The sequence below is a fragment of the Hippopotamus amphibius genome, chromosome 1 (assembly GCF_030028045.1).
Source record: "Hippopotamus amphibius kiboko isolate mHipAmp2 chromosome 1, mHipAmp2.hap2, whole genome shotgun sequence".
In the NCBI taxonomy this organism is placed as follows: Eukaryota; Metazoa; Chordata; class Mammalia; order Artiodactyla; family Hippopotamidae; genus Hippopotamus; species Hippopotamus amphibius.
The window spans coordinates 60,529,160-60,635,082 of NC_080186.1; the positions used below are offsets into that span (position 1 = coordinate 60,529,160).

The 105,923-nt window shown below is 39.4% G+C and overlaps 1 protein-coding gene across 1 annotated transcript; it reads right to left on the reverse strand.

The window, feature by feature from the left end:
* Positions 1 to 27,382: 27,382 nt before the first annotated feature.
* DNAI3 (dynein axonemal intermediate chain 3) lies at positions 27,383 to 93,012 on the reverse strand. Its single transcript, XM_057747230.1, has 22 exons — positions 92,949 to 93,012; positions 92,511 to 92,549; positions 83,813 to 83,994; positions 82,774 to 82,878; positions 80,058 to 80,207; positions 78,810 to 79,009; positions 73,120 to 73,236; positions 69,110 to 69,300; positions 68,309 to 68,433; positions 66,137 to 66,226; positions 64,451 to 64,537; positions 63,458 to 63,586; positions 60,919 to 60,992; positions 59,042 to 59,189; positions 57,267 to 57,354; positions 47,286 to 47,416; positions 44,537 to 44,600; positions 36,816 to 36,946; positions 34,497 to 34,701; positions 32,898 to 32,989; positions 31,535 to 31,657; positions 27,383 to 27,548 (listed from the first exon to the last, which is right to left on the reverse strand). Exons 1-22 carry the CDS (start codon positions 93,010 to 93,012, stop codon positions 27,405 to 27,407), a joined length of 2,679 nt encoding a protein of 892 aa, XP_057603213.1. The 3' UTR covers positions 27,383 to 27,404.
* Between the last annotated feature and the right edge of the window lie 12,911 nt (positions 93,013 to 105,923).

Genomic DNA, 105,923 nt, shown 5'->3' on the forward strand with positions numbered 1-105,923 from the left:
TGACCAACCCTGTACTTACTTTCCAACTCATTGCTGCCCTTTACCTCCAACTTCTGTAAGTTATACTGTTAGTTTATATAATCAGTCATTAATAGATGTGTATTATTTTGGGGAACTATACTTGACTTATGCTTTTCCTTTATATACTGATGCTGAAAACTGCAAATCATAACTAGCAGTTGTGCTAGATTGTGCAAAATATTCATGGGCAAACCAGGTGATTCTACTATATCTCCAATCCTATATATTTTTTTAAGCTCTATTAGAATGTAATTGCTTTACACTGTTATGCTAGTTTTTGCTGTACAACAAAGTGAATCAACTGTATTTATACACATATCTCCATATCCCCTCCCTCTCCCGACTCCTTCCCACCATCCCTATCCCAGCCCTCTAAGTCATCACCCATCATCGAGTTGATCTCCCTGTGTTATGCAGCAGCTTCCCTTTCCACTAGCTATCTATTTAACATTTGGTAGTGTATATATGTCAATGCTACTCCAATCTTATATTCTTAAGTCTATATACTGATTTAAGCAGAATACAAACTTAAGGTCAAATGGATTATTTTATTTTATAGCATCAATTTCTCCAAATCATACTGTGTTATTTGCTTCATAATTGGGTCATGGTTTTTGAAGATTTTTATTTTTTTTGGAGTAAGAAATTACCTTTTATTTTTTTTGAACAGAAGAATACTTTCTTTACTATAATACTTGCTTTATCATTGAATTACCAAATTTGTTCAAAGTATTTTAGCTCTCATCCTGAAGTGTATTATTGCCTTTATTTTTCTTTGACAGAAGGAAGATGTTTTCTTTACCATAAACCCTGAGATCATTTTAAACTTCTTAATCAGCTTTACTGATTTTGGGCAAAGTGATTTTTAGCTGTTGTCTTGGAACGTATTTTCTTTGCACTCCTATGTGCTACTTTTCTTTTTGTTTCCTATTCTTTTTTTTTTCAAATAAGTATTTATTTATTTATTTATTGGCTGCATTGGGTCTTCGTTGCTGCGCACGGGCTTTCTCTAGTTGATGCGAGCAGGGGCTACTCTTCATTGTGGTGCGCAGGCTCCTCATTGCAGTGGCTTCTCTTGTTGCAGAGCATGGGCTCTAGGTGTGTGGGCTTCAGTAGTTGCAGCACATGGGCTCAATAGTTGTGGCACAGGGCTTAGTTGCTCCCCAGCATGTGGGATCTTCCTGAAGCAGGGATCAAACCCATGTCCCCTGCATTGACAGGTGGATTCTTAACCACTGCGCCACCTAGGAAGTCCCTCCTATTCTTTCTTGTGACTTTTTTTTTTCTTTTGGGCTTGCCACGTGGCATGCAGGATCTTAGTTCCCCAACCAGGGATTGAATCCATGCTCCTTGCCGTGGAAGCGAGGAGTCTTACCCACTGGACCTCCAGGGAAGTCCCTCCTAATTCTTTCTTGTTTTTCTTTTTTTTCTTTTTTGATTTGTTTGCTGGAGTATATTTATAAGTACCCCCTGCCCCCCCCCCCCCCCCCCACCAATCTCCTCAAACAGGATGCATGGGAGATAAACTTTGAGTCCTTATATGTCTGACAAAGCCTTTATTTCTTCCCCATACGTCACTTTGATTGGACTTGCAGTTCTAGGTTCAAACTCATTTACCTTTAGAACTTTGAAGACACTTCTCTATTATCTTCTAGCATCCAGCTTTGCAGTAATCCAGGCAAGAAAGATGGTGATTCAGACCAGGGAAGAAACAATAGATGTGGTGAGAAGTGATTGCATTTTCAATTCATTTTGAATTAGGAGCCAAAGAAATCTGTGAGAGAAAGGAGTAAGTCCTGACCAACTGAAGGATGGAGTTTCTATCAAATGGGATTGAGGTGACTCCACTGTATTTTTTTAAATGAGTTCCTTGTAATGGATGTTGCTATTATTAATACAGTGGTTATCAAAATGCCTTATAAAGTCCTGTTTACTGTAAGTACTAATGCTTCTGTCCCTGGTGATGATGCCCATAGATTCACTGCAAGAATAAAAAAGCAAGAAGATGTCATATATATCTAAACAAAGTCCCACATCATAACTGCCTTTGGAAATTTTCAGATTGTGTAACTTTATCTTGGGGACCCTAAAGAAACAGGTTTTGAAGTGATACAGTTCCTGGAAGGAATTTAGTTCCAGATCACAGAATGACTTTGAGGCTTAGGATTTTATAGTTTAAAAACATCAATTTTTAGCTACTTGGATAGTGAAAAAGTTTTATTATGTTTAATAATTAATAATAGCAAGTCCTAATTTGAGTCTTGCTGACCTGAGGAATTTGGTACCAAGAGGAATGCCCTTTTCTCTTTTCCTGCCCAGGGTTCACTTTGAATTCAGTAAGGCTCATATATGATTAAACATTGGAATGCTATCATTCCTGATTCAAAGTCTCTGGCAGAAGCATCAGAAGCATTCCCAAGCTTCCAGGAGTCAGAGAACAATTAGGCAGCATTATTTCCCTGAAACTTATACTAAGGTAAATTCTATGAAAATAAAAAAGGGATTTAGATGCTGAGCAGGCTGAGCAGTGACAAATGTCCACAGGCTTCATCTCGCCCTTCTACAGAAAACTAGGAGTCTTTCTCCTACCCCTCATACACAACCTGTCAGCAGTTCTGACTACGATATTTCCTGAAACTGTGCACTTAAATTTGTCACTATTAACACCCTAGTCCAATCCATCATCATCTCTCAGTCTCTTCCTATTTCATCTCTTTGCTGTCACTCTTTGTTCTCCACACTCACAAACCATTCCATCCATTGAAGCTAAAGTAATCTTCAAAAAAGAAACCACATCCTTTCCTGGGCTTTCCCCCTTGCTCTCTGTACTTCAGCAACACTGCAGACCTCATTCCTGTCTTAGGATCTTTGCACTTGCCATTCCCAGTGTCTGGAAAGCTTCTTATCTAGATCTTAACTGGGTGGCTTTTTTGTCATCTGACATCTCTGCTTAAATGTCAACCCAATCAGTAACTGTTTTGAGAACTGGGGGAGGAAGAAGATGCAGATTTCTGTTTCTTGTAACAAGTACAAAATAGTTACGCTGCTAAATGATTAAACTATAGACATTTATAACTTTGGAAAATGTTTCCTGCCTTATTTTTATCGACATGTATCAATATCTGAAATTACCTTATTTGATTATTATTTGTGTCCACCCTTCTTGTATGTAATTTCCATGGCAGCAAGGACCTTGTATATCTAGTTCATTGCCATAGGCTTAGGACTTTTAACATAGAGGATGTTCAGTTAATTATTAATAAACGAATGAATAAAAAAGGATTCTTAGAGAATGCTTATCTTTTGTCAGGAAGAGACTAAGGACTATGAGATGCAATGTCTCTGTAATTTTTCAAATATTCACTCCTGAGCAATAAATCCTTTGTGGTTAAGAAAGTAATGCTTTCTGGGGTAGGATGAATTGGGAGATTGGGATTGCCATATATACATTACTAATAACAAAAAAAATTTCAAATTGTACACTTTAAATACATGCAGTTTATTGTATGTCAATTATATCTCAATAAAAGTTCTTTAAAAATATATATTACTCAAAAAAAAACCCTGTAATGCTTGCTTACTTTCTTTCTCTTCCTTCCTTCCTTCTTTCCTTCCTTCGTTCCTCTCTCTCTCTGTCTCTTTCTTTCTTTCTTTCTTAAGTAATTTATGTTTCTTTTGGAACTAGAGTGGCATTGGGAAAATTAGTGACTTAAAAAGTAAGCAGATTGGTAATTTGGGGTAATTTTTTGTAGTAATTTTTTGCTGCAGAGTTCAGTAGAACCGATTATTTAAATATGTGTGTGAAAAAGTACATCTCACCATAAGAAAGGAAGGTTTCTAAGAAAGCTTTTGTTAAAATGCATTCTTTATTTCTTTATACATAAATCGTGATGAAAAATATCTTTTTAATTTTTGTGCACTTTTTACTATAACTGGAAAAACCTATTTTTCATTTTATTAAAAAATATTTTCATAAAGTTGAAATATTTAGAATTCTTTTTTTTTTTTAGAGAGAATAGCAAGAGACCTCTGTGGGGGCCAAGCACTATATTTAATGTTTTTATTTTTCTCAAACAAGTGTTTGTTTTAAGTAAGTGAGAAAAATGCCTAAATGTTTCCCCTGAGTTGAGCTAACTTAACCCTTATTTGTTTGATAACGCTATTGGCGTGTTTTTAAGTCAGTTGAGTTAATCTTTCTTTTTTGGCTTAATGAAGGTATTATGTAGTGAAAACTTGGTGTTGGCCTCAATATCGTACATATTTCTTTGATTGGAAATTCTACTCTTCAAAATAAACTCTTCCAAGGAGAGTTCAAAATTCCAACTTTAGAAAGTACGATGGATATTAAATCAAGACAAGGGAAAGTCCCTTGCATTCAAGATGTTTTTGTGAAAGTGATGAGCCTGCAGCTCATATTTTTTCACAGCCACAGATATTGAACAGTGACCCCTTGTTCCTGAACTTTGTTCAAGAAAAGGGATCTCTTTGCGTCTCTTCTTGCCTGACATTCCCCTCCTGTTGCCAGTGTAAAGCCCATATTTTAACCCAACAGCAAGTTTGAATCATTAGGTAAGTGAAAACAGCTTGTCTAAACCTGGTAGATTAGAAATGTCAGGGCATAAAGTGCCATCTGTCCTAGGTTATGAATCTGTGTTTGATCTGTACGTGATGACAAAACTCACCTGTAAAGTCAACTGATTTATACATAAAAGAAGGCACGTTAATATCTTTTTCCATCAGCATTTTATTATGAATATTTAAAGTATAAAGAAAAATTGAAAATTATACAGTGAACACTCACATATCTACCATCTAGGTTCTATAATTGTAAGCAGCTTGCTGTATTTGTTTGATCAAATATCCATGTATCCACCATTATCTCTCTTAATTTTTGGTACATTTTAAAGTAAGTCACAGAATTCCAGTACATGTCACAATATGTCATTTTGGACACCACAAAAAACTGAATCGGAGATAAACTTTGTGTGATTATAATTAACCTCTAAAAGAGTCACAGAGTATGTGAATTCAACCTCAAATTGTAGGTTTCATCATCATTAGAAAGATCCATTGCTGTGAAAATCCTCTAAATAAATAATGAATATTTTGGGTATTTTATGTTCCTTTCCACATTGCTTGTAGCTATCCCAGACTTCTGTCATTCACAGATAACCATTACTATCTCTGCCATATTCAAGTACCTTGTATAATATTATTTTCTAATTTTCTCTAAAATGTTTTTCAATTAAATTTATTATTAAAGTAAAACTTTCTATTGCTACTATAAATGGAAAACGAGTATTATTTGTCATAAACAAGTTAACCATACACATTTTTTCAATACACTAAAATAAATTCATAATGTACACCTTGGCATGCATACCACCACACTTAGGGAAATACTGAATTACAGTCCCCATTCTTTCTGAATTTCCTACCACAAATATTGGGACACAACAAAAGTCAGAGCTGCATTGGAAGTTGGACACATAGATGACACCAGGCTGTTCTCTTTTTGAGGGACAAAAGTACCATACCCAGATTTGCCCAAATCTCACCTTGAGCTGGCAATGGAGAGAAGTGAAGTGCTTCCTAGCAGGGTTAGGAAGGGTCTATCTGCAGTCTGTCTGAGATATGTCCCAAGTGGGTCCATTCTTCATGAGCCCTGTGCTGTCAACCCCAGTGGCTCTGCGGGCCCCGCAATGGCAGGGACAGAGCCAAAGCCCAATCCTTGCAGCCTGAATTCCTACTTTGGGGACTTCTCAGGGCTGTGGCCCTGACCACATTTTTCATTTTCTTTCCTCTTACACTTTTAGACCTCTCCTGCCAGCACAACTTCCTACCAACTACCTCTGCTAACATAGGTGAGGTAGGAGACTGAGAACACGCCTATGTTTCCCTCCTGAAATTAGAGCCAATCATAGGAGCTGGACACATGGAGATAAAAATGCCAAATCTACTACTGATAAAGGTAAGCTGGAGAATGTGACTTGATCTGATTGTCCCCACCCAGTCATTGGCAGCATTGGTTAAAAACAAGCCTCTCCTGGCAGAGGTAGAGCCTATCAGAGGTATAAAAACAAGTGCACATTACTGACAGGCTGGCTCTGTGCATGAGGGAACAGAGAAGGCACCCAGCCAAGCAGGCTCAAGTCCTGCTCCACTCCCCACTCAGAGTAATCTGTCTTCTTGTGACTTGGGGAACAGTAAATGAGGGGCAGTTAGAAGCTGAAGTGTTCCTCCCAGACTCTTTCGCCTTGAGAGGTGGGGAAGTTCCCTGCCTTTTACAGAAACAGAAGAACAGGATGTTATCACCCAACAATTACCTCCTATTGCTTCCTCCTTTAGGGACCAAATGTTACAGGATGAACTTGGGAAACCTTCAGCAAATGGAGCAGGAAATAGAAATGCCGAACTGCATATTGGCGGCCAAAAATAACATGTAAAGATTTTCCAGGTAATCAGTAGGAAATTGCTACAATTTGGCACCCTGCACAGTGGCCAAAGTTGGGCATGTTCTCGATCTCTTGATCAATCCTTTTCTCCTCAAGCCCTTGAAGCCATGTGCCAGCACTGGCGCCTTGAGCCTCAGGGGACTCAAGTAGTCTTGCCCTTCCCTCCTGTGCCCCAATGAATCTTCCTCCTCCTCCTCCTCTTCCTCCAGGGAGAACTCACCTTCCATTTGGTTCTACAGTCTCACCTGGAAGTGTGCAGTCTCCTCGACTGCTTAAAATACTAAGGTGTTGATGACAGGGTTTCTCTGCTCTTTATTTTAAAATGAGAGCAGAGGGACTACCCTGGTGGTGCAGTGGTTAAGAATCCGCCTGCCAAAGCAGGGGACACTAGTTCGATCCCTGGTTTGGGAAGATCCCATATGCCGGGGAACAACTAAGCCCGTGTGCCACAACTACTGAGCCTGCACTCTAGAGCCTGTGAACCACAACTACTGAAGCCTGAGTGCCTAGAGTCCGTGCTCCGCAACAAGAGAAGTCACTGCAATGAGAAGCCCGTGCACCACAACGAAGAGCAGCCCCCATTCACCACAACTAGAGAAAGCCTATGCACAGCAATGAAGACCGAAAGCAGCCAAAACTAACTAAATAAAATGTTAAAAAAAATAATAAAATAAAATGAGAGCGGGGAATTCCCTGGTGGTCCAGTGGTTAGGATTTGGCGCTTTCACTTCGAGAGTGAGGGTTTGATCCCTGATGAGGGAAATAGGATCCCATAGCCACGGGGGTGTGGCCAAAAAAAAAAAAAGAAAAAGACACTACTGACTGTGAAATGAGAGCTTACTAAGCCCCTTTTAAAGAATATGTATAAGAAAATATCAGAGGAACTGTTTTAGTTTCTCTCGGTTCTTTCCATTGATGGTGGGCTCCCTTGATGCTGCTGCTACCCTTCCAATGCCACATTCACTTCTGGAAGATTGTCAGCTATTTTTTTTTTTAATTTAATTTTTTTTTTCCTTCGGATCTCTATTTGAGTATAATTGCTTTACAATGTTCCCACTAGCTATCTACTTTACATTTAATACCATAATATCTTGACTACTACCACTTTATGTCATCTTTAAATCAGGTAGTATTGGTTCTCCAACATTGTTCTTTTTTTTCAATATTGTTTTGGCTAGCCTAGGCCTTCACATGTTAATTTACATATTCGATTATGACTTTCTTAAAAATTTCCATTAAACGATATGCTAGAAGCCCAAACCCTTTATGACTTGGGCCCTGTATAAATGCATTAAGGATAGAGCTGATAATGGCTGAAGTACTATTCCGTGGTGGCTGAGGATGTAAGCAGATATGGGAAGTGGAGATGGCTCTTACAAAAGCTGACAATCTGTCCAATTTTCCCAGCACCACTTATTGAAGAAGCTGTCTTGTCTCCATTGCATATTCTTGCCTCTTTTGTCAAGCAACCCTAAATTCTATCAACAGATAAATTGACAAAGAAGATGTGGCACATATATACAATGGAATATTACTCAGCCATAAAAAGCAATGAAATTGAGTTATTTGTAGTGAGGTGGATGGACCTAGAGTCTGTCATACAAAGTGAAGTAAGTCAGAAAAAAAAAAACAAATACTGTATGCTAATGCATGTATATGGACTCTGAGAAACTGGTACTGATGCACCTAGTGGCAGGGCAAGAATAAAGATGCAGACGTAGAAGTGTGGGTGGTGGCAGGGGTGGGGGGAGAAGGAAAGCTGGGAAGAAGTGAGTGAGTAGCATTGACATATATACACTACCAACTGTAAAATGGAAGGCTAGTGGGAAGTGGTGGGAAGCTGCTGCAGAGCGCAGGGAGATCAACTCGATGATGGGTGATGACCTGGAGGGCTGGGATAGGGAGGGTGGGAGGGAGGCTCGAGAGGGAGTGGCTATGGGGATATATGTATAAATACAGCTGATTCACTTTATTGTACAGCAGAAACTGGCACAACATTGTAAAACAATTATACTCCAATAAAGATCTGAGGAGAAAAAAAAAAGACAGTATGGTATTGGCATCAGGATAGACAAACCTGTGAAACATAATAGCTCAGCAGTAGACTCATATGTATATGGACAACTGATTTTTGGCAAAGGCGATCCAGGGGAGAAAGGATAGGTTTTTCAACAATTGTTGAAATAATTGAATATTCATATGCAAAAAAAAAAAAAAATCTCACCTTCAATAATATATCTTAATCCATATATAAAAATCAACTAGAAAAAGATCATATAGCTAAATGTAAAGCCTAAAGGTATAAAACTTCTAGGAAAGAAACCTTGGGTTATGCAGAAATTTCTCGGGTCACCAAAAACATGATCCATAAGACAAAACAACACACACAAAACACAAATTGCTCAACTGAACTTCATCAAAATTAAAAACTTCTGCCCTTTGAAAACACTGTAAGGAGAATGAGAAGATAAACCAGAGTGGGAGTAAATGTTTGCATGTATTTTGTAAAGGACTGGTGTCCAGAAAACTCCCAAATCTGACTAGTAAAATAAAATAAAATAAAATAAAATAATGAGAAAAATATGTGAACAAATTTCATGAAAGAAGATATGTGGATGGAAAATAAACACATGAAAATAAGTTCAACAGCATTAGTCATTAGGGAAATGCAAATTAAAACTACAATAAGATACTACTACATCCTAATTAGAATGGCTAATTTTAAACAACTGACCATAGTGGTGAGAATGTACAGGAACTAGAACTCCCATCACTGCTGTTGGCAGTGTAAAATTGTTTGGAAACACTTGGCAATATCTTAAAAAGTCATATCTATCCATACCATATGTTCCAGACGTTCTACTCCTGGATATTTATCTAAGAGAAAAAAAGCACATATGTCCATTAAAAGGCTTGTACAGGAATGATCATAGGAGACTAATTTTTTTAAAATAAATTTACTCATTTATTTATTTACTTATTTAATTTTTTTTTGGCTGCGTTGGGTCTTTGTTGCTGTGCATGGGCTTTCTCTAGTTGCTGAGAGTGGGGGCTCCTCTTCGTTGCAGTGTGAGGGCTTCTCCTTGCGGAGGCTTCTCTTGTTGTGGAGCACAGGCTCTAGGTGTGCAGGCTTCAGTAGTTGTGGCACTTGGGCTCAGTAGTTGTGGCACATGGGCTTAGTTGTTCTGAGGCATGTGGGATCTTCTCAGACCAGGGCTCAAGCCCGTGTCCCCTGAATTAACAGGTGAATTCTTAACCACTGTGCCACCAGGGAAGTCCCAGGAGACTAATTTGTAATGAACACAAACAATAAACAACCAATCCAAATGTTCATCAAACAAATTGCGGTATATCCATATAATGGAATACAACTCAGCAATAAAAAGTAATGAACTATTGACACACAAAACACGGATGAATCTCAAAAGTGAAAGAATAAGACAATAATAAGTACATACCGTATGATTCCATTTATATAAAATTCTAGAAAAATACGAGCTAACCTATAGGAATAGAAATAGCGATCAACGATTGCTTGGCAATTGAGGGGAAGACGCTAGAGAGAGCTATTAAAAAGGAGCATGAAGAAGCTTTTGGGTTGATGGATATGTTTATTTCTTGATTTTGGTGATAATTTCATGTGTGTATACATTCCTCAAAACCTAACCAGTTGTATATTTTAAATATATACAGTGTATTTCATGTAAATTATACATTAGTAACACCGTTAAAAACGTGTATGTGTGTATATTTGTGTATTGTACATGTGTACATTCAAGTAGCACCGTATTCTGAGATCCACAGCATAGTATTCCCTGTGAGAGCTGGAACTCTGGAGCCAGTCTTAGTTTGTGTCTCATTACAGATCTTAGAAAAGTAACTTGATTTTTCTATGTCTCAGTTTTCTTAACTGTGAAATGGGGATGGTACCCACTACTTCACAGAATTGCTGAGGGGATTAAAATATATTAAAGCATTTAGGAGAGTGCCTGATGCTTTAGTAAGGGTTCATGAGATGTTAGCTATTGTTATTAGTAGGGTGGCATCAATTAACAGCTTTCAGCAGTGAATACAACCGTTGTCAAATCATAAAGGCCCATTAAAAAATACTCAAGAACAGACCCCTTAAAAAACGTCCCTTTGCTTCAAAAAATCTCGAGTGATGGGTATAATAGATGCAAGGACATTAGTCACGTAGTGATCTTCGTTAAAGAGGAATGCTAGCCCATTTCTTCTCGTCTCCTGTTCCACCCCTGAGAAAGATTTGGAATGGGGAGGTTTCCCTGGGTTATCCAGATGGGTCCTAAATCTAATCACAAGTGTCCTTATAAAAGGCCAAGGGACTACAGAAGAGGCAAAGGGCGGTGGAGGTGGAGGAGGAGTTGAATGACTCGCTGTGAAGGAGAGATGCCCGCAGCCACCAGAGGGGGGAGGAGCAAGGAGCAGGGTCTCCCCTGCCTCCAGAAGGAAGCAGCCCTGCAAGACTCCGTTCGGACTTCTGGCCTCCAGGACTATAAAAGAGCAAATTTCCATTATTTTAGGCTGCTAAATTTGTGGTAATGTGTTAGGAAACTAACACAAAAATCTACTTCACAATCTTTTGTGATTAATTTTTGCTATTTTTTCAATTTGTTACTTGTTTTTGTTAGCTGTTTTTCTTTCAATGAATGTTTTGCAGACATCAGAGCAAAATTATACATTTAAGATCTGATAAAAAAATGAGTTAATAATGGCATTTTATGACCTAGGTAGTCTCTTCCTTACTTCCTAAACTCACCTGTTTCTTGCCTTCCCCACCTGACTCTACCTGCACCAAACTACTGGAGACTTGCTTAGAAGTGGTCCTACATCTTTGCAGTGAAGTTCCCGCTTGAGAACTCCCTGCTTCCCTTCTAGCCCGATGGTTCTTGGGAAGAGAGGTGTCAATTTTGTCCCCACTTCCCCCACAGGGACAGTTACAATAACTGGAGACATTTTTGTTATCACAATTGAAGAAGTGTTATTTGTATCTAGTGAGTAGAGGCCAGGGATATAATGCCAAACATCCCATAATACAAACAACAGCCCCTCAGAGCAAAGAATTATTCGACCCCAAATAACAATGCTGCCAAGGTCGAGAAACCCTGTTCAGCTCCTCCATCCCAGCTCAGCTTCACCTGCCTAACTCTTCAGGCCTCAATTCAGAAGGCGCTTCCCCAACAGCAGCTAGAATAGCTGCCTTCCTATAACTGCTTGTTCTCCTATGTCTGCTGCTTTTGACCAATGATTTTTAACCCTGGCTGTGCATCTGTCCTTTTACAGTCACCACAGGTCATTTTCACATGCCAGCCAAGCTGAGAACCCCTGCTCTAGACGTAGGTTCTTCAGGTTAGTTGATGGCAAAAATAAAGTAACCTGGGCATGTCCAAGCTTAGAACACTGTTTTGCAAATGCTTGAGGTCTTCATTCCTTTCTAAGGCATATTTTCTTGAGCAAGAGTATTTTTTTTTAAGCTCTTTATTGGAATATAATTGCTTTACACTCTTGAACCAGCCTATGAGATACACCAAAGTGAATCAGCTGTATTTATACACATATCCCCATATCCCCTCCCTCCCGTGACTCCCCCCCACCCTCCCCATCCTGGCTCTCGAAGGCATCACCCATCATCGAGTTGATCGCCCTTTGTTATACAGCAACTTCCCACTAGCTATCTATTTTACAGTTGGTAGTATATATATGTCTGCTACTCTCACTTCATCCCAGCTTCCCCTTCGCCTCCCCAACCCCGTGTCCTCCAGTCCATTCTCTGCATCTGCATCCTTATTCTTGTCCTGTCCCTGGGTTCATCAGTACCTTTTTTTTTTTAAGATTCCGTATATATGAGTTAGCATACTATATTTGTTTTTTTCTTTCTGGCTTACTTCACTCTGTATGACAGACTCTAGTTCTAGCCATCTCATTACATATAGCTCCATTTCATTCCTATTTATGGTTGAGTAATATTCCATTGTATATATGTGCCACATCTTCTTTATCCATTCATCTGTTGATGGACATTTAGGTTGCTTCCATGTCCCAGCTATTGTAAATGGTGCTGCAATGAACATCATGGTACATGTTTCTTTTTGGATTATGGTTTTCTCTGGGTATATGCCCAGGAGTGGGATTACCGGATCATATGGTAGTTCTATTTGTAGTTTTTTAAGGAACCTCCAAACTGTTTTCCATAGTGGCTATATCAACTTACATTCCCACCAACAGTGCAGGAGACTTTCCTTTTCTCCACACCCTCTCCAACATTTATTGTTTCTAGATGTTTTGATGATGGCCATTCTGACTGGTGTGAGGTGATACCTCATTGTGGCTTTGACTTGGATTTCTCTGATGATTAGTGATGTTGAGCACCTTTTCATGTGTTTGTTCGCCATCTGTATGTCTTCTTTGGAGAAATGTCTATTCCACCCATTTGTGGATTGGGTTATTTGGTTTTTTGGTATTAAGCTGCATGAGCTGCTTATATATTTTGGAGGTTAATCCTTTGTCCGTTGCTTCATTGGCAAGTATTTTTTCCCATTCTGAGGGCTGCCTTCTTGTCTTGTTGATGGTTTCTTTCGCTGTGCAAAATCTTTTAAGTCTCATTAGGTCCCATTTGTTTATTCTTGATTTTATTTCCATGATTCTAGGAAGGGGGTCCAAAAGGATCTTGCTTTGATGTATGTCATAGAGTGTTCTGCCTATGTTTTCCTCTAGGAGTTTTAAAGTGTCTGGCCTTACATATAGGTCTTTAATCCATTTTGAGTTTATTTTTGTGTATGGTGTTAGGAAGTGTTCTCATTTCATTCTTTGACATGTAGCTGTCCAATTTTCCCAGCACCACTTGTTGAAGAGGCTGTCTTTTTTCCATTGTATATTCTTGCCTCCTTTGTCAAAGGTGCCCATATGTGCTTGGGTTTACCTCTGAGTTCTCTATTCTGTTCCATTGATCTTCCTTTCTATTTTTGTGCCAGTACCATACTGTCTTGATCACTGTGGCCTTGTCGTATAGTTTGAAGTCAGGAAGCCTAATTCCACCAACTCCATCTTTCCTTCTCAAGATCGCTTTGGCTATTCGGGGTCTTTTGCGTTTCCATACAAATCGTAAGATTTCTTGTTCTAGTTCTGTGAAAAATGCCATTGGTAATTTGATCGGGATTGTGTTGAATCTGTAAATTGTTTTGGGTAGTACAGTCATTTTCACGATGTTGATTCTTCCAATCCAAGAATATGGTATGTCTCTCCATCTGTTTGTATCGTCTTTAATTTCTTTCATCAGTGTCTTATAGTTTTCTGCATACAGATCTTTTGCTTCCTTAGGCAGGTTTATTCCTAGGTATTTTATTCTTTTTGTTGCAATGGTAAATGGGAGAGTATCCTTAATTTCTCTTTCTGCTTTTTTCATTGTTAGTGTATAGGAATGCAAGAGATTTCTGCACATTAATTTTGTATCCTGATACTTTACTAAATTCATCAATTAGTGCTAGCAGTTTTCTGTTAGAGTCTTTAGGGTTTTCTATGTATAATATCATGTCATCTGTGAAGAGTGGCAATTTTGCTTCTTCTTTTCCAATTTGGATTCCTTTTATTTCATTTTCCTCTCTGATTGCTGTGGCTAAAATTTCCAAAATTATGTTGAATAATAATGGTGAGAGTGGACACCTTTGTCTTGTTCCTGTTCTTAGAGGGAATTCTTTCAGTTTTTCCCCATTTAGAATGATGTTGGCTGTTGGTTTCTCATATGTGGCTTTTATTATGTTGAGACAATTTCCTTCTATGTCCATTTTCTGGAGAGTTTTTATCACAAATTGATGTCGAATTTTGTCAAAAGCTTTTTCCGCATCTATTGAGATGATCATATGGTTTTTATCCTTCAATGTGTTGATATGATGTATCACATTGATTGATTTGTGTATATTGAAGAATCTTTGCATCCCAGGGATAAAATCCACTTGATCATGGAGTATGATTTTTTTAATGTGCTGTTGGATTCTGTTAGCTAGTATTTTGTTGAGGATTTTTGCATCTATATTCATCAGTGATATTGGCTTATAATTTTCTTTTTTTGTGACATCTTTGCCTGGTTTTGGTATCAGGGTGATGGTGGCCTCATAGAATGAGTTTGGGAGTGTTCCTCCTTCTGCTATATTTTGAAAGAGTTTGAGAAGGATAGGTGTTATGTCTTCTCTAAATGTTTGATAAAATTCACCTGTGAATCCATCTGGCCCTGGGCTTTTGTTTGTTGGGAGATTTTTAATCACAGTCTCAATTTCTGTACTTGTGATTGGTCTGTTCATGGTTTCTGTTTCTTCCTGGTTCAGTCTTGGAAGATTGTATTTTTCTAAAAACTTATCCATTTCTTCTAGGTTATCCAACTTATTGGCATATAGTTGTTTGTAGTAGTTTCTCATGATCTTTTGTATTTCTGTGGTGTCCGTTGTTACTTCTCCTTTTTCATTTCTAATTCTGTTGATTTGTGTCTTCTCCCTTTTTTCCTGATGAGTTTGGCTAATGGTTTATCAATTTTGTTTATCTTCTCAAAGAACCAGCTTTTAGTTTCATTGATATTTGCTATTGTTTCCTTAATTTCTTTTTCATTTATTTCTGATCTGATCTTTATGATTTCTTTCCTTCTGCTCACTTTGGGGTTTCTTTGTTCTTCTTTAATTGTTTTAGGTGTAAGGTTAGGTTGTTTATTCAATATTTTTCTTGTTTTTTAAGGTAGGACTGTATTGCTATAAACTTCCCTCTTAGAACTGCTTTTGCTGCGTCCCATAGGTCTTGGGTTGTTGTGTTTTCATTTTCATTTGTTTCTAGATATTGTTTGATTTCCTCTTTGATTTCTTTAGTGATATCTTGGTTGTTCAATAGCATATTGTTTAGCCTCCATGTGTTTGTCTTTTTTACAGTTTTTTCCTGTAATTGATATCTAGTCTCATGGCATTGTGGTCAGAGAAGATGCTTGATATGATTTCAATTTTCTTGAATTTACCAAGGCTTGATTTATGAGCCAAGATGTGATCTATCCTGGAAAATGTTCCGTGTGCACTTGAGAAGAAAGCATATTCTGTAGTTTTTGGATGGAATGTCCTATAAATATCAATTAAGTTGAGATGGTCTAATGTGTCATTTAAAGCTTGTGTGTCCTTATTTATTTTCTGTTTGGATGATCTGTCCATTGTTGTAAGTGGTGTGTTAAAGTCTCCTACTATTATTGTGTTACTATTGATGTCCTCTTTTATGGCTGCTAGCATTTGCCTTATGTATTGATGTGCTCCTATGTTGGGTGCATAGATATTTACAATTGTTATATCTTCTTCTTGGATTGATCCCTTGATCATTATGTAGTGTCCTTCCTTGTCTCTTGTAATAGTGTTTACTTTAAAGTCTAACATGTCTGATATGAGTATTGCTACTCCAGCTTTCTTTTGGCTTCCATTTGCATGGAATATCTTCTTCCATCCCTTTACTTTCAGTCTATATGTGTCCCTTGGTCTGAAGTGGGTTTCTTGTAGGCAGCATATAGAAGGGTCTTGTTTTTGTATCCATTCAAGCAGTCTGTGTCTTTTGGTTGGAGCATTTAATCCATTTACATTTAAGGTGATTATTGACATGTGTGTCCCATTACCATTTTCTTAATTGTTTTGGGTTTGTTTTTGTAGGTCTTTTCCTTCTCTTGTGTCGCCTACTTAGAAAAGTTCCTTTAGTAATTGTTGTAAGGCTGGTTTGGTGGTGGTTTTTTTTTTTTAACCATTCTATTTTATTTTATTTTTTTAGATTCTGATTCAATTTTTTAAATTTTTTAAATTTTTTTAAAGCTCTTTATTGGAATATAATTGCTTTACACTCTTGTACCAACTTTTGAGGTACACCAAAGTGAATCAGATGTTTTATACATATATCCCCATATCCCCTCCCTCCCACGACTCCTTCCCATCCTCCCCTCTAAGTCATCACCATCGAGTTGATCTCCCTGTGTTATGCAGCAGCTTCCCACTAGCTATCTATTTTACATTTGATAGTGTATATATGTCTATGCTACTCTCTCACTTCGTCCCAGCTTCCCCTTTGCCCCCCACCCCCGCAACCCCGTGTCCTCCAGTGAGCAAGTTTTTATACTACACTACAAAATAAAATATGCAAAGCCATCAGAAATATTTCTCTAACATCTTCAATTCTTGCATGATATTTATTTAAAGCTAATAGATTCTTTTAAAAGCTGGCTGTTTCTTTTTTATAAGAAAGTTTGTTTTTAAAAATTGAAACAATATGAAAAGTACAAAGACGAGAGTAAAAATCATCAGAACTCTAAAACATCCAAAAAATAGATTGGTTACATATCTGTGACTATCCTTTCAAACATCTCAGAGGCCATGTAATATTTATGTAGTTATATGTATGACATCTTACAAAAATGGGACTATATATGTACTGTTCTATAACTTACTTTTTAAACTCAGTATCATATTCTGGGTATCTTTCCTGGTCAATAAATATAGTAATACATCATCTTGACATTGAGGAGAGTGGTTCCTCTACTTTATTCTTTTACAAAATTGTTTGGGCTAGCTGTTTTAACCATATTAGCTTGGGTGAGGTATGGTGAGGGCAGACACAGATCAAGAGAGAAAAAGCAGAAGGAGTTTTATGGTTTGTATGCTCACAGTTCCGGGGGGTGGGTGATGAGGGAGGGGGACACAGTGAACCATGCAAGGCCACTCAGAGGAAGCACTGGGGTGGGTCGTAGGTGGGGAGAGTCCTGTGGGCAAGAGCCTTTATTGTGATTCCTGCTGGAAGGAGTGGGTAAGATGGGGAAGGTTGCCTTAGCATTGGCTAGGTGTGTTTGAAAGTGGTACCCTGCAAAATTCGTGTTCACTGTGACTGTTAGAGCCTGTTGTTTGGAGCTATCTCAAATCTCCAGATATTTTGGGATGAACTTAGGAACAGCTAGTAGCCATTTTGCAGATGTCAAAGCATCTATTTACAGAAATTAAAAGTATAATTAATACACTATCCCTGAGTGTATTATAAACTGTAGAATAAGCTTGTCTATGTCTACAAAGAACCTTGCTGGAATTTTGATAGGAATTGCATTAAACCTATATGTCATTTGGGGAGAACTTACATCTTTACTATGCAGGGTCTTCCAATTCATGAACATAAGTCTCTAATTATTTGTCTTCTTTGATTTATTTAATCAGTGCTTTGTAATTTTCAGCATAGAGATCTCCACATTGGATTTATGCCTAAGTATTTCATTTTCTTTGGAGCAATTGTAAATGGAAGTCATTTAAAAATACATCCTGTCAAACTGCTTTCCACTCCCCTGCAGTGCTGTTTTCTCTAAAACTTCACCAATATTGAGAATTATTAATCTTTCTTCCCTTACCAATATACAGGCAAAGAAGTACATTTAAAAACAAAAATTCTTTTTAAAAATGTACTTCTTTTATTTGTGTTTTGGCCATTTGTATTCCTACATTTATAAATTGCCCATTTTCTACTTAAATATTGTTTTCTTATGAATTTATAAATGCTTTGTGTTTTAGAGGTACTGATCCACTGTCTAATTTGTATTGCAAGTAATTTTTCAAATTGAAAAATTCTTATTGAACTAATGCACACTTGGGTAATGGTTACATGGGTATATATATAAAAACTAAGTCAGCCATGTGCTTACAATTTGTGCACTCTACTGTCTGAAAGTAACACTCCAGTAAAAGGAGGACAATACGTAAAGAAATGCATGTTTCCTGTAGTAATTCCAACAGTACAGTGGAGTATGTAGTTGAAAGCCTATTCTTTTATGCACCTCTTTCCCCTCTTTTCTTGCTTAAATGTAATCCGACTCACCAGAGGTTTCCACTACTTATAGCTTGATATTTATTAAGGATCTTTATCAAATGTTAAGGTGTACAGCACTTATTTCATCCTGTTTTCTATTGTAGTTATTTGAGTTATAGTTAATAGACTTAATGGATTATATGTGTTAAAAGCAGAAACACTATATACTGTGCTTCTTTCTAATCCTTCCTTGAACAAAGCAGGGATAGAAATGAATATACCATTTTGGAATAATTTCCATAGTTATTGGCACATTGTAGGTAACTAACGTTATTGAGGATCTACTATGCTTCGAACACTGTACTAGGAATTTTTTATGTTCTCTCTCATTTAATCCTCACAAGAGCCATATAGGGTGGTTTTTCCAGTTATCTGTTGCTACATAACAAACCACACCAAAAGTTAATAGCTTGACATAATGACAGCATTTACTTTGCTTGAAAATCGGGTGTTTGGCAGGGATAGCTCCTCCCTGTTCCACTCAGCATCATCTGGGGTAGCTGGTCAGCTCAGGGCGGGAATCAGTCATTCACATGCATGGTGGTTGATGCTGGCCAGTGGGTGAACTCCCTTACCTGGGCTTGTTGAGCAGAACACCTGCATGTGCCTTCTCCATGTAGCCTGGGCCTCCTCACAGCGTGGTGACTGGGTTCTAAGGGCGAGTGTTCCGTGAGGATGGGCCAGATGGAAGCTATATCTGTGAGGCCCTGTACGACCTGGCCTCAGAAGTCGGGCAGTGTCATTTCTGCTGCATTCTATCCTTTGAGGCAACCACAAAGCCCCACCCAGTTTCAAGGGGAGAGGAAGTAGAGTCTATCTTTTGATGGGGGTGTGGCAAGGGTTTTAAAGGGCTTGTGGGACCAGAAATATTGCTGTGGTCATTTTTGAGAATTCATTCAGCCACAGCAGAAGCTTGTCATGGTTAAATTTCTAAAGCTTGTAAGTGGCTCACAATTCTGACTCCAAAGTCCTGATTCTGAACCAGAGATTTCTCTTACTTTGTGACTTTGAAAACTTTTAACATCACATTGTCAATTCCTTTTTTAGTCTCTAAAACAAATTCTTGTGAGCACTGCTCATTTTTCCATAGAAGGACTACACATGAATTATTATCCTTAAAAGGTGTGTAGGGAGGGTGGGGGGGGGGGAGTCGAGGAAGGGAGGGAATACGGGGATATGTGCATAAAAACAGATGATTGAACTTGGTGTACCCCCCCAAAAATAATAAATAAATAAATAAAATTTAAAAAAAAAAGGTGTGTAGATACTATTCTGCTGCATTAGATACTAATTCATTTTAGAGCATTTTTGAATTCTTGGTAGCTTTTTATCCATAGAAGGGGACTAGCATTTTCCAGGAAGCAGAGGAAAGGGAGAACATAGCACATGTGGAGAACAGCATGGATTGCAATGTCTGGAGGGGAAGTGAGGGAAGGCAAATCTGTAAGAGATGGGCTTAAAAAGCAAGCAGGGCTGTGTAATAAACAGGCAAAGAATTTAGACCCTATCCTGAAGTCAATGAGGGCCAGCCATTGAAAGGTTTTAAGTGGGGAAGTGATGGGGTTCAGATTTTATTTTAATTAATTAATTAATTAATTAATTTATCAGCTGTGTTGGGTCTTCGTTGCTGTGAGTGGGATTTCTCTAGCTGTGGCGAGGGGAGCTGCTCTTCATTGTGGTGCGTGGGCTTCTCATTGCAGTGGCTTCTCTTGTTGCGAAGCATGGGCTCTAGGCTCATGGGCTTCAGTAGCTCCATCACGTGGGCTCAGTAGTTGTGGCTTGTGGGCTCTAGAGTGCAGTCTCAGCAGTTGTGGCGCACAGACTTAGTTGCTCTGTGGCATGTGGGATCTTCCCAGCCCAGGGATCAAACCCGTGTCCACTGCATTGACAGGCGGATTCTTAACCACTGCACCACCAGGGAGGTCCCCAGGTTTGGTTTTTAAATGACCACTTTGGCTTTAGTGTTGAGTATTTAAAACATGAGATTTGGAGTAATATGTAAATCCCAATTCACCCACTTACTGAATAATTTGGACTTTGCTTTGTATCCAGTGTACTCTTTCAAACCCATAGACACAGGTAATTTCCAATTTAAGAAAAACATTTTTTTCTTTTGATAGCTTTAGTTATGGCTTTTTAAATTTTCCTAGTGTCTTATTAAATGTGCACAGATTTAAGTCCAATTCCTGATTTCCAGCTAACAGTTATGCACATGTGTTCTAATGAGACTGTTCTCTAATTCATCCGACTTCATCAGGATGGGCTAGGCTATGAAGGGGTAACAAATAAATCCTCATGTCTTGGTGGTTTAATACAATAGAGGTTTATTTCCTGCCTGTGGGAAGTCTGAAACAGGCTGAGAGACTTTTCTCCTTTTTTATAAATATGGCATCTGAAACACGTAGCAGGGGAAGATACAGTCAGAGGATTTCATGAGATGAGTTAAAGCAAAGCCCGGAAGTGGCTTCTACCGTTTCCTCCCACATCCTGTTGCTCAGAATTCAGTCATAGGTCCTAACCTAACTGCAAAGGAAGCTGGAAAATATAAAGGTGCATGTGGATGTTTGACAAGCACTGGTGGTTTCTGTCACCTCCCTCCCTGCCCAGATTATTCTGCATCAATTAAATTAAGATTCATAATGAACTGGTGCAGAATCTTTTTGTTTCAAACTCTTGTCTACACTGTGTCATTTCCAGGGACTAGTCTCCTCTGGATGCACAGCCCCATCATTAGGGCTCCATGGTTAGAGCCTACGTATTTTTCTGGGGTTTGCTTACTCCCAAGGCCTGCTGGAGAAGGGCAGATGAAGAAAATTCTGATGGTCTCAAAAAAGAAAACCCATGCAATTGAGTGATTGGCTAGATGGTTCTCTGGCTGACGTGGTTGGGGTCAAGAGGGACATACAAAATATCTTCTGACCTCTTAAACAGGTAGCTCTCTTTCCTAAGATAATGTCTGATTTCCAACCCCCCCTTTTTTTTCTAAGTTTCAGACTTTAAGACCCATTTAATTGTTAAACCAAACCAACTGGCTACTAATACAGATAAATTGTTTATATTTGGTGGGGTAAGAGAATGGGACATCTTGGTTAGCTGAATATTAATTAACACTATCAGGAATTATAATGTAATAAAAATATATTACAGTAAACATAAATAAACTTGCTTTGATGATTCAAAAATCGCCTTAGAATCCTGAAATAGTTCACCATCTATTATTATTATTATTATACATATTTATGTTTAAAGCAATTAGATTTTACAAGGAACTTTCATATGTTTCATCTGACTATAATCTCCATGATAATTCTGTGCAGTGGGAATTATTATCCTTATTTACTACATGAAGAAAAGGAGGATCAGAAAGGTTATTTGCCCAGCATTACAAAGTTAGAGAGTGGCAGAGCTTAAAATATACTTGTCTGTCTCTGTACTAATGACCATCAGAATTATTGTTCAGTCCTGCAGACATGACTGTCTGAATCCTACTGATATTTGAATGGACCTTGAAATTGGTCCCTAATAAAAAATCCCTAATCATAAGACATTTTTTTTGTCTGTTGTTGTCAAAAGTGTTCATTGCAGAACGAGAACACATGGAAGTTCTAGTTATTGGCTGTTAGGTTTCTGGATAATTGAGAGTTTATTTATTTATTTTTTCTTTTTTTAAATTTGTTATATTTAGATCCTTAGAGTCAAAAAACTTCATTAAAAGTGAAAAATTATTGTTAATTTCAATGGTTAATTTAGCTTGTTTATTCAGGCTGAAACGAGACACCTGCCATATATTAGATTTGATTTAGAGTTGTTTTCTTTTTTAGAGTGGTTTTTTAAAAGAGAATTATTCTTCTTAAAAATATGGCTTCTAAAAGGGACTGGAAAATGTATCTTTAGTTGACAGGGAAGAATATGAAATCTATTTCAAAGCTTCTTTCTTTCTCCTCTTTAATAAAAGAATAAGAACAGTCAGGCATATCACATGTACAGGTAACTTAGAGAAACCTTATTTTCTGTCTTTTGAAGTTTGGAATGTTGGCATTATTGCAGAGAAACACAACCTATGTTATTTACCATACCCACTGCATATATTTTTAGTGTCATATTTGTGAATAAGAAAGCATGTGGAAGCAATTACACAGTTTTTTAAAACCATCATTTGCCCAATAGATTTCCATGGTTGGTTTCTTTGATGTTTGGGATTCTACTCTGATGATGCGAAGTTGTTTTACATGAGCCTGTGACCATCAGTTCACCAGCCGTGGAAGGAGTGAATTTATCACACAGGGTTTAATTTGCCCTTCACTGAGATATTTAATTTCCGCCTCAGGGGCCTTGCTCAGCCACATAGCATCTGACCCGGCAATGGCAGCCTAGCAACCGAGTGGAGAGAACCTACCCCAAGCAGACTCAGGGGTGCAGGGCACAGGGAGATGTTAATTATTTACAGTGGTGGATTAGTGAGGCTGCGGAAGTGTGCCCAGGCCACCGTCTGCTGGAGTCAATGGCCTTTTCATCCAAAGCGCACACAGACGATATATTTATCGGAGGGCCTAAAAATACACTGGTTTAATTCTGCAGCATTTCTTGGTGGGTAAAAAGCAGTTTGTACAGCTGAATGGTAATTAAATTTTATCTAAATCCATCAAGTCTTATTAGAATGATTACTTTTCAGAGTAGCCATAAGAATTTTAGTTCTGCAAAAAAGAAAGCTACCATTCAAATTTTAAATACTATGTGTAACATGTCTGGTACTAAAATGATCAAAGGCTAACATTAAACTAGGCGTGCAGAGCCCTCACTTGGGTCATATCTGAGAGTGAGAGACAGTCTCATTATGATTAATAATACCAAAAATGCAGAGGTTATTACATAGGACAAAGAGGAAACTATGATTTCTCTGGTGTGTGTGTGAGCAACTAAGACCAAGAAGCAAGAAGAAGAGGCAACATTTATCAAGCACCAACTCTATGCCAGATGATTTACATACATTGTCTTTGTAGGAGGTAGATATGATTATTATCGCCCTTTTACAGATGATGTAATCAAGACTTGGGGGGGACAGAACAGCTTGTTTAGGGTGATGAAGCTGGGATTAGGACTCAGCTCTGCTAGGATCTCAAGACCGCTTTCTTTTCACTACACTGTATGCCAGACCAAAAGACCTAGGTGCAGAAAAAGGAGACTGGGTTGACCCACAGCACAGTGGGGAAGGAATGGGCACTAGGGGAGAGCGCTGCAGCCATGGGAACTGGAAAGAGACACAACAGCGAAGTCCATTTTCATTCACACCCAATATTCCTACACTTTCAATCAGAGCTTCCCAGCTTGAGTCTCAACTGTACTCTCTGCTGGGATTCAGCAGGTCTGACCTTGTCTGCCAAGTGGAGGATCTGAGCCAGAGAAAAAGGCATTTGTTGGAGGAGTTGAAAAGCTTTGGAGAGAAATCATCCCAGGGAAGAAGGAGGCAGTACAGGGAATTTGCCCAAAGGCCAAAGCCTCAGAGGCAAAGGGAAGTGAGGGTGCTGGGTGGTCTGAGACTCACCCTACCCATCCTCTTAACTTTCCTCTCTCCTTCCATGGGTACCAGACCTGCATCGAGGTCTGAAGGCTCTCCCTAGTATCTTCTGCTCAGTCTCCCAGTAATCTCTTGCACATCTAGTCCTACCGTGGTGTTCGCTTCTTGCGGGACCTGAGCTGACACAGAGGGACTGATCCAGCACTTTACCCGTGTCACAGGCCATTAGCATCTCTAGCATATTGGGAGAAGGGAGTCGACTTCCTGGTGGTTGTGGGCTTGTTTTTAAACATATGACTGTACTTTCATCCCAGGGACTACAGGACACACATGGAGGATCTCTGCAGAAGGATGAGAGACCTGATAAGCAGGTGGGGCAAGATCCCATGAAACATGGGCTTTGACTGTTTATGTGACCCCACTGGGGGGCCATAGGCTGCTGAGATGATGAGACCCGGAAAAACTGAGCTTATAAACACATAATATAAATATCACACTTAACTGTTAATAATTGCTATCACAGGCAAGATGAACCCTACGTTTAGTTTCCATAACAAGAATATTACAATCATGTTGTATTTATAAATTAGATAAAATAGTAGCAAAACGTAGTTACTGCTTGCTGTATGCCAGACCACGCTAGGCTCTTCACACGGCTCTGTACGCGATAACCCTGAGGGAGACGCTTATTCAATATCTTCTGTGCTAAGAAAACCCTGCTTTTGTTTGAGACAACAGTGCTCCAGCCTCAGGTAACGGCTTTTGTCACGTAACCACGACATTCCTGTTCTCTGTAGTCCCACCTTCTTTTGCACTAAAAGGTGGTCACACCTCTGTCCAGGAGACCCAAGCAGAAGTCGGCTGGGGTTGGGGTTGAGGGCGGGGGCTGGGTTAGGAAACAGACTTCTCCTAGAAGACGACAGGGCAAAACCCCTCACCTTCTTCAGGTCTTTGCTCCAATGTCACCTTCCCAGTAAGACCTACCCTGAACACTCTGTTCAACTAAATACTTCAATAAAAAAAATTTTTTTTTTTAAATTATAGAGCCTGGCACATAGCAGGTACTCAAAACATTTTTTTTTTTTCCTTTGAGGGAACACATGAAAATAAAACAGGGAAAATTGCTGGAGAAGGACAGACCAGCAAGCACAAATGCTCTGGGACAGGAACATGCCTGGCATTTTGGGTGCATAGGAGGCTGGCATGACAGGTGGTGTGATGAGGAGAAGGAGAGATGAAACCAGGGTGACAGCAGACAGCCTGCCCACACGAGGGCTTGCAGGTCTAGAAAAGCCTTTGGTTCCTACTGTGAGAGAGCTGGGAAGCCAAGGAGGAGCTCTGGGAAGAAGAATGACAGCCTCTGGCTTCCATGTAAAACCACCACCTGGCTGCTATTGAGAGAGACTGAAGGGAGAACAGTCAGCCCACTGCAAAAATCCCAGCTGGCAATGATGGTGGCTTGGACCATGGTGGTAGCAGTGGGGAAGGAGAGACATGATCAGGTTCTGGGTGTATTTTGAAGGTATAGTCAACAGAATTTGCATACAGATTGGGCATGGATTGTGAGAGAAAGAAAGAAATGAAGCATGCCATTAAGGTTTTTGCCCAAGCAACTAGGAGCAAGGTAATTGGGAGGACTGCAGGAAGCATGGGTTTTGGAGGGAAATTCAGGCACTCAGTTTTGAACATGTTTAAATATGAGATGCCTATTATACACCCAAGGAGAGACATTAAGTACTCAAATGAATATACAGCTCTTGATTTTAGAGGAAAAGTCCAGGCCAGGGATAGAGGTAGTAAGTAAAGCTATGAGACTGGATGGATTCACCTAAGACATGGATGTGGATGTAAAGAAACAGAAAGGAAAAATAAGAGTTCAAGTACAAGGATGAGCCCTGGGACATTCCAGTAATGACAGTAACAAGTGTGGCGCACCACCACCTTATATGCAGGTGCTCATTTGCCCTTAAAAAATGTTACAAGGTAAATATGCTCAACCTGACTCCGTAGATGGGGAATGTTTCGCAGGGATACATCACCTGTCCAAAGGCACACAGACGGTTAAGTGCTACTACCTACCTGACTTGTGTGTAAATAGCTTTAAAAAAAAATTATTTATTTATTTGGCTGAGCTGGGTCTTAGTTGTGGCACGCAGGATCTTTGTTGCCTTGTGCGGGATCTTCAGTTATGGCATGTGAACTCTTAGTTTTGGCATGTGGGATCTAGTTCCCTGACCAGGGATCAAACTCGGGCCCCCCTGCATTAGAAGTGTTGAGTCTTAGCTACTGGACCACATTTTACCTCCTCTAGCAACTTAACTCATAAACCCTGCCATAATCCCTTGTCTCCCCTTCCCCACCCAATCAGCGTTTCATTTTTATTTTCACATTAATCTTCAGGACAAGCTGTCCTAATCTTTTACCTTGAACTATTACCACTGTCTCTGAATAGGATTTCCTGCCTTGAGACTCTTCCACTCTAATCTGTTCCTTATCTTCCTGAGTATAAAGCTGATCCTGTCACCTTCCTGCTTAGCCCTTCCATTAATTCCCCTTTATCTGCAAACTCTAAGCCAGCTTATTTAGCTTGGTTTACGGGAGCCTTCACCATCTGGCTCCAAGCTACTTCTCCAGCCTCATCTCCTGCTACTCTCCCCACAACCTACCTCCCACGCTAGTCACTTTCCTGGGATGTTGAATCTGTTATTGAGATACATCAAGCTCTTTCACAACTCAGTTTCATATGCTGTTTCCTTTTTAAAGGTTAAAACTTCAGTACAATATTGACTAGAAGACAGGACAGTAGGCACTATCTTGTCCCACACTCTGAGGAAAACTTCCAACTTTTCACCATTAAGTGTAACGTTTGTTGTAGGATTGTTTTAGATACGCTGCATCCAATTCAGGAAGTTTCCTTTTTTCTGTAGTTGCAAAGAATTGATTGTTTTATCATGAGTGGATGCTGAATTTTAATGAATGCTTTTCTGCATTTATTCGTTATCATAAATTCTCTCCTTTAATCAATCACTGACATTTTCTACTGTTAAATTAACCTTATATTTCCTGGATAAATCCAACATGATCTTCATGTGTTATCCTTTTTTATGCGTATATTTCTGGATTCCATTTGCTAATATTTTGTTTAGCACATGGCCTGACGATTTCTGCAGTGACTCAATGGGAGCACTTGGAGAAGTGACCCAAAGCAACTTGATAATTAGGAGCAAAGTTTGATTTCCACTTCTGTCTGGGATTAGGGGCTCTGAATGGTTGTCAGTTCAGGACTGAGGGTGGATGTCTGAAGTTCTGTATTACTACAGGAAAATGAAAATTTCATTATCAATAACTTTTATATTCAGTACAAAGTTTAGTACATATTCAGTCCAAAAATGGAAATAAATCTTATGAATTCAAAAGTTTTAATAGCAGTGAAATAAAAGCTTAATATGTGTAAGTAAACCTTTTTCATGTAGTTTGCTAGTTCAACTTACATAAAAAATAATGAATAAAAAGAAGTCCCCAACGCCCCGAAAATATTCCTACAAAAAGATTTTCTATATCATTTCCATGTATGACATTGTCTCTTTTGCTTTGATTAGACCAAGATTGATGAGGATGTTCCTTTCCAGTTCCAAATAACTCTCATAGTCCATTTTCAATTCAGCCTCCAGTTGTTCTTTTGACTTCTGATATGTTTTCTGGCGGGGGGAAAGCAAGTCATTCATATAAAACTCTGACAGCCAGAGACACCAAAGGCTGGGAAGGGGCTATTTTTGAAGGGTTGGCCTGGCTGCTGTTCAAGGGCAGGACTTTGAGGGGTGGAGGGCAGGAGGGCATCTCTTGCACAGACAGGGAGAGGGGCTGCTGGCCCTGAAGGGGAGGGGCAGAGAGGAGCAGAGCAGTGTGTGCAGACTCAGGGTATCTCCTGGCGGTGGAGCTGACCGAATCTGCTGATGAACTAGATGTGGGCTTTCTGGGGCAGGGGGAATCGAGCCTGGCCTACAAGCTACTGCCACTGACGGAGGGAGGAGCATATCGGGAGGGGAGAGAGCTACAATAAAGAGCATTTATTCAGTTAATGTACCCAACACCACTTGCTGAATGATCTGAGTCACCTTGGAGGACTGGGATGGGGAGGGTGGGGGGGGGGGAGTCAGGGGAGGGAGGGAATACGGGGATATGTGTATAAAAACAGATGATTGAACTTGGTGTACCCCCCCCCCAAAATAATAAATAAATAAATTAAAAAAAAATCTGAGTCATCTATTTTGTTCTTTGATCTGTCAATGTTTGCATGAGTACTGCTCTGGTTTAATTATTGTGGCATTTAATTTATTGTAATATCTGCTAGGACAGTCATAATGATTCTTAAGATTTTATTTTTCTCATCTGTATCTTCTTGCAGATGAATTTTAGGGTCACATCCTATTGGTGTGTCGTCCTGTGCTGCCTTTGTTTCTCTTCCTCTTGTCCTGTTCCCAGCCTACTGTCTTCCTGTGCCTTCTGATCCTTTGTCACAAAGCCCTGTCTTTGTGGATTCCATCAAGAGGACCAGAACTGTTTTTATTCTAGTTTCTTCAGAGAATAATTTGCAAGATGTATTTTCCTCTTTCGAGTGACTGATACTCCCTCCCCCTTCCTCTGCCACCTTCCTTCCCTGTGTGTGCGTCTTCCCTCTCTTGATATCTCTGCTTTCTCAGATTCCTCATGTCTAATCATTGTAACTGCTTCATAGCACTGTGAGGATTAAATGAATTATTAAACACGGCAGGTGCTCACAATGGTGCCTGGCACCCAGTCAGCACTTGTTAGCTACAGTAACCAGTTCACAGAAAGAGCAAGACTTGATACAAGGTTAAGGGCAGAAAAATGTGATTCTTCTAACCTCTGTCCTTTGCAACACATGTGACAGATTCTGTAGCACTTCCTATTACTTTTAGGTATTAGGAATAGTGTCGTTTTCAGTATTTGAAGATCCAGGCCAGTCCAGTATCCAAATGAAGACTGTCCCTTAGGGCCCCCACTGCAATGCCCCCCTGTGCACCTCCAGCCTCTTGCTGCAGAGATTGCCTCACCCCACTTGGAAAGTCCTTTGGGGCATCTGATTTGAGCCTAGCTACTTTCAAGTTTCCACCTGGCCCCAAGAAAACTCACCACCCTCACTCTGCCATCCGTACAAGTTCATTGCCACTGGTCCTGTCTCCACCCATCTGTCAGAGTAGTTTAAGCCAATCTCTTGCCTGCAGACTTTCCAGCCATAGGAGTCAGGTCCCTATCCCTAGGTTTCCTAAATTCTCCCCGGACATTCTGCTCTGGTCCCTTGGTAACTTCTAGCCCTTGGATTTCTGTGGCTCAGGAAGCCTCCTGCCAGATGTATGAAGCCAACAGTCCATCCTGGCCAGCAACCTACCTCCAGCAGTGCTTCCCTTGAACGTCTCCTCCCGGAGTCTGGGTGCTTGTTGCAGAGTGGGAATGGGGAATACGCAGCCTTCCAACACCTCTCTCCAAAAAAAAATCCCCTCTTCCAACCTTCTTCCCCATAATTCTTGCCTCCCTTGTGTAGCCTGGAGTATGGGTTATTGACCAGGGGTTGCAGAATTCTTTTGAATTCTTCCCCCTTCTCTGTTGCACAGAGATGACATAATGGATCATATGGAAACTGCTACTTTTCTCAGCTTCAGGTCTCCAGCTGAAATTCCAGTTAGGAAAATTCCCATTTCATGTGCTGTTAGAGCTGTAATTACTATTATTTTTTAATAAGTGAGCAGTATCCAGATTCAATGTTTGCAAAGAGATAGGTATATGATTTCCCTCAGATCTGTGGGCTGACGTGCACAGCCTAATCCCTGCCAGCTGTGGGGGTGTGGGGGTGTGGTGGGCACTCATGAAGACCAGCCTTGCTGGACAGAGGTGTGATCGTCCCCTGCCCTCTGTAATAATACTAATAGTGGACACATCAGCACTTCCTATCTGCCACTTTCTGGCTAAGTGCTGTAAATATTTTAACTCATTTAATCCCCACCGCAGTCCTCTGAGGTTGTTAGTTTGTTCCCATTTCCCCTTACCAGCAGTTGCTTATAAGGAGATACTTCTGACTAGCACTAGTTATTTTTCCTTGGTGACCCTTTACATGTTCTAAATGTAACAGAGGAGCCCTTTTAAATGTATTCACTTATCCACAGTCTAGTTCCAGAGAAAACCTAAGAAGTGGTAGCTCTACTTTAAGGAGGGTACTATGTCAAATAGAAATGAAGTTACAAGAAGGAGGTGGAAAAGTTTTGGAAACTCAAAAGCCTCATGCAATTTCAAGATATTATAATATTCAAGAGTTTTAAAAGTACTTCACATGTAAATTGTTTCTGGATTACCCACAATTCTATGTGGGTAATTAGCTGTCACTAGATTATTTAAACACTCCTAGTAATGGTGGATGATTGCTGGTGTAGGGAAGGGTGGCAGACTATCTCTCATGGCAGAATTTCACCCCGTGCTTGTAATTATGCAAAAGAACAGACCAAGACCAATTTTTTTTTTTTTGGTAGCAAAGGAAACTAAAGAAAAGTTAATTGGTGTTTTCTTATACCTTGTCACCACTAAACAATGTTTTGAAATGATGCTCCCTCTGCCTTCGTTACACTAGTTTGTATCCATCAATGTGATAATGTTAATCTATTTGCTAATGCAGTACATTAAAATATTTCCACATGCTTGTGCTTTTAATTGAGACCTAGCATCTCACAAGAGTAATTCCACTGGAGGAGGCTGTATATTTGGTTATAAAGAAACAACTGGCAGCGATGAAATTGTTGGTGACAAAAAGACAAGGAAGGGAATGAGCAAGAGACAAGCAGAAATATGGATTGAGATGACATCAAGTGAGAAAGAAAGAAGAACTGAATTCATAGACTATTTAAAGACCCCAAATTCCAGTGGTCAAGGGAAGACCAACAAGAGTGATAGAATTCATATCAAACAGAGAGGCTGAGAAAGAGGGTGGGGGCTTCAGAGCTTTAGGTTCCTTTCTGGTAGAGTTTAAGATGGATGTGTCCTGTACCAAATTCTCCTCTATTGCAAACTTCATAGTTCTAGTCTATTACAGTAAAATTTATGTCTATTTGTCTGTCTGTCTCTATATCCTAGCTCCCACTTAATGACAGTTTACTATTTGTCAGGTTGCCTAACTGAAATCCTTACAGTCATCCTGAAAGGTTGTTATTAGTGTTCCTATTTTAAAAGCAAGAGAACCAAAGCTCAGCAAAGATACAAACTTGCTCTAGATCTCGTAGCTAGTAAGTGGTAGAGACAAAATGTGCGCCCATATCTTAATTCATATTCCACTCTTTTTTTGCACTGTTTTAATGCATTATTCACTAGATGTTAAAATTCTATGGAATGAAAGCATTCAAATTTCGAATCTTTGTATCTATAATTGGTATTTAGATACCAGTGTATCTAAAGGACTTTGAAAAATAGAAAATTTCAGAAACAGGGTAGAATCTCACTAGGTGTTGTTCTCACTGACAGTGAACTAGGAAATCAGAGAAATGCCCCACTGACTCCCATGAGAACAAGAGAAGAATGTGAAAAGGCATAATTTTTCTATTGAAACTGTGGGATAAGCCAAACAACTATATTCCCACTGGTGTTAGAGGAAAGCAGTTTTCATTTCTGAAATTTAACTTACAACTTTTTTTGTCTCCAGTTCCAGCTCCATTTCTTTCTTTTCCTGTTCCCGAATTTTTTTACGTTGTTCTACATATTCCAGATGCTTGACTTCTCTTTCAAAGTAGTGGCTTATACTTGATACCTGTTAGATATACAGACCTGTGAGAGGGGGACCCACATGGAAGCCCCCATGTTCTTCATGAGGCTCTGAAAGAATTTCTGATGCTTTTAAGTTATTAGCTAGATCACCTGCTTTGGGATAACGCCCACAGGCCCACTATCAGAGGAGCTAGCTGATTTGTGGCCTACTGGGCCAAGGTTTAGGGGCCTATGAATTGGGGCATGGCAGGAAGGGAGTGGGACTGGAAGGAAAGAGCTGCAAAAAATTGCAGTTTTGTAGGAGAAATATTCAGAGATTTCTCACCTGGCTTTCTTTCCTTCTCACTTTTAAGACTGAGGGAAGTTTCACCTCATCAACCAAACCTGGAAAACCCAGATGAGGATGTCAATGGAAACCTTAAAGGGACTGGAAACAGAGCTGAGTTCCTGGTTCGCTGGAAAGCTTAGTGTGTGGGTGTAACAATAGAAGCAGGAAAGTCAGCAGAGACCTTGGGCAACGGTGACCAAAGGAGGGAAAGTTTTTCGCCTGCCAGTACCTAGGTTGATGTTGTTGGGACTTGCAACAGATTGCAATCCATGTGTTTAACGTTGGTTGTACACATATTTACATATTTCTATTTATTGATCTTCTTTTTGTAACCTAATTATTAACACTGCTTGAAATCTTTGGGTGGTACGCATGGAGGGGCAGAATACTGCCACTTCAGACCTGTTGCCTGCAGTATACCAGGATGGGGAAGGATAGGTGGAGGCTGGCAATGGAGAGATGCATAAAAATGTCAGCTGAGCCCTTTGGGAAGGGTATCACTGAAATAAGGGTCCCATGCTTGGGTTACATGTGAAAACAACATCTTGTGATTATGAATCCCCAAATCAATTCCTCTCTGAATCTGGGCTTCATTTACTTGGCCTTTCTTTTAGTGCATGCTGGTTATTTTTTTCCCCTAGCTTTAGGCCATTTATCTCATACAACAGAAATACATCCCCTTATTTTTTAAAATTTTTTATTTTACATTGGAGCATAGTTGATTAACAATGTTGTGTTAGTTTCAGGTGTACAGCAAAGTGATTCCGTTATACATATACATGAATCTATTCTTTTTCAAATTCTTTTTTCATTTAGGTTAACATCCCCTTATTTTTGACTGCATAATTCTTTTGTTCTCTTCTAGAGCAAAAATGCAGTCATTTCTGAACATACTTCTAAAACGTGCCTCAGCAGTATCTGATCATGTAAAACCTCAAAGCCAAAAGTTACTAACCTCATTGGTGGAAGGGTGACTTAATGTCCAAGGAATTTCCAATATATGCAATGTTCCATAATAATCAGCTATGGCTATAAATTGCTGCTTAGCTGAAAGATTAGAAAAGTAGGGGAGAAAAAAACAACTCTGCAATCAGAAAGCCATCTTAGAAGTTAAACCTGTGCTGTGTTTTTGTTTTGTGATTTACCAAAGGACCTATTGTGGTTACAATGATCTTGTCATCTTCATCAGATCTTCATGACTGGAGACCATACTAACATGTGTAAGCCATTTTTCCAGTTGGTGAAATGAAGGCTGAGACCCTGAGTCTTGTCAGCCACCCTGCTCACCCCCAATTGTGTTTTCTCAGCCTCTATATAAGGAATGTGGCTCCTAGCTGAGGTCGATCCTCTTTGACTGGATCCATTGGGCAGATTTAAGAAGAAAGCAGGGACAATACAGGGAAGATTTTCAAAGAAAAATCATGAAGCCAAAGACATAGTAAGGGCTAAAGGATACCATTACCCAGATGAATTTCAAAGACACAGCCATAACCAGTTTTCTTATTATAAAAATAAATTGCTTCCTTTGATCATTTAAAATGGATATGAAACACAAATGTGTTTGAGAATTTTAATTTTCTATCTCACCAGCTTTTTTCTTCTCATTTTCAGAAGGCCTGGCTCAAATTGCTAAATCTTAGACTTGTAATTCCTGTAGGTATACAAAAGCAATGTTTTGTAGCAAAGATGGGAAAACATATTTTGGTGACACAAACAGCCAAGTAGTAGTAGCCAAACTCTGACATTCTTGAGATTCTGAAGACTGTGTTTCTGAATGTAATGACTCCTCTGAGAAAGAGATGACTAGAAAGACAATTTTATGCCTGCATATCTTTGGAAACAAAAGGAAATTTCTTTTAAATGAAGAAAATATATATTGAATTTTGGAAGAAAGTATTACTTCGGTGAAACAGAGAAAATGGGACAAAAGATATAAATTACTTTTCCATCAATACATTTAAAAATTTCTGCTTGTTCTGTTGTACATTATTTTTTCCTCATAATTAGTTTAAAAGTTGTAGTTTAAATAGATATGTGACCGATAGTTAAATAGATATGTGACCCCCACAGAGTCATTTGATCTCAAGAAGAAAACTGCTTGATATTGTCCAGAGGAGAGCCATAAAGTGATAAAACATTGAAAATTGGTGACATAATGAAAAATTAAAGATACAGAACTTATTCTATTTGGAAAAGAAGCCGCAAAAGGTAGCAAGGGTTTAGGGTTCACCCTGTGATTTAGGGACCTGGAGAGGGTGAGAAGAATGCTTTTTATTGTGTGGTTCAAAATCAGTCTCTGCTTGACATGCTAAAATGTGTTTTAGAAATAACTGTTGATGAAGAAAATAGTGAGAGAAACTCAGGTTGCATCCAAAATTTGAGAAGGGAGAGGAAGAGGAATGATGGGGAGGAAAGAGAAAGGAAGGGAAGAGTTAGAATAGGAAGAAAAAACTTGATAAGAAACATCAGAGGCTTTCCAGCTGAATGTCAAAATGTTCCTAAGCTAGCCCCAAAAGGCAAAATGACTTAGCTCATTTAATCAGAATTAACATACCAGAAAAGGTCCAGGGTTTGATGTATGTGATCATAGTTATACAGATGTTTTGCGACTGGGCTGGTTCGTGGGTTTTCTCTAGGAGGTCCCAGATATCGATGTATCCATCTTCTCGGCCAATATAGAAGACGCCAGGCCTTGTCAGGGACCAGTGCCCTGAGGTGTACCTTTTTGGTGCACAGGATGACTGAAGGAGGGGTCCAGTCTAAAAATAAATTTAAAAAACCAAATTAAAAGCTTTTGTTATTATCTGAGGGATATTCACAATGAGTTTTTTAAAGTAAAACTCAGATGGCTGTGATCATATAACAGCAAAATTATACCCACTCAGAAGTCTTTTTTGTTTTTCTTGTAGGATTTTTATCTAATGTCAGCTCTTTTTCCTATATGTTTTTTTTTTTTTAATAAATTTCTTTTATTTATTATTTACTAGCTGTGTTGGGTCTTTGTTGCTGTGCATGGGCTTTCTCTAGTTGCTTCACTGCAGTGTGTGGGCTTCTCACTGTGGTGGATTCTCTTGTTGCGGAGTACAGGTTCTAGGCTCTTGGGCTTCAGTAGTTGTGGCATGCAGGCTTCAGTAGCTGTGGCTCGTGGGCTCTAGAGTGCAGGCTCAGTAGTTGTGGCACTTGGGCTTAATTGCTTCTCGGCATGTGGGATCTTCCCAGACCAGGGATCGAAGCTGTGTCCCCTGCATTGGGAGGCGGATTCTTAACCACTGCGCCACTAGGGAAGCCCTCCTATATGTTCTTATAGCATTTTTTTCTTAGTTTAGTGACTTTTTAGAAAAGATCAAACCTTCCAATTGAGCTATTGATGGTTCTAATAATCCAACTGCTGCTAAAGCCCATTGCTATTTCTATGGAGATTGGTGGTCACTGGATAAGCAAAATTTGCTTTCATCTTTACTTTCCAGCCAGGTGCCTACTCACCATGGAAACAGCTCTGGTGGGCAGGAAAAGGGAAAAGTCAGTTCTATCTATGAGCTGCATCCAATGGCTTATAAATATTATTTGCAAGAGATTTTGGACCACCAGAGTGACATAAGATCAACTTCTCTCTTCTCTATTGTGGGGTAACTTGCCTTCTTTGGGAGGTTTTCAGAGACAGAAGATCAGAATGTGCTCTCTTCCCACCGTCATGCTCTGCCTGGCAACCAGGTGGACTCGTTCGCCTAATCACATCTGCCAAGACTAAACCAAGCCGTGGAGCTGCCTCCTCCCCTCCCACACATGCATATGGAACTTTCCTGTGAGGAATGGAAGTCACCAATTCATGGACTCCTTAGAGGTGACACATTGTTCTTGCTCAGCTCCTTCACTTTCTGTGGATGACCAGGTTCCTGACCCCTGCACAGTCTTTGGATAATCTTGCCTACATTTCTTTTGTCTTTGTCTTTAACCGCAAAACGAATGCTTGCTTGTTGTAAAAGAAAAAAGAAAAAAAGATCATGCAAAAGTACATTGTTATAAAGTAGAAGTCCTTTTGTGTATGGACACTTGAGGAGTTTCTAACTTTTTTCAGTGACAAACTTGTACATATATTCACACATATGTTCTTTTTTATGAGTATTCATGTAAGTTAGAGTCCCAGAAATAAAAGGAAAAAAAAGTGTTAGGTCAAAGAATATATATATTACAGCTGTGAAATATATATATACACTCATATATATGTGTACACACTTTTTTTCAGATTTTGCTAATTTTTTCAAGTAGCTCACGAAAGGGACACATCATACTGATTTTCCCACACCCTTGCTTCACTAGATTTTTACCAGTCTTTCTAGTTTTGGGCAGTTTAGCTGCTGTCTGCCTGGATCCTTTCCTAATCCTGACCACCAGATTCTTGGCACTGCCGCACCTTGACCCATGCACGTCTCTGTCTGCCTGGTGATGGACCCCTTAGCTTTCTTACTCCCACTTCCTGAATCTGCTAACAAATGGCCTGGTGCAGGAGCAAAGACGGCAGACTCATTGCTTCTCCTTGGACTTCATACAGTAATTAGCATCCCATCTTGTATTTTAAGGGGAGGGAAAAATATAAATCAAGTTAACTGCCCATGATATATATTTCGAAGAAAAGACTGATTTCAGAGAACAAAAGACCTGTAAATGTTTCCTTCCCTCAGGAAAGAAAAGCAAATGGCTGTGTTTTCCAAAGTCTTGTATTGGTTCTGCTGATAGGCTGGGGCCCAGGCCATCTGTTCCAATTTCTCTAAAGTGTCCCACAGGCATTGTTGTATCAGAACAGTCTGTTGTTCCTATTGTTCTTCTCTATAACAAAGGACCACACACCCACTCCTCCATTTCGCAGGTAACTTACCATAATACCTTCTTTCCAGATGGCCACGTTCCAACCCCCAATAGTGAGGATAATGTCCTTGTAAAAAGGTGATCTCTGAACGGTGTGGACAGCTCCATCATGGACTGTGCAGAGGCTCACAGGCTTCTTTGCTGTTGGAGTGGAAAAGGCCATTTCATCTTTTATAACACTGTTTGCGTTCCTGCAGTGAAGAATGGGCAGACCTCCGATGGACAGAGAGGTCCCCGTTAATGAGGTCCCAGAGTGGAGAACCAGAGGTCAGTTGGGGTGAATGAATCTGTCAAGGGACAACTCCTCCTCTTTGTACATAAAGTCTGGAGAAATTCCCATCACGGCTACTTTTCAGGCTCAAAGGAACACTTCCTGTTCTTACTCATTTACTAATTTATTAATCTATCAGTTTGTCAGCAGTGTATACTGTTAGTTAGTAAATATTTGTGGATGGTTTGTATGTACTGTAGATGGCTGGGTAAACAATGGTTAAGAAACAAACATGATCTGCCCTCTGGATGCTTACAGCTCAGTGGAAAGACAGATACTCTACAAACGAATCCCAAGGTATATAATGAAAGCACGTGAAAAGTATTATGAAGGAAAAAATATCACAAGAAAGAACAAGGGATATTCATAATTTAGGTTGAGTGATCAGAAAAGTTTTCTCTGAAGATGAGTCATTTAGGCCTGAGCTCAGCACAGGAAGATTTTGGTGCAGAGAAGCTTTCCAGACAGAAAGAATAATACGCACCAAAGTCTTGAGAAGTGTTTAGTGCATTTATAATTTTGAGGAAGGCAATAGGACTGGAGTCTGATAATCCCAGCATGAGACATAGGAGACAAATGCAGACCAGGAGAGTCCAGACCAGGCAGAGCCTTGTTAGGAAAAGCTTTTAGACTACATTCTAAGTGTAATGTGTTTTAATGAGTCCTTTAGGTCTAGAGGATGATCTGATTGACATATGAAAAGATTCTCTGGCTGCTGTGAGGAGACCTGGTCAGAGGCAGGTAAAAGTAAAGGGGGGGGGGGGCGGGGGGTGAAGGGGAAGCTGAGACGAAGCAAGAGAGCAGCACAGACATATATAGACTACCAACTGTAAAATAGATAGTCAGTGGGAAGTTGTTGTATAACAAAGGGAGTCCAACTCGAGGATGGAAGATGCCTTAGAGGACTGGGGCGGGGAGGGTGAGGGGGACTTGAGGGAGGGTGGGGGGGGAGTCAAGGGAGGGAGGGAATACGGGGATATGTGTATAAAAACAAATGATTGAACTTGGTGTACCCCCAAAAAAATAATAAATAAAATTAAAAAAAAAAAAGTAAAGAGGGGACACCATGGGAGGCTGTTACTGTAGTTCTGGTGAGAGAGGATGGTGGCTTGGATGAAGAAGAAATGGAGGAGTGGATAATCAAGAAACATTTGCGAGTTAGAGTTGATAGGACGCGCTAGAGAGATGAAGTGCTGATGTAACAGGGAAGAGCCAAATCTGACTGCATGTTGGATCTGTTTCTTTTACTTTAACCTTTGCTTCCCATTGCTTTTATTCACTAAAAGGATACCGTCTGTACATAATGGCCTGCCTCGGGGAACACTGCCCCTCTGCCTGAATGTTAAACCAAAGTGCCTGGGCTCAGGGAAACATCTGGACCTGGTCCACCTGTGCATGGCTGCAAGAAAGAAGAAATTAACACATCCCCTCCCCGAGGAGGGCCATTCCAGGGGATATTTGCAAAACTTATGGCCTTTTTACTTTACTTCCTCATGTCCTCCCCATCTCTGTGCTGTAAAAGAAACTGGCATCCAAACCTTAATAAGATGGTTATTTTGAGACACTAGTCCGCCATCTCCTCGACTTTCCAAATAAAGTCGTATTCCTTGCCTCAACACCTCATGCCTGATTTATTGGCCTGTCCTGCGGCGAGCAGAGCGAGCTTGCACTCGATAACACTGAGAATGACAGTCAGTTTCTGGTAAGAGCAACAGGCTCATTATACTTTCCATTTGTCACAACTGGGAAGAATCGAGGAGGATCAGTTTTCGATATTAAGATGAAGACATCTTGGACTTCCCTGGTGGCTCAGTGGTTAAGAATCTGCCTGCCAATGCAGGGGACGTGGGTTCGATCCCTGGTCCGGGAAGATCCCACATGCCTCAGAGCAACTAAGCCTGTGCGCCACAGCTACTGAAGCCCGTGCGCCTAGAGCCCGTGCTCCACAACAAGAAAAGCCACTGCAGTGAGAAGCCTGCTCACCGCAACGAAGAGTAGCCCCTCCTCGCCACAACTAGAGAAAGCCTGCCCAGCAGTGAAGACCAAAAACAGCCAAAAATAAGAAAGAAAGAAGAAAGAAAGAAAGAAAGAAAAAAAGAAAGAAAGAAAGAAAGAGAAAAAAAAAAAGATGAAGATGTCTCCTTTGTCTCTGCCCCAGGCACCAGGGTCCTGCTGCTCCCCTGGTCTGTCTACTCCGCCATGGCTTGGGTTTCTGCTCCCCAAGCCTGACTTTGGAGCTGGCTGCTCCTCACTCCTTGCTGTCCACACCCACAAGCCCCAGGGATGGCCATAAAAATATATGTCTGTCCAGGCCAAACCACAATGTATGGCTACTTTATACTAAAACCATGAACCTACTCTGAATCTCATCATATTAATAGCTATGTGAGGTCTGGATTCTTTTTTCTCAGAACACCAATGTAATATTAAGCAGAAAAAAGAGCTACCATAATCTTGCAGAAAGCTGATACAGTGTCAAAGAGACATTTGTCCACCCATGTTCATAGCAGCATTATTTGCAAAACCCAAAAGGTAGAAGCAACCCAAGTGTCCATCAATGGATGAATGGATAAACACAATGTGGCATATCCACACAATGGATTATTCATCCTTCAAAAGGAAGGGAATTCTGACATATGCTACAACATGAATGAAAATCAAGTATATTTTATTTTTAAAAAATTTATTTATTTATTTTATTATTTATTTGGTTGTGCTGTGTCTTATGTGAGCTCCTTAGTTGCAGTATGCAAACTCTTAGTTGCAGCATGCATGTGAGATCCAGTGCCCTGACCAGGGATCGAACCCCTAGCCCCCTGCATTGGGAGCGTGGAGTCTTAACCACTGCACCACCAGGCAAGTCCCAAGTATATTATTTTAAGGGAAATAAGCCAGTCACAAAAAGGCAAATACTGTATGACTCCACTTATGATAGTCACATTCATAGAGGTAGAAAGCAGAATGTTGGTGGCCAGACGCTGAGGGGAAAGAGGAGTGGGGAGGTGGTGTTTAATAGGTACAGAGTTTCAGTTTCACAAAATGAAAAGAGTTCTGGAGATAGTCTGCACAACAATGTGAGTGTACTTAATTCCCCTGAACTATACTTAGAAATGGTTAAGATGTTAAATTTCATGTTTATGTATATTTTTATCTCAGTGTAAAAATTATTTGAAAAAAGCATATAAAGTGAAAATAAATAAATAAATTTAAATGTAGCTCTTCTAGGTTAAAAAAAAAAAAGATCAATTTTCAGACTTCCCTGGTGGTGCAGTGGTTAAGAATCTGCCTACCAATGCAGGGGACATGGGTTTGAGCCCTGGTCCAGGAGGATCCCACATGCCACACAGCAACTAAGGTCATGCGCCACAACTACTGAGCCCATGTGCCACAACTACTGAAGCCTGCATGCTCTAGGGCCCACATGCCACAACTACTGAGGCTGCATGCTGCAACTACTGAAGCCTGTGCACCTAGAGCCCAAGCTCCGCAACGAGAGAAGACACCACACTGAGAAAGCCCATGCACTGCAACGAAGACTCGATGCAGCCAAAAAAAAAAAAAAAAAAAAAAAAAGACCAATTTTCCTCTAACCAAAGCCGCATCTTAAAGATAGCACAGAAGGCATATTTCTAAAGCCACCTTGAAGTCGTCTGGAAGATTCCTGGGAAAGCAGGAGACCCCTGGAAACCAGCAGTTTTCCTCTTGCTGCTGCTTGTGTTTCTCAGATGCTGGTTTTGTCCTTGGTGAGCAGAGCTTTCCGAGACCACCTCATTGTGGTGAGCAGGGCTATCCAGGAGTCTAGCAACTCTCTGCAAAATGTAATGACCACCAGTGATAGGAACGTAGACAGCCATCAAGATTGGTACTTTAACATGTTAGAGGTTCTCAGCCCCTGTGACTCTTCCTTTCTTTTGTCCTTTAAAAGACCTTAGTGCCGTTCAGCAGTAAATGGAGTGGTCCTTAAGTTATGAAATGGAATGCCAGAGCCTCCAGCCAGGTTATTGTGAGGAACTTACAATAAGCAAAACAGTAGTTTTCCAGAGTCACTCTCTAATGAAGGATTTAGTACAGTGACGTGGTTAAGAGCTCAGACTCCCTGGGTCCAAATCCACAGTGTTGTTGTGAGGATTAAGTGAATTAATCCATGGACAGTACTGGCACAAGTGCCTGGCACACTACACGTGCCAGTTTGTGAGTAGAGCATGTTAACTGCCATCATCGTCGTCAGGCACATCGGCCTGTGTTTCTCGGCTTGTCACTTAGATCACCTGTTTGATTTGGACTTCATCACACACAGCTCAGCGTGGTTACACTGTCTTTCAGAAGTTTCTTCTTAGAAAAGGAAATTCTCCTTCCTGCCTCGTTGTGTATTTGAGATAAGAACATGGGGTTCCCAGCAGATCCAGAGAAAATGGGTCCCAGTATTTGCCTCATCTTTACCCAGGAAACCTCCATGGTGTTTGTGAAAGACATCCGGCGGGTAGCTCTCAAGGAAAACACTGCCAGTTCACAGAATGTAAGCAGCGCACGGGATTTACAGTTCAGCACGTCTGCACATTGACTTTCCCTGAGATTCAACCATTATCCAATGGGAATAACAGTGTCATTTGGCTTTCCATGTTACAAGATACTTGACTGGTAATTTTAAAGTTATTAAAGTATTAAGGTGATTGAAACATATCATTTAAGTAGGTGGCTAGAGCTATTTCTCATTTTTTGGAATGAACTAAATGCCAAGAAGTTAAAAGCAACTTCTCTTTTTCTTTCCCGCCCACATCCCACTGGTCACCAAGTCCTGGCATGTTGACTCTTAAGATCTCCCTCTTGTACTTTCTCTACTGGACATCCTCGTTACCCAGACTGTACACAGTCTTTTCCATCTATCATCTAGGCTATTGCAACTGGTCATCCTACTGGTCATCCTGCATCCCACCAATAAATTAATCCAACCCCTGCTCTCCTGACAGAGTGGTTTTCTGATTATACTGGTGGTACACAGGTTAGTAAGGCACTCAAGGCTCTTCGCCATCTGGACCCCAGTGTCCTTCCTGGCACCTCTCCTGCTGCTGGTGCCCTCTCTGTTGCTGTGCTTTGGCCAGGAGATCTCCCTTTTTTCTAATTGTCCACTGTTCTTCTGAGCTTCCGTGTTTTTGGACTTACTCCTCTTTCTACCTGGAATGTCTTCCTCCAGCTGGAAATTTGCAAACCACCCTTCAAGATCTAGTTCAACCATGTCTTTCTTTAGTGGGGCCTTTTCTTAATAGCCCAAAAGAGTTGGTCCCTCCCTAGGTTTCCATGTCACTTTGTGTTTGCTTCCAACCATGGCACTAATGACTTCATTTATGTGGTTGGCTTTTCCAGTAGATCATGGTATTCCTTTGGGGCAGATAATATCTTGTTCATCTTTGTATCCCCAGTGCCTGGTACATAGTAGATTCTCAATAATGATTTGATGAATGAATGAAAGTAACAAAGAAATATCAATGAGGTACAAATGCAAAGCGCTTGGTTTTTCAGTTTATTGTCATTGGTACTATAGATGGAATAAAATTCATTTAAAATAAATAACTCAATCTGTTTGTCATGGGCTGCCTCAAAAGCAGTTTAGGAAGCTGGCACCAGGTTAAGGCCCTAAGAAAATCTGAGACCAGGAGGAACCAGACAGGGTCCACCTGTGCATAACCAAGTCATGGCCTCAGCTCGTGTCCCAGGGGTGTGGTGGAGACCGCTGTCATGCATTAGAGTGCCTGACGTGCAGCACATACACAATTAACATTCATGAATGATTGAATAAACAGAAACATGAATAGGCATAAAAGTAGTTGAGTGTAATTCATTATACCCAACATATAATTTTGAGTTTAACTTTAAATTGTGGAATTGGAAATGACTGGAAAATGGGAAATTGGTCTCAGTTCTGCATGCACCCGATCCTCTTTTGGGGTCACATCTAATCTTCTCTCAATGTCTCCCTCTTATTAATAACACACATCTGGGTCTCTAGGCAGGAGACCCACGTAAGAAAAGTAGAAGTGCTTTTGTTTCCAGGTGAAAATGGCCACCCTGGAGGCAATGCTGACAAAACAAGCCTTCCCAGGTTCAAGACAGACTCCAGCCTGCAGAACCAGACTCCATAGATAGAAGTACAGAAGACAAAGTTTAAGGCGGAGATCTGAGCACCAACAGCTGTCTCCTGCAGGCAGTGGCTCTGATCTCTGGGCCTCTGTCAGTCACTCACAGGTCCGCTCGTCTCAGCCACCCACAGGACTGACCAGATCCCCTTCTGCAAACCTAGCCTAGCTGCTTCGCCTCACTGCTCCACGGTGTCCTAGCGGTCCCAGGTGCTGCCTCTTCCTTATCTCATGGTTATTCCACACTTTGAAAAGTGGTTCAAATACATTTTCGTGCCATGATAAAATCCAAAGCTTTAAAGTAAGTGGCTGTAATTACAGTGCACCCCAAGGCTCTGAGCTTCGACAGAGAACTCTGCTTAGTGGGGAGCCTGAACTGTTAACTCTGATCCTTACTCACACCTGGGCGTGACCCTCACACCTCTGTGCAGCTGCCCAGAGTCTGGGCCCTGGGAGCAGGGGAACACGTGGGCACCACCAGTCCCAGCCCTGGAGGGGCTGGAGGAGGGCCCTGGAGTTACCCTCTCCCGTACAGTGCTGAGGTCTTCAAGATCCTGGGAAATTTAGCTTACAATTTCATGTTGACTCAGATTTTCCGCAGAGATGAGCTACTGGGTTGTTGTATTACCGAAACAGCATTGTTTCTTTAACATTGAATTGTCCAAGTGTCTCCGTAATTTAAGCATCAACAGATCAGTGCTCCTCAAATTTTGGAGTGAAAACAAATCAGGGAATTTTATTAAAATCATTATTCAGATTCAGCAGACCTGGGGTAAGAGCTAAGATTTTGTGTTTCTAACAAGCTCCTAGATGACAACTGTGCAGCTTGGCTGAAGCCCTCACTTTGAGTAACAAGTGTAGAGTCAGAACCTCAGGTGCCGGGACTTCCCTGGTGGTGCAGTGCTAGAATCCGCCTGCCAATGCAGGGGACACAGGTTCGATCCCTGCTCCAGGAAGATCCTACCTGCCGTGGAGCAACTAAGCCTGTGCGCCACAACTATTGAGCCTGCACCTTAGAGCCCATGAGCCACAACTATTGAGCCCGTGTACCACAACTACTGAAGCCCATGTGTCTAGAGCCTGTGCTCTGCAACAAGAGAAACCACCACAATGAGAAGCCCATGCACCACAATGAAGAGTAGCCCCCACACGCCACAACTAGACAAAGCCCATGTGCAGCAACAAAGACCCAACGCAGCCAATAAATTAATAAATTAAAAAAAAAAAAGAGCCTCAGGTGCCCTCCCTCCTATTAGTAAGGCCAGGGTTACTCAGTACTTTGTAAAAAAGGAACAACTTATTAATAATGGAGCAATCATCAAAACTTACCCATAAATCGGCCAGTTTCAGGGTCTCTTTCCATTTTCCAATCTGTGTATATCACTCCACCTTCCTAAAAATATTACAGGTTCCTGATGAGACAGCTTAAAAGACAAAAGACCTCATACTCATGTGCTAAGACTGACTGCGACCCAAACAAAGGCAAAGTAACAGGTCAATTTAATCAAACGATAATTTGGTGCAGTGGGGGAAGGAAGGCTCAAAATGATTACTGGACTGTATATTAAACAAAAAAATGAATTTGTTCAGTTTTTATCTACACACGCTGATGGGGAGAACACAGGCAGCTATGAAGCTATTTTAGGAACACAAGTTCCAACTGCTGGGTTTCCAAAGTCATTGCTGTCTACAGAAAAAGGTCCCAATAGACTGAAAGCTCCAGGAGGGGAGGGATCTGGTCTGGCTTCTTCAGTGCTTTGTTCTCAGCATGTTACAAAGTCAATACCTAGTAAATATTCATGGAATAAGAGAGAAAGAGGGAATATGTGTTCATAATATGGTACTCATCATCTATGAAAGCTGAGAACAGGAAACACAGAGTTCTAACCAAATAATATAACAAGTAGTACATATTCCAGTTCTACCTATGGCCATTTTAAGGAGAAGAGAAGGCAGAGGGACCTGGTGTAAACAAGAGGCAGAAATTGCCACATAAAGGGGAAAGACAGACAGAACCAGTGAATGAAGAGGTAGGAGGGGTTTAGAGAAAAAAAATTTAGTCCCAGGCCACCATTTTATAGATTCGAAACCCAGATGCAATCTCCTAATCCCGATGCTTTTTTCAATAGATAATAAGAGGAAAAAAATATTAAGAGGAGTTAAGCGGACTCAGAGGAGGGGATGGATGAGGATGTACAGGCAAGGCAGGGGAGATGAGAAAACATTTGATTTCTGCAAAGTAAAGGACAATCTCATGGGCCCAGGGCCACTCATTCACTCATCTGTGCTTTCATTCATCCACGTCAACTCATTTAACAAACAAGGACTGTGTTTGGTGCTGGAAATTCAGAGTCTGAGCACAAGCCCTCCCTTCCCTCTTGGTACACAGTCTAAGGGAGCAGGCAGCCTGGGGTGTGTCTACCATATATATCCAGCCCGTCGGCCGTGGCGCATCACCCTCGGAGTCACCACTTACTGAGCACTCAGTGCTGCTGGAGTTGTTAGGGGCTTTATGTAGGAGACCCCAGCCCTCACCAAAGTCCTGTAAGAGAGTTAACATCTCCTGGCTCTCACAGCTAGTATGTGGAACTCTGAAATTGAACCAAGTCTAAGGAATAATTTGCACCAAGTTAATAAATATGTGTTGAGTGGCGATTATATCACCAACCACCTTCATATCTCTCTCCATCCAGTTACCTAGTTCTGACCGTTCCACTCCCCCCATGCCTGTGCGACATTCTTGGTCCCACTGCTCAGGCCCTCTTCCCCTCTGGGTGGGCCCACCTGAGATCACTGTCTACCTGGCTTCTCTGCCTCCAGGGCTCCACTCCCTCCTGCTTGAGCCAAGCACCTGCCAGCCTAGATCCCTGAGAGGCATCCCTTAAGCCCTCTATCCAAGGTACCAGGATCAGTCAGCCATGTCACAGGTTGGCAGAAGAACACCCCACTGGATCGTCAGCTCTGTGATGGCAGGGAACTTTGTTCTGTTCTCTGCTAATATTACCTGGGCCAAGAACAGTGCCTGGCATATATTAAATGTTCAATAAATATCTGCCAAATAATGAATGAAGTTCATTCCAAGAGTGCAAGGATTTGAAAGACAGGAAAGAGTTTGGTAAGAAGAATGAGAGAAAAATCAGAGCCAACAGAGCGAGTGAGGAGACTGGTGCAGATGGGGGTGGAGAGATAGAAAGGGGCCAAATGATGCAGAACCTTACAGGTCTTGGTGTAAGGAGTTTAGATTTTTCATGTATCACTAAGTAGTCAAGGAAAAGGAGTTTAAGCAGAGAGTGTCATGGTTTAATTTCTGTTTTAAGATTCTGTGGTCATTTCTCTTTCTAAAGCTGTCTTCCCTGGCTTACAAAACTTTGGTGGGCACAGAGACAAGTATTATATGATTCCACTTACATGAGGTACCTAGAATAGTCAAATTCGTTGAGACAGAAAGTAGAATGGTGGTTGCCAGGAGCTGGAGGCAATGGGGAATGGGGAGTTTTAATTGGTACAGAATTTTAATTTGGGATAATGAAATAGTCCTCAACATGGATGGTGATAGTTACTCAATGACATGAATGTACTTAATACCACTGAACTGCATACTTAAAAATTGTTAATATGGTGAATTTCATGTTTATGCATATTTTGTCATTATTGTCATTATATTCAGTTGTTATTTATCTTTTGAATTGAGTGAGTTTTTCACTCTCTTTCCTACTAGATTGTACTGGCCTAACAAAACAATATATTTTCTTACTAAATCTCTAACACTTAGCGTGGTTTCTTCCATACGGTATAGGTGTTTGATAAATATTAATAAATTATTAATAAAAAGTCACACCTAATTTCATAGACCCTTCCACATTTGTTCAGGAACATCTCAAATATGAATCTATGAGGCACTGAGGTTAAAAATTTTAAATGCAAGCAAGCATATAAACATATGAAAACAGTATAAATATTGTAAGGCAAAAGATGGAAGACTTAAAAAAAACATAGTAAGTCCTCCTAAGGCAAACATACTATAGAGGTCATAATCATATATTTCAGTGTAATTTAGCAGCAGATAATTCCAACTCACCTCTGTTCCCACAAAGAACTTGGTGCAGAAGTCATCTATTGGCTTGAGATGATTGCCCAACCCACCTTCCAGATTCTGGTACGGGTTTGTTTCTCCTGCCTTCACTGCTTTGCTCTGGGCTAACATTTTGTGTTTTAGAGGCATATGGATAGAAGAAGCACATGCTTACACTGAAAGATCTTCTAAAACAGTTAGTTTATATTCTCTGTCCCTTGTCACACATATCTGCCCCCTTTTCTCCCCAGTGTGGTGGGCAAGAGTCCAAAGGTTTCTAGACTTCTACTTTAGCACCAGAATGCCTTTTTCAAACCAAAGTTTGTGTGGAATCCCCTGCCTGTAGAACTGATCAAAGCTGCACTGCTCTGGTTGAAGTGTTTCGCGAGTGGGAAAGGGAAGAGTCCTCTGCCCACTTTCCGGGGGCTCTAAAAGTTTGTGTGGCACAGTTTGAAAACCACTTCTGAATCAAATTACATCATTTCAGAATTATGTACAGTATATTGGACACAAAATACATCCTCTGGGCTATATAACACCCTTGATTTTCTCAATATGAAACATCATTGATATTTCTCTTGACTTGTTGATACCCTTGATAGTCTCTAATGAGAAACTCATGTCATTTTTATTCAGTTGGCATCCTATAGAAATTTTTCAAATAATTCAAGATTAGCCTTTTAAGTATCAAAAATTCTTTTACCTTCTAAAAAATAAATCCATCTAAAATGTGTTACTTTGCCATAAACACAGCATATGGAACATAATTTAATGTTTGTTGATTAGTTCAGACATCAGAACATCAATGATTGTACTGTATGGCAGCTATCCATGCAGACAGTCACAGCACAGCTAAATGTTACCTGGAACTTCTTTCTTTTTAAAAGTATCTGATGTCAGTCAGATACTTTCATCATCTAAAATTAATAAATGTTATTTGAAGCTTTGGAAAAGAGAGAAAAGCATGGAAAAAAAAACAAAAATCCTTCATTATCATGTTTCCTAGAAGTAACCACTATTAAAATATTGGTATACTTCACTCTATTACTTTTCGGTGATATATATATGGACAATTTAATTTTTAAGTGGGTATTCTAGCTTTTTATCCTTTTTTTCTAGTCTCATAAAGATACATCTTGGGCATTTCCCAAAATCACTTATTTTTTTTCAAAACGTGATATTAAACTTCTGGGAAAGATCGTAAAGAAATATAAACTTGCAATACTTTCCTTACCACACCTCCTTACTGCATCCTCTGGGTTACATCAATCATGGGAAAACCAACTAACATGCAAATGAAAACTAAAATAGAAGAAAACTTCAGCTATACTAAAAATAAATATTGCATTTCAAAAAACCTTTATCATAATTCCAGATAATCATCAGATTTAGTGGGTACAGTCAATCAACACTTCCTTTGTTTGTTTTCTACACGTTTTGAGCAGTCTCTTTTCATACTGGGTAAGACATTAAAAACAAGTACCAAAGTAAGCCAAACATGCAAGCTTTAAATAGCCATATTACAAAGTATCAACATATCAAGAAATAACTAGGTACATTCAATCAACCAATGTAAAAACATTCAATCAAGGTAAAACATTGTTCTTACTAAAATATATTATTCATAATACATTTAGCAAGAGCAAAAAGGCATTTCGTACCCATTTAACAAATAGAATTAAAATCATTAAAATATTTATTTCAAATTCTTCACTCTCATTTTTATGTCTGTTTTTCTCTTTTAAAATGATGTACTTAAATATATTAGTAGAGTAAAATATGTATATAATTTGTAAATACATACACATACATGGGGATACGTGCTCAAAAATGTTTCCTGAGGAGGTATAAGATGGAAGAGTTTGGAGCCCTCTGGTCTAACAAGGGGTGCCAAGAGCCTGATCCAGGGGTCACTGCTGGTAACGCAAAGGAAACGGCAAATGTGTGATGCACAAAGACTTTATTACCCTGCGTGAGAGACTGGGCATGGGGACCTGAGCACAGAGGCAGGGATGCCTCAAGTTATGAGTTCTGTTCCAGACACATTGATGTCGTAGGAGTAGGTTGGGTTCAGTCCCAAGAGATGGTGAGAAGTGAGATTTAAGGATTCTCAGCAGAGGTGAGAGAGTATACTGCATTATCAAAGGGAGAGTGTGTAACAAGGAAAGCACACAGCTGAAGTTAGAGTTTCAGGTATATTCATGATGAGAGGGCAGTAAGGTGAAATGGAGTCAAGAAAAAGGAGAAAAACTGAGGATGGATCAGGAAAATCACAAAAGCCAAGGTGGGAGCTCCAAGAAAAGGGGCGTTTAATGTGATGGTCAAAGAGGATGAGGCCAGAGAAAAATGTTATCATCAGCTGCATGTACTCAGACTTGACCGGAATAACTTGGATATTTATTCAATTCAATGTCCTCCTCATGGGTCGTGGATTTTCCATCACCAGGAATAGTAATAATAATAGAAGCTAACATTTACTGAGTGCTTATTACATGCCAGGCACTAAACTGTGAGCGCTAAGCCATTTCATTCAGTTCTCACAATAACCCCTGAGGTGGTAAAGCTTTAATCCTCCTTCAAGGGTGAGTAACCTGAGGCTCAGAGAGATTAAGTAGCTTGCCGGAGGTCTCACACACAGTAGCTAACGTTTATTGTGAGTTGATGATGGGCTGTTTTTAGAGCTTTACATATAATAACTCATTTTATCTTCACAACACTCTAAGAGGTAGTTATCTTTATTACTTACTCCCCTTATCTTCATCTCTCTCTTTTCAAACAGGTGGGGGAAGGAAAAGGTAGGCACAGAGAGAGAACGCAATTTGATCTGTTCAAATAATAAATTGTGGCTTTGGGGTTTAAACCCAGACGGCAGAATCCTCATCCTAAAGTACTCTGACACTGTGCTTAGAAGAATATAATGGAGGCTTTGAAGGCAATTCGCAGAGAGGCATTCCAGAACCATTTAGAGCAAAGGCTTCCTCATCAGAATAACTACAGAGCTTCTTAATGTGACTAGAAGAGCACTGATTTTTCTGGATCTAACATGGCAGGCAATGGGGGAGAGGCTTATGGCCACTAGATGGCAACAGAATACCAAACACTGAAACTGAAGGAGGGCTCAGGAAAATGATGGTGGAAGAGTATGGACCTGTGATTCCTAGGCAGAGAACCCATCATAATAAGCAAAATGTGATCAAGAAGGCTACGAGTGTATTCTAGTCAACAGATCAAAATCTGGCCACAGAAGGTGGAGAGCTGGTAGTGTGTGCAAAGGAGATCCCAAATACCATAAACTCCTGAAAGCTGGCCAGCTACACAGGAGGCAGGATACGCCCACAGTAATGCCTTTAGAGATAAGAGACATCCAGGGGATTGCCAAGTGAAAGTTAAGTCTTTTTCTGTCTTGTGGTATTGGTTGCACATTGACTTCTGAACACACAGAGGGGGACATGGCCAACTGTAGTCTCAGATGAGAATCTAAAAACATGCACATTCCCTTTCTGAACTGGTTTAGTCACATGTGCCTTGCTCTAAGAAACATCCACAAAATGACTTTGTCTAGAAAGAAAACACTCATTTGACAGGGAGTACTCCTGTTTGATGGCATTTGGAGTGTGCTTCACATTTCAATTTTTAAAAATTAATTTATTTTCGGCTGCATTGGGTCTTTGTTGCTGCACACGGGCTTTCTCTAGTTGTGGTGAGCTGGGGCTGCTCTTCATTGTGGTGTGCAGGCTTCTCATTGTGGAGGTTTCTCTTGTTGCAGAGCATGGGCTCTAGGCACGTGGGCTTCAGTACCTGCCACACGTGGGCTCAGTAGTTGTGGCTCACAGGCTCTAGAGCATAGGCTCAGTAGTTGTCACACACGGGCTTAGTTGCTCCATGGCATATGGGATCTTCCTGGACCAGGGCTCGGACCTATGTCCTCTGCATTGGCAGGAGGATTCTTAACCACTGCGCCACCAGGGAAGTCCTCAAATTTTATTTTATATAGGCCCTTCCTTAAGTGGATAGAGAGATGTATTTGTTACTGATTTTAGTGTTTATCCCACCAGAATGTAAGCTCTATGAAAGCAGGGACTTGTCTCTGCACAGATATATCCTAGAACCTGGCACTTTGCAGGAGTTTAATAAAATTTTTTAAAAAATAAATTTATTTATTTTGGGGTGTGTTGGGTCTTTGTTGCTGCACACAGGTTTTCTCTAGTTGCGGCGAGCAGAGGCTACTCTTTGTTGTGGTGCATGGGCTTCTCATCGCAGTGGCTTCTCTTGTTGCAGAGCATGGGCTCTAGGCGCATGAGCTTCAGTAGTTGTGGCTCTCAGGCTCCAGAGCACAGGCTCAGTAGTTGTGGCGCACAGGCTTAGTTGCTCTGCGCCATGTGGGATCTTCCCGGACCAGGGCTCAAAACTGTGTCCCCTGCATTGGCAGGAGGACTCTTAACCACTGTGTCACCAGGGAAGTCCCAATAAATGTTTTGAAAAGACATATGTATGGAGACAACAGAGTGAAAATTATCCTTTAGAAAGTTAAAGGATCACAATATTTCTAAATAATGCTTCTGACCACATTGAGCTTTATGTGCCTATTTGTTAGTGTTAGCTGTGCCTACACTAAAATGAAATACAATGTTCTTTAAGAAAAAAAAAGAAAAGGCCTCCATCTCCTGAAATGGTAACACATTTAGGCAGTCTTCAGAAAGAGCTGGACTAGGAGTCTGATTGTAAAGAAATGAAGGAGCAACAGAAATCACACTCGGTTGAAGAATGTTAGAGTTTAGATTCATTTGTTTTTTTCAAAAACAAGTAGTCATATCTCAAAATGAATTTTAAAAAGCACACTTTAGAGATACCTCTGCTTTGGGCCAAGAAGGATCAGTTGGGAGTGGACTTAAGCTTTCTCACCTAAAGCAACCAGAAAAATAAGCAAGATATAGGAAATAATAGTTTTCAAGACACTGAACGTAAGACCACAAAGGAACTGATCCCTGAGAGGTGGGAGAAAAAAATGGTAGTTTTAAATCTAATAATATCAATAATCATGTTAAATGTAAAAGTCCTAAGTGTTCCAATTAAAAGACAGAGATTATCAAATTGGACTAGAAAAAAAAGCAAGACCCACAATAAATGCATGTCAAATGTAAGACACAAATAGGTTAAAAGTAAAAGGATTTTTAAAAGGTGCTTATTACCATGCTCATGCTAGCAAAAGGAAAGCTGGATGACTACAGTAATATTAGAAAAGGTAGATTTCAGAGTAAAGGATATTACCAATTCATCAGGAGATTATCATAATCCTAAATATTTATGTATCTATAACAGAGCTTCAAAATACATGAAGCAAAAATGATAGAACTGCAAATCCACAGGTATAGTCAGAGATTTCAACACTACTCTCTCAACAATTGGTAGAACAAGGAGACTGAAAATCAGGAAGAATACAGAAGATTTTAAAAATACTATGAGCCAGAATGACCTGCTAGACATTTATGGACCATTCTCTCCAACCACAGCAGATACATTCTCTTAAAGTGAACATGGAACATGGCCTAAGATAGACCATGTATGGTCGTGTAAGTCATATAAAGTATGTTCCCTGATTACAATGGAATTAAATTAGATATCAATAACAGAAAGATCTCTGGAAACTCTCCAACAATTTGTATACTAAAAAACACACTTCTAAATAACCTTTGGGCAAAATAAGAAACCACAGGGAAATTTATGAACTGAATGAAAATGAAAACACAGTATGTCAGAAGTGTGTCATGCTGCCAAAGCTATTCTTATGGGGGAAAATACCACACTAAACACTGTTTTTAGAAAAGAAGAAGGCCTGGAACCAATGACCACAGCTTTCAACTTAAGAAGCTAGAAAAAGAAGAGCAACTTAAATCCAAAGTAAATAGTAGAAAGGAAAAAATAAAGATGAGAACAGAAATCAATGAAATAGAAAACCGGAAAATTTTATATACGTAAAAAAGAAAGAGAGAGAGAAACAGGGACAGAAAGAAACTCCAGGCCTAGATGGCTTAACTGGTGAATTCTATAAGACATTTAATGAAGAAATAATGCCAATTTCAGATAAACTCTTCCAGAAAATGGAAAAAAAATGTAAATACTTCACAGTTCATTCTATGAGGTCAGAATTACCAAAATTAAAGATATCATAAGAAAGAAAAACGAATGACCAATATTATTAATGAACATAGATGCAAAAAGTCTTACAAAATTTTAGCAAATTGAACCCAACATTATAGCAAAAGGATTACATCACAAACAAGTGGGATTTATCCCAGGAATGCAGGGCTAGTTTAACATTCGAAAATTAAAGTAATTCATTATATCAATAAGCCTGAAAAGAAAAGAAGCATATGATCATCTCAAAATACGTAGAAAAAGCTTTTGATGAAAATTCAGCAATGATTTTTGTGTAGAAGGAAACTTCTTCAAGCTGATAAAGGGTTCTATGAAAACCATACAGCTAACATCATACTTAATGGTGAAAGACTGAATGCTTTCTTCCTAAGACCTGGAACAAAACAATGATGTCTGCTCTCACTATTTCTATTTGTCATTCTGAAGGTTCTGGCCAGTGCAATCAGGTAAGGAAAAAAATCATACAGGTCAAAAAGAAGTAATACTGTCCTTGTTTGCAGATGACATTATCATCATCTATATAGAAAACCCAATAAATCTACATATAAGCTAATATAACTAATGTGACAAGCAAGATTTCAGGAGACAAAATCAATATTCAAAAATCAATTGTACTGGCAATGAACAGTCAGAAATTAAAAAATTTAAAGTACCATTTACAACAGCACCAAAAAATATGAAAGACTTAGAGATAAACTGGTCGAAAGAGGTGAAAGATCTGCACGCTGAAAACCACAAAACCTCACTGAGAAATTAATGACCTAAATAAATGGGGAGATATACCATGCTCATGAGTTGAAAGACTCAATATTACAGATGCTGATTCTTGTAATATTGATTTACAGATTCAACACAATTCCAGTCAAATTCATAGCAAGCTTCTATACAAGACAAACTGATTATAAAATTCACATGAAAAAGCAAAAAACCTAGAATAGTCAGAAACTACTCTGGAAAAGAAAAAATTTGAAGGATTAGCAGTAATTTCAAGACTAATTATAAAGCTACTGTAATCAAGACAGTGTGGTATTAATGTGAAAACAGACACATCAATCAATGGGACAGAATTCAGAGTTCAGAAATAGACTCACACACCTAAGAAAAAGTGATTTTTGACAAAGGTGTAAAAGCAATCCACTGGAGGAAGAACAGTGTTTTAAACAAATGGTGGCCCAATCTTGGATTAGGCAAAGATTTCTTAAATTCAACACCAAAATCATGATTCTCCAAAGAAGAAATTGATAAATTGGACTTTATCAAAATTAAAAACTTCTGCTTTTTAAAGGAAATATTAAGAGAATAAAATAACTTAATAGAGTGTAAATCACAGACTGGGAGAAAATATTTGCAAATCATATATTTGATAAAGGACTAGTATGCAGATTATATTAAGAACTTTTAAGACTCAATAATAAGAAAACAAACAACGCAACTAAAAAATGGACAAACGATTTGGATACTTCACCAAGGAAGATATACAGGTGGCAAACAAATAGATGAAAATATGTTCAACATCTTTAGCCATTAGGTAAACACAAATAAGATATGAGTACACACATTTTAGAATGGTTAAATTAAAAATACTAGTCGCACCAACTGCTTGTGAGGATGTGGAAAACAGGAATTCTTATACACTGCCAGGGGGGATGTAAAATGATACAACCACTTTGTAAAACACTGGCAATTTCTTTAAAAAGTTAAGCATACACCTGCTATATGATCTAATCGGTCCTTCCCTAGGTACTTACCCAAGACGAATGAAAGCATATGTCCACACAAAGACCTGTATATGAACATTCATAGAAGTTTCATTTATAATAGCCCTAAGCTGGAAACAACCCAAATGTCCATCAACAGGGAAACGGATAAACATCTGTGGTATATTCATACAATGAAATACTATTCTGGGATAAAAAGGAACAAGCTATTGATACACACAACAACATGATGAATCCCAAAATAATTAGCTGACTGAAACAAGACAGACAAAAAAAGTATAACTGTGTGATTTACACAAAATTCTAGAAAATGCAAACTGTTATATAGTGACAGAAAGCAGATCAGTGGTGGCTTGGGGTGGAGGTGAGAGAGGTTCTGGAGGAAGGGATTGCAAAGGGAATCCCTATAAGTGTTAACTTCGGGGAGTGATGGCTATGTTCATTATTTTGACCATTAGTGATGGTTTCATGGGTTTTTACCATGTCAGAACATGTCAAATCGAACATTTTAATATGTGCATTTTATTGCATGTTGATTACACCTCAATAAAGTTAAAAGTAAGGAAACCCCCCACACTTTAAAAGATATAATGGTATCCTTGCTATAAACTGGTTAAAAGCACTAACACCCTCATGATCACCTTTCTTCATTAGGTTAAAAAATAACACTAGGACATTTATAACTTGTTATAAGTTACAGTCTTGGTTCCCTTACTTAGAAATTGATAATGAAAATTCCTAGCTTGCAGAATTGTTCTGATTACTAGCGTCTATTTTACCCCCATTGCACCCCCAGTGCCTAACATACAATAAACACTTCATAAATATCTGTTAAATCAATAAAAGCATGTGCAATATTAGCATAGTACCTGACCCATGGGCTGGAATTCAATACAAGATAACCAATAATCACATACAAAGAGGAGAAGTAGGAGAAGGAGTGAGCTCTCCATACTCACCCTCTGGAATGAAGGAGCCCCAAATACATAAAACACATGGAATGTTTTAATATTGCTTTGAAAATGTCTCTAAATTTCAGTGATTCCCCCTTTTTTTTTTGGCATGAGGTCTTGGATTGTATCTATGAAACACACAGCTTCAAAGTGAATTTTGCCCAAGCTGAGTATTTGTTGTATAATATGTTTTTCTTAGATGTCCTACTATTTAACTGCACGTTAAACAATTTATAAATGTAAATCCTTTTGATAAGGCAAATAGTATTGGAAAATACTTGAGTTGCTAGTGATTCTTGTACATTTTCAATATGCATTGCTCTCCAGGAGGGATATTAATCCAAACCTTTATTTTAACAGTTTTGACAAGACTTCAATTACTTCAACAAAGGTGTATGGGTTGAGATATATTCAAAAGTCAATTGTTCTTTCTTTACTCAATTTTCTCTTGGTGTTGTATAAATATTAATTTCTCTATTCCATTCCGATTGAGAATGGTAATTTGTTTCTGAGCACTTCTACCTTAGTTTTCTAGACTGGAGATGCACTCCACTCTGTAGGATTATTCTTTGAGCACATTCCTCATATGCAGTATGTGAGCTTCATTAACTTTTTTTAGTGTAAAGAATTTTCAAAAATATATGAAGGTGTTCGGTAACTGTGAAACCGAACTGAATTCAGTTGTCAAGTCTTTTGGTGTGTTAGGCAGTTTTAATGTTTTGGCTAAGGATTATAGCCATTGTTAAGTTCCATATTGGAGGGTTTGCTTTTCTGCATTCTCTTTTTTTTTTTTTAAACAAATTAGACTATCCTAGCAAGTACTCACCTTAGACATAAGGAGCTACTAACACCCGAACTTCATTAAATGCCTTTTTAACAAATATTGTATATTAACATATATATGTGAAATATAGAAAAATGGTACCAATCAACCTGTTTGCAAGGCAGAAATAGAGACACAGATGTAGAGAACAAACATATGGACACCAAATGGGGAAAGCGGCGGTGGCGGGGTGGGGGATGAATTGGGAGATTGGGATTGCCATACATACATTACTAATGAGAGGAAATATATCAAATTGTGTGCTTTAAATATATGCAGTTTATTGTATGTCAGTTCTTAAAGAAAAAATGCCTTTTTAGTAAGCAAAAGCAGTTACCTTGTGCTATGTAAAGAAGACTGTCTTCACTCAGGCTTAACTTGGTTGGGCAGTGGTCTAAAGTTGTTTCACCTTTAGACAGCCTTATCTTTTGAGAGAACATACAAGGAAGGTTATTTCCATATATCCTTAAATTATCTGTGGCTAATTTATTCTTTCTTTCTTTCTTTAATTGGCTGTGTTGGGTCTTTTTTTTTTTTTGCTGTGCGCAGGCTTTCTTTAGTTGTGGTGAGTGGGGGCTACTCTTCGTTGTGGTTGCACAGGCTCCTCATTGCCATGGCTTCTCTTGTTGTGGAGCATTGGGCTCTAGGCGCGTGGGCTTCAGTAGTTGCAGCATATGGGCTCAACAGTTGTGGCTCACGGGCTCTAAAGCGCAGGCTCAATAGTTGTGGCGCACGGGCTTAGTTGCTCCGCGGCATGTGGGGTCTTCCTGGAGCAGGGATCGAACCCGTATCCCCTGCACTGGCAGATGGATTCTCAACCACTGCGCCACCAGGGAAGCCCAACTGATTCATTCTTGCTTTTCCCTTCTGCCCCCAGATCTCTGTCTTCCATCTCCTTCTCCATTCTTCATTCTCCCTCAGATTTTGGTTGCTTTTCCCCACAGAAAGCGCCTAAACCACGGTTTCTAAAACCAGGCTACTGGGGGGAGCTCCCCCGGGGGCTCATTTCCAAATCCCAAAGCCTCATGTATTGTTAATTTTCTGGAAATGTTTTGTCTTCTACTCCATAACACATCATTGTTGGTTTTAATATAAAATAACGGCCCATTCCCTTGTTCCCTAAATCTTTTAGTTAAACAAACTCCAAACAGTTGTGCAGGGACCTTGCATCCCTTCAGGGACACACACGCCCCTGAGTCCTGGGATGGCCCCGAGTCTGCTCGAGAATGGGAAACTGTCACACTCCACACACTTTCCCCTCATGGCTCCCTCCCCACTCTTCTCCACCAGGGCGTTTGTCCACATGCCATACAATTATTCTCAGGTGAACGTTTGTTGGCTTCTTTCTTGTAAAACTACCTACAGCTCAGTAAATCCTATCCCAGAAAATTTCTAATCCTCTCTTTCTAATAACTGATCCCAGTTACTTCAGGAATATTCTTATCCCTGGGTGCTCTCTTTTCCACTGGGGGCAAACACCTGATAATGTAATTCTAAGGATACTTGTAAGTCAAAGGAAAAGAAAAATGTGAAGTTTGGAATTAGAATTAGACATTCCAGAAAAAAAGAGCCATCCGTGTCAGAAGTTCATTCGTACTTTTCACACCCATCCCATCCACAGCCTCACCTTTCTTAAATTGAAATTACTTTTCTTCAAGCTCTGCCGTTGAAGGTAACTACAAATAATTTCTCTTTCAATTACTTTCAGTTTTATTTGGTCATAGGTATTACAATACAATTCTGCTACTGATATGCAAAAGACATTGAATTTCGGCTACAAGAGGGGTAGAGTTAGCTTTTCCAGGCTAATCTTAAGAGCCTACCAATTTTTAAGCAAGTGCTATGCAAATGAATAATTATTAAACAAACCATTGGTAAGTTGTAGCTTGCTTATACATGAACGAATATCAATCTTGAGTTCATGACGTAGGCAGATATAATAATTCTCAAGTAAAGAATATATTGGTTGAATGAATATGTGGATTGTAATGTCCTGTGTTAATCTGAGCTGCTCTGCTTTTAGTGTGTGTGTGTATATATATGTATGTCTATGCATATAAATTATATAGTGTATATAAACAAATAAAATGGACTGAATCCCATGTTACTTACCTTAGAGAGAGGTTTCCAGGAGAGATCTAGATGCAAAAAAGTGGATGGTATATCAAAAGGAATTTCAATACTTTCTTCTTTCTTTTTCTCTGTTGGTGGTTGAAGGGTTAAGGTTTTCTGTGGTCTGATATCCCAGAAACATATTGTGCTTTAAAAAAAAGTTTACAGTTTATTTTTTAACTAAGTACAAAGAAGACTACCTCAGGACTACCATTCTTGGTGCTACACATTACCAATGTGATCATGTCTATATTTAGTATCTCTGAAATTCAGGTTTTTATGAAATGGAACTGTTTTGCACTTAATATTTTAGGGAATTATACAGTTTACAGGGTTATTTAATGACTTTGCTAGTATTGGGACTAATTGTCATACATGAGAATTGAGTTTGGAGATTGACAATCTTTTTTCTAAAACGTAACAGCTTTGTTGAAACATAATCCGTATACAACAAAATTCACCCATTTAAAGTACACAATTCAGTGGTTTTTAATATATTCATTGAGTTGTGCAAGCCATTACCATCATCAATTTTAGAAGATTTTCATCACCTCCCAGAAGAAACCGCGTACGGATTACCAGTCATTCCACATTTCCCCCAATCCCTCTAACTAGCCCTGGGCAACCACTAATCTACTTCCTGTCTCTACAGATTTGTCTATTCTGGACATTCATATAAATGGAATCATATAGCATGTGGTCTTTTGTGACTGGCTTCTTTCATTCAGCACGTTTTTGAAGGTCATTCATGTTGTAGTATATATCAGTACATCATTCCTTTTTATCGCCAAATAATATTCCATTGTATGGACTATACTATAAAGGTGTGAGTTCATGATGTAACAGAAGCCAGTCAGATTCTCTTCTGTCACTCAGGATCTTAACAGTGACAACAGCTGGATCCATTCAGATGGAAGGGGTTGGCCATTCACTATATATACAGTGAGCTATAGGTGGATAATGGATTTGCCTTCAAAGCCTCGTTTCCTCTATCCATAAGTATTTTTCAGCGTTGTTGACAATATAAAGATAGTTAACACGTTAAAGCACATAGTACAGTATTGGCATAAACTTCCAATACATTTATTTTGTCCCCTTACATTAACTATAGTTAATTTCTGTTGCTTGCACTCACAGAACCTCACCCAATGTGTGCCCACAGGATTAACCACGTCTCCCTACCCCCGTGCCCCTGGCTGCTGCTAATGCTACTTATGCCCTCACCTGGCACTCCACAGCTGCTTCTGCTGAGTCTCCAGTGACTAAAGCTTAAGGTGTCATGATTTCTACTGGGGTCAAAGCTATTTGGAACGGTAACCTTTTGTCAGTATTTAGATGCTAGACAATACTATTACCCTTCATATGTCCTACTTCACTATGAATTTTCAGTTCTATAAATTGGAGGATACAGTTTTCAAAAGTAAACATTCTTCAACATAGTTACTGAATTACTTATAAAAATACTTGTAATCAATACGCAATAAAAAATGTAAAACTCTTCCTCTTTTAAAAAGAAACTTTCCCAATTAAGTGTTGTCATCTTCGTAACTACGAGATAAAACTGAATGTAAATAACATATTGCAAATTTATAAATATGCGAATACGAAGAAGCAGAATAACTATGGGTAATGTTATACAACCATTAATGTTACACCATGAAATCTAGTTAATTCTTCTTTTTACAACATATTTGTATCCATAAAAAGATTTTTTTTAAATCGGCAATAATCTAACATTCTGTCCTTTAGTTATATCAGGTTTAATTGCTACAACAAAGATTATTTAAGGAACAGAAGATGGCAATGATTTTATAAGCATCTAAAAAAAGAATATATTGTTTGAAAATGTATTAGGTAATGATTAAAATAAGACATACCAGTCTGCTGAACAAGTGACAAGTTGACAGGATATTCCACTTCGATTTTCAAAGACAGATCCCAATTTGTTAATCTAGTTTCAAAAATGCTAGAAGTAAGTTCTGTGTACCTAGAACAGTAATGACTTTTTTCTCGAAGTTTTTTACGTTAAAATATTTTTTCTTCTTTGGTTTAACTTTTATTAAAAGAATATAACATAAAGCACAGAATTTGGAAACTGGAAAGTTTTGAAATCAAATATAATTCTGCTATACATATTTTCCAGTCTTTTTTCATAGAAACATTTTTACATTTTAAAATTAGTTTTCGTTAGTATGCATATAAATTTCCATCCTAAGATTTTCTAAGTTAATGTAAGTTGAACACTTACCTATATAGTCATAAATCATTCTGTTTTTAAAAATATAGATGATATGTCATAATTTCATTACCATTATTATTAGAAATGTAGGCACTATCTGTTTTTCACTATTAATTGTGGAGCTGAACACAGGCACTTTTATGAGATCGTTAAGCAGGTAAGATCAATAGAAAAGAGGCTTGGTGTTAAATTAGATACCTACAGCATGCCGTGAATGCTGGGGTGCCTGCATTCTTTCAGTAATTAGTGGCACACCTCTGCTAGCACACAGAGGAGTCCAAGGAAGGTTAGTGGCTCCTTAGAGTCCTAGAAGATCCAAAATTCCAACCAGCTAGCTCTCAAAGGAGGTGAAAGGTTTTGTGGTAACCTATGATGGTGCTACTCTCAAATCAACAGGGAAACATGACTTTCTCCAACACCCTACCTACCTGGTAGGGCTGATCAGCAAAATGGCAAACAAAGGTGGCAGTTCCAGCAGCAAATGAACAGTAAAAGTAAGGGTGGAAGGAAGAAATCAGGTGCTGCCGTGGTGAGCCCTGCTGGCATCACAGGAGCTATGACCCCGGAGACCTAGCTGAGGCTGCTGTAGCCTGAACCCAGTCAGGTTCAGTTACAGCTGCCAGCTTCCACTGTGACTGATACACAATCCACAGTCCATGTTTCCTCTCCCTCTAATAAGGCTTCCCTGTTGTAGGAAGTTCCAGACCCCAAAGTCGCACTTGCTCTGGAGTTTTATGTTTTAATGATTAAAAAAAACAAACAAACCCACAATCACATTATAGAAGTTTGGAAGATAGAAGGTTTTAAAATTGCATATAATTCTACCTTATATTCTTTTCCAATCTTTTTCATGGACACACTTTGACATGATTTGTCAAGGTATACATGTGATTGTGTATCTTAGGACACAAATTGGATTCTTTCTTTGTATAAGTTCCCCAAATTTGAATTAGTGGTCAAAAACTTTGAAAATCTGGATGATTTTGAAACACATTGACTAACTGTATTCTAAAACTTTTATGTTTGAACCAGCAATGTTAGAGTTTATTGATTTCACCATTTCATCCTTTCTGACATGGGAAATTACTTGAAAGTTTCATTTAAAAATTAAATAGGTCCCATGAAAAAGAAAAAAATTAAATAAGTCCAAAATAGTACATTATTGTTCCTTTATTATTAATTTCTTTAGTATTAGAAAGTCTGAATGATTTTCCTGTTTATCTACTAATCGTTTTTTAATATATTTCTTTAGCTTATTTACTGGAAAATTTGTGTTTATCATATTTGTGGCAAATATTTTCATTTTGCTACTTACTTTTTATTTTTTAATTTAAAAATTTACGTGTGTATGTTTTGAGTTTTTTCAATATTAATTAGCTTAGAAAACTACAGAATCCAGAAATACGATATTCTATTCTGATTTGTTGTATTTATTTTGGTCCATTATAACTTTGAAAAGTAATTGTGCTTTTGCATAATCCATTTGAATACCTTGAAGGGCTAATCACCCTTCATAACTCCAGATTTTCAGAATATTCTTTGATATTCTCACCTTTAATTTTTTCAAAGTACGTAGTAGACCCTTACCTTCCTTGAGGGAAACATTTGGGAAGCTTACCACTTTTCAAATTCACAAACACCAGGCTTTGTGGGTCAAGTACAGAACCACAAAGCCAAACTGCAGGGCAGACGCTGAGCAATCAGCCGGGCTCACTCACTTCACAAATAGTTTTCACCTACCAGCCTCATGACACACTCAAGACTGCCTTGCAAAATGACACATTACTAAATATCACAGAGCTTCAGAGTTGTCTGTTCTAAATAGCTGAAACCATAAATTTTAAATCTGCAAAGGCTAAAGGTATAAAATATTTGCACTCTATTTTTCCAACCTTCATTTTCTCCAACCTCCATTTTCTCATTGTATTATATCAATGTTAACACCATCTACATTTTTTTAGTGGTTTATAAACCGTTGAACTTGAAACATTGGCCTTATTCTCATCCCCAAGTCAGATCTTGGTCTATCAATAGTGACACAACTGTGTGATGTCTAGTTCCTAGTTATTTCACAATTTACATGCAAATGAATTGTTGACTTGAAACATTCTTTTGAATAAAATTTTGCAAAAACTTACAAGCCAGCAGGAGAAAAGTATGAAGCCAACAAGACTCACCTCGAACATGTCAGGCAGCCAATGTATATCTGTAATTACTTTCCTATGTCCACTTTCTATTGAGGAGACTGCACAGTGTCTGATATACATTGCTTCTTTATTACTCTCTGGTTCAAGGAGAAACATAGGCTGTAAAATGTTACAAGAAAGTAATGTGCTGATTTCAGAGAGTTGATGAAGCAACTCATACTTTACTTACCATTCCAATTAAAATCAATAATTTGGAGAAATACCAGTTCAAGGAAAAGCATAAATTAGTGTTTCTATGTATCATATAGTTAGGTAATAAGATTATCTTCTTTCCACTACAGTTTAGTCTAAAAGATTTTCTCTCTAAACTTTTAACAAGAATGATTGACCCATTCCCTAAAGAACCAATGAGACCCCATTTTTGAAGGAGTATTTCTCTGAGTGCACAGAAGACCACATCCCACGGTTTCTTGGTCAGAGACCCGCGATGCTCAGGTTGATGGACTAGGGGTGGAGATGAGCAAATGGTGGGTAAGTACTGAGTTGCGAGCTGAGGAATCTCCTTCCAGACCTCTTGGCAGAAACCACAGTTTCACAAATCATAGCATATCATTACCCTGAAGGATTGTAACCCCTTTGTTTTATACATGAGAAAATTGATGCTTGCTGAGGGCATGTGGGGACAAATTCAGACTCACAGGACTGTGATCTAGAGCTTGCATACAAGGGCTTTCTATTCAGTGCTCTTTCTACTACATCACCTTAGGCAGGCCCTTCATTTCATTTAACAACCACAAAAAAGAACTCCTAGGAAAGATGGTACAATCTGTTTTGTGGTGTTTTTAATCAAGGGCCTACAAAAACTGATTCAAAACACATCCACAGCAGATGTGAAGACACAGGAAATAACACTTTTTTTTTTTTCCTAGTGAGTCTTTGTTTAGCTTGGAAACCCTGTTGTGTACTTTTTGATAAACTCCTGAATGGAAAAAACTTGCAAGTGAAAAGTTATAAAAAGCTAACCTTGAGTGTGACTTTTTTACTTCTACCACCACCTGCCTTGATGTTTTCTATTCGATCTGCATGTGCGGTAATATCCCACATGACAATCTAAAACAGAAAAAAATGTTATTACAACACACTTTCAGGAACTAGCAAACTGCATCTTGAACGTTTAAAAAAACGTACTGGCATTGTATGCACTCTGATAAATTAACCACCTTGGGAGGATAATCAAATTTAGCCTACATCTTAAGTCAGCAACTTTTAAAGCGTATATAAAAAACCTTTTCTTCTCTTTTTTGTTCTTGGCTTTATATATTTTTTATTTATTTTGAGATATACTTACATTTATTAATTTTGTTGCTCTTAATTTGTTCCTATTTCTCCATTCTGTTATCCAGGATTTTCCCCCTCCTTCTTAATAATGTCTTCTCTTTAAAAGAATTTTTAGCACTTTGATTTTTGTGCTTGTGTTAATAAATGCTAATTGTTTTTAAAACCCAAGATAGACATAATGCAATTCTCTCTGCTTTGGGAAGAGTCCTTCTTCTGTTTTGGGAAATGTGGCGACAGCAGCTTTAGACCCAGGAGAAAAGAGTCTGTTCTCCAGAATTAAGTACAAACACCCAAAATTGTCCAAAAGGCTAGGAAATGATTTCTATTTAATTGAATATTATGGCCAACTGCGAATTTGCATATACATGGATGGTCATTTTTTGAAAAATCAGAACAAAGCAGAATATGCAACACTAAATTAGAATAATTTTCAATGACCAAAAGTCATTTCACTACACTAAAATGTAAACAAAATGTCAGGATTACAGAATTGTGAACAATTTTATTTTCATCATTTGCTTTTCTAAAATATTCTAAAACAAAGTTGTGTCACCTTCTCAGTGAGTTAAAAGGGCAGTATTTGCAGGGCTTGGAGGATGTGCTCTGGGTCCTCATTAGATTACCAGTTATTGTTGAATAAAAGCAAGGAAGAAAATTAGTTTTCTTAGACGTTTTGGTTCTGGATAAGGGGGCATGGATGATGCAGACATTTATATTTCAACTACAAGAAAGTTTTCCTAGCCACACGATAAAAGATCAGTATACCCTTGTAATGGTCAAACTCACTGTATCACAATGAATTTAAACTTTGATCATAAAATAGCTATAAGATTTCTGTTTTGCTCAGTTGGCGAAACAGGCAATTGGAAGATAGAATCTAAATTTTATATAAATTAGATAACTTAAAAGAGAAAAAAGAAAAAAGCAAATAGGGTATCATATCATACACACATAAATTCAGTGATACAGGTATGTTTCCCAGAGAATTCTGTTAAAATTCTGGATCATTCCCTAATTCCAACCACTAAGGAAATTTCAGAAGAGGCCTCTTGACCAAGAGGTATTATGCTTAAGGTTTTTGTTCTTCCCTGGACTCTTGCACAACACGTGGTTCTATCCCAGCAACACAAATAGATCTGACCCGGCTTTCTTCCAGTTATCATAACTGGGTTACCCTGTGCACATCTTGAGCCCAGATACCATGTCTAACACATCGTTATACCCCAGTTCCTGGCATGATAATTGGCATACAATTGACTTGCCTCCCCTCTGCTGAATTCAACCCTTAAGTTAAAAAAAACCACCAGTCAAAATGTATTACAGAATGCTGTCTAAATTAATAAAGAGCTGAAAAAAACAAGCCATACGTACCTGCCCATTTATGCAGCCTCCGGCAATGATATTAGGGTCACTTGGACAGAACTGGAAGCAGAAGATGTCATCTGGACTCTCTAGCATTAACTAAGGTAAATCCCCCAAATTCAAGAGAGAATGAGAAAATCTATGAAGATCATGGCTAGAAATAATATTAATAAAGTCAAAAGTCTAAATTTAGAGCTATTTATAAGAAACATGCACATGGATTCCTTTCCCAGAATTCTACCTCTGGATTGGAAGATGCTTTTGCTGAATTTTATTCTAGACATCGATCATGCATATGAGAGCAGGTAGGTTCTCAAGGGGACCCAATCTCTCCTCGCCTCCCCTCTGTGGGTCATTGTTGGGGCATGTTATCATTTTTTATAAATACTGTGAAATCAGTGTTTCTGAAAAATGTGGAGAGCAAGCTCTGGGAGGCCAGGATATCTGTATGATTTTTTCCCTGCTGTATATACCTAGACTGGCATGGAGCTCACACTCAAAAATAAAATGTGTTGAATAAGAGAAGACGGTGGCGTTGCCAGAGATAATATTTCAAATTTTAAAACAATAAAGAACCCATAAGGTAAACAAAATCAAGTGCCTGGAGGGGAGGGAGGAAGCCCTGAAAGGAAAACACCAGTGTGAGGAAATAGATATACTAACCATAGTTAGCACCTGAGCTACTGTGTTACCACCAAGCTAAACACTTGCATGGTTACCGTTCTTCTTTAAACATAACAGCCAAAAATTCAGGCCCCAGAGGCCATTGGTTTGCCACTACTGAGCTAAAGATTTCCAATTGGAATTGAGGTGAATTATCTTGGTTTATTTGGTACTCTGTGGATTCTAGAGAAACCTCTTCTTTTGAAAATGAAGTCTTCTAATACTTTCCTATAGTTTTGATTAGAACAAAGACAAAACTAATCATTTGCATTACATCTTGAAGAAATTATTTGCGTGTCTTTTTAAAGATATTCTTCAAAATAGAGGAAAGGTTAAAAAATTTTAATAAAAATAAATAGAATATAATTAACATTATATTTAATGAAACTATACATTTTATATAGGAATGTCTATCTTAATAAACTGATTACTGATTTCCTTAAGAAACTAAAATAAATAACATTTCTATTTTAAAAAACAGAGGAAAGGAGAATCTTTCTTTCCCCTTCCTATTTGCCTGGAGGTTCAGCCACACTCCCATGGCATGGAGTGGAGAGTAGTTCTACACTACTGGCAAATGATAGAAAACCCCGGTGACAGAATGGCACCATTCTTGTGGTAAATAGGCTGACAAGGAAGAATGACAGATCTGTCATTTCGATCTCTGTATCTATAATAATGAAAGCATCTAGACTCTACAACAGTAAAACTGCCTTAATGCAGATGAATTAGAGAAGAAGGAATAAGGGGGAGACTAGGGTTTATTAGGGAAAATCTCAGGTATATAATTCTTTATAGAAATGAAATATCATTATATTTACGTACACTGAAAAAACTTAATCTAACACTATAAAGCAACCTCCCCCTAAGCAGAACTCATCTTGAGCAGATATTGGAAATTAAACACTGCAGGGGCAAACCCAGCCTTCAGCCTTATTTTATTTGGATTGCTGTGTGTTTTGGTTTGGTTTCAGTTGAACTATTTAAAACTTGGCAGATCTCACACAAAATTACTGGATTCTCTTGACAAGTGGGACCACCTGGCAATGAGAACTGAAGAGGAGCTGTCCCCACAGATGGGCTGTGTACTCTCTAGGGCACAGACCCCACCATTCCCCATTGTCTCCCACACAGTCACCTTTACTCATTATCATCTCTTACTGGTGATCCTTGGAATTAAGGAAATTCATGTGAAACTAAAATTTCTTTGCATTTGAACGATTAGTATTTAAATAAAGCCCATAAAAGAGTTTGCTCTTTAAAATCAACTGAACATTCCTCTTACAATGTTTTTCTTTAAATAACATGTTGATTTGTTCAATATACCTTTTCAATAAACTAAGTGTAAACTTGAATTTTGCCCAAATGAAATGAAGACAAATTCTGAATTGAAGAAAGCCTAGCTTTATAGGGGTTTACATTAAGTGACTGTAAAGTATTTTGCAATTAAAACTGCTAAAGATACATGAAAGTAGTATTTAAAAATTTTAGAACACATGGATGACTCTCTTTCATTACCTGAGGATGTATGGGATCGGAGAAACTCCAGAAAAGAATCAGTGATGGTTGCAGCAATAATTTACCAGAAAAGTGGACTCTGTCTTCAAAGGAGAGTCGTACAGCCACCGACACAGCTATTAGCCCTGTTCAAAACACGACTGGAAATTAAAATTTACAGCAACTGTGCATGGAGAAGTGTTTTTAGGTTTTGTTTTTCTACATAGTCACTGTTCATTTCCATTTTGATGAAATTTGTGTAAAAATATTCTACAGGAGACCGAGAGTATTCTTGGAGCTCTACTGTCTAATATGTTGGTTGCCAGTAGCTGCGTGTCGCTTATCTAGCACTTGAACTGTGGCTGGACCAAATTGAGATGTACTGTTGGTATAAGATAAGCAGTGAACTTTGAAGACTTAGTAAGAAAAAAAGTGGGTTGTTTTGTTTTGTTTTGCTTGTTTGTTTTGAGGAGAGGGCCAATGTTGGGCAGGGAAGGAAGAAGAAAGAGGGCAAGGATGGCTCTGTCCATGGCTCCACCCTCACACACTGGCTGCTGAGCTCTCTAAAGGAGGTGTGTCTCCTATCTGCCCAGTAATCAGGGAGGCAGAGTGTCAGGGGGAATGAGGTCAGCCTTGGGAGTCCAACAGGCCCCAGTCAAATCCAGATTTAGTGTTGCACCTGCTGGGTGACCTGAGCCAGTCACTTTCCTGAGGGCTCTGGTCCTCTCGTTATAAAGTAGAGACCACAATGTGGTCCCACAGGGTAGCTGGGAGGACATGTGATGGAGAGAAGGTGCTTGGCAGGTGCATGCACTGCCTCACCATAGATGATCGGATGCCAGGAGACACAGGTGATCATCTTCTCTGTTAGGTTATGAAGGTCAGTAAAGGACTGGTACTCTTTCAGGTGGGTATCAGTCTTGTCTCCAAAGGTGCCTTCTTCTTCTGCCAGGCTTTTCCAGTCATTAATAAATGTGTTCATGATTTCATTTTGCTGCAGGGCTATTTCAACACTGTTTTGTAAAAGAAAAAAAAGGAATTAAGATGTTGGATTTCGGTACTCAATGATACATCTTTCAGCTGCTCCTCCTGCTTTATTTATACTGGAAGAAAAAATATTCTCAGTTGTATTTGGTAACTAATGATTAACCCCATGTGACATAAATGACTTAAGAGAAAAAAAACTCATGACAGTGTGCTACTCAGAGCTTCTTCTAGTGCCAGGATGCTGTTAGCTAGACAGCTTCTAGCACCATCACAATCTGCCTCAGTTTCCCAGCCGAGGTCATGTTTTCTCCAGGTCAATGACTCAGCATGGCAGATGCGGGAACCAGGGCCTGCCAGTTCCGCCCCTGGCAGGACTCCTCCAACAGGTCGTCTTCCTCTGCAACTCCCTGTTGGGGTGGCTGAGACTTTGTCTGAAGCTCTCCCTGATCAATCCTGCTTCCTCTCTCTTTATTTTCCACAGTAAACTCAGTAAACTTCTACTTTGAATTTGATCTCATTTGCTTTTTGAAAACTCCAAACTGATAGAAAAGGCAATTTTCTTAGCCATATTCAGTACCAAATGATCATGTGTACTAATGACTGTATTTTTATATATAATTATTATATTAACACATATAATAATTATAATATATATAATTCAAAACAACACATAAGAGATCCTCAAGGGGAGATGTGGAATTTAGAAGTGTGGGGTGGGGGGCGCCGGGGGGTAGTGGTAGCGGCGGTGGTTTTAGCTGTCACGCTGCCTAAGAGGTGCTAATGTGTTTCATTCTATTACGACACCTCCCACAATGCATGAGACAGTCCCTAAAATGAAGACTTATCCTGCTAAAAATACTCACATTGCTCCTTCAAAAAACAATCTGGGTTCTCTTCTTAGTCTAGGGAACTCAGCTTGACAAGTTCCTGTTTTATAAGTTACTATAACGTTTATTATCCCTTTATAGGTTTAGGCTTGAAAGCTCAGCCCACTCCCAAGGCCTCTAGGAGTTTTCCCAAAATTAGAATGCCACCCAAGGTTTTACCCTAATGACTGAAAGCCCAAATAACTTGGTTTTTAAATAAATGTAATAAGTTGAAAGCGGTTTTCAATTATGAATTTCCTAAAACAAGAAAAAAAACCTTTCTTTAGATAACTAAATATAAGTAGTATCATAATAGGTATTCTTGACATATTAAACAAGGGTACCATTTAATACCTCTGTCATTAATCATTACACTACCATTCACTGCATAATTGAATCCTCTTTGGGCTAAATTTTTCTTGTACTTCATCTTTCGAACCAGATGCATTTCCTAGGACCAGCAGCACCAGCACCACCTGGAGCTGTTAGAAATACAAAGTGACAAGCTGTACCCCAGACCTACTGAGTCAGAACGCGAATATTAACAAGATGCCCAGGTGGTTCATATGCACATTAAAGTTTGAATAACTCTGTGTAAGGTAGGTTCACACACGGAGCTTCAAGGTTTAACACCACTTCCTTTCTATTTTTTTTTAAATAAATAAATTTATGTATTGATTTATTGGCTACATTGGGTCTTTGTTGCCGTGTGTGGGCTTTCTCTAGTTGCAGCGAGCAGGAGCTACTCTTTGTTGTGGTGCTCAGGCTTCTCATCATGGTGGCTTCTCTCATTGCAGAGCACAGGCTCTAGGCTCGAGGGCTTACAGTAGTTGTGGCACATGGGCTCTAGAGCTCAGGCTCAGTAGTTGCTGAGTGGGATGGGCTTAGTTGCTCTGCGGCATGTGGGATCTTCCTGGACCAGCGCTCGAACCCTTGTCCCCTGCGTTGGCAGGTGGATTCTTAACCACTGCACCACCAGGGAAGTCCCTAAGCCCAGTTTCAAGTAGAAGCATTTGTTAGCACTTTCAAAGTCATTTCTTTCTGTTTCAGCCTGAACGGGAAAGTAATTCACAAGGGAGAAGTGAAGACAGCACCTTTTCTTTGGTTTCCTGTGTCTTGATTTCCCTGTACTCTACCACGTGGTTCCTCACAGTAATGTGTTGGAGGCTGGCAAAGCTTGTTGTCTGAGTGAAAGCCCATGGGTATCTGTTTTTTGGTTTTTTTTTTAACCCCCAAACGAATGTTTCTTAGTTGCCTTGAGAATCCCCTTGAAGTTTCTCTCTCTCCTCTTAGATCATTTTTTTCTTTTGCAAATAATGCTTGCCTTCGTTTTCTGGACAAAATTCTATGAGAGGCAAAGAACTCATTTCTAAAAATGCTCTCTTCCAGAACAAAACAAAGCTTATTTCAATCTTAAAAAGTTAAGTAAATCTTAAACAGTTCTAGAGTGGTAAGCATGGCTGTGACGTAAATGTGGGTTTCTTATTTATTCTTGGCCAATGCTGTTAAAATCCCTGAACCAATTTTCCTCTTCCTTCTTACAGTTCTGGCTCCTCCTCCCCGTATCTCAAGGAGGAAATTATGAAGCTGTTCACTATCTCTCTCTTTATAAGCATGGCAATTGAAAGGGAAGAATAAAAGCCCGCATCTAAAGATAATACAGGGACTTCCCTGGTGGCCCAGTGGCTTAGACTCCACGCTCCCAACGCAGGGGGTCTGGGTTCAATCCCTGGTCAGGGAACTAGATCCCACACGCGTGCTGGAACTAAAGATCCCGCATGCCTGCGTGCCACAACAAAGACCCCGCTTGCCGCAACTAAGACCCGACGCAGCCAAATAAATAAATACATACATATTTTAAAAAAAGATAATACACAATGTAGATAATTGAGAATTGGCTATAGACCATTTATTGCCTTGAAATTGATTGTACATAGACAGATCTCGTTTTTAATATTCTTAGGAAAAATTTTAATAATTTAATTTTGATATGAAGAAAAGAAACCTCAGGTTTTCTGGTTTCTTTCTGTCTACTTAGGAAAAAATATAGCACACTTGCTGTAAGTTGAGTGGCAAATAGTTAATAAGTTGTCTTTGAATAATTAATGATTTTTTGAACCGGATTCTCTCTAGGCATAGGTAACAACTTTTGAGAGTTCTTGGAATTTTCAATACCTTTAATCTTAAAATGTTTTCTTAAAAAATAAAAATGCTTAACTTTGGCTATATATGAACTTGTCCATCAAATCTTTAATTTTGGGAAAAAATGGAAACCAACCTATTGGTACAACTGGCAGACCCATTCACCATTGGTTCTATTCACCTGAACTCTGATAACAACTTGATGAGACCTTCAAACTCTTTCTCTGGTTTAGAAGTCCCCAGGGTCCGCTGAGGGCCCTACTATGAGTGTAGGGGGCATTTTGAAGACACCTCTCTTTCAGAGCCAATAAGAGTGACAGCAAAACAGGATTTAGTGATAAGGGTGACATATCAAAAAATTACATCTGAGCTGAATTCAGATTCTCATTTAAAAGATAATTTTGAAAATTCCTATCATCGTGGTAAAAATCATCGTCAACATCCACAACATCCTCATCTGTGTAATCCTGTAAAAATCAATGAAGCTAAGAAGGGGACTGAGGAGTGAAGAAAAAGACTTAAATAAAACAAACCGTGGTAAATAAGTATTAATTTGCTGTTAGGAAAACAGCTGCATGTGTTCAACTGTATACACCTTCCAGGCTCACACTGTTTGCTGTGGCCCTCGCTTAGAAGGTCTAGGATGTTGCTTAGCACTAGGAGGGAAAGAAAGACTTGAGAATCTGTAGAATGTGTCACATGCTCATGGGTATCTGATAACTGTCTTCATACTTTCTATCTGTATACCATGTATGGAGTTGTCTTTTAAGACCTATTATAATAAATAAACATATACATTTTATGTTTTATTTTTTTAATTTAATACACAAATTTTACCTTGTGGACACATTGTTGAGAAACTCAGTCAAAGTCTTTGATTGTCCCAGTGCCTCTTTTTCTTCTTCTGAAAATTCTCTGGGATAATATTGTGTAGTAGCATTTTTGGGATATATCCTAATATATTAAAAGAAATTGAATACCAAAGGTTAGATCAAAGACAAGCAAATATAGGTTATAGCAGGTCAAAGATTTTTCTCTGTTACAATATTAGGATACTATTTTATATTTAAATCCTACATATGGAATTTTTTCTTTATCCTAATTGATAGTTGCAGTATTTGTGAATTTCTCTCTGACATAATCAACAAGCTCTTTTTTTTTTTTTAAGTCTTTTTAAAAAAATTTGTTACAATATTGCTTCTGCTTTATGTTTTTGGTTTTTTGGCTGAGAGGCATGTGGGATCTTAGCTCCCTGACCAGGGATCAAACCCGCACCCTCTGCATTGGAAGGCAAAGTCTTAACCACTGGACCACCAGGAAGTCCCCAAGCTCTTATTTTTTTTTTTTTTTAAATATTTAGATATCATTTTAAACTTACAGAAAGGTTGTAAGAAGGGTATAAGACATTCCAATATACTCTTTACTCAGATTTATTAATTATTAACATTTCATCACATTTGTTTATCATTTTCTCTTCATTTCATTAAATGAGTGTTTTTTAACCAGTGCAGTCCTGTCCCACCTTCTCAATCCAGGAACATTTTGAAATGTCTGAAAACAATTTTGGTTATCACAACTGGGAAGTGCTACTGGCATCTAGTAGACAGAGCCCGTGGATGCTGTTAAACACCCTAGAGTGCACAAGACAACCCCCTACGGCAGAGAATTATCCTGCAGCTGAGAGTGAGAAACCCTGCTCTAGATATACAAAACCAGGAACAGTTTACATTTTGGCAGTAATGGCAGCACGATCTCTGGGAGAAAGCTTACTCCATCCAGTCTGCTCTCAGTGTTCACCTCCACCCATGAACATAACACGTTGTATTGTACCTCTGGGCTTTGTCAGTCTTACCCACTAGACTGGGTGAGCTCCTTGATCTTAGGGTGTGGGGCTGTAGAAAGATCATACAGCACAGTCCTTAAGAGAGTGCACTCTGGTGACAGGCTGCCTGGCTTTGAAGCCTGGCTCTATTACTTACTAGCTATGTGACGCTGAGCTAATTATTTAACTTCCCCAGGCCTGTTTTTCATCTTTAAGTGAAATTCTTAAAGTCCCTAGCTCATGGTGTCATTGTAAGGATTGAATGTGTTAATAGATGCAAAGCTTTTAAAACTGTGCCTAGCATATTTTAAGTGCTCAAAAAAATGAGGTTGTATTTAATCTGTGTTTGTTAAACAAATGTCAGTAAAATGTCTCTGAGAGGCAAGTATATTAATGGAGAATAATCAAACAGAGTGGTAAAGAGAGTTTTGTTAATATTTAATTGAACAATTCACTCTTTTTTCCCCCGCCTAGATCAGTATCCACCACAGAAGACAGAGTGATGGAGAGAAAGAATGTTGGTGTTGGAACCAGAGACTTGCGTTCAGATCTTAGCTTCACCTTTTAGTTTCTATCCCACACTAGTGCCCTCCGGGCAGGATTAAGTAAGAAATTATATGGCGCCTGGTGGTTTCCTCAGAGTAGTAACATGACTGAGTCACTCCTACTTTTTAAAATGTGGTTTGTTTTGTTGTTTCTCAGCAAATCTATTCATTATTGATTTAAATTTAAATTATGTTCTAAACACTGAGCTTTCATTTTTAACCTCTCTTTGCCTCAGTTTCTTTATTTGTAAAATGGTTATAGTGCCTACCTCAGAGGGCAGTTGTGAGGATTGAGTTGATGTGTGCAAAGTATTTTTTTTATTTATTATATTTTTTGGGGGTACACCAAGTTCAATCATCTGTTTTTATACACATATCCCCGTATTCCCTCCCTCCCTTGACTCCCCCCCACCCTCCCCGTCCCAGTCCTCTAAGGCATCATCCATCCTCGAGTTGATCGTGTGCAAAGTATTGATGCTTAGAAAGAATGCCTTGTATGTGGTCAGAACCCTGTATACATTGTCATTACTCTTTGAACCTCATCTTTGATTTTGCTTTTTTACTTCTTCCATCACAATCACATATCCCATCTTTTCCACCTAATTTCTGATCTTTGTAAGTGGTAGCAGCATTCTCTCAAGCCACTTGGATTTAAGCCATTTGAATTGTTTTTGATTCACTCCCCCCACCTTTGTGGGTGAAGACCTGCCGCTATTTCTCATCTATTCCCTCCGTCTACATAGAAACAACTGTCCACCGTTATCAGTCAACATTCGTTGAGAGCCTAATAAATCTAAAGCCCTGCGGTTAGGGTCCTTGTCAGAAATTCACTCTCCCTTTCTGAGTCTACCTCCTGAGTCTGCCCTGGCTGACTCATTCTTTTTCACTTTCGTCTACCCTGGCAGAAAAATAGGAATCTCTAGTTGGCTTGACTAAGAAATTTATCCCCAAATCTAAGTTTCTTTTGCACAGATGAATCACCTCTCTCCTTCCTGCCTTACCCTCACTTCTTGGTGTTTAACGATCTTCGATGTCCTAATTCTCTGCAAGACTTGACGACCAATCCTTGTCTTTCTCTCCATCTCTTTTGGTTTGGTCTGTCTGTCCATCTTCCCCCCGGCTTCTGAGCAATGTCTTGTCCTGACTCCTGGTATCTATGTACATGCTCTAACTTTAACATTACATTTTCATGGTTTCTGATTCTTTGGTTCACAGAGATCTGAAAAGCATGTTTTGTAGTATGGTCCACACTGAGGACTCCCGATTCTCCTGGTCACAGCCTCTCTCACTGTATATTTCACGGCTCCTCTTTTAACATTGAATTCTAGTCAGTGATTCTGCATATTCTTCCTTAACTTGATCTCTCTCCTCCTCCTTTCCTTCCTTCTTTCATTTTTCCCCTCCATTTAAAAAGTACATGCCAAGAACTGTCCTAGGAGTTGCGGATACAGAAGTAAACAAAATAGACAAAGTTTGAGTTTCATGCAGCTTAAATCCTAAGTGTTTAGTAAAGAGAAGGTGAGAGAAGAGAGACAATGACAAGTACACATCAAGTGATGATAGTACCATGAAGAAAAATAAAGGAGATAGATAGTAAGGAGGTTGCTGCTTTTATACACGAGTGTCAGGGAACGCCTCACTCAAGCAGAGGTCTGAATGAAGGAGGGAATAAACCCTAAGGATGAGGAAGAGCAGCCTCTGTAGAGGAACTGTAAGCACAAACACATCAGGTATGAGTATGCTTGACAAATTCAAGGAACAAGGAAGCCAGTGGGGCTGGAATGGATGAGCCAGGGGGATTGTGGGAAATGAGGGCAGAGGGGCAAATGGAATTCAGATCACATGGAGCCTTGTAGGTTCTTTCAGAATGGGAGGCCACAGGAGGGTTTTTGTCAGTGACATGATATTACTTCCATTTTAACAGGATTAGTCTGGCGCTTCTATGAAGAAGAGAATGTAGGAGGGAAAGGATGGATAGAGAAAGCCCAGTTAGGGTGCATTCCAGTAATCCCGGCAAGAGATGATCATGGCTTGATCCAAGGTGATAGCAGTGGATATACTTTGAAGACAGACCCAAGAAAATTCAAGGTTTGGGGTCTGAGTAATTACAAGAAGATCATTGGCATTTACTGATATGAGGAAAATTCAGGGAGTTTCAGGTTTGAAAATAGAAAATACAAAGTTTGCGGTTGAGCATGTTAACTTTGAGACACTTATTAGATATTTAAGGAAGCAGATGAATACATGAGTGTAGAGTTCAGGGGAGAGATTAAGGTCAGAGGTGTAGATTTGGGAGCCATCAGCAAACAGATAATAGGTAACACCACAGGAATGAATACATTCACTCAGGGATTAGGTGTAGTTGCAGAAAAACATCAAAAGGAGTTAGCTTTGGGCTCCTTTAATATTTAGAAGTTGGAAGGAGGAGAATCCAGTAAAAGAGACTGAGGAGGGGCTGCCAGTGAGTTAGGAGGGGTACACTGACTATTGTCCATAAGCCTAGAAGGAGAAATGGTCAACCATGGTAAATACTGCTGAGAACTGGACAAAGAGGGGTCTGAAAACTGGATTAGGCAATCAGACCACTGCAGGTCTTTGGTGACCCTGTTAAGACCAGAGTGGGATCAAGACAGAATGGAAGAAGAGAAGGTGGAACTAGAGAATGTGGAAAACTGCTGTGAGGAGTCTTGTGGTTAAAAAAAAGAGAGAAATTAGCTAATAACCAGAAAGGTCAAAAAAGTATTTGTGTTTTAATGATGAGAGTTACAGCACCTTGTATTTACATGTCTCCTTTCCACCCTTTCTTCTTGGTTTACTGCCTTTTTACCTACCTAGTTGGCCAATCTCCTCAACTCCAGGCTCCCCCTGCCCCCACTCCAATACATACTGCCTGGCTCATCTTATTTTAATAGTTTTGATCTTGCCTCTCCCTTGCTTCAGAACTTGCCAAAATTCCTTCTTGCCTGCCACACAGAATCTGCTTGTCTTCTGCCTCTGGTGCTCCCTCCATGTGACCCAGGCTGGTCTCCTTTTGGTCCCATGCAAACTCTGTTCATCCCACCCCCTAGAACTGTTCAGGTCATTAAAAAATATCTGGGCTGTTTTCCCTTTCTCTATGTCTCCAAATCATATTCAACATTTGTGGCTTATCTTCCATAGGTCTAAAATTATTTCAAAGTAACAAAATTTTTTAATCCTAAAAAATATGCATAGATTAGCTAAATATGTCTTCAAATTTATACAACATTCAAAGCCTAGCTCAAGTCCCCAGAACATTCTCTCAGCAATCAATTTTACATCAAATCATCCACTGGATGAATTTTAATTATGACCTTGCTGCATGAAATGGTATCATTTGTATCCTCAAAGTACTCTGAATCTAAGACAGACAGAGAGGCAGGTAAGCAGATGAATACAATACGGGTCATCAGAGCTACAATAAAGATACCTCCAAACTCCAGCAGGAACCCAGAGGAGAGAGTAACTCTACCTGGAGTTTCCAGGAAGTCACAGAGGAGGGGGTACTGAACTGGAACTTAAAGGGTGAAGAGGGGTGGATAAGGAAGTGAAGGGCATTTTAGGTAGAGGAACAGCATGTGCAAAGGCAGGAAAAGGTGGGAGAACCAGCATTCTGGGAGCTGGAAGTAGCTAGAGCACAGAAGGCTTGTTTGGGAACAGGGCTGGAGAGGCAGACAGAGCCTCGTTATGGAGGAAGGGGGACCTTATAGGTCATCCCAAGGGCTCTGGATGTGATGGGGAGACATGAAAGAGATTTAGGCAGTGATATAACACAATCTGATTTGATATGTAAGAATGATCACTTAGTTGGTAGAACAGACCAGTTAGAAGGCGATGACAGTATTTCAGATGAGATGACCAGGGCCCTTCTCTGAGAGCAGTATTATAATTATTAAAAGTATCGCTCATTTTCCCACTTCCTAATTTCTACAGTCTTATATACTTGTATTTCATTTTCTAGTAAGATTTTTAAAAGGCATGGTTGATTGTAATTAGATTTTCTTGAGTTGAATCACTCTGTGGAGATCTGACATTACCATCAATTCATTCCTATTATAAGGATCTCTCACAGTAATCACAGATGTTGCTAGATTTTACCATAATCACCTTTGACAACATATATAAATTCACCACATACTTACCATCTTGTCTGAGTACTTGTGTCCTTGATTTGGGGGACTACTTGCATGCCAACATCTCTCTCAAGTTGCTTAAGGGTAAAATTTTTATCTGGGTAGGCTGTACATTCAATATAGGCATCTTTTACACTGGAAGCATTCTGGTCACTGAACTTAACTGGGGCACCAAACTCACTTCGTTTTCGAGAAATCATATATGTAATCTGCAACACATGTAAGCAGGAAAGGAAACATGATCAAGTCTCTGGAGAAGAATGCATGTGTGGTCGACAACACTGGCGCTCTGCACACATCCTCTTGGATCCCTTTATGTACTTTCTGTGCGCCCTTCCAGGTCCCTGTGCTCTCTGTTCCCACAGTCATCACCTACTGCTCTTCTGTGGAGGAAGCTCCAGGGCTATCAGGACCACTTAGCCTGAAGGCACAGAGAAGAGGAAGTGACTAGCAGTTTACATCTTGACCAGCGATGGACTGGTGGGAGACATATGTAAGCCCAGCTCTTTTGCTTCTGTTTGGGACAACTCTGAGGTGTAATTTACACTCCAGAGTTCCCCTAGGGATGCAGGCTGAAGCCTTCCCTCTGCCAGATTTTGCCTAAGAGTGCACCCTTGGCAGGGCTTCTACCATGTCTCTGTCCTGCTGCTTTCCCTGTCCTCTTCTGGGGCACTTTCATAATAAATCACTGGCACGTAATTGCTCCTCTCAGGGGCTGCTTTGGGAACGTCACTGTGTTAGTTTCCTAGGGCTGCTGTAACCAAGTACCACAGACTAGGTGGCTTAAAACAACAGGAATACATTCTTGCTCGTTTGTGGAGGCTAGAAGTCTGAAATAAGGTGTTAGAGGGTTGGTTCCTTCTAAGGGCTCTGAGGGAGCATCTGTTTCCTGCCTCTCTCCTAGTTTCTGGTGTGACAGCCTGCTATCCTTGGTGTTTCTTGGCTTGTAGATTCATCACTCCCATCTCTGCCTCCATCTTCCACGGTGTTCTCCCTGTGTCTTTACGTCCTCACAAGACCTTCTTCTTATAAGGACCCCCTCCATATTGGATAAAACCACATTCTGAGGTACTGGGGGTTAGGACTTCAACTTATCTTTTGGGGGAAGACACAACTCAACCCATAACACCCACCTAAGACAGTGACCTTTCTTCTATCAAAAGAAAAGCCGTATACCCATAGCAAACAGAACAAACCATAAAAGTGTTGCTCAGGTATAGGGAAGGGATGATTGGAGAGCATATTCAAGCCACTGACCTGTTTTGTAGATTCCTTAACTGATTCTTCCTCAATTTCTTTTTCACTGCCGAAAGAAGCCCATGGTTTAGAGATAGGTGGCTTATAAATATATATATCTTCAGGAATATGCTCTTTATATTCTTCTGGTTCCTCTGGTACTTCTGGGGGCTGGAATAAAGTAAATAACATTCTAAAATATATTACCAGAAAACAAATTATGGTTACCAGAGAGGAAAGGGGGGGGAAGGATAAATTAGGAATTTGGGGTTAATACACTACTGTATATAAAATAACCAACAAGGACTACTGTATAGCACAGGGAAATATACTCAGTATTTTGTAATAACGTTTAAGGGAAAAGAATCTGGAAAAGAATCTGAAAAAGAATACATAGATATAGATAGATAGATAGATATAGATATATCTGAATCACTTTGCTGTACACCTGAAACTAACACAACATTGTAAATCAACTATACTTCAATTTAAATAAAAGAGGTAAGTTCATCAAAAAAATATATATTACCAAATTAAGTTATAATTACTGATGTATATTTTGCAATAAACTTTGCTTTTCTATAAATTCATTAAGCTCTTCCTTATTATTTTTCTTTGTTGGTTCATATTTTTCAATTATGAGAAGGAAACTAAGCAAAAACAAAAGGAAGCATAAAGGACACAAAAGAAAGAGATCAAGGATACAGAAAGAAGATGAAAGAAGAAAAAACATGGGAGAGGAAAAAAAGAAAAGATGTGTGATAAGAAAAAAGCATTTACTGTATATCTTTAAGATATGGAATGCTATTTGGGATTAACATATACATATTACTATGTATAAAATAGATAATCAACAAGGATCTACTGTAAGGGAACTCTACTCAATACTCTGTAATAACCTATGTGGGAAAAGAATCTGAAAAAGAATGGATATGTGTATATGTGTGACTGAATCACATTGCTGTATACCTGAAACTAACACAATATATTGTAAACCAACTATACTCCAATATAAAATTAAAAAAAAAAGAATATGGAATGCTAAAACTTGATAAAATATAAAACTAATTTTCTCTGATTTAATGAAATGTTCTTTGATGAGAGGATTATACATAGAATAAATATGATACTTATTAAATTATAAAGAGTGAATGTTATTTAAATCAAGGATGTCCACAAGGAGATATATACAGATATAGAAATAGATATAGACACAGATATATAGATGTGCACTGCTACTTTATTCATAATAGTGAAAAAATGGGCAACTGAATATCAATAGGGAAAAGGGCTGATACATTGCGGTATAATTAGAAAAAAAAATCTCATAAAACAGTTGCTACGAACAAACTCAATCTACACGTATATGATGTCTAAATGTATCAACATGAATAGATTCTAGAATTTTATAATTCAGTGAAAAACAAAAGTTGCAAAAGAAGTTGCATGATATAATTTTATGTAAATTTAAAATTAACAAAACAATAAAATATATTATTTGTGGAGCATACATACATGGTAATAGTATGAAACCATGGACAGAAAACTATATAACAACCTCAGAATAATAGTACCTTATAGAGAGGAGTTAGAAAAATTGAATTAAGAAGGATATAAGAGGGGGAATTTCCTAGCAGTCCAGTGGTTAGGACACCGCACTTTCACTGCTGTGGCCCCAGGTTCAATCCCTGGTCAAGGAACTAAGATCCTATAAGCCATATAGCGCAGCCAAAAAAAAAAAAAAAAAAAGATGGATATAAGAGGGACTGAAACATTACCATATTTTATTTCTTTTTAAAAGAATTTGAATATGGTAAAATATCAACATTTGTTAATTCTGAGTGGTGACTGTGTAAATATTTGTTACATCATCTGTTCATCTGTACTTTTCCATACACTGGAAATATTTCATCATAATAAAAAAAGTAAAACACATAGAAAAGCAATCATAAAAATGAAATAGAAAATGTTAAGGCTAACTGAAAGATTATTTTAAATTTAAAAAGTGTTAGATATTTTAAAATTCTATAGCTTTCCTTTGTTTTTCTTGCTTACTGGACAACCGCCCAAACCCCTCTGTCTCCCTCAATTTGACCAAAACTTCCCATGAGGATACCAGACTGGAAGAACAGGTGTCAGAAACCTGTTACCTTTCAGGACCACTTTGAACGCAATACCCCAAAGGTGAACTGACTTCCTTTCCTTGGAAACTACCATTCTTTTATTTTCTGCTTATCTTTGACACCCCTGTCCCCCTCAAGTGCCCACTGACCAAGTTGTCCTTTAAAAATTTTGCTTTTAAATAATCATAGAAAACATTTATGGAGCACCTAGCTTTGTGCCAGGCATTATACAAAGGGCTTTTCCTGTATTGGCCCATGTAATCTTCACAGCCGCCCACTGATGCCACCATTTTGCAGATGAGAGGCTGGTAACTTATCTGAAGTCATGGATACGGCAAGAGGAGAACCAGGAATATGGGCCAAGGAATGGCCGAGAGCAGTGGTACTCCAGATTCACAGTTTCCACTCTCATTGGGTAAATGAAGGCCAAATAAGTAGAGAATCTGCTACCCTGAGATGTGTGTTAGGTCACCCCTCATTTACTGCTCACCTACTCTTAAGCCCTGAGGAATAAAGGCTGAACAAGAATAATCACGACCATGTCTGGGGATTCCCCCAGAGGTACCGCTTCCTTCCAACAATCAACAGACTACATGGGCTTAGAATGTGCTTACATTTAAGTAATTTTCCTTGCCCTCTTCGGTTCCAATAAGATAAAAGTTAAGTCCATATTTGAAGTCTTTGTCGTAAACAAGTAGAAGTTCATCTCCAGGATATTCCTACAAAAAATATAATCAAAAGAGAAGATTAATGTTCAGTGGTCATTTAGGTTTATTTAGATATTGACACAAAATCAATATTTCTTTAATCAATCAATCATCGAAGATAACCATAGTGCTAATCTATGATTAATAACCCCAAATTGCAAAGTTATTTCACTAACTTACAAAAGCTCTTAAAAAACAATGGGTCCAAGAAAATTTTCCATGCAATTTTATTCCTGACAAGAAAAGAAAGAAAGAAAGAAAGAAAGAAAGAAAGAAAGAAAGAAAGAAAGAAAGAAAGAAAGAAAAGAAAGAAAGGAAGGAAGGAAGGAAGGGGGAGAGAGAGAGAGAGAGAGAGAAAGAAAGAGAGAGAGAGGGAGGGAGGGAGGAAGGAAGGAAGGAAGGAATGAAGGAAGGAAGGAAGAAAGAAAAGGAAAGAAAGAAAGGAAGGAAGAAAGAAAAACATTTCTGGGACTTCCCTGGTGGTCCAGTGGCTGAGACTGTACGCTTCCAAGACAGGGGGCACAGGTTTGATCCCTGGTTGGGGAACTAAGATGTCACATGGCACAGCCAAAAAAAAAAAAAAAAAGAATCATTCCTTTTATTTGGTGTTGTGCTCTGTAGCATGTTTGCAGATGAATCAGGACTAAAATTATGAATTAAACAATTAAAACAGCATGGGAAAATAAGAGTAGATGCCCTTTCTAGTTAAAATTGGGTAAGGATAAGCTTTTCTGAATGTGGAATAAGACAATCTGTCATTGGTAGGAGTTTGCTTTTCCCAAGGGATCATCAAGAAGGATTCCCAAGGAGGCATGGGCAAGCTAGCATTTGCCCAAAGTAATGGGAAATATCAGATTTGAACTCAGATATCTCTCCAATTTTTGTGATTATATATCAGGAACCTCATGAGGCAGGACTGAAAAATAAAGAGGGATGCTGTACTTACCTGAATAATTTTTTTGACTGGGTAGAAATCAGACACTGCAGCTCTGTTTTCAAAGTCTGCAAAAATATCCTCTTTTTTGATAAGTTTATAAGGTTGTTCATCTGTGACACCTTCATCTATTCGGCAGTTAAATATTTCCTGGGTCTTGGTAGTTAACACTAAAGGATAAATTTCTGGATGACCTGGGAAAGGCAAAGTAGAATTTGGACATTAAATATAACCATTTCAAACAGTAACACTAGGAAACATGCAATTGTTTGCTTTAAATAATTGCCTTGGTTAAAACTTTAAAAGACTTTAAAATCATTGTTCATATTTTTAATGTAAGTTTATCCATGATAAGAAATGTCAACAAATGAACTTATTTACAAAACAGAAACAGACTCACAGACTTAGAAAACAAACTTACGGTTACCAAACAGGAAAGGTGGGTGGGGGAGGGATAAATTAGGAGCTTGGGATTAACATATCCATGGTATTATATATAAAATAATCAACAAGGACCTACTGTATAGCACAGGGAACTCTACTCAGTCCCTGTGATAACCTAAATGGGAAAAGAATCTGAAAAAGAATAGATATATGTATATATAAGACTGAATCACTTTGCTGTACACCTGAAACTAACACAACATTGTAAATCAACTACACTCCAAAATAAAATAAAAAATTTAAACTGTCAAAAGGATAAAAAGACAAAAATAAGAATTACCCATAATTCTACCTCTCAAGAGAGAACCTCCACTAATCATTTGCTCTATTTCCTTCCAGTAACTCCATATACAGTATCTTAAATGAAATTCTAAATCCTGCCTTTCATACTTACCATTATGTCAGTAGAATTTTACTATGACATTATATAATTTTTCTAATGCATCATTTTAAAATAATGTAATTCTATAGCACAGTTTTTTAACCATTCTGCTGTTGGTAAGCATTACACTTTTTCTCATTTGTTTCCAATGATTATAAATAACCCTACAAACACATATCTAGTTTATAAATTTTTATCATATCTCAAGTTATTTTCTTAGGATAAGGTTTTAAAAGTGAAATTATTGGTTCAATCACACCCGTATTGCATTCCCAAAACATCCCCTCCCTCACCCCTTCACCTGCTGCTGCCTCTCACCAGGTGACCTCGCTTCCTCTCACAGAGAAAATTCTGTGTCCGTGCAACAAAGAATCCTGCAACATCCCACAGCCCTGCCTACCAGCTGGTCCGCACAGGCCCCGTCTTCCTGCATTTCCCTCTAGTTGGAAGAAGACCTGCCTACCCCTCTCCATCCTTCTCAGCCCATCAACTCTTCTTCCCCCATCAACTTTTCCCACCTCTGTGCTGTTTGCCCTCAGCACGCTGATTTGCTCAATGGTCTCCCATTTTTAAAAAAAAAAACCTTCCCTTGACCCTACATCGGTACCTCTGCTCCCTAGGGCTCTTCTTCACAGTCAAATTTGTTATTCAGTTCTTCACATTTTAAAGCTACTGACTTTCCAATTAGGTTGTATTAGTAAACCTGGAAGTGGGGAGGAAGGTAAGGTACGGAATCCCTTTTCCCTCCTCTGGTGCCCCAGTCCCAGAATTGCCCTCGGAAGAGGAGGGAGATGAGGCTCAAGAGGCTTCCATTCCTGTTCTTCCTGTCCCTTTGCCCCCCACTGCAGGTCAGTCCTGGGAAGCAGCAAGCCCTAGGACAGCAGATGGAAGAGGATAAGTTATCTGTTTTGCCTCAATCTTCTCTCAATCCTACTTCTTATTTTCTTATCCTTTTTATCACCATCAGCTTCTACCATCCCAGGTTCAGTTCTGCATGTATCCCCAAAACTCCCTCCCCCAACTCCATGCTCCCAGCGTCCCAGAACCTCTCCCACAGTCTCCAGGCCCCCCACACCTCAATGTCCCGACATCCTCCCTCCCAATGCTCAGTAAGGGAGAAGGTGCGTCACGGAGGGGAGAAGTGCATGCAGCCTCTCACATAGGAATTTTGAGCTTATTTTTCCACAGAAACACTGGCCCCTTGCCCTGGTGGCTCTATGATACAATTACTCAGGTGACTATTAGTAGCTCTATGCATAACACTGGTTATATATGGAAATATGTTCCAACTTGCAGTCAGCTGGCATAATAAACATTTGGAAGACAAGTTGTTCATAAATTAAGGACAAATTGCCCATTTTTATCTACCTCAAAATGCTAACCCTAACACCCTGGCATGTAGGTGGTGCTCAAAAAGCAACTGTTTTTGTTGTTGTTGTTTGTTTTTTGCTTCAGATCACACTTATTGTGGGGTTAGGGGTGGGGATCTTGGGGTTCGAGGGCAGCAACTGTGTCTGGCGGGATGAGCAGCTCTCCCTGTCCCCGCGGGAGCTGGCGGGGGGCCGGGGGGCGGTCCTGCGCTGAACGGCGCTCAGGACCCAGGAGGTGCTTCCAGCAGGAGGCAGCGTGCTGCCGCGCCCGGGGTGCGGCGGTCTCAGATGCTTCACGCACAGCAGAGCCCCCTGCACGCCCTCGGAGACGGGGCTTTGAGGTGGGGGTGGATCTCAGGGTCCAGATCCTGGTCAGCGGCGCGGCAGAAGCGACGCGGGGCAGCCACAGCCTCGGAGTCCGCCTGGAAAGCAACTGTTGACGTGACTCACATACGAGTTATCCTTTAAAACCACATTGCCAGCGATAATCTGTATAGTGTCCCATGCATGAGTCCTTGCAGTTTTGCCTTGGAAAACCACTAGGTGGAACTGCGAGACCCAAACGGAGCTAAAGCCGAAAAGGAGGTGGCTGCCCTTGGTGAAAAGAAGTGCTCACAAAGACCAGAAAGCTTCCTACCGTCCAGGAACCTGGAAGGACAGTGACAAAGATGGTGTTCTATGTCACCTGCTTCTGCTAAACATACTTCACATCCTACCGGCTGGGTATCGGTCACAAAAATAATTCTTTCACACTATTTGGGCTTTTTCAAGGCAGCTTTAATAAAGGCTCTAGCATCCCTTTATCTAGAAGGTAGTAGTGGTAGTAATCTGTTTCTGGCTGGGGTGGCCAATCAGTAACAACTGCAGGCAACTAGTAGCCAACGGACCACACAGAACTCCTACAGTCTAGTACCTCCGCGCCCTACCTGAACAATGGCCAAACTAAACAGAGCAAGGCCTGATGCTTCTGGTCACCCCAGGGTGTCTGGCCGCATTCAGTGAAAGCATTGTTGTTATTTAGGCTTTGAGGCCTGCCCTGAAGACAGCACTGTAGGCATAGGACAATGAGGCTCTGGTGATTAGCGATGAGTTGGGCTCTGGGCTCAGTCATGCCCCTAGCAGAGTGGGATATTGGTTGGTCCAGGAGGGGGAGAAAGATGTTGGAGCAGAGGAGAAGGGCTGTAGGGCCTCCTGAAGCTTACAGAGGTCAGGAGTACCTGCCATGAGGGCAAGACCTGCTGGACAGGGGGCCAGGTCGGTGCAGAGAGTGAATAACACCACGTTAATTATAGTAGCTTCTGTGAAGCACCTACTGCCAGGCACTGTCCTAAGCCCATGAGATGGATTATTTATTCACTTACTTTTCATAGCAACATTCTGAGGCTGCTCCTGTAATTGTCTCCATTTTTTAGCTGAGAAAACTGAGGCTCACAGCGTTCAAGTAAGGTATCCAAGGTCAGGGAATGGGAGTTAGAAATAGGGGAGCTAGGGTCCAAACCAAGGTCCCTGCACTGTAACTAGCATACCATACTTTCTCTCTCCAATGTGTGAACAGCAGAGCACAGGAAAGGGTCCTGCTCCTCCTTCACACATAGTCAGGGAGGTATACGTGAAGGATGCAGTGAATGGCAGTTATTCACCTAGTAGCCAAAGACAGACTCAAGCTCTACACAACAAACTCGCTCAGAATCTTGCTGTGTGCACAAGGAAGAGACCTGTGCAGTACAAATCGTAGGTCACACATCAATGGTCCTGCATGTTGAAACACAGCATGTAAATTAGCCCCATGCATTTCATCCATATCTTTTTTTTTTAACGTTTTGGTTGTTGTTTACTTTTTTAAAAAACAGTTTTATTGAGATGTAATTGATAAATAATGAACTGTGTACATTTAAAGTGTACAATTTGATAAGTATATGCATTTACCCATGAAACCATCATCACAATTAAGGTAAAGAACACATCCATAATCCCCCAAAGTTTCCTTCTGCCTCTTCTCCCAGCACCCCTCCTCACTCCCAGGCAACCACTGATCTGTTTTCCATTACTAGAGATTAGTAGTTTGCTTTTTATGGAATATTTATAAATGAAAGTTGCACAATATATAGTTTTTGTGTGCTTTTCTTATTTTGCTCAGCATTAATTATTTTGAGGTTCATTCATGTTGTTGCACGAAGCAATAGCTCATTCTTTTATATTTCTGACTAGTATTTCATAAAAGAAAAAAATCAATTAGGCAAAGATTTCTTAAGATTTACAGTTTGGGGTGTTGTATCTAGGAAGTCTTTGCCTAATCCAAGGTCACAAAGATTTTTCTCCTATGTTTTCTTCTAGAAGTTTTATAATATTTGTTTTACATTTAGAGCTATGCTCCATTTTGAGATAATTTTTGTATATGATGTGCAATATGGATTGAGGTTCACTTTTTTGCATGTAGATATCCAATTGTTCCAGCATCATTTGTTGAAAAGACTGTCCTTTCTTCACTGAATTGCCTTTGTACTTTTGTTGAAAATCAATCGACCATATATTTGTGAGATTATTTTTGGACTCTTCTTTCTCATTCATTGATCTATTTCTGTATTTTTACAGTATCTTTTTTTTTAATAGTAACTAACAACAGTTATTGCAAACCTTCTTTGTGACAGCACTCTGTAAGGAAATGTGAATGTACTATCTAACTTAACTTGCGCAACAGGCTCATGAGGTAGGTATCACTACCTCATTCTTCAGACAAGGAAGCAGAGGCTCAGAGAGGTGAAGACATTTGTGGCCACACAGTCATTAAGTGGCAGAATTATGATTCAAATCACACCTAATTCCAAAAATTGTGTTATTAATCAGTTATGGTAACCAGAATAATATCCACCCTCCCCCCAAAAAAAACCATGTCCTGATTCCTGAAACCTGTGAGTACGTTGCTTTACACGACAAAAGGGACTCACAGGTGTGATTAAGTTAAGGTTCTTGAGATGGGAAAATCATTGGGCTTCCGAGATGGGTCCAATGTAATCACAAGGGTCCTTATAAGAGGAAGGCTAGAGGGTCAATGTCAAGGAAGGAGATGTGACAGGGAGGCAGAAGTCAAAGCCAGAGAAAGGTTAGAAGATGCTACACTGCTGGCTTTGAAGACAGAGGCAGGGGCCAAGAGTCAATGAACACAGGGAGTCTTTAGGTGAAAAAGGTAAGAAAACAGATTATTCCTTCAGAGACTCCAGAAGGAGCCAGCCCTGCTGACACCTTGATTTTACCCCAGGGAAAGAAATTTCAGATTCCTGATTTCCGAAACTGTATGATAATAAATCTGTGGTAATTTGTTATAATGGCAATAAGCCATTAATATTCCATGGATATTGTAACCTGTATTAAAGTGTGACATAATTTGGGTAAATTATTTAACTTTTGGGAGTCACAGCAGCTCTGTCTTGCAATGGCCATAACAATGCTTACTTCCTAGAGCTACAGGGATGGGAGGAGTGTGCCTGGCACAAAGCTGTTGCTCCATAGATGTTAACTACACGTAAAAGTTAAACTCATCTCTAGAAACCTCCAGGCAGTGCCTATTAGGGCCTCAGGAGACAGTTTTTAGCTAGTCTGTTGATCCCTTTGTTCCTTGGTAGGAAAGGGAATCCTAGTCTGCTGCGGCATGACAGCCACAAGCCCCTGAGTGACAGCTGACAAGGTCAGGACCCCACAGCAAGGAAGTCAGAGGGTCCTGATGTTGCCTGAGGGGAGTCTGGGGGTAGAGAGAGAGGTTGTAGCATAAGGGGATGGTAAGTCAAACCTACCCTCAAGTCTCACTACAAAGTGCTGAGATTTCTTTTTCTCTTTTTTGTCTCAAAGAAACATACTCACTTCTATTTTTCAGGCCATTTACTTTTAGCTGAAACATCTCCACCATGCCCCATTCTCAGATTCATGGATTTGCTTACCAGTCAATTATTTAATCAGGTAGTATTTACTGAGCACCTACCATGTGAAAGGGATGGTGCTAGTGCCAGGGTATACAATCTAGAGGGAGAGGCAGACATTAAACAGATAAATACACTCAGAAATACATAAGGACAAATGGTGATCGGTGCTATTTAGGAGAAACAGGGTGAGAGATAGAACAAAGAACTAAGGAGGGTAGTAGTGCTGGTGGTCTATTTGGACAGGAAGAACAGGGAAAGCAATTCATTCATTTATTCAATCAATCAGTAGATATTTATTGAGTGCTTATTCTGTGCCAAGACAGGCATTGGGGTACAGTGGTGAACAAGAGTTTCTGTTCCCCTGAAGCTTGTATGTGTGCAAGAAAGAAAGAGAGAGAGAGAGAGCGTGCGTGCACAAGGGCAGGTCAGCATGGGTGTGTGTGTAAATAGCTTATAAAAGCATAAACAAATAAATACGCTCTGTCTTCATTACTCACACATTTTGTATTTGCAAATTCACTTGCTAAAATGCGTTTGTAACCCCAAGATCAATAGTTGTGGCACTTTCACAATCATTAGTGGACATATTTAAAGTGGCAAAAAATGTGAGTTGCCCAATGTGCGTGTCACCAGGTCAGGTCACACAAGACGATGCTCTACCATCTTCTATCTGCTCTCATACTGCAAACAGTGTCCTTTCCACTGTCTATGTAGTACCACATTTTCCACATTTTTGTGTTTTCTATTGATGATTTGCCTATTTAAAATGGTCCCCAAGCTTACTGCTAAAGTGCTGTCTAGTGTTTCTAAGTGCAATAAGGCTGTGATGTGTTTTACAAGAAAACATGTGTATTAGATACACATCAGTCAGGCATGAATTATAGTGTTGTGGGCTGTGAGTTCAGTGTTAATGAATCAACAATATATATTAAATAAGTTGTCTTTAAACAGAAACACATGTAAAACAAGGTTATGTATTGATTGGTTAATGAAATATTGTGACCAGAGGCTTGCAGGAACCTAATTGTATTTCCCCAGGAGCAATGGTCCAGTATCTGCTAATTCAGCATTTTCAGCACCTGTATAGAACTTCCATGAATAACAAGCATTGACTGTATTTTAACTTTAGAATTATGATAAGTGCTATGAAGGCAATAAAATAGGGCACTAGGTGAAAGAGAGGCCTTCAAGGAAGGCCTCTTGCAGAGATGGGATTGGAGTCTGAATATGAAGGATGAGAAGAAGGTAGTTGCATGGAAGGTCTATCCAGGCATTGCAAACAGCAAAAGCAGAGGTCCTGAGGCAGGAAAAAATTCAGTGTATTTTGTGCTAAGTAAGGCTGATGAGCTGTAGATGGAGGTAGAGGATAGAGAGACAAGGTCAGAGAGGAAGACAGAGCCAGGACCACTGTAAGGACAAAGAAAAGCCATGGGAGAGTTTAAGCAGGAAAGAGACAAATCAGTAGGGTTTTTGTGTGCAGAATGCTTTGAAAGAAGTCGGGTGGAAGCAGGCACGTATCGGTTAGGGGCTAAGGATCTAATCTAAGTGAGGGATGTGGAGGCTAAGGTTGCAGACGTGGAGATTATGTGAATTGAATGGGTTTGAGATATATTTCAGATGTGGAATTGACAGGACTTGGAATGGTTTAGATGCACATGAGGAGGTTGATGGGGAGAAAGGAGTCAATGATGACTTCCAAGTTTCTGGGTGTTACATTCATTAATTCAATAAACATTTGTTGGGCAGCACATCCGGTTCTAATGCCACTTACTCTTAGCTGACATCCTCTCACCACCTCCCAATCTTCACACTCCACACCTGCACCCCTTTTGCTACAGTATCCACTTTTCACTGTCCATCACAATTTGTTTTAAAAACAGAACATTTTCCTTAAAGTAGAGACTCACATGCGGAAACATGGTCAAGAAGTTTTTTTTCATTTAATTTATGTGGAACCCAAACATTAAAGCGATGAACATAACCAAGCTGGTGCAAATGATTTTCAGTGCTTGATTGGGATTTTTTGAGTATGTCGGCTATCTCCCATGTGGTAAAACATTGATTGTTCTCAATTAATGTCTTGATTATATCATTATCAACTTCAACTGGTCTACCTGACCATGGAGCATCGTCCAGAGAGAAATCTCCAGCACAAAACTTTGCAAATCACTTTTGACACGTTCAATCAGTCACAGAACCTTTTCCATACACTGCACAAATCTTTTTTTGCGTTTCCGTTGTGTTTTTACCTTTCTTGAAATAATAAAGCATAATATGCCAAAAGTGTTGCTTTTTTCTTCCATCTTCAATATTAAAATGGCCACACAGAAATTCACCAATTTTGATGTCTTTTTTTAAAGGTACGCTGATATGACAGCTGTCACATACAATCTAATAAAATTGTTTTGGATGAAGTTAGAGACAACTAAGTGCTACTAGAGACATCTTATGGAAAAAAAAGAATGAGCCTTTTGGCCAACCCAATAATTTTAATCCATGCACATTTTGATCATTTCAATCTGTAGTATTCTCACTTGTTTATTGTATATTAAAATATTGAAGAAACGGGTACACAAATTCTAAATTGTATTTCCACTTACCCATGCTCTCCATATTCACAGGTTCTGCTTCTTCACTAACTAGAATATAATAAAATGATGTCAAATTTACATTTTTGAGCCATATACGTATCCTAATTTACTACAATCTTCTACCAAGGCTTAAAACACAAAACATAAAAGCAAATACACAATGAAGACTTAAGTTATCTAATGAATAGTTAAATAGAAACTGAATAATTGTCTTTCTCACAGAATGACCTCATAGTGATACTTGCTATGACATTTATTTACGGCATTTAATTGATATTGTAATGAAATGAATAAAAATAATAATAAATCCCCATGTTTTGGATTCAACCTATGTTTGACTTATGAGAGCAAAAACATTTGAGACATAAAACCATGATCATTTTGGCTGCTAATGTATGTACAAATACTAAATCCATAAAAATCCCATTAATGAAAAAACAGTCCTACCAGGTAACGTTGTTTTAGTTTTGCCACGTTTTGAGCTCTTTTGTTTTTGAGGTTTTGGAGCCATGGTTCTGACTTAGGCTGCATAAAGAGAGAATGTCATTAGTATATTCTGGTTTACAGTTTCAAACAGTAAGCATTATCATTTGGTAAACATAAGAATATATTTTCTAAGTTTTGCCTTTGGCTAAATCAGCGTGTATCTTCATAGAATGGGTGTTCTGTGACTAAAGGTTTATTGCAACAACAAGCTTCCTAATGAGATCTTGCCGTTCCAGCGGAGCCATTCAACTGAAGCACAAGGAGGTGACCTGCTGGCACGTCAAGGTTTCCTCTGTGGGCCCTGCCATGGAAGCACAATAGAGGACACTGGATCCCCTGCATCCTGCTGCTGTTTCCATTCCAGGGAGTTGCTCTGTGCTGCCCTGTGCCCGGCTCCCTGGCAGGTGCCCCAGCTACAAACACAGGCTTAAAGTCCATGGGCAGACATAGACTCACAATGTGCACATATGTGCATAATTTTTAAATAATATAAATAGTACTTTTGTCTTAGCATGTGTACATGTAGCCACTGCGTCCTTATTTGCACTGTCAGAGAATATCTCCAAAAGTTTTCTATGGAGTTACTCATCAATTTTGACAGGACATAACATGTCCAAGGTCATTGCCATGACACTAAATCCTTGTCATCTCCTCAGTGATCACCTCTGTCCCATCTTGTTAAATGGTTAGGAGTGTGATTTCAGGCATCTGACCAGTAGGGTTTAAAAACAGACTCTACTTTTTTACCAGCTTAGTGACCCTAGGCAAATTATTTACCTTCTAAGCCTCAGTTTATTCGTCTGTCTAATGGGGATAATAACAAAACCTACCTCACAAGGTAAGGTATAAAGATTTAATGAGAAAAAGTTGCATCATCATCAACTCAGTCATCTGAGACTGATTTGCCTCATTTTAATAAACCAACCCCAGGTGGAATATTATTTCATAGGCCACAGTCAAAATATCACAAGTATTGCTTTATGCCTAGTCCCTTGATTACCAAATCTTGACTAAAGTGTGTGTGTGTGTCTGTGTGTGTCTGTGTGTTTGTGTATATACACTTTTCCCTTCAGATTTTTCACATGTATTTTTTTCAAATGGCAATAATGATTTTAGTAGCAATACCCTCATGTTTATTGAATACTTGCTATGCGCCAGGCACAGCTCTAAGTACTCTACATGCATTTCTAATTTAATTTTAACCACCCCTTTACTAGTATCTTCATACTCACTTTATGATGTGAAAACAGAGGCCCCTGGAGGTCAGGTAACTTGCCTGAGGGGACGTATAAACTGGGGGTGGTGGAGGCAGGGTGTGACCCCAAGCAGTCTGGCTGCGACGTCCATGCTCTTAACCTTCGTATTAGACTATCCCTTGGATTTCGGTGATAAATATTTACCATGTGTCATTACAAATGAAGCTATTTAAAAGTACTGTCTTTACCTAGAAAGGTATGATTTAATTATTTAATCAGCATTTTATGATTCTGACAATTTAGGAATTTCTACTTTTCAAACACTGTGCCATGGACGGCTCTGACCATTCCAGCCTGTCAAGTGTCCTTCACCCCACTTCCCAGCCTCAGCGTAATTTCAAATCTTGGACCTAGTCTTTTTCTCAGAAGGTTCTTTATCAATATACCAGTCTCCATATTCTATTCCAGCTGTATTTGACTTCAAATACACAAAAACACTGTGAAGGTCACCTGAACTCACCCTACGTGTGCACACACACACACAGCCCACCACCACTATTTATTCCACAAACCTTTACTGAGCGACTATAATGTGCCAGGTGATTTCCTAGGTGTTAGGAACACAGCTGTGAAAAAATAGGCGAAAGCCCTGCCCTGATAGAGCTTAGAAAGAGAGAGCAAATAAAGAAGCAAAATAATTGGTACTTCAGATGGTGATAACTATTTTTTTTTGCTTTCTTTTTTTAAAGAACTTTTATTGAGATATAATTGACATACAATAAATTGCATGTATTAAAGTGTACAATTTGACATATTTTTTTCTTGTTAGTAATGTCTATATGGTAATCCCAATCTCCCAGTTCATCCGACCCCAGCACCCCCACTTTCCCCGCTTAGTGTCCATATGTTTGTTCTCTACATCTGTATCTCTATTTCTGCCTTGCAAACCGGTTGATCTGTACCATTTTTCTAGATTCTGCATATATGTGCTACTATACGATATTTGTTTTTCTTTTTTTTTCATTTTATTTATTTATTATTTTTTTTGAGGTACACCAAGTTCAATCATCTGTATTTATACACATATCCCTGTATTCCCTCCCTCCTTTGACTCCCCCCCACCCTCCCCGTCCCAGTCCTCTAAGGCATCATCCATCCTTCAGTTGAACTCCCTTTGTTATACAGCAACTTTGCACTGGCTATCTATTTTACAGTTGGTAGTATATATATATCAATGCTACTCTCTTACTTCGTCTCAGCTTCCCCTTCACCCCCCGCCCCCCCAAACCTCGAGTTCTCCAGTCCATTCTCTGCATCTGCGTCCTTGTTCTTGTCTTGTCACTGAGTTCATCAGTATCATTTTTAGATTCCGTATATATGCGTTAGCATACAATATTTGTCTTTCTCTCAGATGGTGATAACTATTAAGGAGAAAAATCAAGTAGGAAGGGGAGAGGGAGTGTAGGAGAGGAGCCGTCACAATCAGGAAGACCTCACTTACATAACATTGGAGCAAAAGACCTAAGAGAATAGAGGGAGCCAGAAATACAGATATCTAGGGGAAAAAGGGTATTTCCAGGCAGAGGGAATGGTAAGTGTAAAGGTTCTGGGGCAAGAGTATGCTTGGCACTTTTCGGAAAACACAAGATGGCTGGAGTGGAGTGATTGAGGGGAAGACTAGGAGGTGAAGTTGGTCAGAGACGTAACAGGGGTATATATTACAGTAAGTCCCCTGCATACGAACGAGTTCCATTCCGAGAGCACATTCGTAAGTCCAATTTGTTCGTAAGTCCAACATAGTTAGCCTAGGTACCCAACTAACACATCGGCCATATAGTACTGTACTGTAATAGGTTTATAATACTTTTCACACAAATAATGCATAAAAAGCAAACACAAAAAATAAAGAAAACATTTTAAATCTTACAGTACAGTACCTTGAAAAGTACAGCTGGCATACATGGTCATGTTTGCATCTTTGAAAGTTTGCAACTTGAAGGTTCGTATGTAGGGGACTCACTGTAGTCAGCTTTGCTGTAGTAACAAATGCCCTTTAACTCTCAGGGACATGCAACAGCACACGTTTATTTCTTCCCATGTTCTGTATTATGTCTGTGGCTGTGGGTGAGTTGCTGCTTCAAGTCTTATTCTGGGGCACAAGCTGAAGGAGTAGTGCCTATTTGATCCACATTACTGGCAGAAGAAAAAGTGAGAACTAATAGAACCCTGTAATGCTTTCTAAATCTTCTCCTTGACACTGACACACTGTCCTTTTTTCTACTCACATTCCATTGGCTCAAGCAAGTCACACGGCCAACCCTGATAATGGGAGAATGTATGCTTGCCTAGGAATGGGTCAGAATGTGTGATCCTCTTACAAGGAAGGTAGTTAATAGGAGCATGCCACAAGAGGGCTAGGTCATGGATAAGGACTTTGGGCTTTACTCTGAACGAGGTGGGGAGCTTCGGATGGTTTTGAGCTGGGGGATTACTTTACCTGACCTGACTCACATTTTAAGGATCACTGTGGCTGCTGTGTTGCAAAGTCTGTAGCAAGGAAAGGGCTGAAGCAGAGAATCCAATTAAGACAGCGGTCCGCAACATTTTTGACGCCAGGGACCGGTTTCGTGGAAGACAATTTTTCCACACACCAGGGCAGAGGTGGGGAGGATGGTTTGGGGATGATTCCAGGGCATTACATTTATTGTGCACTTTATTTCTGTTTTTACTACATTGTAATAGATAATGAAATAATTATACAACTCATCACAATACAGAATCAGTGGAAGCCCTGAGCTTGTTTTCCTGCAACTAGATGGTCCCATCTGAGGGTGACTGGAGACAGTGACACCCAAAGTGTGTTGCTTATGTCCGGTCTGCTCCATAAGATGCCGCTTAATTGTCACTTTCCACTCACTGATCGAGTTTTGATATGTCTGCAAGCAGTTGATTTATGATGGTCTCAGTGCAGTCACACCTCTCTGCTAATGATGATCTGTGTTTGCAGCCGCCCAGCACTAGCATCACCGCCTCAGCTCCACCTCAGACAGTCAAGCATTAGAGTCTCATGAGGAGTGTCCAACCTAGATCCCTCGAACGTGCAGTTCACAGTAGGGTTTGTGCTCCTGAGAATCTAGCGTCACCCCTGGTCTGACAGGAGGCGGAGCTCAGGCGGTAATGCAAGCCATGGGGAGCGGCTGTAAATACAGATGAGGCTTCACTCCCTTACCTGCCGCTCACCTCCTGCTGTCCCGCCCAGTTCCTAACAGGCCACAGACCGGTACAGGTCCATGGCCCCGGGGGTTGGGGACCCCTGAATTAAGAGATAACCAATAATCTAAGAGAGACATGATGGCAGTTTATATCAGGGAGGTGAGAGTGAGCTGGAAAAGGTGATTGGATTCTGGGTATATTTTGTAAGTAAAGCCAATAGGATTTGCTGGTGACTTGAATATAGGGTCTGAGAGAAAGAAAGGGATCAAGGATGACTTCAGTGAGTTTTGCTTAAGGAACTGAAAGTATGGGGTTGCTATTTATTGAGATGGGCATTCCCTGGGAAGAACAGATTTAAAGGAGATCAGGAGTTCAATTTGGGGCATGTTAAATTAGACCATAAACTGGACTGTAGACTCTGGAAGGATGGGGATTGTGTTTTCTTTCCTGTTACTGTAACCTCTGCACCTGGTAAGTGTATCAATACATACTGAGAAAAATTGTTAACAATGATTTCCTGGTCCTCCCTCCCCCCGCTTTCATTCTTAGCTTGTGAATTTCCAGTCTGAACAAAAGGCTTTTACCTTAATGTCCTGTGGAATAACCTGTATGCATGCTGTATTAGTTTTCTATTGCTGCTGTAAACATTTATCACAAACTTAGTGTCTTAAAACAACATAAATTCATTATCTTATAGTTCTGTAGTTCCAAAGTCTGGCATGGATTTCACTGGGCTAAAATCAATGTATTAACAAGGTTGCATTTCATCCTTTCTAGAGGCTTTAGGGGAAAATCTATCTCCTTGCCTTTTCCTACTTCTAGAGGCCCCCAGCATTTCTTGGCTTGTGGGCCCTCTTCCTCCATCTTCAAAGCCAGCAATGGTGGGTTAAGTCCTTCTCACATAGCACACTCTGATCTTCACTTCTTCCACCCTCCTCCACTTTTAAGAACCCTTGTGATTACCTTGGACTCACCCAGATAATAAAGGATAACATCTCTATTTTAAGGTCAGCTGATTAGCAATTTTAATGTCATTTGCAACCTTAATTCTTCTTTGCCATGTGTAATAAAATATTCACAGGTTCAGGAATTACCAGGTGCTGTTTGAATATATAGTTATCAGTTTAACACAATCATCCCAAGAAATAGTCAAAATAATCACGTGCTCAGTTCTTTTCAAATGTTGCTATTAAATGACATGTAGGTGATTTGGTTGTTTCCAGTTTGGGGGAAAAACAAAGCTAATTTTCTGGCAGTAAATCAGGTGACAAAATTGGAACAAACCTTAAATGTGTGCTGCCTTACCAGAACAGTTAATTTACTACTTTCACAAATATTAACTCCCATGTCTAAAATATTAACCAGTGACCAAGGAAAAAGAAAGATTAGGTTGTTCCATAGGCTTTTAGAGGTCCTAATCCTTCTTAATTAAAAAACACAATATCTAAGTTGCTAGGCATCACAGATGGAAAAATTCATTAGCTGAGGTCAGCCTGGTAAAAACAGTCTAAACTAAAAGAAAATGACTTGCTTGGGAGTACCTACCTCACTTTGTATTTGTGTTTCAGGCAAAATTTTATAGTTTATTTTAGTAACTGCAAATAATAAAAACACTGCCAACATTGTGTCTAGAAAATTAATCACTTTTAATTGGAGATATCAAAATCAAATGAATAATGTAGTCTGCATAATTTCAGTAAACACACTTAACTATTCAAGGTTTATTTTTCTGGTGCAGATTTTCCTTTTAAAAACAAAGCCCAAATAAAAGATGTTGCTTTTAAATTACAGCAGGTCTTACTATAATTTTTTCATAAAACTAATGGCATATTTCATGCAGTGATTGTGCTACATTTTCCAAAAATTTCCCATTAAATTAACTACTAAATGGTCACTTAAAATTTTCAGAGAATTCCCTGGTTTTCCAGTGGTTAGGACTCCAGCCTCCACTACCAAGGGTGAGGGTTCAATCCCTGGTTGGGGAACTAAGATCCCACAAACTGTGTGGCATGGCCAAAAAAAATTTTTTTTTAATACAGATATCACTTTACTAAGATTACTCTGAAATGCTCACCACATTTTTTCTTTTCCAAACTGAAGTAAATTCATTATGATTAAGCAGAAGAGATACTTCATCTATTCCTAAAATAAAAGTTATGTCTACCACAGCAGCTGGTACTACAATCTGTTTCCAAAGCCATCATAGTGGATTGAATTTCAAAACAGAATTTATGAAAGATAATACTTATCAATATTTAAGCATTCCATTTAAACATTTTTGATATTAAAACCATCTATTTTCTTTGCAAATGTATTCACTCATTCCAGAACATCTTTGTGCTAGCAGTGTACAAAAGGGCACATTTTCTACCTTCCACACTAATAGCAAAAGACATCAGGGGGGATAACAAAAGAAGTGAGTACAGTGGGCCCTCCTCCATATCTGTGGGTTCCACAATCTCAGATTCAACCCACCTAGGGTCAAAAATATTGAGAAAAAAATTCCAGAAAGTTCCAAAATGCAAAATTTGAATTTGCCATGCACGGACAATTATTTACATATAATTTACATTGTATTAGGTATTATAAGTAATCTAGAGATGATTTAAAGTAAGTGGGAGGGTGTGCATAGGTTGTGCAAATACTACACCTTTTTATTTAAGCATCCTTGGATTTTGGTATCTATGGGGGTGCGGGGCCTGAAATCAATGCCCCCTGTGGATACTGAGGAACAACTGTACTGGGTAAATGCTCTGTGTAACAGTGCAAAACCCGTGATGGCACGCCACTGATTATGAGGAACACTGAGTTCAGAGCTGTCCACGAGCTGGTTCCAAACCAACTTTCTTTCTTTTTTTTTTTTTAACATGTAATGAGTTTATTATTGTAATGTGAAATTATAGATTTTAAATTTTAAAACTTTAAGAAAGAAGTAATATTATAGAACTGCTCAGTTTTAATTTCTAACATGATAAATGTCATATAACCACATAAGCAGGAGTTCTTCGGAATCCTCAGTAACTTTTAAGAGCTTAAGGGGATCATGAGACTGAAAAGACTGAGAACTACTCCGTCCCCAACCTAAAAAACATAAAAAACAAGCCTCAACAGGATCAACTGATCCAATAGTAACTTATGTATTCCTGACCTAAAGTGTAAAGAGTGTTGATGTTTGTTTGCAAACTAACTTTCAAGATTTGCCCGTGACTGTGTTTTTTTAATGAGGCTTCTATTATTCAGGAGGGTAACTACTGCAGATGAAGGGATACGCGACACAAATTATAACTAACATATTGCAGAGATTTAAACAGTTATAGCTTCCTCTCTTCACTTTTCTGCTGCATTGCATGCACTTGTTTACACATTCCCATTTGTTATTTGTATGCCTGCGTGGCTTACTCCCAGCCACGAGATATTTAATTCTAAGAAGAACTGTAGCACTGGTAACTTATCTTCACCTAGTGTCTTCCTAAAAAAGTATTACTTCCCTGAGACGTCTTCAACTAGCTGACCTTCTCTAGGTGGCCACCATCCTCTTTATCCTCTTTTATCTTCCCAAAGTATCTGTAAGCTAATCATATTTGCCCCTCCATCTTTTTTTTCTTTAAGAACTTTTATTGAGATACAACTGACATATAATAAACTGCATATATTTAAAGTGTACAATTTGATAATTTTTTTCTTATTTGTAATGTATATATGGCAATCCCAATCTCCCAATTCATTCCCCCCCAACTGCCACCCCCTCCTTCCCCACTTGGTGTCCATATGTTTGTTCTCTACATCTGTGTCTCTATTTCTGCTTTGCCTCCCATCTTTTTTTTTTTTTAAAATAAAGATTTAAAATAAGATCCAAGACTAATATCTTGAGATTCTTCTAAGAATGTCTCCAAGAACTGCTGCTTCTTGGTCAATTTCCACCAAGACCCTGATTAAGCTTCAAGGGTCTGCTGGGCTCTTCCATCATCTTCAGAGAAGTACACAACACCTACCCTCCAGAGATAATTGTTCCTACAATATTTGTCAGTCTTCTCTTCTTGTTTCTGATCTTATAACCTACTCCCATTCTTTTCTAAGATTAGATATTTACTTATTTAAGTAGATGCTGAATCATCACTGTTCTCTTTGAAACAGCTCCTGAATTTCAGGCTCTCCTCTCCCATTGCATCCTCTGGTTTAGGCCTTCAACATGTCCTCCTATACCAGGAGTTCCTAACTATTTTGTGCCATGAACCCCTTTGGCAGCCTGGTGAAGCCATGCATCAAATAAAAACATGGGATTACAAGGGAGACAGATTATACTGAAATACAGTTATAAAACTATTTAAAAATTATGATATAATAACTTATGTGCTTATTATTATATTGAATAAGATCTAGCAGTGGTTCTAATTACTGCTTTAATTTTGAAGAAGTGATGAGCATGAGTAATATATCTATAACATCCATGACGTTATATGAAAAGAGCTATAATATCTTTTGGTGACAAAGTCACAGGTTCTGCTAATACTACTGTGGTTTGTTACCAAATGCATACATTTCAATTAGCAGTTAGTAAAAATAAATATGTAATACTTTTTCTACTCACAGATTCCCCTTCCCCCACCCTTCCACTAGATCATGAACATTTAATTCACCCCTCTGCCTCTGTTCCAACCGGAACAGTCAACCACAGGGTAGGCCTTCGGAGCTCTCTTTCTAAAATGCAGATCTTATCAAGTTACTGCCCTGAATACTAACAAATACAATGTGGGTTCCTATCAACCACAGAGGCATTTTCCTCCAGTAGTATAGAAATGGAATTCATTTGACATGCAAGTTTCCTGGACTTCCACTGTGATTCTGCAGATCTGGGTGAGCCTGGGACTCTGCATTTTTAAAATCACTGTGAGGCAGTCTTGCACTAGTGGTCTGCAGACCAGATTTTGCAAAACAGGATAGAGTCCAAACTTGTAAGCATCACCTTTAACACCCTTCACAGTCTGCCTCACCACATCTACCCTTCCAGTTCTACTCCAGCCTCACAGAATTACTATCCATTCTCCAAACAGAGGGAGAATGCCCTTCCCTCCCCATCCCTCCCGCTCAACACGATGCACTCATTTCTCTCCTTGCTTAAATCGTACTCATTCTTAAAGGCTCAATTCAACCTTCTTTCTGAAACCTCTGCAACTTCCTCACTCAGGCTGATACAATTTTGTCTTCCCTGACACTTTCTGATCATGCTGTAGTGTAGTTATCATGCAAGGCTTCTGCAAAGGCAGGACCCTTAAACGTAAAGCTGCCTAAAAGATTGCTGTGAATTCTTTCAGCACTCAACATACACTGTGGAGAAGGAGAGAGAAATTATTGAGCAGCAATCATGTCCTGGAGGTCAACAGAGGAATAATACAAGGTCCTTACCTTCAAGGAGCTAGTGTTCCCCTGTTCATCTTCTTCAAGCTTCATCTACTCCAGCCCTTTCTTAAGTCCTGAAATCATCTAATTACTTCAGCTCACATTAATCATTTCTTCTTTGATCTCCTATACCAGCATCATGCTGTTTTCCTTTCCATCCATCCATCCATCCATCCATCCATTCAGTACTTACTGAGTTTCTACTACGTGCCAGGCAATGTGATAGGCACTAGAAATATAAAACTTGTGAACAGGTACCTGCTCTCAAAATTCTTAGTGTCGTTAACTGCTCTCTCGTTGCTATTTTTGTTTCCTGGCTAGCCTGAAAGCTCTTTGAAAGTAGAGAAAGTTTTGTACATTTTTGTAGTCTTCACCGTGTCTAGTACATCGCTGGCACAGAGAGCGTTCTTAACGCCCTTGAAAGAGTGAGTAAAATACTTAATTTTTTTCCAAGCCCCCTTTCCCACTCAGAGCTTCCCTTACCTGATACTGCTAAACTGAAGGGAAAAGAAGCCTCTTTGCAATACCCTGCAGAAAAACTCCTTCGGGAGCTGGAGATGGGAGTTTGACTTTCCTCTCTCAGAAAAACGAGTCCCAAGAACACAAACGGCAGTTCCCCAGGCAAACTGTTGCCCTGACGCATCCGTTGCTAAGAGAAAAGAGGCTAGCCCGCTGTTGAAATTGACACAACCGCGCCACCAATACAGTGCCCGCTCCCTAACGGTCTCTTTCAGAGCAGACTTGTGATTGGTTGCTGTGATGCTTACGTCACGCAACACAAACCAGAGTTAGGTCCGCAGTTTTCCACTAGCAAGAAAGCTGTGTGGTTTAGAAGTGTTGAGGGCTGCAGCCTGGCCTGACTCCAGGACCGTCAGGCTTGGTCCATGCCTCTCCCCCAGAGCAACCGTACCCAAAGAAGAACCCTTTTAGGGTGTGGTCTCTAGCAGCAGGGAGTGAAGGATGATATGAAGATTTAGGGCTGCTGCTCTGCTTACCCCAGCGGCGATCTGGGGCCCTCCCAGGAACCTGCCCTAGATTCCTATCTGAAGGAGAGAAAATCCTGCTCGATCGGGTGTTGTGGTGTCCTAGAACTTTTAATGTGTTACATTTTCTTCTTGCCAAAATAACTTTTGTACAGAGTTTGAGCCAAACTGGAAGTGTGAATCTCAGGGGAAGATAATTAAGATAATTAAGCAACACCAAGGTTCGTTTTATCTATAATTATGCGTCCTCCCCGCAGTCGAGCTGTTACCCGCCCTCCCCGCCTTTAAAAAAAATAATTAAAACTGCCTAATTTGTAAGCTGACAGAATTTAATAAAGTAATCCAATTAACTGCTGTAATTGGTCTAAATTGATATTTTACGCCCAATTTAATCGAAAACATTTGGCAACAGTCATAGATTCATAACATATCTGAAACTTGATGACCCTAAATAAGATGACTTTACATAGTGTGTAGGAAGATCATGTACATTTTTTCAAATATTTGAAGAATTTGTGTTTGCAAAATGCAAATAAATTTTACTAAATCATTAAAAAATAAAATTAGGAGGAGGACTTATTGTGACTTTGCAAAAAGCCTTTTCCCAGGCGCTTCCACTTTCTGACACAGAAGGATTAGTTCTCCCCTGGGCTCAGCCCTGAAAAGTCTTCTTTTCTCACTCTTTGCACTCTCCTGGTGGCATCATAGCTATTCCCTTTAGCTTTAACCATCCCTCCAAACACATCAGTGACCTCCATTTCTATACTCTCAGCCTAATACATCTCTTAAATTCCAGACCTGAATTTCCACTACCTCTTGGATATTTCCAAACATGTCTACCTTAGTTCATGGTGTTTAGTGGTTGCTAAAGATACTGAGTGACTAATTACTGTACCAGAGGCATCACAACTTAGCAGAAGTAAAACTCAATTTATTATCTTTCACATGTCTTTTGGATATCTTTCAGAAACTTTTTCTACTTCTTTATTTTCTACCTTTGGTAATAGTATCCACTGTCCATTAGTTTGCAAAGCAAGAAATCTGAGAGTCATTCCCCACTCCTACTGTCCACAGTCAACATGTCACTAAATCCTGTCATTCTCCTTTCCTAAATTCTCTCTCAAATAATCCATCTCTTCTTAGCCATCTTCACTTCCTCTGACTTATTTTAGATGGTAAAAATGGTCTCTTGACTCATTCTGTCTCTTCCTCTCTAATTTATTTGCCACAGTGCCATAGAGTATTCTGAAACAGAGATTCAATTCTGTTATCACCTTGCTTACATATTCTCAATCGGCCATATGAAGCCCTGTACAGACAGGGTTCTGAAGGACACCTTAAAGATATCTAGAAGATAATGAGTTATGTTTCTAACCTCACTTCCGGTCTCTTGCATCAACCACATTTTAGTGCAGTGTTTCTCAACTGAACCCCTTAAGCACTGAGAGGCATGAAACCATGGGGTTGGGGCTTGGTAACAGGCTGATAGTAAGAGGGGTCACAGCTTGAAATAGACTTCTGCAACTGAGATGTGTTTGTTTCATACAAAGAATTCATGAAGTTTTGGCATTCTGCTCCACAATGTGTTCATGTTTGTTTTCATTTTTTAATATGTCTAAAATCCTCATTCAATTATATCTCCATAAACTGGGAAAATGTCTGAAATCCCTGCTAACTACAATTGACCTAACACTGAATAAACTCAAAGAAGCCCCAGGCAGCTGTGAGACGCACACGCGGTGGCTTTCCACGGCTTCCGGCATACTGATGCGCTGGCCCAGAGTTAGTGTGTCCCAGGATGAGAGGCGGGGCTCTGGTGATGCAGAGCCCTTGACTGCCCCCGAAATATGCCTTGCCCTTTAAACGCTGCGCATCTACTTCTACCTCAGCCTCTAATGCTTTCCTTCATCCTCATTATTTGGTAAACGCCTATGTATTTTTCAAGACCCAACTTCATTATCATCTTCTCTGAAAGCCATCTAGACACCCAACAAAATTAGTCACTCTTTCCTCTGCTTTTCCATTATAGCAAGTATTACATTGTGTTGCAATGGCTTGTTTATATGGATGTCTCCCCCGCTGGACGTCAGGGCAGGGATGGTGTCTCATTCCATTATATCTCCATTGTTGAGCACAATTATCTGACA

Excerpts from the sequence above, each read along its gene's own strand:
- DNAI3 (XM_057747230.1), bottom strand. The coding sequence starts at position 93,012 with ATGGCTCCAAAACCTCAAAAACAAAAGAGCTCAAAACGTGGCAAAACT. Across the intron at positions 60,993-63,457 it reads GGCTGCCTGACATGTTCGAG|ATTAACAAATTGGGATCTGT; the intron begins GTGAGTCTTGTT and ends TTTTGAAACTAG. Across the intron at positions 36,947-44,536 it reads TGAAACTGGCCGATTTATGG|CAAAGAAGCCTGTGAGCCTC; the intron begins GTAAGTTTTGAT and ends CCACTCCAACAG.